General features: G+C 33.4%; 10 protein-coding genes across 13 annotated transcripts; 6 read left to right on the top strand and 4 right to left on the bottom strand.

The window, feature by feature from the left end:
• Positions 1 to 31,650: 31,650 nt before the first annotated feature.
• On the bottom strand, positions 31,651 to 35,870 carry LOC146925580 (protein ROOT HAIR SPECIFIC 17-like). Its single transcript, XM_085710459.1, has 10 exons — positions 35,107 to 35,870; positions 34,936 to 34,998; positions 34,755 to 34,845; positions 34,570 to 34,646; positions 33,847 to 33,935; positions 33,527 to 33,710; positions 33,163 to 33,344; positions 32,847 to 32,949; positions 32,427 to 32,758; positions 31,651 to 32,323 (listed from the first exon to the last, which is right to left on the bottom strand). Exons 1-10 carry the CDS (start codon positions 35,287 to 35,289, stop codon positions 31,882 to 31,884), a joined length of 1,746 nt encoding a protein of 581 aa, XP_085566585.1. The 5' UTR covers positions 35,290 to 35,870; the 3' UTR covers positions 31,651 to 31,881.
• Positions 35,871 to 39,757: 3,887 nt separating this feature from the next.
• Positions 39,758 to 40,135, bottom strand: LOC146925581 (uncharacterized). The gene has a single exon (XM_085711994.1). It carries the CDS (start codon positions 40,133 to 40,135, stop codon positions 39,758 to 39,760), a length of 378 nt encoding a protein of 125 aa, XP_085568120.1.
• Positions 40,136 to 40,535: 400 nt separating this feature from the next.
• LOC146925582 (MATE efflux family protein) lies at positions 40,536 to 47,318 on the top strand. 2 transcript variants are annotated; one of them, XM_085710462.1, is made up of 12 exons: positions 40,536 to 40,926; positions 41,029 to 41,476; positions 41,571 to 41,706; positions 42,687 to 42,783; positions 42,877 to 42,977; positions 43,589 to 43,752; positions 44,079 to 44,150; positions 44,303 to 44,419; positions 44,518 to 44,613; positions 44,700 to 44,821; positions 46,156 to 46,217; positions 46,970 to 47,318. In XM_085710462.1, the coding sequence occupies exons 1-12, from the start codon at positions 40,625 to 40,627 to the stop codon at positions 47,065 to 47,067; spliced, it is 1,815 nt and encodes a 604-aa protein (XP_085566588.1). In that variant the 5' UTR covers positions 40,536 to 40,624; the 3' UTR covers positions 47,068 to 47,318. The 2 variants fall into 2 exon arrangements, with proteins under 2 accessions (XP_085566588.1, XP_085566586.1); XM_085710460.1 differs by having other exon boundaries at positions 46,156 to 46,213.
• A 1,422-nt stretch (positions 47,319 to 48,740) lies between these two features.
• Positions 48,741 to 52,784, top strand: LOC146925583 (uncharacterized). 2 transcript variants are annotated; one of them, XM_085710464.1, is made up of 6 exons: positions 48,741 to 49,141; positions 50,723 to 50,905; positions 50,992 to 51,072; positions 51,162 to 51,353; positions 51,910 to 52,034; positions 52,330 to 52,784. In XM_085710464.1, the coding sequence occupies exons 2-6, from the start codon at positions 50,798 to 50,800 to the stop codon at positions 52,520 to 52,522; spliced, it is 699 nt and encodes a 232-aa protein (XP_085566590.1). In that variant the 5' UTR covers positions 48,741 to 49,141; positions 50,723 to 50,797; the 3' UTR covers positions 52,523 to 52,784. The 2 variants fall into 2 exon arrangements, with proteins under 2 accessions (XP_085566590.1, XP_085566589.1); XM_085710463.1 differs by having other exon boundaries at positions 48,811 to 49,141; positions 50,716 to 50,905.
• A 2,125-nt stretch (positions 52,785 to 54,909) lies between these two features.
• On the top strand, positions 54,910 to 56,209 carry LOC146925584 (zinc finger protein ZAT3-like). The gene has a single exon (XM_085711027.1). It carries the CDS (start codon positions 54,948 to 54,950, stop codon positions 56,016 to 56,018), a length of 1,071 nt encoding a protein of 356 aa, XP_085567153.1. The 5' UTR covers positions 54,910 to 54,947; the 3' UTR covers positions 56,019 to 56,209.
• Positions 56,210 to 62,157: 5,948 nt separating this feature from the next.
• LOC146925585 (uncharacterized) lies at positions 62,158 to 64,264 on the top strand. Its single transcript, XM_085711996.1, has 3 exons — positions 62,158 to 62,854; positions 63,579 to 63,721; positions 64,046 to 64,264. The coding sequence occupies exons 1-3, from the start codon at positions 62,158 to 62,160 to the stop codon at positions 64,262 to 64,264; spliced, it is 1,059 nt and encodes a 352-aa protein (XP_085568122.1).
• Positions 64,265 to 64,309: 45 nt separating this feature from the next.
• LOC146925586 (uncharacterized) lies at positions 64,310 to 65,095 on the top strand. Its single transcript, XM_085711997.1, has one exon. It carries the CDS (start codon positions 64,310 to 64,312, stop codon positions 65,093 to 65,095), a length of 786 nt encoding a protein of 261 aa, XP_085568123.1.
• An 18,618-nt stretch (positions 65,096 to 83,713) lies between these two features.
• LOC146925587 (protein NLP2-like) lies at positions 83,714 to 87,534 on the top strand. Of its 2 annotated transcripts, none has more exons than XM_085710465.1 (5): positions 83,714 to 83,808; positions 84,049 to 84,806; positions 84,902 to 84,952; positions 85,080 to 86,214; positions 86,353 to 87,534. In XM_085710465.1, exons 2-5 carry the CDS (start codon positions 84,072 to 84,074, stop codon positions 87,225 to 87,227), a joined length of 2,796 nt encoding a protein of 931 aa, XP_085566591.1. In that variant the 5' UTR covers positions 83,714 to 83,808; positions 84,049 to 84,071; the 3' UTR covers positions 87,228 to 87,534. The 2 variants fall into 2 exon arrangements, with proteins under 2 accessions (XP_085566591.1, XP_085566592.1); XM_085710466.1 differs by having other exon boundaries at positions 83,714 to 83,802.
• Positions 87,535 to 91,651: 4,117 nt separating this feature from the next.
• LOC146925588 (uncharacterized) lies at positions 91,652 to 118,771 on the bottom strand. Its single transcript, XM_085710468.1, has 35 exons — positions 118,628 to 118,771; positions 118,484 to 118,533; positions 117,645 to 118,389; positions 117,301 to 117,492; positions 116,052 to 116,128; positions 115,863 to 115,980; positions 113,548 to 113,631; positions 111,130 to 111,225; positions 110,925 to 111,026; positions 110,668 to 110,736; positions 109,484 to 109,579; positions 109,310 to 109,417; positions 108,914 to 109,027; positions 104,499 to 104,585; positions 102,749 to 102,877; positions 101,845 to 102,043; positions 101,513 to 101,656; positions 99,236 to 99,279; positions 98,928 to 99,011; positions 98,771 to 98,839; positions 98,604 to 98,680; positions 97,498 to 97,567; positions 96,811 to 96,960; positions 96,518 to 96,583; positions 96,252 to 96,396; positions 95,687 to 95,751; positions 95,534 to 95,599; positions 94,916 to 95,009; positions 94,296 to 94,332; positions 94,132 to 94,189; positions 93,838 to 93,948; positions 92,980 to 93,047; positions 92,549 to 92,615; positions 92,384 to 92,452; positions 91,652 to 92,091 (listed from the first exon to the last, which is right to left on the bottom strand). The coding sequence occupies exons 1-35, from the start codon at positions 118,721 to 118,723 to the stop codon at positions 92,038 to 92,040; spliced, it is 3,900 nt and encodes a 1,299-aa protein (XP_085566594.1). The 5' UTR covers positions 118,724 to 118,771; the 3' UTR covers positions 91,652 to 92,037.
• A 5,003-nt stretch (positions 118,772 to 123,774) lies between these two features.
• On the bottom strand, positions 123,775 to 125,345 carry LOC146925589 (uncharacterized). The gene has a single exon (XM_085711028.1). It carries the CDS (start codon positions 125,151 to 125,153, stop codon positions 124,143 to 124,145), a length of 1,011 nt encoding a protein of 336 aa, XP_085567154.1. The 5' UTR covers positions 125,154 to 125,345; the 3' UTR covers positions 123,775 to 124,142.
• Between the last annotated feature and the right edge of the window lie 7,091 nt (positions 125,346 to 132,436).

Below are 132,436 nucleotides of genomic sequence, written 5' to 3' on the forward strand. Positions count from 1 at the left end.
CTCCACGACCATTCCTTATTAATTAATATTCATCATCTAAACAGTTTATCAATTATTATTGACTTTCCTTTTACGGTTTAGTCTATAAAATCGCTTCTTCATCGGAGGATTTTGGGTACATTACTATTAGCTCAATTCTAAAGTACCTTAAAATTTAGTTGGATAAACTAGGTAGGTAAAATCTATTTAAAATTTGATTTAATTTTTAAATAAATAATACACAAATATAATATATTACCACCGTCTCTAATTATAGTGTCCTTTTGAAAAAATAACAAGAATTAAGAAAATTAAAAGTAGTACTAATAAATTTGTTTGTAATTATCATTGCTTTTACAATTTTATCCTTTAATAAAAAGGATTAGTGTATATTTTCAACATAGTATTTAATGTTGATTGAAGAAAAAGATATAAAATAAATAAGGGTATGTTAGTAAAGAATTAATTAATGTACTTGAAAATACTAAAGCGGTCTTATAAAAAGAAAAAAAATTCAAAAATAGTCTTATATTTAGGGACGGATGTAGTAACATTTAAGGATATCACTCTCTTTTCCATATTATTAGGTGTAACACCCCGTTTTCCCAACATAAAAATTTCATTTAAAATCAGAGTATTTAATTCATAACGGAATGTCACACACTACTTTAACATCTCAAAACAGATAATAATAATTATCCTTCAAATTCAACATCATGAAAATCTTAAACTGTTGCAGCGGAAAAATAGTTCAACATTTAAAAGTCTTGGCACGCAGGCCTTATTGAAAAATCTCATAAATTAGTTCATAAAAGAGACACGTAAGGAATAGAAGTAAAAGCAAGCCCCCATCCCATTACGTATCAGAGCACCTAGACACCAAGTGAGGAGTCCACTCATGAACGCTTCTAATCTTTATTACCTGCACATTACCCACGGTCGAGGCAACATATACGCAGAAGGGGTGAGATTTCATAATCAATACATTAAGCATATAATCCAATAAAATGCATTTAACAACTTAAACATTAATAACATATCAACAATTAACAATTAGCATATTTTTCATTTCATAACAAATACAATCATCAAATACCATTACTAATTTTCATCACAAATCATAATCAACTTGACGACACAACTCATCTTTGACCATGCAACTCTATCAACTCAACAACAACTTGACAACACAACTCATCTTTGACCATGCAACTCTATCAACTCAACAACAACTTGACAACTTAAACAACATGAAACTTCTTGATATGCAAATGCATGTGGTACCAATCAACAACAAAATGAGCATAATAGGCTCTTCAACGTGTGAGCACAAAGGCTGCCGGGCCTAAAGCCCCCAACTTTAATGAGCACAAGGGCTGCCGGGCCTAAAGCCCCCAACTTTAATGAGCACAAGGGCTGCCGGGCCTAAAGCCCCCAACTTTAATGAGCACAAAGGCTGCCGGGCCTAAAGCCCCCAACTTTAATGAGTATGCAATGAACTCAACTTCCAACAACTTAGACAACAACATAAACAACTCATACGACTCATAATCATGGACCACTCCTTAAATTCCACAACATAGACCGACTCATGCAACTTCAAGACACTAACAGTCAATAGCAGGGAACAGCAGCAAGATACATCATTTAATAACATTTGAATGCGTTAACATCATCTAAGGAATGAATTACATCAACATAAATATCATAAAGCATCATTATAACATTCATGCAACCACACTTCTAATCTCAGTCACCTGAACAGACTTCTGGGGCCTATGAAAGCATCCTAAACAGCTCTCTTACTTACTTCTAAGGTCAACTCAAGACTACACGTGCGAAAGGATCGCATCGCGACAATTTTGGGCAACTAACAGCCTAACTCGCAGTGGCGAGTAACTTTGCTCGCAATGGCGAGCAAAATGTGTTTTCTAGAACTCCTAAGACCTTGCTCGCAATGGCGAGCTACTTTGCTCGCAAATGCGAGCATTACGGGTTACTCGCAATGGCGAGTTGTTTTGCTCGCAATGGCGAGCGATGGCTCCTAGCTCGCAGTTGCGAGTGTTACTGCTCGCAGTTGCGAGCGATGAATGTCAGTACGGCCAGAAACCTAAAAATCACAACTTTTCACCTATTTTCATGATTCCTTCATCCAACTAGCATCTAATTATCATCTTAGGCAATATCTAAGGTCTGTACACTAATTTTGCATCAATCCAACATCTTTTCATGGTTCTATCATCAAAATCGATCTTAAACCTAATTCCCAATTCTCACCGAAACTCAACCTAATCATGCTAAATTCATTCTACAGAATTATACCCTTAATAATATTGAAAATTAGTCTCACCTTTACCTGATAATAGCAGAAATCGATAGCCTCCCTTTGTTCTTCTCTCTTTCTGACTTTTCTCCCTTTTTCTCCAAAAAACGTACGTATTCTGTTTTCTAACTTTTGTTGTCTATTTATCTCTCATAATTATTCTTCTCACTGCTAATTTACTCATCTCCCAACACAACCCCACTTTTAATATTTTTATTTTATTTCTCATATCTTATTTTATTTAATAATAAAATAAGTCACACCAACATAACAACTTCACAACATCAATATACTTCACATCAATCTAGAAAATCACATAATTTATCTATAAATCATGCAAACTATTTAAATTCTTAAATCATATATATATATATATATATAAATCCTCATTAAATTAAGTAAATAATTAAGACGGGCGTTACATTAGGAGTATGCCTTAAGGACACATATTTTATCTGGTGTTAACACTTAGGTTTCTAGAAGAAAGAAATTTTAGTAATTTCAAACTAGAAGTTAGTAGATTATGACCAAAAATTGTTTTCTAGATGGATGCATAATTTTTAAGATAAATATTTTTATATTAAACTCTTTTTTTTTAAAAGAGGGTCAACTACCCAAATGATGAGGAAAAAGACTAAGAGGTTAAACACACATTTTTACGAATATTGGTCTCATAAATATCATAAAAAAAACTAAGTTTATGAAACTATCTGGAAGGTGTCTCCATAAAAAAATCTAAGGGGGCGTTTGTTTGACGGATACTAAACATATTCATGGGAATCAAAGGCTGGAATAAATAATTCCTTTGTTTGTTACAAGGGAATACTAAATTGTTCCCAGGAAAAACTTATTACCAGGAAAGTTTTTTTACCCATGGAGCCTCACATCCTATTCCCCTCTAATAAGCATTGGAAACTTGTATTCCCGGCGGTTGTGTGCTATCCCACTACTATATTAACCGTTCCATTCTTTTTTAATTATTATCGTGCTTTTTTTATTTTATGGCCACCTATATCTTCACAAAGAAAATAATAAAAAGCAAGATTTTTATATAGTATTTTTATTTTATTAATTTTTTATAGTGTTCTTCAATATATATATATATATATATATATATATATATATATATATATATATATATATATTATTTTTTTTTGTAATAATCGAATGAAATAAATTAATCACATATGCATATTAAGAATTAGAACATCTATGTTTACGTCAAAAAAAAAAAATTAGAACATCTGTGCTGACGAGAATATATTGTAAATAAAATATAATATTTATTTTTAAGAATTTAGATTAAAAGTTTCCTGGGAATTTAAAGTACTATCCAAACACTTTTTCGAAGAATTTATTCCCGGGAATGTTGTTCCTGGAAAAATCATTCCTGGGTTTGATTTTTTCTACCATGAAACAAACGCCCCCTAAGAATTGAAACTAAAATTTGCTAGCCAATTAGAGTATGTGGTGTTTTCGTGTCAAGTATAAATGAAGAGGTAGTCTATTGAACTCATTAATATGTGTCATTTGTATATTATTATTATCATTACCATCACGTTGACAAGTGTTCTAAGAACATTGTCTAAAAAATTCAAAAAAAAAAATCTTAAAAATACAAATCAAATACATAAAATTCATAATTATATAATTTTTAATGTAAAAGTTATTATTTTTAGTTATTTAAACGGTGTCTTATGATATTTTTTTGAGGGGTTTGTCTTGTGATACTTGTTATCGTATTAATACATGTTAGTTAAAGTTGCAAGTGTGGCACTTGGACGCAGACATAGAAAAGAATAACACGAAATATTCCATTTTGGAAGCCATTGAACTTTGACCGCCAACCTCAGCTCTCAATTTCCATTTACAGTTGTGACCGTTTCTCCTTTCGGTTACAAACTACTGGAACTCTACTTTCATTTTTTAATTAAATTAAATTACCATCAATTCAATAATCCTATTTACAGATCGGATTCGGTTACAACTTTCTTCCCTTATCCAACTTTTTTTTTTTTTTTTGTATAAAGAATGTTTCCTTCTCCAATTGAAACACGTAATTTGAAATGCAGACATCCAATCTTATCCTGTTAAACATATATCCAAATATCAGTTAATCAACCAATATTTATAAAATTTAACGAGATCAACAATTGCAGCCTCCAAAATGTAAGGGTAACTATTATAAACACTTAAATGTCGGAGTTCAAACCTCAATTATAGTGTTCGATCTAGGGCTCATTTGGATTAGCTTATTTTAAAGCTTATATAAAACAGTTTATGTAAATAAATAACTTTTTTTATGTATTATTTATAAGTTTTAAGATAGTTTAAGAAAAAACGGTTTATGAAGATACAATTTTTCTTAGTAAGAGCTTATAAATTAAAATAAAAGCTTATTTATTTACATAAGCTATTTTTCATAAGCTCACTCAAACCAAACGGGGTTTTGACATTTTTAACGATTGAACTAACTTGTGGACATTTATGCTCTCACTTTAATTCAACTAACTAAAAAGTTATTTTCATTAAAAAACATTAATTACTTACACATGAATAGAAGACAAACGAACAACACACTACGCCGCTAGGACTTTTTTAGTTTTGTAGCTAGACATTATTAATAAAAAGAATGTGATACACCAATAATTCTATCAAAAAGACCATGGATGAGATCTCACTCACAATTTAATTGATTATTACATCAGGTAAACTACAATCGAACCGAATAATAACAAATAGATGAAAACATAATTTATTACATGAATAGATAACTAAAAAAAATTGGCAAAACCAGTTATGATTCAATTAGATTATATCAGATTTCTCCAAACAATGATAAAACATCGTATGAAATGTCTGCTAACCATTTTACTCTTATAAATTTAGATAAAATTATCGACTCACTAATTTGACAGACAAGCAAGAGTCAAAGAGAAGTTGTTGGACGAGGAAGCAAGAGTCAAAGGAAAGTTGGTGCCAGATAAAGAAGCCATGCGGCGGTTACTGTTGAAGGATGTTATTTGAAATTCAAAGAAGTGTTTGTAACTGTTATTAGTAGTTATGTTTCGATGCATTTCTGCGTAGGTAATTACTTAGTATAAATAGTAGTTTTTCATAGGAAAAACGAGTCACAATTCAATCATAATAGAACTTGCACACCGAATATCACAATTCAATCATACTATATAGGATGTACAAGTGCGCACTTGCACACCGAATGGATCGTAACAAGTGCAAGTTTCTCACCTAATAGATCATCAAGTCATGTTATAACTTCATGTACTCATTTAAAATAAGAAAAACGTCCGATTAATATTGGGTCAAGACATTGATTAAAGAAAAAAAATGAAGTTTTAAATTGAAAATTATGAGACTTTTAGACGGTTAAAGTGACACTTTTACTCCATCAATTTGCTTCTCACGCAAAATCGCCGATTAGATGTAGCAACTACTACCTAAAATTACCTCAAATGAAATTTCAAAAAAGAAAAGCAAAAGGCATGACTCGACAACTTTACTAATTTCCGCACCATGCACATGGTATATCTATCTATTTTTCAAAACGAAGAAACATTTTTTTTTTCTTCATAAGCTAGTTCTTTTGACACATTCATGTGATTATTTTGTTTTTTTTTTTTTTAATAAAACATGTGATTATTTTGTTGAACTGCAAATGTTTTATTTGTAGGTTTGAGAAGCAACCGGAACCATTGTGGAAACTGGAAAGTAAGTAGTAGTTAATTAACATCATCACACCAACTACACCTTTATGCCTAGTAGTTCCTTCAAAAAAATGTCTAGGATGTATTTTTTATTTTATTTTAGAGGAGTCTAGGATATATTTATGTGTGTAAAATGTTATGTTGGTACATAATTTCTAACTTGTCAAATATGCCGGTACATTAATTCGTAACTTGTGCCAACTCTTTTACTTTGCTTTTTATGGACTTAAATTTCTTATATTGTGAACCGAATTCTTCGTTCGTTTGTCTACTTAACGCTATAAAAGAACTTTCTTTTTGGATAGCCATAAAAGTCTATATCCTACCATGCAGCAACTAGTGTTTCCCAAGTCTAATACTCCCTCCGTCCCGGAATAACTGACCCATTTTCTAAAAAAAAGTGTCCCAAAATAACAGACTCATTTCAATTTTCATTACAATTTTCATCATTTCCAATACAATATAACACTAAATAATACTACTTTTATCATTCCCAATACAATATATTTCACTTTCCCCTTTATTTATACATTTTTCTTAAGGAGTATGTGAGAAAAACAAAATTGTGTCAATTAAATTGGGACGGAGGTAGTATATTTTATTGAAATTATTCAAGTTCTTAGACTAATGCAGCGTTTGGATGTATGATTTAACCAAATATTCGTTTACTAAGTACTGGTGGTATAAGAGTAATAATTTCTCATTTTCCTATCTCTTTTACTACCTCCATCTCAAATAAGTGATCTAATTGACTATTTCAAACATGTCAACTCACATATGTGACTTTAAATATTTTTAATTATGTATTAGCAAAATTTATAAAAATTTGATATTTTGAAAATATTCATCAAGATAAATTAAATAATATATTATTTGTTTTTTTTATAAATAAAACAACATATTATATGTTATTATTTGTCTTTATATAATACTCCCTCCGTTTCAAAATGAGTGTCGTTTTAACCAATTGCACACAGATTAAGGAATGGAATAAAGTAGTCAAATGTCATAGCAATTTTACCAAATTATCCTAATCAACTATTGGTTTGTTTTTCATTAAAGAAAAAATAATATTTTGGAAGTAGTGTAACATAATATTAATTGAAGGGTACAATTGAAAAGAAAAAGTTATTATTGCATTGAAAACCGAAAGTAACATTCATTTTGAAACAATTTTTTTTGGCTAAAGCGACACTCATTTTGAAACAGAGGGAGCAGTAAACAATATGGTAAAAACATGTTATATAAATAGTGCACATAGTAAAACTTGATCATATATTTTAGAATGGAAGGAGAAATAATTTTTCTCTTCAAAACCAATCTAATCCATTTCACAACTACCCTAATTAATATTCATAAAACATGGTTTAATTTCTCTTCAAAACTCATTCTCTAATTTGTTCCCGTGAGTTTAACTCAATTGACATAGACATTACATAATATACCTAGGAGTTGGGGTTCAAACCACAAACACTCGTGGTATTCATCTTATAAAGATGAATTTGTAGCCAATAGACTCCCTGACCAAAAAAAACTCATTCTCTCATTTCTAGTCCCCATGATTTTGGTGGTTTTCCAAATTGGTTTGCTTCTATTATATATCATTATAATGAAATTTATTGAGATGTTTTCCTAACATACTGTGTACTTTCACACACACACACACACACATATATAGTGGCAGATCCATGACCCCATCTTAGGGTTTCAAATTTTGAGTTTTGAGAGCATCTATATTGGTAGGGTCTTTACCATTTAAGACCTGGTACCTAATAAGTACCCCCAATGCGGAAAAAAAATTGAAGGTCTCTTAAGACCCAAGGTCTCACTTAAGACCCATAATCTTAAGTGGACCCCACACCACTTTTCGATAAAATAATCATTATTTGAGTTGTTTTTTTGTTGCTTTTCATTAATAAATAGTTATTGGTGAGACTCATTTAGACCTTTTGATAAAGGATCTCCATTGGAGTGGTTGAGTACCTATTAGGTACTATTATTAAAAAATAATAAAAAAGTGATGTGTACATGTGAGACCCGTTTAAGATCTCAAATGTTAGGGTCTCTATCGTGGATGCTCCGAGACTACTCAATTATAGTGGTGTATTAAAAATTTTAAGATTTAAAATTTTAAATGTTTCAATTTTTGAGTTCTCGAGCCTCTTGAGTTAAAGTGGTGTATAAAAAATTCAAAGGTTCAAAATTTTAATTAAATAGTATATAAAAATATACATGTGCATTTTTTTATGAAGTTTAGTTGAACCCCTTCAAAAGGCTGGCCTTGGCCTCTGCATGCATGTATCTCAGCATGTATATTGTTATGAATTCTAAAAAATTACAACTGTCCGAAAGTAGACATAAATTTTTTTAGATTTGAATGCAGGGGCGGATCCAGACTTTAGGTACATGTGGAGCTAAAATTTCAAATAAATAATAATACAAACAATTTTATTTTAATCGACAAATATTATTACCTCAAAGTTTGATACAATACATTACAATGAAAATCATCTCATATCTATTTGTTGAAAATGAGATAAAATGACATCATTGCTAATTGTTAATAGAGCATATCTTAACCACTGATTACTCATTTTATTACATAGGTTACTATTCACAACTTTCATAGCTGAAAAAACATGTTCAACACTTGCAGTTGCTACCGTGCGTATGTGCTATATGTGTTTTATCTACTAAAAATAAAGAAAAAAATAGGGAAAAGCATGTGGTGCTATAGTTCCACATAGCTCCAACATGCATCCGCCACTGCACAAAACCCTTCATATTTGAGCCTTTAAAAATCCTTAATCTTTTGGCAGTTACATATAATTCATGGAGATTAAAAAGAGTTAAGAAAGAGTGATTAAAAAGAAAAGGAGAGAAAACCACATGACATTAGTATGAAATATTAGTTAGAAAGGAGGAGTTTTGGTGAGTTGACACATAAGCAAAGTGTAGCTTAGAATACATGTATATAGAGATAGGCTAGTACACTCTTAGTTCACTTGAATGTAGAAGAAACTCCATTAACTGGGATGAGATGAGACAACCACGTGATTTGAAAATGGGGGACCAAACACAATACCATGATTGGTAGTGTTGTACTAACTTGTATGTATGAATGAATATCATAACGTACCAAACAGCAATTGAATTGAATGTCATAATATCACACATCGCTGTCTCACTCACTGGTTACTTCTTTTTTTGCAATTTTGATCTGTTCAGTGTTCACGTTTCCGTATTTGTTGGTTGCTTTTAATTACCGGTACGTACCAAACAAAGCAAGTAAAAATAAACATAATTTCGTAATTAGTGGTGTAGTACGTAGTACGTACTATAGTAATTATTACTCGATCGGCTTAGTTTTCTACTCCATCCGTTTCAAAATGAGTGTCGTTTTAGGCTTTGGCACACAGATTAAGAAATGGAATGAAATAATCATTGGATATAACGCTTTTACTAAACTGTCCTTACTTTATTAGAAAAAAACAAACTTAAAGTTGCATTGAAAGTTGTGTGAGAGAAAAGTTTGAGAGGGTAAAGTTGAAAGAAAAAAATTAAAGTTGTATTGAAAATGTAAAGCGACATTCATTTTGAAACAAATTTTTTTGGCTAAAGTGACACTCATTTTGAAACGGAGGGAGTATATCATGCCTCCAAATCAAAACTTCAATATATACTGCAAATCCACATGTGAACATGATTACATTGCATTGAGGGTGTTTATTCTGTTTGATAGTGCTGTAAATTTGCAATAAGAATATACTACCTCCGTCCCAATTTAATTGACACAATTTTGTTTTTCACACATATTAAGAAAAATGTAGTATAAATAAAGGAGAAAGTGGAATATATTGTATTGGAAATGATAAAAGTAGTATTATTTAGTGTTATATTGTATTGGGAATGATGAAAGTTGTATTGAAAATTGAAATGGATCAGTTATTTTGGGACACTTTTTTTTAGAAAATGGGTCAGTTATTCCAGGACGGAGGGAGTAATAACTTAACGGTGGTCTGGTCTATCACGCATCCAAATGGCTCCATCTATAAGTTCCTTTTCAAGTCTAATTAGTTTTTACAATATTAATTAATACAAAAATAAATATGAAATATATTCACAAGACTGATTAATTTGTTTATAGATCAACTAGTGGTAAAATTAATGAGTAAAATGTATACTATATATGACATAAAATAATTAAATTAAAGTTATAAATTGAGGGCCTAGAAGTGTAAAGTCCAAGTTGGCTGCCTCATTGGCCACCCTCTTCGACCGTCCCTGAGACTATTTCACATATGAGTATTACTTTTTCCATCCTATGGCCTTCTCGCGCGTCCTGCAAAAATTTCAAATATACCCCTGGTCCGGATTATATAATCCGGACAAGATTGCTAGTGATTTCCGGAAAACGAACTCCGGACCAGCTGTTATGTGCTTTTTTGTGTCTTTCTTTGATGTCAAGGGTCTCTGTTGACCGTTATATGAACCCCACACAAGATGCAATGCAATTGCAAGGTTCATAGGAACGGTCAACAATGACCATGACACCACAAACACTCCTACAAAACTTAAAAAATTTGAAGAGAATGGAAGAAAAGAGGTGAAGTGAAGAATGAAGGTATTTGTTGAAGATGGAAGCCTATTTATACCCTAAAACAAGTTCTAGGTCATTAATACAGTCAATGAAAACGTGTTAGTGGTTGTAACCGTCCAAACCCACATTAATGGCTCTCTTTCAAAAGTGCTGAATCATTCCGGATTATACATTCCGGAATGTCCTTAGCCCTACAAAGAAGTGCCAACTTTTCCCTCGTTCACACCATAATCGCATTAATCCGGAAAATATAACCCGGAAACCAAAGGTGAATTCCGGATTGTATTTTCCGGACCGCGTCAGTGTCATGGCCGGTGGTCTGCACCACACGTTTTTGACAGTGGTCAAGTCAAAAAAAAAAACGTGTTTTACCACGTTTTTTGACTGCATTTATGGCTTCCCAACCATTTTTAACCCACCCCTCCCTATAAATACCCTTCCAAACCCCCATCATTTCTCACACCATCCCTCTCCTCCTCTTCTTCCTTCTACAACCATGGTTTTCCATCGTTGGCCTTTCATAGATATGGGCCTCGTTGAAAACTTTCAGGGTTTGTATGAACGGTCAATGAGAATGGAACCGCGCTGCAACGAAGGGAGGTTCATCTGAGGGTCATGTGGGTCAGTGTGGTTCTTAGCTTCGCATGTATGGGCGTAAGTCTGAGCACCCCCCACCTCCCTCAGGGGGCATTTGTTTCTTCTTCCCGCCCTCCTCTTCCCCCCTCCTCCGGTTTTCCTCCAAAATAGCCAAGCTACTGCTATGTCCTATCACATAGCAGTGGTTAGGCTCTTAGGATATTAGAATTAGGCTCTTAGGAGATTAGAAATAGATTTAGGATCTTATGTAATAAGCTTAAAAAGCTTGAAAATTATTGTAATGTATTGTTCATATATTAATAAAATGAGTTGTTTTTATGTTTGTGTCTTTTTATTTCTGTTTTTTATTTTATTCGCATTTTATTTTACGAATTGTAAAGCTTAAAATTGCAAAAGTTCTGCTAAAATACTATTCCGGATTTTAAAATCCGGAAACATCTGAAGAATACTAACGATACGTTCCGGAATACGAAATCCGGACCAGGGGTAAAATTAAAAAAAAATAGGGCGCGCGAGGAAAGGCATAGGGTGGGAAAAGTAATACTCTTCACATATTCATAGACTTAAATCATTGCTTGCCCAAAAAGAAACATTCCAAGATTGTCCAATTTATTAATTTTATAAATATTTTTCTTTAAAAATAACATCTATGTACGCATCTAGTGTAATTTTTTTATGGGTATATTTATTTTGGTCCGTGTAAAATTGAGTGAATACAGTTTTGGTCCTTTTAAAATAAAAAATTTAGATTACATCCATGCAATATTAGATTCTCCACTTTTGGAACCTATGTCATTATTTTATATATTTTTTCATTTCATCTTTCATTTAACTTTAGCTAAAACCAAATTAAATTTACTAAATTAAAAGAATCCTCAATTAAAGATAAAACCCAAATTTATCATTTCTTAGGGAAATTTACTAATTCTACGATTTTATTTAAATTCAAAGGGTGAGAGGAAGTAAAATTCAATGAATTAAGAGTCTGACTTGTTGCATTTTATTTAAATATCTACTAACATAGTAACATTTTATTTTTTATTGTCATCATGTTCCTTGTTAATCAAACTTCCAATTTAAGTGTTACCAAAAAAAAACTTCCAATTTAAGTAAATGATACTCCAATTTATTGTCTTGGTTGCCATTGATTGGGTTTATGTTTCTTGTTTGTTTTTTTTTCTTTCAAACTTGTAGAAATCAACATGAATGCGAAGACGTATAAACGAGATGACGAAGCATAAACGCAAAATCTCATGAATGCACATAAGATAAAATGAGATGAAACAAAATTGGTTGAACCCCAAGAATAAGAATGATGATGACGACGAAGAAATGAGATGAAGATGAATTGGCCCAAGCTGAGGAAGAAGTAACACTAAACTATGAAAGAATCAATTTGGGTTTTGTTTTTAATTTATTGTTTTATTTTTATTTTTTAATTCCAGTTAAGTTAATTTAGATTTCAGTTAAATTTAAATGAATGGTGGAATTAAAAAAGATAAAAAATAATGACACAGGGACTAAAAGAGAAGAATCCAGTCTTGTAAGGATAGAATCTAAACTTTTTATTTTATAAGAACCGAAACTAGATCAACTCAATATTACAAGGACTAAAATAAAGATATCCCTTTTTTTATATATACCACCGACTATCTCCCTCCAAACTTATAAACATCAATTGAAAAAAAAACTATCCCTAAATATAAATAATATTCTTTTAAAGACTTTATTTTTCAAATGCAACCCCTTATTAAAACGAATAATTTATTTTGAAAGATGAAAAACCATACAATGAATAATTAAGTCTTTCCCTCCCACTAAAACGATTTATCTTTATAAGATACTCCCTCCGTCCCGGTATAATTGACCTACTTTGGTTTTTCACGCAGATTAAGAAAAGTGTATAAATGAAGGGGAAAGTGGAATATATTGTATTGGGAATGATAAAAGTAGTACTCCCTCCGTCTCTAAATTATAGTCGTTTAAGGTTTGTGCACGATTATTAAGGAAATGATTAGTTGTGTTGATTTCAATGGTAAAATTAATATCATTTACTAAAATACCCTTATTAATTGTAGTTAGTGGTGGAGTAGTTAAGTTTGATGAAATTCAATAAATAAGGGTATAATAATGGAAAATAATAATAAATGCTGCATTGGTATTCTAAAGTGACAATTATTTTGAGAAAAAGAAAAAATGCTAAAGAGACAATTATTGTGAGACGGAGGGAGTATTATTTAGTGTTATATTGTATTGAGAATGATGAAAGTTGTATTGAAAATTGAAATGGATCAGTTATTTTAGGACATATTTTTTTAGAAAATGGGTCAGTTATTCCGGGACGGAGGGAGTAAGATGTTGAACATAAACAACTACTAAAAAAGCAAAAATTAGTGAGGGAAATTTAGATAGGCAAAACGTGAAATCCCTTTTTAATTTGGTCACTAAATTTTACGACCAAGGAATTTGCGAAAGATTTTATTTGTTTCTGTTATTAACTTCCCTCCATAATTTTGCTTTAATTTCACTCCCAAAAATTCCTCTTCTGAAACAAAGTGAAAAAAAAAGCTTCTATATACTTCTTTTTCATTCCTTCCCTCCAAATCACACTCTTCCTTTTCCTTTTATATGAGTCGGATCAGAGCAGCAGGAGAGGAGAACATATGAGCATGTATGTAGAGAGAGAGAGAGAGAGATAGGCCTACCAATCTTTTAAAATAAAATGAAAAGGGATTCACTTTTTAAAGTGAAAAAGTAAAGTAATACGGACTTTGAGTAGATAATCAAATATACTAAGAGGTTGGAGGATATTCTTTTCATTCTAGTCATACTCATATCACTTGATGGGGCAACGATTTTAATCATAATGTTGTTTGTTATAGGAATGTGGGAAAGCTAGTGAGTCAGGAGGAGAGTATAGCAATTAGCAAGGTAGTGTCCACAATTTCAAACGTGGAGAGTGGGGACTGTTATCAATTCGCTGTTATTGTTTGTTTATACCTTTGTGTTAAAGTAAGGCCCCATTCTAGCGAATACATTTGAGTTAATCTAAAGTGTTGATTTGAGACTTTGAAACACGTTTTTTTTTTGTTTGATTAAAAACAGTCGATTAGTTTAGTTTCTTAAAAAAAAAAGTTTCCCCTCTAGCATGCTCTAGCAGAGTATACAGTACAAAATATGCAAGTAACCACAATCGTTCCTTGATGAAGCTGCATAGATATATCATATCATGTACCATTTACACACAGTTGTTTTTCATCGCTAACTTTTCTCCTTTCTCTCACACTCTCACTCTTCTTCGAGACTTTCTCTTTATCCCAATTCCCAAATCTCTATCTTTTTGAAACGCCCCAAATCTCTATCCGATATAAATTACCACGAGATTCAAATGTAAAGGATGAAAACACCGATTCAATTATTTTTATTTGGCCTATTTTCTTGTTTCATTTTTTTCCTTCAATTTCATGATCTCTCTCAATAATCTTCATCACCACCGGTCCACCATCTCCATCCACTCAAGAAGAAAAAAACACCCATCCAATTATTGTTTTTAATTATTATCATTGCTATTGTCGCATTAGCCAATTTCATAAATGTGTGTTGTTAACAACTCTTTCATATGACTTTGACTACTTTATTGATCACAAAAATGCAAAGCATTAACCACCTATTTTACATCATTCTATGTAATTCACTCTTTTTTTTAACCTTGTAAAGTAATTGGTTAATCTAACCTCCCAATTGACCTGTAAGTATTGTCGACTGAAGCCACAAATCAACACGAGTTTTTTAGCGTGTTTTGTCCTCATTAACACGTTTTTTTGGGAAACCTCCAATAAAGTCATTCATCCCAAGATGGCTCCAAGTCAAACACGTTTAATTGTGGAGTTTTTTTATAGAATGAGCTAACAAAAAGAAGATGCATATTGTTGGTTTAGGTTGTACCAAACAATTCTTATAAGTCTTCCTCCAACCATGCAGTCTCATACCTACATGATCTCAAGATCCCTCTCATTCCGATGTGAATTTAGTTCGCCTAGAAGCCGTCAGGAGCCGCTCATTGTCGTGTCTTGTACACCGGCGACTACTCCCCCTGTCAGTCTCAAACGTTACATGTCCGCCAACTTATGCTTTGGTTTGTCCCTGAACCACATCATATTGGGAGAGGTCTGCTTTGATACCACTTATAACTTCCCAAACGACTTTTAAGTATTGCTGACTTACTCCACAAACAAATCTTTTTCAGCGTGTTTTGTCCTCACTTGCACGCTTTTCAGCGAGTTAGAATGAATTTAAGAGTGATTATTAGAGTAAATATTAAAGTGATAAAATAGTTTCATTTATCTTTGATTGTCGCGACAAGTTTGGAGAATTCAATGAGTTTAGCAAAAATTATGCTTTAAGGTTTCAACAAAATCATGATGATACCATAGTTTCTTCAAACTCATCATGACATTGTTTTTGGGTTTAGTTTAGCATTCTTGTTAATTTATTCATCTATTAAAAATATTTTCAACAATGTCGCTCGCTTATTGGCAAGGATGTGTAGTGCTTATTAGGTTTTGCGGTGACATGAATTGAATTTAAATGAGTTAACTTGGTAAAATTAGTTTTAGTTAAAATGAGTCGATTACAAATTTTTTGTTTGAATATATTTACGTAAAAAAGAGTTGAATTTTTTTTTTTTTTTGTAAAAATCTCGTTTAAAATCAAATACTATAATCCCTAACTTTAAATAATTAAAATCAAATACTATAAACCTTTATTTCAAATAAGAATCAAGTATAGAAGCAATATTAATTCAGCTCAAGAGGAGGCAAATATGTCAAAATAAAGTTTACAACTCTAAAATCAATTCAAATTTCTAACCACTCCAAATGTGTAACCAAACATATAGTTATTGGTTAGTCACTCGGTAGGATTCCATACCTACTTGTATTACAGATATTATTGAAGGTGAACTGAATTTAGTTTGTTCCTTTAAGAAAACGTCTTCAAATTATTCAGATTAAATAGTTTACGTTGTCATTTTATTTTCTTTTTCAGTTGCCATGTTGATTTTTGACAAGAATGTCATGTTCTTTTGAAATATCGCTTTCATGTGTTTCATAGCATTCAACTTTAAGAAAGTTCCACTCTTATTTATTTACCTTTTGCACTAACTAACTATAATTGGTATCACTACCAAAAAAAAACTATAATTGGTATGATGCATGAGTGAAAAAAATATTGGTAATTAAGTTGCGACGTCATTTAGGTTAGGGGTGTTCGCTGTGCGGTTTGGTTCGGTTTTGAGCAAAAAAGTCATCCAAACCGCGAGATAAAAAAGCATGCGGTTTGGTTTGGTTCGGTTGATTTTTAAAAAGTCATCCAAACCAAACCAAACCAATGCGGTTTGGATTGGTTCGGTTTGTGCGGTTTATCGCGAGATAAAAAAAATTACATTAACTCTAATATTGCCAATTTGTTACAAAATAAACATAGGACATTTTATTTTGATGTTTATATGATAAAATATTAGGTAAAACTTATATCAAAATAGGTAAAATTAAGAAGAAACATAAGCATGAAACAAATTATTGGGAAGCAAAGAAAACAAATTCATCACTGGAAATGAATTGAAAGAGATGGAAAGGAATTATAATCGAACCTGATGGTGCAACGATGTAAAAATCGAATCAAAAGAGATTATTCTTGAGCTATGTAATTGGGCTAGTATATATTTAAGTAATATTCATTATTCTTGCGGTTTGGTTTGGTTTGGTTCGGTTGCTGAGATGCAAACCGCAAACCGAACCGAACCGCGCGGTTCAGTGCAAAAGTCATCCGAATTCATCCGAACCAAGTGCGGTTTTTTTTTCGGTTTTGGTTTGGATTGGTTTGGTTTGCGGTTTTTCTATTGGGTTGGTTCGGTTTTGAACACCCCTAATTTAGGTAATTAAGATTTATGATTCTATTAATTTTTTTTGAAGGGTTGATATTTTAATTAAAAAAGAATTTATTTTAATTATGATTCATTATCTGTTGCAGTGTCATTTAGTTAGCATTCAAAAATTACATTGTTTTTTTTTGTGGTGGAAAAATTACATTGTTTGTGGATATGAATTGTAGGGGTTGAAACTCAAACTATTTCGTAAGAGTAGGTTGAAAGTTTGAAATTACATGTATGGTAGATGGTGCGAAGATCATAGAATGAGATGAGGTGGAAAAAGTTAGAAAAAGATAAAAATAATGTTAGCCAGAAGCAACACACATTTTAACGTACTTTTTAACATTCAATTTTTCATTGGATAAAATATATATAGATCCCATTGGACAAAAATTGCTAGAAAAGGAAAGAGGTAAAAAACTGAAATCATATCCACAAATAATAGAGGAGAATATCGTAGAACAGATATGAGAAGAAGCAGTAAAACATAAAATTGAGGACATGCATAATTGTGTATTGAAAGAAAAATGAAAAAAAAAATTGAATACCTATTTGGTTCAATTCTTCCGTGGTTTTGTAGCGGAGAAGTAGAGAATCAAGGTTCGATTTGATGAAAAGATGTCGTAGTTGCTTGAGAACTCCATCAGAAAAAAGACTCATTTTTCGATCTAATCTTTGGGTGATTCTGTTCGGCAAGAGAGGTAGATGGGGTTGAGGAGAAGAAGAATACGAGGTAGATTGGGGAAAACAAGGTCGGGATAGACTGATGTGGTGGAGGAATGGCTGACGGAGGAACCACTTCTGACTGTGTTAGGGTTTCAGGATGAGAATGAGAACTGAGGGTAGAATTGTTTTCTTAGTGCCTGTTTTGTTCAAGCTTTTCCTCTTTTTCCAACTTTGCCACTCTTTGAGGAAAGAGAAGACAACCGGCTGCATAATTCTTAGGTTTTACAAGAAAATAAAATATACATTTTCCCCCTTTTAGAAAAAAACCAACATAAAAAATAAAAACTCTTCAAAAAAACAAAACATAAAAAATAAATTATTCAAAAGAAAAGATAAGAAAATAAATTGATGCAAAAACGTCTCTCTTTTGTTTTTTTTTTTAAATATCTCTATTCTTTTTTTGTGGTGGTCTGAATTGTAGTGCATGAATTATATTAAATGTGTTTTTTTTTCTTCACATATATAGTCTTTTTCTTAAAGTTTGTCATGTGTTTTATTTTGGTTTTGAGGATCGGTCTGTAATAGTGTTTGAGTTAAATTAAACGATTTAAATATATCTGCTTAAATATGGTTTAAATTGTGCAATTATGTCACCATGAATATGGTTTAATTTGTGCGATAATGACACAGTAATAGTCGACCTCAACACACGCACAGGTCACACCATTTGTTTAGATTGATTGATAACTAATACAAAACAGGAATGCTATATAGTGCGATAAAACAGAGTACGAGTGGCACACGATACATGGGAAGGATGGTTTTATATTTTTAAGATAAATAAAAGTCAAAACAAAATTTTAATCTAAAGCCTATCCTACGGTTTACGTCAATTTGTTGTTTTTCGTGGGTTAAGCTATCGCACTAACAAGCTTTTCCCAAATACAAAATAGTGAGATAAAATTATGAATTGTTTTTTATATATTTTTTATCCTTTTGGTCTTTAATTTTTTTTTTTTAGATTTGGTCTTTATTGTTATTTGTATTATTTTGTGTGATTTGTGAAAATTGGCTCAAGTAGGCATGACATTGGGGTGGGGTGGGGACGAGTTTTACCTTCCCCGCCCCATCCCCGTTCCTATAGTGAATTATTATTTATTAATAAAAAAATAATTTTTTTAGCCTCGAGTGAAATTTTGTAATGCATTATCCAATGATATGCTTATTTTAACATTTCATTGAGTGAATGATTTGGTTGTTTCATTGCAAATTTTATAACATGGCAAACATCAATGGATGATAAAGTAATTTTCTACAATGGAACGAGTTTGGGTATGGGTTCGGGATGGGTACCTATATCCCCGTTACCCGTCCCGTACCCATGTTTTGAAACTGGGTAAAACTCATGCCTATTCCAAAACCCAATCAAAGCGGGGAAAACCCATCAAATCGGGGTTGGTTTGGGCGGGTAACCGCGGGTATGAGTTTTGTTGCCATGCCTAAGTTCAAGTTTTGAACATATGTACTTATGGAAATACTTCAGCGTGTTGTTCTTTATACGGGGATTGGGTGTTTATATTTCTTTAAATTTTGTGATTTTCTTTTTAAGGATTTTGTGAATTATTTGTTCATTACGGTTCTAGCAAACATAAATGTCCCCGTGCGTCCGCACGGGTACCTACACTAGTGTCATTACAATCTATAAAAATAATGCTAGCAACTAAGGAAAAACAAATATGATTAAATTTTTAAAATTTTACTGTAGGTTGAACGTTGATAACATTTTAGTTTTAAACTGCAATCAACTTACTGTATCACTAACACTATCACTGACATCTATCAACTTAATGCCATTATATTATGTAAAAAATATTAAGGGTGTGTTTGGAAGGAGGGTTCAGGAGGGAAAGGGAGGGGAGATTTACTTTTCATTTTTAAATTACTGACGTTATAAAATGTTTTTTAAAAAGTTAACATATTAACATGATAAACGATCATATAATACATCAAGCACACTTAATTTATTTTAGAAAAACATGTAATATAATCCGTAATTTAAAAAAGAAAAGTAAACTCTCCTCTCCCTTCCCATCATAAACCCTCAATCCAAACACACCCTAAGAGAAAAATTCGATTAAATTTTTACAACTTACAATTTCACAAAGAAATTACTCAAGAAAGATGAATGATTTTCTTTTTGCCATTGGTATGAGACCAGCTAGAAATTCAAATGAGTTTATTGGAGAGGAGCAAGCAAAGCAAGGGACAAATCCATAAGAGAAAAAAAGGTACACTAGTATGAGCACTTTTGAGGAATCACGTGCAGAAAGCATATGTGATTGTTGATTTTCAATTATTAAAACTAAATAAAATATTCACTCCACAGTCCGCAACACCTAGTCAGTCATCACCATGCATGCAATGTAATGTGACCGAATTAACAAATGAAAATTGAAATATTATTTTGGGTTAAAAAAGGTTGAGTAACAAGGTGTTTAGAATTCCTTTATAAAAATAGAGGTCGAGTAAAAAGCTTAATTATAATATAAGAATTCATCTATAATAAAAATAGAGTCGATAATTTCAGGAAATAGGAGGACGACCGATGATTTGGCTATCGATAACCGTGGAGAGACGCGATTATCGATAGCCAAATCATCGATCGTCCTCCTGTTTCCTGGAATTATCGACTATGTTTTTATTATAAGTGAATTCTTATATTATAATTAAGCCTTTTCCTCGTATAAAGGAATTCCAAATACCTTATTACTCAATTTTTTTAACCCAAAGTAATATTTTTAATACCGCTTTCAATTTTCATTTGTTAATTCGGTCACATTCATTCCATTGCATGCATGGTGATGACTTACTAGTTTTAATAATTGAAAATGAACAATCACATCTGCTCTCTGCACGTGATTCCTCAAAAGTGCTCATTCTAAAATGCAAGTAATGAATTTATCCCAAGGGAAGCAAGTAATACAATCTTATGCAAAGAAAACTGCAGTCATCACAAACATTGCAATCACAATTTAAAAAGATCGAGAAATGATATTTTGACAACCACTTTTTGACAACTTTTGGACAACTTTCTCTCTCATACTCACATGATGTTGTTATCCTCTCTCTTCCTTTTTCTCTCTCCATTGTTTTTGACCAATAAGAAGTGAGAAAAACAAGGTTGTCAACAAAGTTGTCATCAAATGAATGTCAAAATATCATTACTCAAAAAGATCATATGAAATAAAAATGGTACCTTCATGTTGGAGACAAAATTTGGTATGATCATCAGAATGCATGGGAAGAGTGCCTCATCAACAGATTATTTCTTTTTCTCCTCCTTAATTTTGTCCATGTAATCGTTAAACTGATCAAATAGATGTTAAATGCTATCGATAATAAAAAATTTATAAACATAAAAATAAAAATAAAGAAAAACATAATTGGATAAAAAGCGATGTTTACACTAATTTAAGTTGATTCATGAAGATATCCTGACATAAAATGTAACTGATAAGAACCAAATGATGATAGAAATATAAACTAACATAAGTGTAAAATGTTGGTGATTTCCAAAATAATGGAATCACTTTAGAACCAAAAGTTGTAACTCTTCATGGAAATCATTCATATACATTGGAACATTATTATTTATTATAGATAATGAACCATGACATTGATTCAAGTGTATATGGTTATAACCTTTGGCAAAAGGGTGCTTAATGAACCATAGCATTGATTCAAGTGTATATGATCATAATCTTTGGCAAATGGGTGCATAATGAACCATAACATTGATTCAAGTCAAATGGGTGTTTTCTCTCATGTGAAGAGTCATATAATGCACTATAAATGTTTGGCATTTGGGCATTAGTTGGACACACTACAACACACAATTTTGGACAGAAAACAGAAACCAGAATTTTGTTGCATTAACTACATAATTCTCCATCATTCTCTTACTCTAAATCATCCATTAATTCTCTAATGCATAAGTGAATTGTTGGAACCATAAATCTGTAAAATACTGTTAGGAGATACACTTGGTGTGGTTGTGCAATACACGTCAAAGAACTCATAGTATCCTGAAGGGGATTCGCCGGTCATCCCTTATTGCATCCAATATACAGTTATTGGTGGGGGCGAATCGAACCTAAAGGTTAGTGTGACAACCCCATGCGCTTTGAGTTTTACATGCATAACCATTAAACTTTTCAGGTTTCAAGTGCAGCAGCATCTTCCCAACAATCAAGATATACAACAATCTTTGGAATTTATGTGCACACTTCATCATGTTCATCTTCATCATCTTCTTGGTCAAGTTATTGCAGCAAACCCCCAACACAAGTTCCAACATAAAGTTCTCTTTACAACCAGAAAATAGAGGAACATAAACAAATGGAGCTGAGCAGCTTATAAAATTGAAAAAAGAAATGAAGTATAGAATCAATGACGACAACAACTCATGAACCAAACCCACATTTCTCTTTTCCATTGTGTTACTATTTATATTAGGTAGACTCAAGATCGATAAAACATTTCTTCCAAACTATTCATATTAGGTAAAGGAACAACAGGGAAATTAGTGTTCCTTTAGTTCGTGTTTCTTTAGCCAATATGAATAACTATGGAGCAATGTATTATCCAATAATAAATGTCACAATGAAACAACTTCAACTTGGATACATATAACAACCGCTTATTCCTCTCTTGGTTCCAATAGATTACATAAGAAATTGTATGAGATTTCAGATAAATATATAATGGTGGAACTAGGAAGATGAGGTAACGAATATATGAAGCCTTAGATGGTGACAAAAATGAGGTTGAAGGATAACAACATGATGTTGAAAAGGTAAACATGGTTCTTTTATTTTTGGCTGTAACAATAACAATTGTGACACATAATGACCCAAAGAATCGCTCATCTTCTTCAAAGATTGAAGAGTTCAATTCAAAAGAGGGATATAATTTATGACCAAATGAAATGGTCTTTTTGTTTTGGTATGGGGTCCACATTGCCACTATTTCGAATGGAACCAATAGTTTGTTGGGAATGTGATATTGTGTTTTTTTAACACGTGGGTTTAAAATTTGTTGCCATTTTTTCATATATTTATTTTAAAGTATAGATGACATTTAATGAGGTTTGTAAAGTTTGTTCAAAAGACAATGTCGAGGTCCTCGTGAGCTTACCTCAGTTGGTATGAACAATGCATAAAATATGCAAGGTTCGGGTTCTTCGGGGTTCGAACCCCGGCCATCACCAAAAAAAGACAATGTCGTGATTGATAGGTTGTCATTTTTTTTAGTTATAAGTGGTGTTTATCAATTTATCTTCAAATAAAAAAAAAAACTAAAAAATGTTTTGGTACCATGAAGTTTTGTTTGTTGCCTTGTATCTTGTAAAATACTTCATTCAAAACTAGATTGACCCGCATGTTGCATGTAATTGGGTGGATGGATATCTTGCATTTTATTTTAAGCAAAATAATTACAATACTTAATTTAAAAATTATATGGTACATGTGTTTTTTTTATTGTGATATTCAAAAGCATGTATTACTCGTGTAGATCAAAGTGAATGGATATATATTTTTTTCTTTTTTAGACAGGAAAGTGAATGGATATTCTAAAAAATATGAAATTCATGAATATTTTTTTTGAATAAATGAAATTCATGAAGATGTGATTTAGAATAAATCACATATGCATCATAAATACATTTGTGATTCCACAAGTGTTGTTTGAATGAATGTATTAAGCCTCCTTGCTACAAATTTGATAGATCAAACCAGTTGAAATTCAGTTATGCATTTTTAATTTATACTTGAATTTGGTTCTACAAGATTATTATTCTGTTTTGACAATTATTTTACATTGTTTTTACATATTTTATTTGGATGAAATGGATGTTCTAATAATAATTTGTAATTGTTAGGTGTTGATAATAAGAAGGGTGAAAATATATATTGTCACACAAGCAGTACTAATTTGATGAGTTTTTTTATTTTATTTTCAAATAGGTAGTGTTTATACAAGCAGAGCTAATTTTATGAAAAGTTAACAGAATCCACAATGGTAGTTCCCTAACAAGGACTCTTTAAATGAACTCCACGTGACACATCACTTATTTATAATTTTTTATTAAAAGTACCTATTAAGGACTCAATGACTCCAATAGCAATACACTAATAAGGACTCCAAAGAAAAGTACTTAAATATGTCTCACTATCTTTACATCATTAAACAAAAATAATTTACCTATTACTCCTTTTTACAAGTGGGACCAAGTAGTACAATTTTATTACTCCTTTATGCAAGTGGGACCAAGTAGTACATATTTTATTACTTTTTTAAACGTGGGACCCGTTAATTACCTAGGAGAGAGAGAGTCCTTATATAGTTGCTCGTTCCTTAAGAATGACTCATTTTTTCTTCCTCCAATGGAGGGTCCTTAATGGGGAGTGGTCCTTGTTAAGTAAGGACCCCATTGGAGATGCTCTTACAAACATTTTATATACAAATATTTTCAGATAGGTATGAATATTTTGTTGGTTATTCATACCCATTAGCCCATTACTACATTGTGATTTTTAAATTTTATTGCAGAGGAGGAAGCAAGGGACAACAAATCCATAAATAGAAAAAAGGTAGTCTACTAGTACGAGCACTTGAGGAATCATGTGATTGTTCATTTTCAGTCCACACCAGTCAGTCACACCATGCATGCAATTGCAATTGCAACTGCAATACAAATGAAATGAGTTGTTGACTCATTCATTCATTGTGTAACTTCTACAAAAGAACCTCTAAAAGCATATTATAAAACATTTCATCTAGCAAAGTGTATTCAGTCAGATATAACCATTTTTAATTTCTTAGTCTTGATTCCTTTTATATTTATCAAACTTACTTAATCTTGATTCCAAATAGGGGAGGAGTAGAATAAAAAAAATAAAAGACAGTTGCCACTTTTTGAATTATGATACAGCATGTAACGCTTTGTACAGCACAGCAGTGTCCACTTTGCAGCCCCCCAACTAAAAAAATGAACAATGAGAGAAGCATGGAAAAAGTGGACACAGTATCTGCAGGGCCGTCTTAACAAACTCATAGGCCCAGTTTTAGTTTTATAATGGATGCAAAAAAAAAATTATGGGCCTAAAAAAAATAAAATAAGTCATTTTAAAAAAAATTATACTTTGGTGGGGCTTGAATTATTCTTTGGTGGGACTTGAAAAAAAAATTATACTTTGGTGGGACTTTGGTGGGGCTTGAATTATTCTTTGGTGGGACTTGAATCTTGAACACATGACCACTCACTCAACAAAAGCTACCCACGCCACTGAAGCACGCTAAGCGGAATGATGTTATTTGCTCTTAATATTTATATAACCATTTTTCAGTGTCTTAAATATTAAAAAAATATATTCTGGGCCCCAAAAAATCGGAGGCCCGGTGCCGTAGCCCAGCCTCGACGGGCTATGGGCCGGCCCTGAGTATCTGGTGCTTGTATGGGGGAATGTTACTAAGTAAGGATTGAATTTTCATTGTTTGGGTTTGGGGCCAAGAAAACTGATGGTCCTAACTTCAAAAGTAATGCTAAGAGCTTTCCATACATGTACTTATTTGATACCGTTTCTGAATTGATAGAAGAATTCGTTAAGCCATTAAGTCAATGCGTGATTAGTTATGTTCAATAGATTGACAAAGAATATGAAAAAAGCGATATAACTCATTAGCCATGGACGAAATATATTTTACCATGATTTTGAACGTTATTGACTATAATTTTTAAGGGTGTAATTGAACTCAAGATCGTGGTAATGAATATCATCTGTATTTAAAGTTTGAACACAGTTTTGATAAATAATGAAATGTATATTCCAACTCATGAAATTTGTGGATAATCATGTTCAAAATCGTGTTTAATGGTGTTATGTGGATGATAAGTTGCCACGCCTTGTTATTCATCAACCAATAAAATTTATGTTAAAATTTGATACCAAATTCGTCTAAATATCATTTTTTATTTTCAATTATTTGATTGGAGGTAGAATCTAAATTTCTTTTGTATTTAGATTAAGATTTTATGTTATTTATGGTCCTGTCTGTAGACTCTACTACTCCAGAGCATAGGCCATTATTTAGAAGCACTCTTACCATTTACCCAACAAATTGAAAGTATCCTGACCTACTGCAAAGCACTCTACTTGTACATGAATTCTCTGGTTGAAGAACAGACCTTGTTGAAGTTCACTTGTGGAGATCAATTATAGGAATGCATTGAAACCGTATGCTCCGCATCTCAGGTACCAAAGCAGAGAAATTGAAAAGAAAGTTGAAGAAATTATGGACAATGGTTCTTCAACTGTATCATTTTTTTTACATGTACATACAATCACACTACAAAAAAATCACATTAAGATAGAACAGCATTGTATGGAATGGCCACTTCTGCTGCCCCTATGGCTATCCTGTCCTATTCATAAAAAGAATGTGGCTCAGGGACAAAAGGAAAGGTAGAGAAAATAGAGAGAAACTCTCTAATGTTCTCAAAGAAAGTTGTTATTATTTGAATGCTTGAATGCTTGATCATTTGAATGTGTCTAAACACTTGGTGGTGAGCCTTATTTATACTACTCTATGAAGGCTCTCCATTACAAAGTAGAAAGATCTAGAAGCATTTATTACAAGAAAAGTCTAGAGATATGGATATCATAGTTCATATGACTAGAAGGACCTAGAAACATCAAGATTTTCCTAGTGCTTAATTCTATTTTATTTAGTAGAGTATCTAGTAGCTTCCTTATTATTCTTAAGTATTCTAGAGACTTTCACATTGTTCTTTATTATTCTAGAGAGTTCCATGTTATTCTTGATCATTCTCCCCGGGTTGGAGGAGACTCGTCCTCGAGTCGAAAGTCTTCTTCATCGCCAAAGTACGGTGGAAGATCAGCAACATTGAAGGTAGCAGAGACTCCATATTCACCTGGTAGCTCTATTTTGTAGGCATTATCATTGATTTTCTGTGTAACTCTAAAAGGACCATCAGCTCTTGGAGATAACTTGGCATTTGCTTTGTTAGGAAATCGTTCCTTACGCAAGTGGATCCATACCAAGTCTCCTTCCTTGAATGTGTGCAACTTGCGATGTTTGTCTCGCTGAGTCTTATACCTTGAATTTTGTTTTTCAATTCTTCCACGAACTTGTTCATGCAACTTCTTGATTTCATTGGCCCTTTGTTCCGCGTCTGCACTGTATTGTTGAGTGCTAGGTGATGGAGTTAAATCCAGTGGGCTAAGAGGACGCAAGCCATAAACCACCTCAAATGGACACTTCCCGGTAGCTTGATTGGTGGAGTTATTATAGGCAAACTCAATTTGTGCAAGGATAAGATCCCATTGCCTCAAATTCTTTCCCACAAAACTTCTAAGTAAGTTCCCAAGAAGTCTATTAATTGCTTCTGTTTGCCCATCTGTCTGAGGGTGACTAGCACTGCTGAATTGGAGTTTAGTACCCATCTTCTTCCACAATGTTCTCCAAAAGTGGCTTATGAATTTAACATCTCGATCGGAAGTGATGGTTTTTGGGATGCCATGAAGACGAACAATTTCCTTGAAGTACAAGTCTGCAACTTGGACAGCATCATTAGTCTTCTGACATGGTATGAAATGGGCCATTTTAGAAAATCTGTCGACGACTACCATTATGGAATCCTTTTGTCGCTGAGTTCGAGGTAGTCCAAGGACAAAATCCATACTAACATCTTCCCAAGGTGCCTTAGGAACTGGAAGTGGCGTATATAACCCCGTGTTTTGACTTTTGGATTTGGCCAAGTGACAAATTTTGCACCTTTGGATGTGTCTATTGACATCTCTTTCCAACTTAGGCCAATAGAAATTCTCCTTGACTAAGGCTACTGTTTTGTCTCGCCCAAAATGTCCTGCTAGTCCGCCATCGTGAGCCTCCCAAATAATTGCTTCTCTTAGAGAGCATTGGGGAATGCATATAGTTTTTCCTTTGAACAAGAATCCGTCATGTTTGTAATAACCTTGGGTTGACTGCGGATTAGTGGAACTCCAAACTTTACCAAAGTCGGGATCATCTGGATACAACTCCTTGATAATCTCAAATCCAATAACTTTCGTTTGGAGAGTAGTAAGTAGACTATGACGTCGGCTGAGGGCATCTGCTACAACATTCTGGACTCCTGCCTTGTGCTTGAGTAGGAAAGGATAAGATTGCAAAAACTCACTCCAAGCAGCGTGTCTGCGGCTGATCTTTTGTTGAGAGTTCAAGTGCTTAAGGGCTTCATGATCAGAGTAAAGAACAAACTCCTTATTCAACAAGTAGTGGCTCCAATGCTGAAGAGCACGAACAACTGCATAAAACTCCTTGTCATATGTAGAGTACCTGAGCTTTCCATTGTTGAGTTTCTCACTGAAAAAGGCTATAGGATGTCCCTCTTGGCTGAGAACAGCTCCAATTCCAGTGTTCGAAGCATCGCAACTAACTTCGAATACTTGGTCAAAGTTAGGAAGGGCTAGCACGGGTGCCTCGGTCAAACGCCTTTTAAGCTCCTTAAAGCTCCTATCAGCTTCTTCGGACCACCGAAATTTATCTCCTTTGATGCATTCTATTAGTGGGGTGGCAACCGAGCTAAAGTTTTTAATGAACCTTCTGTAGAAAGAAGCTAAGCCGTGAAAACTCCTTATATCATGGACAGACTTTGGAGTTGGCCAACTGTTGATTGCTTCAATCTTGCTTGGGTCAACTTTTATTCCTCCAGCAGTGATGATGTAACCAAGAAAATTCACTTCATTGGTCAAGAATGAGCATTTCTTGAGGTTGGCATAAAGTTTTTGCTCACGAAGAGTTTGGAGCACTTGTCGAATATGCCATAAATGCTCTTCTTTGCTTTTGCTATAGATCAAAATATCATCGAAGTACACAACAACAAATTTACCAATAAAGGGCCGAAGTACCTGATTCATTAATCGCATAAATGTACTCGGAGCATTTGATAACCCAAAAGGCATAACTGTCCACTCATAAAGGCCGTCTCTTGTCTTGAAAGCAGTCTTCCATTCATCTCCTGGACGAATTCTGATTTGATGGTAACCGCTTCGGAGATCAACCTTAGAGAAGATATTGGCACCATGTAATTGATCCAACATATCATCTAGCCTGGGGATTGGAAATCGATACTTAATGGTGATCTTGTTGACAGCTCTACTATCCATGCACATTCTCCAACTACCATCCTTCTTCGGTACTAAAAGTGCAGGCACAGCACAAGGACTGACACTTTCTCGAATCAATCCTTTCTTGAGCAACTCTTCAACTTGGCGTTGGACTTCGACATGCTCTGTTGGACTCATCCTGTAAGCCGGTCTATTAGGAATGGAAACTCCGGGGATGAAGTCAATTGCATGTTGTATGTCTCGCATCGGAGGAAGTCCTGATGGAATTTCTGATGGTACAACATCTGAGAATTCAACGAGAAGATGCTCAACCTCCTTTGGAATGGTGTATTCTTCATTGGACTCGACCAATAGGACAAAGCTCATGTCTTGGACATCCTTTGTTGTCACCTTGAATGGTTCTTTTGAGACTAGAGATACTATTGGCTTGGAATCCTTTTTGCCTTCATCAAATGCATTGGGTGGTAGGGGCACCAACTTGATCTTAGCACCATCTTTCACAAAGGTGTAAGTGTTGGCATGACCATCGTATATGGCATGACGATCATATTGCCAAGGTCTCCCAAGAAGCAGGTGACAAGCATCCATGGGGATGACATCACACCATACATTGTCTTTGTACTTTTTCCCAATGGAAAACGATACAAGGCAGCGTTTAGAGACTCTAACCTCGTTACCTTTGTTGAGCCATTGCAACTTGTACGGATGTGGGTGCTCCTTTGTCGGCAACTTCAATTTTTCCACCATATAGTTGGATACAACATTCTCACAGCTTCCACTATCAATGATGACATCACAAACTTTGCCTTGCGAGGTGCAGCGAGTGTGGAAGATATTGTGCCTTAGCCATGGTTCTTCTTTGACTGTTGTGGTGTGTAAGCTTCTTCTAACTACCAGTGAATCGCCGCAATCGGCAAGAACAGGCTCTTCGTCATATATTAGTTCATCATGCTCCTCTTTTTCCAATGCATCATGAATGTCATCGGGACCATATTCATCATATATTGGATCTTCTTTTTCCTTTTCCTCAAACACTTCACATAAGTTAGCACCAACATATTCTTCATCGTATATTGGTTCTCCCATCGTCTCTTCTTCCAACGATTCATGGATGTCTTCCCTTTCTTCTTCAAAAATATTGTTTATCTCCCCATTGACGATGGTGATTACTTTACAATTGACACTATCTAAGGCTATGTGTCCATACCCTTGACAAATGAAACATTTAGGTATCTTGGTATTTCTCTTTGTGATTGTCTTATGTTGGGGTCTAAATGAGGAAATAGGTTGATAGGTTAGAGTTTTGTGATAACTGATATGATTTTTGGTGGAGGAAAGTGGTTTGTATGAATATTTTTTGGTTAATTGTTTTTGAGTAAAATTGTTTTGATAATAATTAGGAGGTAAATACTTACGGGTTAGTTTCCGACGCATTTTGTCCCACGTCTTGATCTTGCTTTTCCCTTCACACTTACGTCTCCTTTTAAGATTTTCCCACCAAATTAAAGCATGTTTCGTTAGCTTTACTGCAACAATCTTTACCTTGTGCTCCTCTGGTATCTCCTTGTACTCAAATACACGTTCTATAGCCTGGAGCCAATCAACAAACTCGTCTGGTTGCAGTACTCCTTCGAAATCTGGAATGTCGATCTTGATATCATTCATCCGAGGTTGACATCTGTGCGAGCGACTGCTTCTAGATAATGAAGAGTCACTACCGGAGCCATCATCATCAAATCTTCTTTGATGTGCTTCCAATAAAGCTTGTTGGATGCTGACAGTCTCCTGTAGCAGTTGAATTTGTCGCCTCATTTCTTCCATTTCAATTTCATGAAAAGATCTTTCGTTTTGTCTTCTAGGTGGCATTTTGACAATGGTGGTCGATGATATTTATTTATTTATTTTTTGGGTGAAGATCGTGGTGTGCGTGGTTGTTTTGTTGGTGGTGTTAGCTTCGCGAACAAATGGCCGCAAAGTGAAGTTTTGAGAAAGCAACTCCTTGCTCTCACTTGAAAACTCACTTTCCGTTGATTTCTTCGCTCAAACAAAATGAAGGTGTTAGTTTCGCGAACAAAATGGCCGCAAAGTGAAGTTTTCCAAAGGCAAATCCTTGCTCACTTGAAAACTCACTTTCCGTTGATTTTTCGCACAAACTCAACTCCGAGGTATCGTAACCAGCTCTGATGCCAAATCTGGCTCAGGGACAAAAGGAAAGGTAGAGAAAATAGAGAGAAACTCTCTAATGTTCTCAAAGAAAGTTGTTATTATTTGAATGCTTGAATGCTTGATCATTTGAATGTGTCTAAACACTTGGTGGTGAGCCTTATTTATACTACTCTATGAAGGCTCTCCATTACAAAGTAGAAAGATCTAGAAGCATTTATTACAAGAAAAGTCTAGAGATATGGATATCATAGTTCATATGACTAGAAGGACCTAGAAACATCAAGATTTTCCTAGTGCTTAATTCTATTTTATTTAGTAGAGTATCTAGTAGCTTCCTTATTATTCTTAAGTATTCTAGAGACTTTCACATTGTTCTTTATTATTCTAGAGAGTTCCATGTTATTCTTGATCAGAATGCCTTATCAAACCTTCCCACAAATTTCAGTTTCAGAAGCTTCAGCATATTACTGGCCTATATATACAGTTGCCACAAGCCTGCAATCTACATTTTGAAGCAGCTTCTCATGGAAAATCTAATAAACTATATACAAAGGCTTAATTTTCAGTACTGTCTAAGAAAAAAATGTTTGAGGATCTTATTCTTATCAGTGCAAGAAGAGGGTAAAGCAAGCAGGGAGAAGTTGCTATATCATGGAGGTGGCGATGCTATGAATTATTTCGAACATCTAATCTGAGAAGAATACTTGCACTTCAGCTTGGTCAGTACCCATTAGAAGGGGGAGCGACTCAATATTAGTTCCTTTGAGCTGAACCTGCTTTCTATAATTGTCCAAATCATAATCTAATTCAGACCACTCTCGTACTTCCTCAGCAGGCTGGTTTTCTGTCCTGTTTTCTACCTTATTGCCTTCATGCGTTTGATTTTGAGGATTGGAAAATCCCTCAGTTTTTACCTCCGACCCTGAGTTTTGACATATGCAAGACGTTGGATTCTCGTGAAACTCACCACTGCCTGACCTCAACTCATTAGGCTCTCCCATGAAGCCTACCTGGAAAGTTCGAACTCGAGATGCAAATTCTTGCCATGTCATGTTATTCTTGTTCATGAATAAGGGGTTCAACTTTTTTCCGTTAGGGCGGATGGTAGGTTTATGACCAAAGTACCTCCTACAACAGAGAAAGTCTGAATATCAGTATGTGTAGGAAAAGTACTGTCCAAATAGAAACCAACTACTTGGAATGAATCTCACGCCCTAATAAACTAGCTTACCTTCTTCCAGCTAGAATTTTAGCCATGTTCCCATCGTTGTTTGTTACAAAAACGTCGCTGTCATCACAAACTATGTAATCAAGCGCAGCCATGCGTGAAGAGAAAGACACAAATGGGGCCAATTCCTCCTTGGTAGCTAAGGTCTCCTTTGAATGGAAGTTGGGGAAGAGAGCTCTGAGGGGTGCTAGGGTTTCCTCGCCTCCATATATTTCTCCAGAAGCCACATACAAATGCGTTTCAATTCCAAAACCTAGTGCTCTAAGCATAAGACCAACTTCCTCTGGGGTAAGTGGACACCTTCCATGTCTTCTTACTTTCTCAGGATTGCTTGCCTGTCAGTCACATTAATTATCAAATAGTAAGATTATGCAAATTTTCATACAGTTAATAAAGATATCTTGAATGTCAATAGAACCTTACATGTAAATTTTTCCACCGCTTCCTAATTTCACCAAGTTCTTTTCTTTCCTTTTCTCCCCCACCATAATAGCAACCAGAGAATGCAAGCATATCCGGTTCAAACCTATATGAAACAGAAAAAACAAGCAGTTTGGATCAACAATTATCACATTGAACTTCGGAAAAGAAAATGAAATTGAAGTTGGCCTAGAGCTTTCGTATCAATTTGAAAAATGTAAATTATTGTTTTAGGATTTAGCTGATCACATGCTGAAGAATGGCATATCAAAGGAACCAGGGACAAATATTTAGTTATAATTATCAAATGGAATCTTACCTTAAATGTAGCGCGATGAAACGCATGCTTTTCATTCTCATCCGCTCAACCAACAAATTTCCCATTCCCTGAATCGAATCCGTAAATTTGAGAGCATGGTAGTTTACCCTGCACCTCAGCTTTTGTAGATCATCATCCAGCAGATTAGAAAGTCTGTAGTCAAACTTCGTGAGCCGAACAACCTGTGTAATGCAATTAAATGTTATACAATCATATGGCATCAACACAACTTGCTACAATAACTAGTATGTTGGATACCTAACTTACAATGTTGGAACCACAAAATTTATTAATAAAATTGAGGGATACATGAAAATAATTTTGATGAAAGGTTCCGATTAGGGACCTTTAATTAGACACTTACACGCTTCTTGACCAGCACTGGTAAAACGCGACCCTCGTAGCATTTGGGGGTGCATTTCCTTGGAACACGCACTGTATATGGAGTCACAAATTTCTCTCCCATATTTGGTAGCTGCTTTACAACTCTTATGTCATTCCGAAGGGATGTTATAAACCAATCGGCATCAAATAATTGAGAAAAATTGCTGCAAAAAAATAATAATCAAATATTACATACAAATTAAGGAGTACAATGACAAATGTGTTCTGCTACCAAAGAAAATATTATATGTGATTTAAGAGACATCCTGGATATGATAGAAGTGAAATGTAAACACAGACCTGTTGTCTTTCCAGAAAGATGTATGATCCAATTCTGGAATAACAAGAGTAGCATTCAAAAGATAGGCAGCCACAACAGCATCAATTATCTGCACCCACAAACAATCTGTATTTTTTCAATGCCAGAAATATTGCATCCACTTCATCAAATTTGATCTAGAAAATCCTAATTGAGTTATTTTAGCCGAATGGCACATACAAAATTTGTATATCAAATCACTAATTTTTGCAGACCTATAATTCTTGCACCCACAAACAATCTATAATTTTTCAATACCAGAAATATTGCATCATCCACATAACGTAATATATCATTCAAATTCGTATCACCACTCATTCGTCAAATTCGATCAAGAAAATCCTAATTGTGTTTTTTTAGCGGAATGGGACACACAAAATCTGTATAGCAAATCACCAATTTGTTGCAGACCTATAATTATTGGGTAGAGATTTCAACCTATACTTTTTGTAAATGACCACGGTCGCCACTATATCTATATAAAATAGTATTTTGAATGCAATTAAGTTTACTAATTGAACAAATGAAAGAAATATTCATACTCAAATAAAACAATTAGTTACATGTAGAAAGAAGTACATATTCCGATTAATAAGTTATCCTCCTTGGACTGCTCTATACATTCATTACTTGACTAAAAAGATTGCATAAACAAAGCAACAGCACAGACACAGTTCATTAAGAAAGAAGCTTAGCTTAATTACCCCTGTTCTCTGTTGATTTAAGCCTCCACTGGTTGCGATTAACAAGTATCGATCCGGATGAGTTTTGGTATTAGCCTCTGCAAAAGTTAGAAATATGAATAAATACGCTCAATCAAAAGCAATTAAATATAGGAATTACAATTCATGAGATGAAAAAAGGACTGGGAGTCTAGGATGAAGTTTACTTGCAAAGTTGACACCGGCATTACTACAGGCAGAGAAAAGCTGTGAGTTTCTCGAATTCCATAGATCATGCCTGTAAGTAGCTTCATTTGCCTTCAAATTCCAATAAACAAAAAGAAGATCGATATTAGCAACATAACACAAAATGCATAAAAAAAAAAGGTGAGAAGGTTGTTTGATTACCGGAATGTGAAATGGCGATTGCTGCTGATGAGAATCTAAACGAGATTTAACCAAATCATTTTCCTGAAATACAATCAAAGTTACACACAGAACAGAAGAATGCAATGACGAAAAGCATATATTATAAATGAAATAGAAGGTAGTTGAAGTAGAAGGATGAAGAGCATTTACAATAAAAGGGGAAGGAGCGAAGAGTGAGAGCATGATGAAAAGAAAGAGAAGGCAAACGGAGATGGCGGAAATGAGGAGGCGATGGATGAGACGACGGCGAAGGAAACTGGCAAGAAGGAGTCCGATGAGTCTTCTTGACTTGTCTGTCTTCTTTCTCTTCACTGTTGATGGTGTATGCATCATTTTTCTTTTCTTTTCTTTTCTTTTTCAAAGAATGAATGAATATTAGTTATACAGTTTGGTGTATGTATGTATGTATGTGTTAATGATGATAAAATGCAATGCAATGCAATGCAAGTAATGTTATTGATGATTATTATAATTGTGTTTGCAATTACAGTTACGACAAATGCATGGAAGAGGTAGAAGAAGAATGAGATGAATATGTGTTGTAGTTAGAATATCCATAATGCGATGCGTGTGAGAAAGGGAAAGAAGAAAGAAGAAGGGTTTATGAAGAAGAAGAAGACTTTTGAACAGAAGAACGTCGTAACCGTAACGTAAATATGCGGTGAGGTGTGATCTAGTAATATTACCAGACTCCTTTTTATCCGTTGATTTTATTATTTTCATCAAATCAAATGCCACTTAATCAGTCCACAATCCTTATCTAATTCACCATCTGTCCATCATCATCTTACTACTTCTCTTCTAACTAGTAGTAACTAATCATATCACATCATATACTTCTAGTAGATAGACTAGACTAGACACCTAATTTTTAACCTCACATTACTTTTTTAAGACTATATTAGGATTAGGATACGATGATCTACCTCTCTCTCTCTCTATATATATATACTACTACATACTTTAAGCACTACTACATCATATAATCAAATATCTTCTCCTTTCAGATTATTATATCAAACCACATTCTTTATACAAAATTAATTCTTTAACATAAAAAAAAATCAATTCTTCTTTTAATTTTTTTCAAATTGCACACCTCATTTTACAAGTCGATTTTGTAATAATAAATTATACTTAACATAAAATAATTATAGGATTTAATTGGTAAACTTTTGACAATACATATAAATTAAACTCTAAGTTGTATTAGAAAATCATCTTTACAAATTAAATCTTAAAAGGCCTGTGTTTTGTATGTTAACTTATAATTATATTAATAATAATATTGTATTAATAAAGTAACATTTTTTAAATTCAATCTTTTTTGGTCAAATTTTAAATTCAATTTTTAATAACACAATACTTTTTTTACAAATCAGATTAATACTAACTTGTCATTTAATTTTATATACTTCATATATCAAGACCAGTACTTGGTGTGTGTTTGTGTGGTGTGTACATTTTGCCGTTGGACGTGCACCCAACACAACACATGCTTATAATTGTCAAAGTTTGATTTGAGTCAAACTCAGCTTGTATTTACAATCAAACCTATCACTGCAAAACTGTTTGTGTAAATCCATCTAAATATGATACTTTTTCTTACTCTAAATATGGATTGCTAAAAAAACTCTAAATATGGAGTGGATAGCAAGTTTATTGGATGCTTGACTCCGACAAAATAACTAGCAGATTCTCTTGCTAAATTTGGAATTCAAAGTTAGTTGGAGTATGGTTACTATTATATATTCTTCCCTGCTTTTATGAATTCTTACTATTAAACTTTGTTACAGTTTTGATTCTTTCGAGTTATTTGGCTTCTTTCACTTTATCCTTAAACAGAAGAAAAACGTATATTTGTTTATTATGAATAAATACATCATTAGATTGAGATTAAATGATTGTTGAGTTAAAATAAAAGACAAATTGTTCAGGAGAATTCAAGTTTAATTTTTAAATTGAACAATTCATAGATAAGTTTTACTTACTCCGTGATTGAGCTCTACATTACTAAGACCTCTTCTCCTAATAATCCCAAGGATAACACGAAGAAAAAAAAAAAAACTCTTTCAATTCTATTGGAAACTTCCAAAAAAAATTTAGGGGTGGGTAAAGACCAAATCAACCGTCGGGGATGTATGTCGAAACCAAGATAAGACACAATATATATTTTTTTAAATAGAGAAGACTAAAACTTGTTTTAAAATCTATTTACCTAAAAACATCAAAATACATGATATAAAAAACCTTTATGCCTATGAGACAAATCGTTTTCAAGTAAACATAAATAATTTTTTTTTGGTAGTGTAAATAATATTTCTTTAAAATGGTCAAACTCAAGCCTAAAAATAAAACCATGACAAACTATATGTTATGCTTAGACTCTAAATTTTTCAACAAAGCTAAGTTTGAGTCTTGCAAAACCTAACTTGATCTAGTCTATTCTCCCTTAATCAAAAATACCTTTTTTGGTTACATAAAATAACTTACAATAGAAGAGATCATAGGATTCAATTAACACTTACAAAAAGATTTAGATTTACCTCATTTTAAAGACACTGACAAAGTGCAAACCTATAACATTTTTTTAAGAAGACCTATAACATTTATTAGATTCAAGATGTGTTAGTTTCCACTAGACTAATCTTAAAGATAAATTATAATACTTTTTTTAGACATAAGAAATGACAATAATTCTTGAAAACTCACCACACAAATAGAGGGGATAGGGTTCAAACTACGATTATACTGTCCGACCTAGCTATTTCTGAATTTTTATCGATTGAGTTAGAATTTATGAACGTTAATTATTTTATCGTTTGAGTTAGAATTTGTGAACGCTAATTAGAATACTTTACTTTCACCTACAACGGCCTTTGTAAAATATATAAATGTACTTACTTTTTATATTGATGATAATACAGTAGTGTCAATAGGTGTTAATGTAAGTTTTACATTTCTTTTGGGTACAATTTTACAAGTTTTTTTTTTGGTAACAAAAGAGAAAAAGGAAAAAAAAACAGAGAAAAAGAGAAGCTAAAAAAGACCCATACTAGGGTCGAACAAACTCAACACCCATTGCATCTGCTAAGAGGACAGATGTCATATCAGGAGGGGCTTCATTCAAAATAACAAGGCTACTATCACTAAGAGCACCCTTTTTAGCTAGAAAATCAGCTGCAGCGTTACCCTCACGCAAAGTATGTCGTAAACTAACCACCCAATTTTACAATTTATTAGCAGATAACTTTTATTTTAATTATTGAAAAGATAAATTATATTTTTTTTAGGTGGAAAAGATAAATTATTTTGTTATACATATATACACACACGTATATGTAAATCCAATAAACAAAAAATGGCAGAATCATGTATTTGTCTATGGGTTACGATCGAAAGGATAACAAATTAAAGGGAGAAGATTTTCTAAAAAAAAAAACAGAGAGAAAGAAAAAAGTGGTTTCTTAATGTATACGTGTGTCACATGTAACAAGTAACAAGTAACAAGGATTGATGGATGAGTATATGTTTGGCACAAATTCTTTAGCTAACGAACTTCATTAGCCTATATTTTCGAATCCTATCAAGGCTGTTGTTATTTCTTTTTTAAATAGTGACTAAAATTCACACTTTTTAAGATGAATAAGGGAGTCTGGGGTTCAAACCCCAACCCCTATATATAATAATGCATGTAATGTAATCAGTACATTGAAATTTGTAACATTTAACTTTTTTGAAGAATATTTTATACATGACAAATGTTAACTTGTGCCCTCAAGGGCACATGTTAAGGAACTTATTATAGAAATATACGTATTAAAAGTCGTGCAGTCAACTTCAATAAAGTTACATTATCATGTTTTTCAATGCAAAATTGTTCATTTTAGGTTCCTTAACATGTGTCCTTAGGACACAAGTTAACATGACCCTTTATACATGTGTCTTAACCATTAATTATCATAAGTTAGATCCCATGAACTCAACGGTTCTCAAGATGTACAAACTACAAGTTACTGTATTTATGAAAACTTTAAATTTTTTAATAATTGTAAGATCAAATTTATTGGTAGGATATACTATATTTTGTGTCTAAATCTTTTCAATTTTCAAATAACATCTTTAATTTATTTTGATAAATAGAGAGAATCCTAACTCTAAAATTATTCTATTCTAACCCTCCTAATGTTTTTCTCACTAAAAAAAGAAAAACCTCTGAAAGCAAAGCCCAACAAAACAATTATCTTAGATGTTGATAAATAAAAAAAATATTTACTTGATAAAAAGCATTTTTGTGGTCATATATACAAAATATTAAATGAAACAATATCAATAATTTTAATAAAATAATTTTTCATTCTAGAAAGTCATTGTTTTTTGAACAAGCCAAAATGAAATTGTATAACCACAAACAGAGCAATCCCGAAAGTACAATGTGTGCCTTAGAGACTACTAAAAAGAACAAAGAGTATCAAAGTTTACAATAGAGCAAACAAACAGTATTAGTTTATGCCCAAATAAACAAAAGGGCTCGACCACCACTGTTGTGTACCAAAAGCAAAAGTAGCTTTTTTAACTTTCAACCAACCTAAAGACAACATCTTAACCTTGTCTAACAATCGGGAATGGGAGTAACAACATTATTAAACAGACGATTATTTCGTTCATTCCACACAACCCAGGCACACAGAAGCCATATGAGCTGCATAAAAGAACGTCTAGCTTTACCACCATCTGTCATATGAGTAAACTGCAATAAATGGTCGGAAATGTTATGAGTGTCCACCCCGAAACAACCAATCTAATCATGCACCATCTGCCATGGCGAACCAAAGGTATTACACAATAAAAAGAGGTGTTGTGTTGTTTCAGGAAGACCGCATCCAACAACACACAAAGACATGTCAGGTGAAAGAACACCGCTAGCCACCAAATTTGACTTTGTTGGTAGACGATCGCGAAGTAGCCTCCACGCAAAAACTGATACCTTCAAGGGAACCTGATTTTGCCACACCAAATTCATTGTCGAATCCGCATCAAAAGCTTCCTGAGTTGTTAATAAATTATAAGCACCACGAACTGTATAGCCACCTGACGGATCTGGGAGCCACACCCATCTATCTGTAACATTAGGATACAAGGAAAAATCAGGCAGTAAAGCCCTACACTCCTCTAACATCAGGCAGCCTGCGCCTCCACCTCCACACGTCCCCACATTGCTCCGAACCAACAGAGAGTAAATTAGCCACCGTAATGGACTTATTCTCAGTTAATTCAAACAATCGACGGAAACGGTCACTGAGAAGAACCCCCCTATCCACCTATCATACCAAAACGACGTTTCAGTCCCATCACCCACCTTCCTCAACACATGATCATTGAACCAGCTACTAGAAAGTCATTGTTAGTTTAAATTAAGTGGTTAAAATAATGTTTAAATGATAAATATGAATAAATATAAATTTGGTAGAATAAATGAAGAATATTGAATAGGGAGTAAGTAACCCAGAAAATGTTATTCTGTGGGCTTTGTAGACGGTTTAAATAAAATATTGATAATCTAATGCGACGGTTTCATTGTGTTATTCACCACCCAACAAAACAAAGCAAAAAAATGAATCTTATCGGTTATTATCACTGTAGAAAATGATTTGATTTGTATCGGCTGATGAACATGATGAACATGAAGGGTACTGCTTCTCAATGTCATGGTTTGACCTTATTCAATCACCAAAGGCGTAGTAATAAATTTGTATCAGCAGCAGTAGGTCACAGTTATGGCCCACAATTAATTCCACTCAGAACAAGAACAGCAAGGGATTCACCCTTCTTAAACCTTCTTCGCTCTAAACCCTCTTCGTCTTCTCTAAAACCCAAACCCTGTTTTGCTTCTCCTTTTACTCCTCACGTTAATCAACAACACTCTCTCTTCACTGATTCTCATCATGAACATGATGCCGAAACCACTCCGTAAGTCCCCCTCTCTTTTCATTTCTAATTTTAATCAATTTTCACTTTCTCTTATTTCTATTTATTTATTTATTTATTATTTGTTTTTGCAATTTGTCACAGTGAACAACAATTACCATCCAATCAAATTCAAAATGAAATATCAGATGTGAAACGTGAGCTTATATCACTCTCCTTGCCTGCCCTTGCTGGACAAGCAATTGACCCAATTGCACAATTGATGGAAACTGCTTACATTGGTCGACTTGGTACTCTCGAATTGGCTTCTGCCGGTGTTTCTGTTGTCATCTTTAACATCATTTCTAAGCTTTTTAACATTCCCCTTCTTAGTGTTGCTACTTCTTTCGTTGCCGAAGACATGGCCAACATTTCTGGCAATGCTAGTATAGAAATTACTGGGAATGGTAATCCTTTCAAAGCAGTTTATCAAAGAAACCAACTCTCCTCTGTCTCCACTGCTTTGCTATTAGCCTTGGGGATTGGCATTTTTGAGGCTTTAGCTTTGTATTTTGGATCCGGAATCTTTCTTCGTTTAATTGGTGTATCACCGGTATGTTGAATGCAGGATTCTTTTGATTCTCAATTACAAAACAACTGTAACATGGATTGTAATCTCTTTTTTGAATGATTCTACTTTGTAACAGGGAAATCCAACACTCGTTCCCGCACAAAAATTTCTCTCTTTGAGAGCATTTGGTGCTCCTGCAGTCGTGCTTTCTTTGGCTCTTCAAGGAATTTTTCGTGGTTTTAAGGATACTAAAACTCCCGTTATATGTCTAGGCAAGTGTTTGGTTTAATGTGTGCCTCTTTGCTGATTTTATTTTTTGAATAACTTTTCTGTTTTGGGGGTCTATCTTCTGCATATGCTCTAGTACCTTCGCTTGTCATGATCTACTTCTAAATTTTCAGCGTTTTCTTATCAGTTTGAAGGCTCTTACTATACTAGTTGATGTTGTTATTACGATTATTTAATGAGATTACATAAATCTATACAAATAAATATATTACCCATCACTGCATCATTTCCTTGCTTTGGCAATAATCTACTTCAACCCTCTGTTAGCCTTTTGAATGCCTTTCTTATAATCATGATTCTTGAGACAATAAGTAATTTCAATTTTCTACATATAGCTCACATAAACCATTGAATATTTTCCTTGTCCATAATTGTATCCTTATTGCTTGTATTTCATTACAAGCCTATAGTAGTAAGGAGTGCTAGCACACAAGTCTTTCTGTGTAAGAGCTTAATTGTATGTTACCGATTATGATGCATAGGTACGGTACGGTGCCCAGTACGGGTATGGGTACCGGTACGTAATGCTTCAAATCTGAAAAAATGAAGGTACGGGTACACTAATATAAAACATTAATAAAATATTTTACGAGTAAATTACTACCATTGTTGCTGTAAAAACATGCTTAGAAAAAAAAATCAATTATAATAAAAAATAGTATAACTCTATTCGTATTTTAATCATGTGTTTAATCACACTTCTTTTTCTCATCCAACATTTATTGTGGCTGAATGCAATCTGTAAGGGAATAAGTATCCATGGCTGAAGAGTGAACAGTGTTTATTAATAATGTTTTAATTTGTTGGAATTTATATTTAAAACTGGAGAACAATTTATTTTTCAATATCTTAAGGGTGCTTGTTGTTTTACTGTGTTTCAATGAATGATTAAATTTTAAAATCATATTCTTGATATTCAGATATTGTATGCAAGCGTCTTCCTAATACATTTATGAAATTGCAGGCATTGGTAATCTTTCAGCGGTCTTCTTATTTCCCTTACTTATGTATTACTTTAGGTTGGGTGTAGCCGGTGCAGCCATTTCCACTGTTCTCTCTCAGTATGACCATTTCAAATGCATTTTCTTTCTCTATTCTTTCTCTATTTCTTGACTTAATCTAACTCTAATTATGATGGAACTTTCTTGTCTCAGATATATTGGGACCTTGTTGATGATATGGTGTCTAAATAAGAGAGCTGTGTTACTACCTCCAAAAATGGGAAACCTACAATTTGGCGGTTATATTAAGTCTGGTAAGGAGCTGTTCCTTTCTTGGTTGTTTCTGTTTACATGTTATGTGATAGGTTTGGTAATTATGTGATAAGTATGGTAAATTGGTAAGTAGTTCTCTCTTTCTCAGGGTTTGTGTTTACTTGTTATGTGTTGCTAAGACCTGAGTTCAAAGAGTGCATTTGGCTCTACTCCTAAACTAATTTTCCCTCCCTTAGAAAAAGAGGAAAAGAAAGGGAAGATCACTAGTAGATGCTAAATGAGATCTCAACAACTATTTCCATGCAAATGAGGAAAGAGTGCATTTGCCTCCTTTTTATTTTTTCTTTCTGGTTTCTGTTTGTAACTTTTCAATTTTCAGGCAATAGGATTAACAGAATAAATTGGTTTCTGTAGGTCTTTTATTTTTGTTTTTTACTTGGTTTTAACATTTTGTCACATGATGAAATGAATTACTGTTTCTGCCATGCATTTGCATTACTTTCTTGCATTATTGTTATCTGTCTTGGATTATCTTCTCTTTGGTAGCAAACAAAGTTTTCACATGAACATTTCACCTTTTTACGGTGTACATTATTTAGCTTTATGTTAGGTTAATCTAGATGTTTCAGTTATGATCTGTGGCCTTCTATAGGTGGTTTCGTTCTTGGAAGAACACTTGCTGTTCTTACAACCATGACATTGGGGACATCAATGGCTGCTCGTCATGGTCCCGTAGCTATGGCTGCACATCAAATATGCATGCAAGTGTGGTTAGCTGTTTCCCTTCTTACAGATGCATTGGCGGTATCTGGTCAGGTATCAAATCATCCCTAACCCCCCCTCCTGCCTTGTGTACTGTTTTTACTTTCATTTTCTTAAACTGGTAATAGTTATAGGGTGTCTTGCAATAAAATTAGTTAAGCCAACAAAAGGCTGACTATAATGTCATACAAAAATATTCTGTCATAGTTGTTACCTTTTATTTAGACAGGCATCGTTGAACTTTTGCTAAGATTTCAGTCTGTGTCACTTTTTAACAATTTAACATCCTAGTTTATTTTAAGCTTCGCAATCATTTTCTTCACTTATGTCTTTTTGTTTGCATGTCTTTTTTTCTTATACTTCTATCTTACTATTCATAGGCCCTAATTGCAAGTTCTCTATCAAGACATGAATACAAAGCTGTGAAGGAAATTACTCATTTTGTATTAAAGGTAAGTGATTTCCTTTTTGTGCATTAAGTTTTGAGCCTTTGATGGCTTCCATTCTTTAATTATTCTTACAATTTAGGAAAGCTATGGGTGTTTAACTGTGTTAAATAATGTTTTAAGAATTTCTTTGAGAACCTGATGACGTCCTTTTCCAGATTGGATTGCTGACAGGCATCTGCTTGACTGCTATTCTGGGGGCATCTTTTGGATCTTTAGCTACCCTTTTTACCCAGGACATTGAAGTCTTGCAGGTTGTCAGAACTGGAGTGTTGGTATGTATGGTCTTGTTTTTTTTTTTGTCAGCACTTCTCCATGTCTGCCTCAGATGTTTATGTACATTGTTAAAACTCATATATGTGATTGTTTCCAGTTTGTCAGTGCTTCTCAACCTTTTAATGCACTGGCTTATATTTTTGATGGTCTCCATTATGGTGTTTCTGATTTCCGATATGCTGCTTTCTCCATGGTAAGTTTTTTTGTCGAATTTGTTACAATGTTCCTGCCCTGGTAATATGTTTTGCAAGGTTAATTTATATGAAAATTGCTTCATAGATGTTTGTGGGAGCAGTCTCCTCAGCATTTTTGGTATTTTCCCCTTCACATTTTGGCCTTCGCGGTGTATGGCTGGGATTGACTCTCTTCATGGCACTCCGTGTAGTAGCTGGTTCTGTCAGGTAAAATGACAAATTAATGCTGCATCCATGCATGTGATCATCATGAAGAAATGTTTCATGTTGTTTCTTTCCTGTCAAAATAGGTAAATATGTAATCTATCCATTTAAGGTGGCTACTTTAACGCATAGCTATTTGTCCATCTTATATTAGAATAGTTAGTTTATGCATGTTGCGTACATGACAACTCACCTATGATGAATAAATACGAGACAAGTATCGGATACGATATGTATCCGGTTCAGCGATACGTAGTTCCTTAGAAAATATAGGATATGTTTGTACAAAAATAAAAATTTCACAAAATATTATTAAATATAAAATAGAAATATAAATTTCCAAAATCTTAACTAAGCATACAATTTTTAGACATTACAATCACGAATGGATTTTTCAAAAAAGGAGGCAGAGCAAGTTGGCGACTCATTGTAAACTGCAAGCGGCAAGTGAAGCTAGTAAGTCGGTGTATAAAAACAGAGAACAATGATTGTGCTAGAAAAACAGAGGAAGAAGCATGACAAAGAGGGAGACGGTGCTCTGTTCTGGTTCGCGCTGGCCACTGCCAGAATGGAAACAGAAACAATGCTCTGTGCTGTTTCTTATGGCGTATCGCTTTCTCTTTTGATACGTAATTTGATCGTATCTTGACGTATCTGTCGGATATCCGACACGAATACAAGTGATGTATCCTTACATCAGAGCAACTCATCCAATCGTATGTTATTTAAATATTAAAGTATAAATGATATGCATACTATACTAGTATAGTTTCGTTTGAAATTGTACTAGCACCTTGATTTAATCCTGTTTTGTTGAGATGGTCTGTTTGAAAATCCAAGTCCATAGTTGATTTCGGTTAGACTTATTGTCAAATCTTGAAGATTGTAAAGCATTTGTCTGGCAATGGCTCGATTATTGCATCTCTAGTTGTACCGTGATAGATCTATTATTATTATTGTTGTTGTTGTTGTTATTATTATTATTATTATTATTATTATTATTATTATGATGCAGTTGTTATTTTATTAGGCAACAGTTATTATATTAATGTGTAGCGGTTATGTATTAGGAACAGTTATGTTTTAGGCAGTTACTAGAGAATAAGTTATTGGATAAATAAGGGATCTGAAGGACAATGTCGATAGGCATTTTATTAGGGACTGGTTATTGGTTGTGAGAGACCAAGCTCTCGAATTCTTGGGAACCTATTGTGTAATCATATTCTATTATAATAAAATAAGTTATTTCTATTCTGTTTCTATGTTTGGTACCGGTTTCTATCATACCGTTCAAGCTCTTTTTTGTTGTTGAACAGTTCATGCTTTTACATTTTCAGATTACTATCAAAGAATGGTCCTTGGTGGTTTCTACACAAGGATTTTCAGATTGCAGAGGTCAGTGTGTATTTGTTTAATTCCAAATGCATCTGTGCTTTATGAATAACTAGAACGTAATTAACATCATTCTTGGTCTTTATTTTTCACTTAACTTTTGAATATTTTATTGTTATTATTTTATTTCTATCATTGGTTTCACATCTATTTGCCTGCTGTATGCTCCTTAGCCTAAAACGTTTGAGGAGAAAAAGTGGTCTTTACTTTTCACTCAACTTTTGAATAATTTATTTTATTGTTATTTTTTTTATTTCTATCATTGGTTTCACATGTCTATTTGCCTGGTCTATGTTCCTTACCCTAAAACGTTTGAGGGGAAAAAGTGACTTAGAAGGAGGAAAAGTAAATTACCATAATGAGTTCCTAGGTTTCACATAATTTTTTTTTTTCACCTAAAAGAAAAACTAATAGGAATTAAGAACTGGAGAAGGAAAGGATGACTTATCTTTTAAAATAAAATCAATACGGGCAGTAAATTTATGTGAATGTTAATCGAGCATTTGAATGCCTTTCAAAAAAAATAATAAATAAATACAGCATGATCCTGGCAGTGTTCCCGTATATGGAGAGTTAATTTTTGCTTTCTTAGTATAGACTATAAATTTTAACTAGTGCATGTTTAATCCCTTTTAATCAGACAATAAGAAAAACAACATTACTATTCTATATATTCTCTGCTGGTTAATATTATGTGGTTATGCTCTTCATAGTCTGCAGTGCATATATATATTTATATCTTGTAACTCATGTTTGCAGATGGGTTCTTAATTATTAAGATGAAGAATATCGATGAAATCATGGACCTGAGGTTTTACAGGATGTTCTCTGCACAGGATACAGTATTTAGATGTTAAATTAGAATTTTGGTTGGTTCAACAAAATAATAATTAGATTTTTGGTTTTTCTGTAGTGCTTATGTAGGAAATAGTTTTTAGAAGCACTTCATGATCAATCAGTTCCCAATCTTATTCATAGTACATCAGATGTAGTTTAGTACAGTCAAGTATTGTAGAGATAAGCAGACCATCCTGGTTATTTAATCCTTGGTGTAAATACCAACACTTTATGTGAAATTTATTGCGTTAAATATAGGGTATCACAACCACATTACGTGTTTGTACGTTAGACACAGCTATTAATAAGAGGCGAATATAAATTGAATTTAACTTGAGAAGGTACCAATGGCTCTTATTTTGAAAATGAAACCAATTCTGTGCATCAGCAGGAAATTTATGTGAATGTTAATCTGGCATTTGACTGCCTTTCCAAAACAGAGCAATGGTAATTTTATATGGTAGGACCCTGGCAGTGTGCCAGTATATAGAATATGGAGAGTTAATTTTTGCTTTCTGTTAGTGCTTAGTATAAACTATAAAGTTGAACTGGTGTATGTTTAATCCCTTTTAATCAGACACCGAGGAAAACAACGTTGCTATTATATAAACGACACTTCTACCGTCCCATACTGAAAAAACGAGAATTGGTCCCAGTCTTGGTTTTGACTTTTGGCCAATGATAAAACATCACATCATTTAATGAAGGCATGTCATTCAATGTATGATAGTACTCCCTCCGTTTCACAATACTTGTCCATTTTGGAGAATTATTTTGTTTCATTTTACTTGTCCCTTTCAAGTTTCAATACAACATTAATTATTGGTTTATCAATAATACCCTTACTTATTTATTGTAGAGAGAGAAATAATAGAATGAAATAATAAATGAGTAAGGGTATTATAGAAAAAACACAGAATTTCATCAAAAATGACAACATTTTTTTGATTCCTTGGTATGTGTAATTTCTTCAAAATGGACAAGTATTGTGAAACGGAGGGAGTATTATACTCCCTCCGGTCCTTATTATAAGAAAATTTTCAAAAAAAAATTTGGTCCTATTTATAAGAAAATGTCACAACTTTTAAGGTGTAGTTATGACTTAAAAGACTCTTTTAACCTTCATTTAATAGTTATATTTTTAATGTTAGTGGATGTGTATTTAATGTGTCACAACTTTTTATGAGGGCAGATTTGTAAAAATATTGAAAAAGTTACTTTAATTAATGATTGTATTGGTTTTGATGTTTTTTGGTTTTGTTTCTTATAATAAGGACCGGAGGGCCGGAGGGGTTTATTGCATGCACAAAAACGCCGGGACGCAGGCTCCCGAAGAGGGAAGCCCAACGAATGTCAGATGCAAAGCCCCGCACCTCATTAAGATCATATTGGCATACTCTCCCAAAAAAAAAAGAGCAGACCCCATTGAAGACGAGAGTGAGGTACAACAAGGCCATTTCTGTGTATTAGCCTTTCTTTACATGAAGTTGAGTTCAAGTGATTTATGTAAGGTTTCCAGAATACATCCGATCCTACATTTTTGACCGAAATATTCTTTCTCTAATTGGCATATTCTTTCTTTAATTTTTATTAATTATCCAAAAAATCCTAAAAAAAATCAATAGTGTCAAAAATTAAAAAGTGTCCAATAGATCCGGTTTACCATCGTCCAGGGGTCCGTAAAAAAAATTTCTTCTCAAGCACACGCCTCAATCACAGGCAAATCATACAAAGTCAGATGTTTCTTTCCAAACTCAGCACAGAAACGCGTTTCCATCATCAACAACAATTATCACCATTCAAGTCTCATAACAGTATTACCAATTTGAGAAACATGGGAGCCTTTTAAAAGGAACAGGCAGAGACAACGAAAAGGACACAAAAAAAATTCCACAAAGAAAACCTGCACAAAGTTACAAACATTGAGAAAAGAAATTTTCCAGTAACAATAACCAGTGTCAAATCGCAAGGCAACACAACCCTCATTTCCATCAAATATCCACAATATAACCAAACCCATTCAAAGCCGCATCCAAACCCATCAGCACAACCGATCCAAATAACTCACAAGAAACCGAAACGAAGGTAGAAAAGGTAGTTTATTTTAACTTAGATCTAAACTTTTTTTTATTTTTGTTTTGAGGTTTTTTTAAAAAAAAACAAAAAAAAAATCGAAAAAGAAAAAGAAGGAGGGGAGGGGAACCGATTGTGAGAGAATAGAAAGAAAGAAAAGAAAAATATAAAGAAGAAGAAGAAGAAGGGAATTAGGAAAAGAGCATCGTAAAAAAAAAAATAAAAAGAAAGAAGAAGAAGTGGAGAGAAGAGAGAGAATGGGGATGGGGAAGTGATTGAAAACGTGAAGGGAGAAGGGTTTTATACCCCTCCCTATTCCTGCGTGTGCCAGACCACGCTAACCGCGTGCATCCACGCCTCAGGACCCTTTGATCTGCATCAAGAGGCTGCTGATGCTTTTCATCATGATCAAATCATGGCCGTATGATTTTAATCAAACGGCCAATATTTGATCAGATGGCCCATGCTCCTCCCTCCTCTTTAAGCCCAATTCCTGCTTTTTTTTTATTCTTAATTTCTGCACACCCCTCCTTCATGATTGGACCCCCTTTTATTTTTTAGTCTTTTGTACAAATATAAATGAGAAAAAGTGTGTGTGTGTGTGTCTCTCTTTTATTTCTTTACCGCTTTATACACATCAAAAAATGCAAAAAATATTAGATTAGGTTAAGAGATTTTGTGGTGATCCAACGTCATTACGAAATTCTCACGCTTTGATTTTTATTGCTACGTTAGTTTATTTTTAGTTTCAAAAAGAACAAAAACATTCAAATAACAAAAATCACAAAAAATATTTTCATAATAAACCTTGATTTTCAATCAAGTGATCGTTCCTTTTATTTTCTTTCTTAAACAAATTTCAAATCAATTTTAATTCTTTTTATTTTAAAACCTTTTTCAAAAAACTAATAAAAAACACAAAACCAATCAAACGTCAATTTCAACCCCGAACTCTGAGGTTTTGATCCCTTACGGTACGTAGGCAAAGGACCATGTCCTTCCAAATCAATAAAAAATGTAAATAAAAAACCCTTCTTTTTTCTTTTAATTAATCACTACCCCTTTAATTCAATTTTCTAATTTCTTTTAAAAAAAGCAAGCAAGTTTAAACACAAAAAGTTAAATAAAATCAAGAGGTTCTCGTAGAGTACTACGAATATAAAGGGTGCTAATACTTTCAATTTATGTAACCAACCCCCGAACCCTTAATATTTAAAAATGTGGTATTTGAACCTTTTTCCACTTTCTTTTGAAAAAAAATAAAAGTTCAATTGTGAAATAAAAGTGAGTCAAATACTAATCAAATAGCTATGACCTCCAAAAAATGACGCGACAACTGTAAATAATTTTACAACATAAGTCTATATCCACTAAACCAATTATATATTTCTGAAACAGATAAATCATAAAGAATATTTTTATTAATTTGAAAAATAGAATTTGAATGAAAGTAATGAATAATAAACTTTTTTTTTTTAAAATGAAAAAGAATAAAGGGGAAGGGGTGAAGAAGAAGAAGAGTGGTTAGAGAAATAAGGAAAACATTATCGACGCAATTAATTAATTAATTAATTAATTCACACTTACCAACCAAGCGTGTAGAAATTGGCGTTGGCGCACACACGCAGTCGCAGTCGCAGTCGCAGTCGCAGATAGTGAAAATCAAATCAAAGAAGAATGTCAGAATCAGAATCAGGTAGCAAATTGGTATTGAAGAACAAATATTGGATTGTGAGGCATGGCAAAAGCATTCCTAACGAGCGAGGCCTCATTGTTTCTTCCATGGTAGGTAACATAACAATTTTATTTATGTTATTTTTCATTTATAATATAATCATCATGTTTAATTCAAATTCAAATTCAATTCACAGGAAAATGGTATTCTCCCTGAATTCCAATTGGCCCCAGACGGCGTTAATCAAGCACAACTCGCTGGATTTTCATTTCAAAAGGTATCAATCAATTTTATTTAACCTAACATGCAAACAGACATACAATTTTATTTATTTGAATATATGCTATTTATTTATTTATTGGACAGGAACTAGAGTCTAATAATATACCACTTGCTAATGTGCGCATTTGCTACTCCCCTTTTTCAAGAACAACCCACACTGCTAATGTTGTTGCAACTGCATTGAATATTCCTTTTCATGGCCCTCATTGTAAGGTCATCCAAGATCTTCGTGAGCGCTACTTTGGTCCTTCCTTTGAGCTTTTATCTCATGATATGGTATGGTAACTCATACATACATACATACATACATGCTTAATCATATTCATAAATTCTAATTGGTATTGAGGTATAATTGGATAGTTAGCAGCAGGATTTTATAAAATAAATATGTCACTGACTGACACTATTTGTGCCACATCGTTTAAGTTTTTCATGTCTCTATAGCTGTGATTAACACCACTTTTGACCATAATTATCTGTAATATCAATGATCGCGACACTCCTGTGACCGTGATATAAAATGTTGATATTTATAACAATACTCGGATTTTGATCAAGCCCGTTTAGTGCCACTACTTACATATTCTGTAGCGGTAGGTAGCCTCATTGCAACAGTTGAAGTTGTTGCTATGTGCCTACTCACTCAGTCATGAGTTTTTAGACAGATAATCAGTTTCTACAGAATGAAAGCTAAGATTGCTTCAGTAAACCCTTTCTTGGGACCTGCCGCCGTGACAAGAGCTTTCTAACACAAAGTTCCCCTTTATATAAGTATGCTGAAACCACCGTAGTTTGCGAAACTCATTTTCTTCTTTTCATTTTTTATCGACAGTATGATCAGATTTGGGAAATAGATGAGAAAGATCCTCTTGTTGGGCCAGAAGGAGGGGAAAGTGTTAAGGATGTTGCCAGTAGACTTGCAAAAACAATGGCCATTCTCGAATCAGAATTTGAAGGGTACCCATTTCTGCCTTTAAATATCATTTGAAATTCTTCTAGTATTTCTGTCTTTTTTAGCACAAGCTTGTGGCCCTGCAGTTAGTTCAAGCTGACAAAACATTCACTGTAACATGCAAATACTTTTCAAAATTTCAGATAGTGAATATTTTATTTTGGCTTGTGATCTAGTGCACAGGGTTTTTCATCTATGGTTATTCAACATCAAGATTTTTCTTATATCTTTAAGTATGTTTTTGGTATTTTTATTCATATTCTAGTATCAATTAATCTCATTCCATTCCACATCATGCAGATGTGCGATTCTGGTTGTCAGCCATGGGGATCCCCTGCAGATCTTGCAAACAATTCTGCATGCTGCTAAGAAACATAAGGAACCCACTTCTGATGACTTAGCTTCAATATTAGCGGCGGTTCAGGTGGCGCCAATCTTGTCCCAGCACCGCCAGTATGCTCTGAATACTGGAGAGCTCAGGAGAGTCATTTGAGATTTGATTTTTGAGGTCTAGCATCAATGCAGCTAACTGTTTTGGTTGGACTTTGATCCCCTTTTTTTCTTCCATTATTTAGTTTATTATCATATTCAAAACTCTTTGGAGTATTTATCAAATATTTTGTTTATGAAGATGATGATTCTTCAGGAAATTAGTTTGCAGTTTATAATGATTATATGTTAAATCATTTGGACTGGATTTTGTGCGAAAGAGGAAGTTCCATTTATTTTCCAATTGAATATTTTAGTATCTAGAATCATTTATTTTCTGTTCTATTTTCTTGTCGTATTGGATATGAACCAATTAACACTGCAGTGATTATTATTGGAAATAGAAGTATATAAGATAAATCACTTATTCCTGTGAAAAATCCAATGTCATTCTTTTTGATTCTATTCTATAAGATAAATCACTTGTATTATATGCAGGACCAATGTTAGATTATTTGCTGAGTATTTATTTTGAATTCATTTCGGGAGTTTTTTTTCCATGGAATGATTTTGCTTCATTTATACAAAACAATACAACATTTTTTGAGAATGTCCTTCTGTAAATGGATCCCACTCATCAGTTGAAATTTTAGGTGAATTTTTTATTTTTATTTTTGTTGGGTGAATGACTAAACAGTTGAATTATAAACAAGATATCACATTCATTCAGGAAAACCAATAGTCAACAACACGATCACCCATTTTGTTCGTGCAAAATTTCAGGTGTTTGATCATATTATCCAATCCGTTATTATTAAGATGTCCACAAAAAAATAAAGCCTTAGCTGACACTGTATCAACTATGCGTACATCAAGGAACAGCTCTTTTAATTCTAGGGAAGCCTCAATGCCACTACGAAGATTATGGTACAACTCAATTACCTTACTCAGGACAGAATAACTTACACGTAGTAGGATACATACAAGCTCATCAAACAACAAAATCGTTCAAACAACTAGAGTGTTTCATGAAGGTATTGTTGCCAATATAGACAAACACATTTGTAGCTCATTTTAGCAGTATGTTAAAAGTTTGTTAAATCTTTTGATGCAAAACAAATGTTAAGAAGGGTCAGAATATATCCATACAAATTTTGAAGATTCATTGAACGCTTACTAACATTATCTATAATTGCGCTATCAAGTGTCAGCTAAGTTGTAAGAGTTTGATGTCTTAAATTCAAGCGACAACTTTCAAATTTTCCGAGTCATTTGTAAAATGATCCTTAATATATATTCTATGCGCATGACCTTAATGGTGAGATAGTTTAGCAAATGTGGAAAAGACTTGGTCAAAAACTAATTATCTCTAATAAAACAATTTTCTAACAAAATATATATTTATATATTTCTCAATTAAAATTATAAGACAAAGTATGATTAAAACTTTTGAGAAATATATTCAAAATTTACAACACTTCCATATATTAAAATATATTTATTTTAGACTTTCTTAAAATTACATAATGATTAAACATTCTTTGAGCTCCAACGAAGCATTCCATCTGAATTAAACATGTACCAACTTATCGTGTGTGCAGTAAATAATTACACTTTAGGTTTGGGCATTCAGTTACTAAAATAATTACATTTAGTTACTAATTCATGAAGTTTTTTCAATTGCGGTACATGACTATGTATGAGTTTTTTTTTTTATTTTTATATATATAATGGATTAGATATTAGTGTTAAATTTTTTAATAGATATTGTGTGAGCAAAAAAAATTATATATATAAAATATAATGTGATTACATAGAAAAATAAAAAAATTGAAAAATACAGAATGTGAAATGAATTAATAATCTTACATTTTTACAGGAATGATATATTGACAATCATAGTTGTCAATCCACCGTATGTATATACGGTTCTTCCATTTTTTTAATCATTTTATATATGCCTCGATTTGCGTGTCCTACTTGATTGTGAAGGATTAAGGCTACGGTGTGAGTATCAACAACTTATTTTGGATGTCAAAATATCCTAGCTCCATTTTTATGACAAGTTCAATACTATATGATACAGCATTTAATTTAAATATAATAAGTATGAGGTTTATTTATTTTATTTTTTTGAAGGAAGTATATGAGGTTTATTGATTGGTACGGTGATACTACATATTTGTTTTTGAACGGTGGTGATAGTATATTTGTTTGAGGCATTGATGGGTGATATATGCTATGCTATGCATGTAATGGTGGATATGATAAGTAATGAAAAATAGGGAATTATTAATTAATTAAAAAAAGAAAAAGTAGAAACCGTGGATTGGAAAAGGAGTGGAAGTTGAAGTAACCGCTAGGGACTGGGGGGGCGTGTGTGTATTACATAAGTGGATTGCATGTATTGGTCATAACTTTTGGTTTGTTTGTTAGTTATTTCTTCAAAGAAAGAGAGAGAGAGAGAGAGAGAGAGAGAGCACAAGTATATGATGAAAGGTGGAGATAATAATAATTCATCCGATCATAGTAGTGGTGATCAATACAAGATGAAAGATCATCATCAACATCGTCCATGTTCTTCTTCATCTGTTGTTACTGGTAAGAAGAAGCGTAAGGAATTCGGCTCCGGGGAATCATCATCATCTGGTAATAACAACAACATTGCTCGTAGTTGCACTGAATGCGGTAAGATATTCTGGTCATGGAAGGCTCTTTTCGGTCACATGCGTTGTCATCCTGAGCGTCAATGGAGAGGAATTAACCCTCCTCCTAATTTCAGAAGACCACAACTCATCAATACCGCGACTCCAGAAGAACAGGAAGGTGCTGCTTCTTTGCTCTTACTTGCAAATTCAAATCCAAAGAACAAGAACAAGAAACCAGCAGTTGCAACAACAACAACAACGGTGGTGGATGATCAGTTTGTGTGTTCGTGTTGCAACAAAGTATTTGGATCTCATCAGGCACTTGGAGGACACAGGGCTAGTCACAAGAATGTCAAGGGTTGTTTCGCCAATACAACAACAATAACCGCTTCTTCTACGTGGACCAGCAGTACCCCTCAAGGAATTGGAGGAGGAGATCATGCTTTTGTTACTGCTGCTGCTGCTTCTGTTGATCACGATGACAACCATCATCAACAACACCCAATGATCATGGTGCCTCAGACTCGTGGTGGTGACGGTTACAATAACAATGTTGGTGGAAACGTGGAAGGGGAAGCGGTTAATAGCAGTAATAACGAAATCATAAGCATCGGAGGAGGACACAAGTGTAGCATATGTTTGAGGGTATTCACCTCTGGACAAGCACTCGGTGGTCACAAAAGGTGTCATTGGGAAAAAGGGGAAACCACCACACCATCAACAACATTACCATTCGATTCTTCTTCTACCGCAACTGCAACTGCAACTGCAACAACATCCAACAACAACAAGTCTAGTAGTGTTGTTAATGTCGTTGATTTGAATTTCCCTTTTCCACCACCACCTCCTGATGATGATCATCATCCCGATTCTTCTTCTCCCCTCAGCCTTGATTTGAGGTTGGGACTTTAATTTCTTCTTCTTCTTTACTCTCAAAGTAATATTTTACTACTTACCATGCTTAATTAGTTTGTTTGTTAGTTAGGTCATCATCATCATCAGTTTCTCATGTATGTTTGCCAACACTCATTCATTCATCAATTATATATATATACTACATTAATTACTACTACTCATCATTATTAATTCACTTTTAATGTTTCTTCATTTTCATTTCATTTGCCCTATTTCTCTTATACTATTCTATTTTGTACCATTTAATCAATCACGCCGTTCCCTTATAGATTAGATGGATGGATATATGATATGTACTTTCGGTCAGCTACAAATTAAATTGGGACAAATATAATGCTCTTTAATTCTAAGTATGCCACACTTTTAGATGATAATAATGTCATTTTTTGGAACCAAAATAATGTTTCATGCTACTACTATTTTCAACAAAAACAACAACACGTTTTGTTTAGGAATTAATGCCCGTACGTGTTTCCTTTTACTATTCTATTTTTGTTTTTTATTAACTTCTCTTTGATACTACCTTTTTTTGCAAAAGAAAAAGAATGCCAGTATTATATTGTGATTGAGGGTCTTAATTTCCTAATATGGAACCCAAAAATACATCATGGGAAAACGATATACTAGTTTGTAGTGAAATTGAGTGTTTTGTAGAATAAAAATTATTCTTCTTTCCCCCTCTCCTCCTTCTTCCCAATGTGGGGAAAACGATTAGTTTTTTTTAAGTAAAAATATACTACAACTCAATACATATAAGCGCAAAAATGTAAATTTAGTGCCTTTATAGCTCTTCATCCTTGAATAAGGGAAATTCAAGCCACAATTCTAGTTAATTTTGTGTTCACCCATTCATTTAATGTAAGTCTGTAACTCATTCATTTAATGGGTTGATTTTCAAATGCACCAATCAGGTATAGAACATTGTAGGGGAAGAATTTGGCTTACTAGCAGCAGTGGAGTGCCTTCAAGCAAGTGTTTTTTTCTACGGACTCAAAAGTGTGATGGTGGACTCGTTTAATTCATCACGATACCACATAACTAGGTTCCATCTTGAGTAGTTTTTTTTTTTTTTTTGACAAAATGCATCTTGACTAGTTGTAGAGCTATTTTACCTTCCAATTGTAACAATTCTTCTGTTGAGATTTCTCCGATATATAGAAACTAACATAGCTCATAAACTTGCAAAAGCGGTTAGTTTTCACATTTACTTTGACATTTCAATTTGTAAGAATCATTTGATTTTTACAGAACATTGTATATATCATTTGCAATTTATGGCTTGTAACAAAAAATGTCGAAAAATGCCCGGTAGCAATCATTAGAAATGTGATGACATATAAACTTTTTTTTTTTTTTTGAATGAAAGACTAAAGTTTTTGTTGGAACAAAGTAACTATTTTGTGTTGATTTTGAGAGAATGAAAAGAGAGAAAGAGAAGAAGTAGAGAATTATTGTTGTACACTTACAAGTTTCATTAGTAGTGAAAAGTGATTACAACATACCTTATATAAGAAGCTTATTCACATTGCTTGCTTAGTAAGCTATCTAAACAAACATAACAAACTTAGCTAGATTACCTAACTAACTTGTAACAAACTTTTATACCTCTACGGATATAATATATACCCCAACGGGTATATAGTCTAATACAAATTTGAATTAACACATTCCAACAACAGTTTTATGTATACTCTTTAATAACAATGCACAACTGTAAATATGTGAGAACAACCATCTTTTAAGTTTTTAACCAAGAAACCTGCCTTATACGCATCTCTGATCCAAATTGCCTCCAATAGTGTTGAAAAAAGAAGAAGTAGGATTCAAACCGTGTGGGAAGGAGCTTTACTAGTATATGAAATAGTAGAATTTCTGAAAATTAAGATTTGGATAATCTTAATGTTTAATTTCTATTATATAATTTTAATTATTTAATCATGTTTTATAAGTAATTTATATTAAAAAAAATATATAGAATAAAACGACTAATTCAATATAAATTAAAGGATACAATGTATTTAAGTGGGTTGACATGTCATATCACATTTTCAAGAAGGTTTGATCAAACATAAAAATAAATCTGACGAGTAACAAATCAGACTTTGACCTTATATTTTTTGAGCAAGTCAAATCTAATTATGCAAACTATAGTTCGGCATAACTTATTATCATCCCTATAGTAGTGAATTTGTTTTCAAGCTTATTATCAACTCTTGGGGTACAATTAGTAATTCCCTGTTTTTTCTATATATTCAATTATGAGAAACTGTTCATTTGATGCAATTCTTAGTCGGCCCAATAATATGGTAAGAATCAACCTGTTTTTCAAAGGAAAATGTTACGATTATTTTCTAAGAAAATTGTACGTTAATTTGAAGTTGAAAAAGTAGATATAACTAAAGAATTAACAAGCAATTTTTTTTCTTCAGCCAGAGTAAGAAAAACGTAATTGTTTAACAAGGTGAATAACATCTTTGTGAACAAAAAAATAAAGGAGAATAAACAGGGTCAATGTGGTCTTTATCGCGCAAACCTAAGAGTGTGGTGGTGAATGATAAATCGTTGAGGATGAGTTTGAGTTCAGACATAAAAAATTATTTTTTATAATTCATTCTATTAACGTTGAACTTTGGATTATGAGGATCACATTCCTCTAAGAATAGGAAAGGTTAAGACAATTATTTTGATATTAAGTTGTAAAATATTGACATTGTTGATCTTTTTGAGTCTAATTAAAAACAAAAAGATCTACATTGGACGTGAACGTTTGGGTGAAGTGAAAATGGTTATTGTGTAATTTTAATTTGGACCAGTTAAAGTTTGGGTCCAACTTGAACCAATTTTTTCCAAGCATTAATCAAATGAGACACACGGATTTTATAATAGTCCAACCGCACTGAATTACTCTCTCACTCTTCAATCCTCTTGCTTTCTCCTCCTTTCCTACTTGGGGTTGCTGTAGCTAGCAAACCCACCGCACTGTTGTAAGCAAAACACAATCTCAACTACAAAAGTACTTTCTTACTTTCCCTCTTCAATTTATGTGGTAGTTTTATTAAGTTTTTTCTCTCTTTCAAGTTATGTCTTTCAAAAAGGCTTCCTTACTTCCCCTTCCTTTTCACTCCGCCATTACCCTCCCAACATATTCCCTTTCTTCTCTAATTTACTGAACCACTTCCATTAGGGGTGGGCATGGTTCGGGTAACCCAAAAAACCGAACCGAACCGAACCGAAATTTTGAAATGGTTTGGGAAAACCGAACCGAACCGTTTCAGGTTTGGAGCTAACCGAACTGAACCAAAGTTATGGTTTGGTTAACCATTTGCTTACCTATTAACCATACCGAACCGAACCAAAACAAATATTTTTTATCCAATGAATAAAACCACTTTTATTATAAAAAATAACAAATTAAAATTAAAAGTTAGAATAGTTTATTTCTTCAAAAACATCTTATCTTATGTAAAGCAGTTTACTTTAAAAAACAGCTTATTCAAAAAAACTTATTTTATGAAAAACAATTTATTACGATCTCTTTTTAAAAATAGCTTATTCAAAACCGCTTATTTTATGCAAAACACCTTATTTTAAAAAACAGCTTATTTTATGAAAATACCTTATTTTAAAAAAAAAACCGCTTATTCAAAACAGCTTATTTGATAAACAACTTATTTTATGAAAAACAACTTATTCAAAACAGCTTATTTTATGCAACACGCCTTATTTTAAAAAACAGCTTATTTTATGAAAAACAACTTATTTTTGAAAACAGCTTATTCAAAATAGCTTCTTTTATGAAAAACAGCTTATTCAAAAAACCTTATTTTATTAAAAATAGCTTGTTACGATCTCTTTTTTAAAAACAACTTAATCAAAACAGCTTATTTTATGCAAAACAACTTATTCAAAACAACTTATTTTAAGCAAAACAACTTATTTTAAAACTATTGTTGTGAATCATGTTAACACTATTGATAGTCTTGTGGACCGACTTCAAACTGCGGTGGAAGGCGATAAGGCTTATGTTCGGTTCGCGTTGGAGAGGGGAAGGGATAGACATCCTATACAGGAAGTGATCAAGCAACTGAGGAAGACGCAACCGATTTTTGAACAGTTGCTTAAGGATCTTGAGCAGCATATATATTTATGCTTTTATACAGTTAACAAAGCTAGAGGTGCATTACTCAAAGAGATATCACATCATCAAACTGTAGTAAGTTAGTTTAACAATGTTGGGGAATGTAAATTTAAGGTATGATTTTTAGATTTTCTATAATTGACTCACAATAGGTCTTAATATTTTTAGACCCTGTTATGATGATAGTTTTTTATGAGATAATTACGGCTGATTTGTGATGCATGCAATTTGTTTAAGCATGCACCATTGACCAACAATTGAAAGTATAGCATAGGCTTTGTTTATAATTTGTATATGATGATATATCCAAATTGACATGATAATATTTAGTTAGTACCTGCTAGCCTCTTTTAAATTTTAATTACCATCAAAGTTTTATATCTTGCTTTAAGGATTTTATCATAGGGTCAATGTTTTAGTATGGTATTGTGACTGCTATTTGTGGTAGTGTGTAATTGTTGTTATATATCATGAGTTCATGATGCACTGAATAGTGTTATGCAAAATTGCAGTTTTATATCTTGCAATTTTATGTTTGTTGCAATTTTATCATAGGGTCAAATTTTATATCTTGCTTCCAGTATTGTTTGGTATGCAGGTTGTCTGTTTATTTAATTTTGTTTTCTAGAACCAAAATGTATCATACTGTTTGCATAAAATTAGCTGTTTTGAATAAGCTATTTTTCAAATAAGCTGTTTTGAATAAGCTGTTTTTTAAAAATAAGTTGCTTTCATAAAATAAGTTGTTTTCAATAAGTTGTTTTTTAAAATAAGGTGTTTTGCATAAAATAAGCTGTTTTGAATAAGTTTTTTTTTTAAATAAGCTATTTTGCATAAAATAAACTGTTTTGAATAAGCTGTTTTGAATAAGCTGTTTTTTTAAAATAAGTTGTTTTCATAAAATAAGCTGTTTTTAAAATAAGGTGTTTTGCATAAAATAAGCTTTTTAAAATAAGCTATTTTAAATAAGTTGTTTTTTTGGAAAGATCCAACAAAGAGTTCGAGTGTCCTTACAAAAAAAAAACAGTTCAAGTGGTTTGGTTCGGTTCAAACGGTTCGGTTCGGTTCAAGATGGTTCGGTTATGGTTCAATAATTGTTAATAAATTAGCGGTTCGGTTCATGGTCCTTTTTGCCCACCCCTAACTTCCATTGTCGTTGCCTCTGCTAACATCTTGGTTACACAAGTAGGTCAATTGATTGTAAAAAAAAAAATTAACTTTTTAAAAATATTTTAGTATCCGAAAATATATGCAGAAGTTAATGGGAGACTTCAAGATTCATCCTTTGATTTCTGGAAATTAATACATAATAACAAAATTAATGGAAAATGACGTTTGTGAAGATTAATCTGCAACTTTATCATGAATGAATAAAGCCACAGTTTAATGGAAAATAAAAGATATCATTTGTATCTAGTTTAATAGTTTGAGATGAAAGAAGAATGAAGAAGACAAGAGGCAAAGATATGGATGAAAGAGAGTCTGTGCAATGAGAGAGAGAAAGAGTTGATGAGTTTTATTTGGTATGAATGAACCATAATAGGATATGATGGGAGTTACAATCTAGTGGTAAAAAAAATGGGAATTACTTTTCCCACCCTATGGCCTTCTCGCGCGCCCTGTTTTTTTGACCAAAATACCCTTTATCCGGACTATGTAATCCGGACAATATTCGGATCATATAATCCGAAATGATTTGGAAATCACCCTGGACATGCGAAACATGGCTTTGGTCAGGGTGAAATACAATCCAGACAACATAATCCGGACACAATGGTTGTATTTCGGAGAAGGAAATACGCACACCTGTATTTAAACCAGGCGGGAAAAGTAGTCGTTTCTTTCCGGAAAACGTAATCCGGACAGATAGGGTATATATAGTTCCCCAGAACCTAGCTGAAGCAGACCACCTTTATCAAAAACACTCCCCACACCTCAACATACAAGACAAACAAGTACCGTCTTCCATTGCTTGAGTTTGTCGGTAATACTTCTACCATGAAAACATACTCTATTGCTTTTGCCTATATGCTGTCCGAGAGGCAAGACAATGTTTATTGGGCTCTTGAGAGGTGTCGTGAGATGTTGCACTCCAAAGATCTCTATCCCAAAGTAGTTGTCACTGGTCGGGACAATGCTTTGATCAATGCTGTGGAAAAGGTTTTCCCTAAAGCTACTACTCTGTTGTGCTCATATCACATTGGACAAAATGTGAGAGCAAAGTGTAAATTGGATTGCAAAGTGAAGGATGTCAAAGGCAAGAATGGGGAAGCGATCAAGCCGGCTTCGGTGGTGAAGACTGTGATGGCTGCATGGATGGATATTGTGGACTCCGAAACGGAGGAAGCATATATTGATAATTGGACCCGGTTCAAAGTTGTAAGCGCAAAATTTCCCAAGTTTTTGGAATATGTTGAAAAAACAATTTTGGATCCGGTTAAGGAGAAGTTTGTGAGGTTTTGGGTTGACAAAAACCTTCATATGGGGAATACTACAACAAACAAAGCTGAATCTGCACACGCTCGGTTGAAAAAGTATCTGAGTAGTAGTATGGGTGATTTGAGCACAAACTGGAAATTCGTTCATGACATGCTAGAGTTGCAACATACCGCAATACATGCTTCGTTTCAGACGAGCATTATCATGCTTGAACATCGGTTCAAAGACAAGGTGTTGTGGTTAGGGATGGGAATAGGCCAGGCCAGGCCAGGCTTTGATAGGCCTGAGCCTGGCCTACGAAAAAATTTACAGGCCTAAGCCTGGCCTATGGCCTATCATAGGCCGTTTTTCTTGGCCTGGCCTGGCCTATTTAAAAGCCTGGACTGGCCTGAAAGCCTACTTACAGGCCTACTTTATATTAAGGCCATCAAATAGTTCATTTAGCCTACTAAATAAGCTAAACAAGCCTTAAAGCCTACTTAAAAGCCTATTTAACTACAAGTAAATTTTAACTAGATTAAAGCCTACTTAAAAGTCTATAACAACAAAGCCTATTATGGGACTACTAGATAGAGAAAAAGATATTTATATTTTTAATATATGCAATTATTTTAATATAAAAAAACATTTTTTAATAAATAGTATTAATAGGCCAGCCTATTAGGCTTAACAGGCTTTTCTGGAAGCCTAAGCCTGGCCTATTTAACTAAACAGGCTTTTTAAAAAGCCTAAGCCTAGGCCTATCTACTAAACAGGTCAGGCCAGGCCAGGCCAAAACAGGCCAGGCCGTAGGCCCCTGTAGGCCGGCCTGGCCTATTCCCAACCCTAGTTGTGGTCTAGGTTGATCCGGAACATTTCAAGGGAAGATTTGCATTATCTCGTTGTGGAGTACAATAAAGCACTTGAAATTGGTACGGATAAATCTAGATGTGGTTGTTTGAGTTTGATCACTTACGGATTACCATGTGCGTGTATGATAGCTTTGAAGATCAAGAACGGCACTGCCATCCGTTTGGAAGAAATTCACACCCACTGGAAGAGGTTGAGGTTCGAGTACGAGGTTGACACGAAGCTTCAAAAAGAAGAAGACATCTCTCTATTGCCAGAATGGGATATTCTCCAGGTATTTTTTTCAAAATTGTCTCTGTTTATGTTCTGCCCAGGATTTCTGTTTCTGTATTCTGCACTGGTGCAATCCGGATTATATACTCCGGACATAATTGATGGGTTCCGGAAAATATAATCCGGAGAGGTAGCATTTACGCCCCATGCAAGTGCATTTAAGGCTCATGCATGGGTGTATCGGGAAGTTCCGGATTTTATAATCCGGATTACCTTATGTGGTTCGAAAAATAAAATCCGGACTGTATCAGTAGTGGTAACAGAATGCATGTTTCTGACTGTTTTCCATCAACAACAATAATGACAGTTTTTTTACACATTGTAGGCCCGGTTCAAGGACGCCAATTACAACATGAAGGTGCATTTGAAAGAACAATTCCGACAATTTGTTTTACCGGAAACCACCTCTATGCGTCCACCGCCAAATAAGGTCACCACCAAAGGAGCTCCAAAGAAAGATAAGCAAAGCATTCGATCGACAAGGCGGTCCCCTTCCCTATGGGAGATTGTTGACTCCCAGGAGCAAGAAACACAGGGTTCATAGACACGGTCAACATGGACGAGTAGAAAGAGTGCACGGAAAAGCAACATGTCTCCTACTCCTCCTAAGCCAATTCCAAAAAATCCAAAGAACCCAACACCCGTTGAAGTCCACATACCACACAAAGACCAAATCCCAATTTGGATGCATGGCTTATTTGAAAAGGTTACGGATGTACCCGGTGATGGCCATTGTGGGTTCCGAGCAGTTGCGGTCCTACGGAACTTGACTGTTGATGATCACGTATTAGTCCGGTACAACCTTTACAAAGAGCTTATCAGTGTAAAAAATGACCGCTATCGGAGGATGATTAATGATGATAGGCGGTATAACGAGGTCTTGGACGCTCTATCCTACTCCGGTATTGGCAATGCACCACTGGATAAATGGATGACAATGCCGGATATGGGGTTCCTCATCGCACAGAAATTCAACCAAACGGTTGTTGTGTTGTCCATTGGGAAATCAGAAGCCTTTTTCCCTCTATGTGGTCCACCGCCGCCTCCAACTATCGATCTTTTGATATGTCTGGCATATGTGAATGACAACCATTTTATGGCCTTGAAATTGAAGGATGGTTGTCCGATTCCTCCCACTTCCGCTCTATGGAGACAATATCATCGAGAGGATGCAGACACCTGGCCTGATAGATATGTCAGCCGGATGGCAGATTATAATGAGCTAAGTCGGGCGGCGGGTGTAGCGGTCAAAGAAGATGATGAAGAATTGTACATTGTTGAAAATCTTGATCCCGATGAGAGGGTTGGTGCTGGTCCTGCTCCTGGTGTGAAGGTTGAAGTGGATGATAGTCCCATTGATCTTTCGGCGCCATAGATTAGATATATCATTAGTTTAGTTGAAATGTATATCATTAGGTGAAATGTGTAATGATATAAATTCAACTTTTTTTGGTATAATGATATATATATATATATATATATATATATATATATATATATATATATATATATATATATATATATATATATATAATCAATTTTTGATATAATATTTAAGTTAATTGTCTTTTATACAAACATATATAATGATTTATTGGAAAAAAATGATAAAAACCACAATGACATGCAAATCTGTTTCAGTTCTGTGTACTGGTGAATTCCGGATTATATAATTCGGAATGTCCCGAGGGTAAAATTGGAAAAAAAAATAGGGCGCGCGAGGAAAGGCATGGGGTGGGAAAAGTAATTCCCAAAAAAAATTGGTCCAAGTTGGACCCAAAGTATAGGTGGTCCAAACTAAAGAGACCCTCCTACCCATTGTCTTATTGAGGAGTGGTGGTAAGTTCTAAAAGTCTAGTTGAACTTGTCACACAAATATCATCATCACATAAACAAAAGTATGATACTAGTCACATACATGGCCTATCTGAGGCAGAGCAAAAAGGGCGACAACCTCAGACCACAAAAAATAAATACGAAATTTGGATTCAATTTTTTTTAGGTTTCTATTAGGCCCTAAAAAAATTGTTTAGGTTTTAAAAGGAGGTGTGCTTGTTAGTAATGAGCTTTGTTTTCATTTATTATTTATTATGATTGTAGGTTTGCTAGTCAAATGGAAACTAAAAAAAGCAATGATGTGGTTATTTTGAGTCGAGATAAAACGATAAAACTTGATGCTTTAAAATAGGTTAAATAACCACAGTAATCTTGTTTATGTTTTAGTTTTAGTCCTCTTGAGTCTTGGGAAAGTAGGCTACGAGAACGTTGATAATCTGAAGTTTTACAAAAAGTAATTAAAATCCGATCAATTATTATTTGAATTCGGGTCCTTAACTAAATCATTAACCACTTATGTTCAACATCTTGCTTTTGCCTTCATTTTCTAATTGAAAAAAGACCTATCATTACATTTTCTTATTCAAAAATAATATTGTATCACAACAAGTGACCTTATGTCTCCTATGGTTAGTGCATTTAAAAGAATCACGAACCATTTACAATGTGCAATAATTAATATACTCTTTTTGTGTTTTGTGAATCTCCACCACTAGGTAGATATTGCTGAATTTCGGCTTGAATCGTACTTGCAGCAACCAAATTTGGATAGAATTATTATTAATATTATTATCATGATCATCATCATCATATATAAAAGCTGAGCAAGTGAAAGGATACGCAGCTCATGAATAGAGTCGTTTCGAATCTATAGCCAAACGAATTATTTGTTTTTACGAAGGGGAAAGAAAAGATTAGTATCTTATTTGATAAATCAAATCCAGTTCATTGTTGTTTAGTCTACCTGCCCAATTCACGTCCCTTAAAATATTACCATTTTTTAATTTCAATGAAAAAGAATCAGAAATAATCAAAAAAAGAAATCAAGTTTTCATCTTTGCTAATAAAATACAAATTAGAGAATCTCGACTGCAGATGTAATATGGATTCACAAATATCCAACGCCCGGACCCCTTTCAATATTTTATACATTATTATGGGAAAACTAAAAAGCTACTCCCTCCGTCCCGGAATAACTGACCCATTTTCTAAAAAAAAGTGTCCCAAAATAACTGACCCATTTCAATTTTCAATACAACTTTCATCATTCCCAATACAATATAACACTAAATAATACTACTTTTATCATTCCCAATACAATATATTCCACTTTCCCCTTTATTTATACACTTTTCTTAATCTGTGTGAAAAACCAAAGTATGTCAATTATACTGGGACGGAGGTAGTAATTCATATTAAAATGTTTTTCATAGTTTTGTAGGACTTAAGTCTAGTTTCATCAAGGCCATCATAATGTTACGATAGATAGCAACTTTGCAAATAAATTTGAATCCTACAACATTCATTCATTCTTTTTACCTTTTTCTCTATGGCCCTCTTGATTTCATTTGTTTTCTCTCACATATTTTTCCCTCCATTTTAAACGTCACATTCTCTTTAATCCAAATTTTGCATAAAATCACTTTACCTCCATTTTCCCTCCATCCTTTTACTATTGTACAATAAATATATTGATATCACACTAGTAATGGAATTAAATTAATTGATAAATTGTTTTTTGGCAAAAAAATTTAAAACTGATATTTTTGTATTTATTCTTTTAATCAATTAGTGGAATGATTAATTCAACAATATAACAGTATTTATTGTTTACAAAAGGCTATAAAATAATCCTAATATTTTGGTGTAAAAAATAATTAATACACTTGAAAATTTGAAATAAATCATATAAAAAGGACAATATAATACTACTACAATGTTATTAGGAACCATATTCTAATTTTATAAAACAAAAACAACCCTCACATAAAATTAGTTCGTGACCAATTATTAGAGTATTTGTCCTTGATTATTCATTTTTTTAGCAGCCCTTTTTATTTATTTTATGAATAGAAGGATGGGGAGGATAATTTGATAAATTACACATCTATTAAATAACTAGATCTGGAATTGAAAAAAAATCAAACGAAGTTGCAGTTTGGAGCAATAATATTATTATTTGATGTGGTTGACATAGACCCACAATTATTATAGTATAATAGAAATGATTAAATCAAACGACGAAAAAAATATAGAAAAAGTTGAAGATGATTTTTGAGTAACACATCCCTATATAAGATATGGAAATCTTAAACATAGCAAAACTGTATCTATGATTTAATGTGAGAATCTAAAACATTACGATTGCCTATCTCATAACCATGCATATTTATTTGTACGAGCATTACTTAAGCAGATCCGTTAACACTGATTGCCGGCATAATAATAATAATAATCAAGTTTAGTTTAATTTGGTTTCCTGTTGATCAGACATGTTCCACTGCTCTTGAGACTAATTTTCTTCATTATTTTAATACTAAACAAAATTATGTGTTAGGATTATGATATGAGGAGAATTTGGAACTCGAGGACAAGGTCAAGGAGGAAATCCCAAGGAACCTTGCAAGCAACTTCCAACTGGTCCACAAAATATTATTTTCAAACAATTAATTAATTATTTAATTTTTACTTTTAATTTGCCACATACTCCATCGGATCACTATCATAACTAAAAAAAACTTCTTAAAATTTATTGAATAATTAATATATTTGATTAATAATATAAATTAGATTCATCAATTCTTTAATAAATTTAAACAATGATTTTTTACTTATAATAGTGATCGTATGGAGTAATATTGTAGTGCATGAATTTCAAATTATTAAAGTAACATTACTATAGTAATATTTCTATAGTAATACTTGTATTGGAGGATTCAAGTATGAATTCAATCCTTCAAAAAAAAAAAGTAGATGGTTTCAATTTCAAATGTGTGATTTGCAACACTCATTTTTTAATTTTTTTTTTTACAAATGGTAACTTATATTCTTTTATTCGACATAATAGAACTAATACAAATGGAATCAAATCAAAATTATGATGACTGGCATACAATTTTGACACCTTTGTTAAAGTATGGACGACATAATTTGTTTGTCTCCAAATAAAACTTATCTTAAAGTTTAGAAATTGTTGTAACAAGTAGTAATCACTTTTCTTAGTAGTAAATAGTGATCTACAAGTTTAGAATTTGGTTAATTTATATTTTATGGAAAATATTAACTTGTGCCCTTGGGACATAAGTTAAGAAGCCAAATGTAATAATTTTTTATTGAAAATTGTGCATTCAATGTCTTAAAAGTTTCAAAAGTCATATTTTCAATATAAATTCATTTTTAATTTCCATTTAAAACTTCTTAACTTGTGTCCTAAGGACACAAGATAACATGACCCATATTTTATTTCATAAATTAAAATACCGAGCTTAATATAACATGTTTGATTTTGATCAAACGATTCACGTGAAACATAATCATCCTTCTAGAATTTAAGCCCCAAAAAGAACAAATAAGAAAATGTAGAAAAATCATAGGAGGAGGAAACAAGTGGGATGTGTTTGTTTGTAGTAAGTTTCAGTTATGAAATCATATATGGCGGGTGACTGGGTTCTAACGTCAGTGAAGAAAAATGATTGGTTGAATGTCAAATCAATGAAAGATGCATAGTGCAATATTCTAAGTGGAGGGGTCAACCTCAAAAAGGATACTATCATCATTGAAAGCATACAATAAGTGGACCATGATTAATGCTTTTTATTCACACAAAGTAAGTTTATCGGCAGTTCGCCGCTTAGAACAGAATTTCTACATCAAATGACACAGTTCATTCATCAAATTGAAAACAAATCGATGCATGTCGCGAATGATGTTGTTATAGTCACGTTCTTTATGATTCATTTTTCCACACACTATTTTTTATAGGTTAAAATTTATATGAATTCTACTAAATTTATATCCAACTCAATACTTCCTCCGATCTCAAATGTAAGAAACTTTTCACTTTTTAGATTCATTCAATAAATGATGTATGTGGTTTATAATATAGACCACATACATCATTTATTGAATGAATCTAAAAAGTAAAAAGTTTCTTACATTTGAGACCGGAGGGAGTAATTTGTTAGAACGCATGTAAATTTTAACTAATAAACAAATTATATACCTATTTAAATTATTTATATTAAATATTCTGAATTAAAAAGAGAGAAAAAAATCAATAAATAAAAAATGTAACTTAAAATAATAATAATAATAATAATCATTTTTCTTATATGCTAATGATCATCCAAATATTTACAGGTGCATACTGTTTTTTCCATGTATTTTTAATGGGATTTTTTTTTGCTAATTTTTTCCTACCTTTTATCTCCATTTTCTAGTATTTTTTGGGTTTTTTCTTTCTGGTTTTATAATTTTTGATTTTATAATTCTTGCTTTTTTTCTAAAAAAGAAATTCTGCATTTTATAGTATTTTTTTGTTTTTTTCGATTTTTTCTAAAATTTATTCAAAATTTTGTAATTAAATATTTAATTTAAATAATTAATTATGTGGATAATAAGATAATATTTTAAAATCCACATAGCAATGCAACATTACCATAAATGAGTTTAAATTTGATTTGAGGGATAAAATCCTGAAAAATGTAAAACATGGGTGAAATTCTAAGTTCTAAAATATGTGTGTGTGTGTGTGGGGGGGGTCAAATTCAGTTTGAGTCAAAATGGGGGGGGGGGGGGGGGGGGGGGGGGGGAGCCAAGAAATTATTTTAATCTAATTTACCAAATATATTTGAAAATAGTATACGACAAAAACAATATCTAGTTCGATATACAATGCAATTGAGTGCGGTAATGTGCTCTTCTTTTGACAAGTCTATATTTGCTATATATAAAAGGAATACATTTTTTTGGTGTGACTTTTCCTTTTAGACAAAAATACCTTTGAACAAACTTGTCTTTCATTTTAAAAAAATTAAATTAAACTATTTTTACATAGGTACTTTTATGATAAGAATTTGAGTTACTCCATAAAAAATGTTGAGTTAGAAACATAATGATATATTATTGGTATCATTGAAAAATATAAAAAATTATATTATATTTAATATATATTGTTAGTGTCATTAAAAATAAATAAATAATTTCAATAAAAACCAAAATTATACATAATATATATTGCCTATAATTCACACACGCTAACACAATAAAAATATTGAATGCTAATATCACGTAATGTTGTTTTATTTTCTCTAATTAAACTCCAAATTACTATGACTCTCTTTCCCAAAAATTGGGAGGTTAATAATATATATTACTCTGATCGTGTCAGATCTTGAGAACTCTGGTGGAGCGTGGTAGGCGGCCTTTGAGTGAGAGGGCTTTCAATCAGTTGCAACCTTATTCGATCAGGAGGGAAGGTGGTATACTTGCAAACACTATGACGGTCAAGTCATGAAACATTGCGGGTGAGAGACATCTATGGTAAAAATGAGCGTACTTGTTTCAATACCATGAGTTAACATATGTAGTGAAGGTTTAAAGTCTTGGTCCTTGAATCTTCACCTAGACAAATGTCCTCAAGAGACACATGTAAGTAAATTACGAGATGTCATCATGAGATCTGTACTAGACGGTTCAAATCTTTATATGTGGTCTTGATCTAGTAATTTTTAGAATGAGCCATGATATGGTTCATTTAAGCGTGAGTTGTAAGGTAAACTCAGATTTAGACAAGGATTGACCCTTGAATATATTTCTTATGCTCACTACTTTTCTACTTCTATTTCCTTTTCCCGATTATTGCAATTTTTTTCCAATACTAAGTGGCTTATGAGAGCATCGAAAGACATTTAATATTTTTTTTGAAGGAGAAGACATTTAAATTAAGGAAAATGATAACTACTGCTCAAGGGTACTATTCCTGGAGATTAATATAGTAAAAGATATATTGAAATTTGTTTAATTAAACTCTTAAAAATGTAAAGAATACTCTTTTCAAAACAAAAAAAAAACTTTTATTTTTATTAAACTAGTACCCAAAAACATTAGTTAGCACGACCCTTAAAATAAAGATATAAAAAAAGTCACCTTAACATAATATTTAACTAACACAATTCAAGAAAGTGACCAACACAAAATTATTCATTATACTAGTTACGTGGGTTTTGGGTGGAAAGGTTACACCCGAGAATTCAAGTACGTGTCAAGAATACATTGGATACTAAAAATTAAAGAATTTTCAATTTAAAATAATTTCAGTTTTATAATATACATATTTCAGCAGTAACATTGTAATTTTATATACTATATTTTCTTTCGGTGTTCGACATTTATAAGGTTACCCTTTTTGCTATTATATAAGAATCATCATGATCCTTTTCTCTTAAGTCACACAACTTAAAATCTACTTTTTCCTCAATCTTATATCGAGTTTGATCATTTTACATAGAAAAAGAAATGCATAAATAAAAGAGAAAATAAGATAGTCACACAACTTAAAATCTACTTTTTCCTCAATCTTATATCGAGTTTGATCATTTTACATAGAAAAAGAAATGCATAAATAAAAGAGAAAATAAGATTTTTGTTGAATTATCATGATCAAGTATTGATATATATTCACTATTATTAACGTTGATTTCTGATATTGGTTTTAACATTTGTATCACTCATTGTAGAACGAATAATACTTCTAAAATGTAGGCAAAAATTATCTCTATGCTCCAATGAATTTTATTCTTTAATTGTTATATTTTGATAATACTTTTATTCTTTAATTGATAAGTAGATACGATGCATTTTTTTTTTATGTGAGTGGCTTCTAGTTGTTCCGTTTATATGATTTTTACAAGTTCAAGTCCAAACATCGGTGTATCATAATTTATAAAACTTAACATTTAATTCAGAGTTTGTGTTGTTGTTAAAATACATATAATTTTTTTGGCTTAAATATGGTATTGGTCCCTGCAAAATAGGCCAGTTTTGGTTTTAGTCCCTGCAAATTTTTTTTATAGTTTTTGGTCCCTGCAAAAATAGGTCAGTTTTGGTTTTAGTCCCTGCAAAATTTTTTTATAGTTTTTGATCCCTGCAAAAATAGGTCAGTTTTGGTTTAAGTCCCTGTAAAAAATTTTTTTATAGTTTTTGGTCCCTGAAAAAATTCTAGAAAAATGAAAAATTAATAAAAAAACTAAAAATTTTTTAAAAAATTCTGGAAAAATGAAAAATTAATAAAAAAATTGAAAAAAATATTAAAAAATTCTGGAAAATTGAAAAATTAATAAAAAAAATTAAAAAATATTAAAAAAATCTGGAAAAATGAAAAATTAATAAAAAAATTGAAAAAAATATTAAAAAATTCTGGAAAATTGAAAATTTAATAAAAAATTAAAAATTTCTGGAAAATTGAAAAATTAATAAAAATGGAAAAAATTTAAAAAAATACGGAAAAAAATTAAAAATTCTGGAAAAATTAATAAAAATAAAAAACGATTAAAAAAATAAAATAATCTAATAAAATAAAAAATAATGCTAAATTCTGAAAAAATAAAAAGATTAAAAAATTCTGAAATTTTCTAAAAAAAATTAAAATTCTGGAAAAATTAAATTTTCGAAATTTTAATAAAAATTCTGGAAAAATTCTAAATAAAATTTTAATGAAAAATAAAAATTCTGAAAAAATTCTGGAAAATATCTAAAAAATTTCGAAATTTTCGAAAAAAATTAAAAAGATTAATCATTTTTAAAAAAAATGAAATTTTTGAAATTTTCATTAGTATTTTTCGAAATTTTGATTAGTATATATTCGAAATTTCCCTTATTCTCGATTTATAAATACACAAAAGTTCCCGGTTTATAAATACACAAAAATTCCTTGAAAAAATACTAATGAAAATTTCGAAATTTCGAAAAATACACAAAAAACCTAAGCTCGGTTTATAAATACACATATTTTTTCCCTTATTCTCGGTTTATAAATACACAAAATTCCCGAAATTTTTTTTGGAAATAAATACAGTGAAAAAACTTAAGCTCGACATATATACTAATTAAATTTTCCAAAATTTTTATTAAAATTTCAAAAATTTCATTTTTCCAGAATTTTAATTTTTTCCAAAAAATTTCGAATTTTTTTTTTTCTTCAGAATTTTATAATCTTTTTTATTTTTTTCAGAATTTATCATTATTTTTCATTTTATTAGATTATTTTATTTTTTTAATCATTTTTTATTTTTATTAATTTTTCCAGAATTTTTTAATTTTTTCTTATTTTTTTTCATTTTTATTAATTTTTCAATTTTCCAGAATTTTTTAATATTTTTTTTCAATTTTTTATTAATTTTTCATTTTTCCAGAATTTTTAAAATTTTTTATTAATTTTTCAATTTTCCAGAATTTTTTAATATTTTTTTCAATTTTTTTATTAATTTTTCATTTTTCCAGAATTTTTTAAATTTTTTATTAATTTTTCAATTTTCCAGAATTTTTTAATATTTCTTTCAATTTTTTATTAATTTTTCCAGAATTTTTGAATTTTTTTATTAATTTTTCATTTTTCCATAATTTTTTAATATTTTTTTTCAATTTTTTTATTAATTTTTCATTTTTCCAGAATTTTTTAATATTTTTTTATTACATAACTGGGGTCAGGGACTATTTCCAAAAACAAAAATTTTGCAGGGACTAAAACCAAAACTGGCCTATTTTTGCAGGGACCAAAAACTATAAAAATTTTTTGCAGGGACTAAAACCAAAACTAGCCTATTTTGCAGGGACCAATACCATATTTAAGCTTTTTTTTTACGCGGATTGAATATTATATATGTTAGATTGGTACATATGTTATCATAGAACGAAGAAAAATCTGGGTTTTCCATTGCCCATCTCAAAGAGTTTGGTTATTTCTGAAGCATTAGATTTATCGAATAGCAATTGCAAATATTTTACCTAATGGTTTTTTAGACATAAATTGTAACCATGTTTTCAAGGTACATAGCTGTAAAAATATGGATGACTAACACTACGTATTTGCTGTCAAACTTTCATTGTTGGAGCATAATCTCTAAGGCAGTGAAGCACATGTTCATCATGGGTTCCACATCTATGAAAGATATGAGAAGTTGTCAAGTTTTAGTGATGTCAAAGATTGTTAGTTAAAATATCATTGCATATGCAAATCTAAAGGAAATGCTGCACCTATATTGAAACAGACAACTTCCAAATCCAATTAATCTTAACTTTCATTATCATCCTACTCTCTACAACGGGGTAAAATCTAACTATAGGTTGTACAACAAGAATACATGCATGTTTCAACATATCCCTATACTCACCAAAGGAGGGCAGACTGATCGTTTATCGTGTTCATCTCGTTTGGAACCATTGTCATCAATTTATTTCAATCCCACAAGCCAGCTGAACACCCTTAAGATATAATTGAGTATCTGAAATGTTGACAAAATCAACCAATTGACAAAGTGCTACTTTTCCCGTCCAATTATAATACCATAATGTGGAGCATCAGTCACCTTATCTAAAAGCTTCCAATGCCTTTAAAATACTTCTTCGGGTTAGAGAAATATTGCATTTAGCTATGTTGTTCCAAATGTCGCTGCCTTTAATTTACTTGTGAGATAGAACCCTCACTCAAAGTTCATGAGGATCATAAAGCAAGTTCCAAACTAACTTTTCAAGAAGAACACTATAATAGGGTCTATCTTTCTTAATATCGGGAATATATTCATACATAGCTTTAGTAGCTCGACCTTGTACCAAAAGGAAAGCCCAGGTAGTGCCTCATACTAAAAGCAATACACAACTCATTTAAGTTGTCCATCACCACTTTGATTATGAATTGTCTGAAAGACGCAAATCTTACTATCATGTAGAATGGTGCAGAAATAGATAAGTTCAAGGCATCGAGAGTACTTTAACAATCTCTCTCTCTCTCCCTCTCCCTCTCCCTCTCTCCCTCCCTCCCTCTACCTTTCTCTCCCTCTCTCTCTCCCCAACCCTGAGTACCACATATCATTTCTTCTTAAATTTGCAATTATTTGAGTTATATATTTTTAAAACAAGTAACGACACATGAATTTTTTCTTCACAAATTATCTCAACGAAAGATAATCATGTGCAAGGCAATGATGATAGATATTAAATATGAGCATTTTTCCCGCCTGAGTTTGAAACTTTGCTTACCATGTTGTGGAAAATTAACTTCTTCTGCTAGATCTAACTCCATTGGTAAAAATGAATAAGTTATTAAAGAGTATACTTCAATTTTATAATTGAAACTTCTCTATCACGGAAACAATTTAAAATGAATTTAAATTTATGTATTTTTTTGTGTAAGATAACTTTATGCATATATTCAATTTGACCTCAGTATATAGATATGTGTAAATCTTTGATCAAATAATAATTGATCATAACGAAGTGATTATACTTAATGGTCGATGAACTTTAGTTTATGACGACTCCTTCTTAACAACTTGAGTTCAATTTATTTGAAAGAGTCCGAATTCAATTTTTAATTGGAATAATTGTGTGGCAGACTTTATTTGACCACCGATTTATTATTGGTCTCACACAATTAGAAATTCGAGGGCTAAGAAAAAACAATTATAACTTATTAGATGTTAGTGTATATATATATTATGTTAGTTAAAATGGACATAAATTATAATTAATATTAAACGTCCAGTGAATGAAGACAAGCAAAATTATCCAGATAATGGTTTCTTTCCAATCTTTATTTTTCTTTATAATAAAAATTTGTGATGATTGTTGCATTCTTGAAGGTACAATTAACCCTTACTATAGGTAAAAATAGTGTTGGTCGAATAAAGAATTACTCAGTTATAACTTGTAAGCCACATGAACATATCCATTAGCGAAGAGTCTATTTTAACAATGGAAATCCATGAATGAAATTCAGGGGTGAAATTACATGCAAGCTTAAAAAATGAAAAATGAAATTTTTTTTATGACAAATGAAAAGTGCATTTAATATCTCTATTATGTATCAGCAACATGTGCCATATCTGATAAACGATTGAGTTCCTTAACTGTTTTATCTCGAGTTCAATCTCTGGTACATATGAAGAAAAAAAATATGTTAACAAAAATAATTAGTATTATTATTATTATTATTATTATTATTATTATTAGCGTTCTGTCGAGTACTCTATGTATTCGACTGTCCTCTCTTTTTATTGCATTAATGTGTAAAAATTACGAACAATATTTTTCATGAAATTTGGATTAAAATTATTTTAATTTTGATTAAAATTTAAATATAGATAGTATATATTATGTACTTTCATATTATAACAAACTATACTTATCTTTATCTTTTATTACCAAAATAACTATACTTATCTTTTTCAATGATATCAACAAATATAATATAAATTGTAATCTTTTTTTAAAAACACCGACAAAATAACATTCTTATAGTCAAATTTATTTGAAGATATAACTAAAAATGAAAGAGTCAGCCCAAAATCATGTATTTCATCTATATACAGTATATAAGTATATATAACTTCCTTAAAAAAAAGTATATATTACTATTAGAGGATAGAGGGACACTTACGAGCCCGCCTATCCGTTTTTCTACATTTTCGCTTAATTGTATGTAGAAAGATATATTGATTAAATATTTTTGAAAAATAAAATTAAAATAAACTTTTTTGATTGCACAAAATATTGTCTTTATTGGGGTGAGTAGTGTCTATTTTAATGAGATTTAACTATTTTTTATTAATAATTTGAGTAATATTATAAAAAAAGACAACATAGTAAATAAAAGGCTAAAGTGCACTTTCCCCCTAAGTTTTAAAAAGTTGCGATTTTGGTCCCATATGAAAAAATTGAAATTTTACCCCTTAATTTCACAAAATGTTGCAAAGCTGCTGAAAAGACGCCACATGTTCCAAAACAGGGGGCCAAAATTGCAACTTTTTGTAAAGATAAATGGTCAAAAGAGCTTATTTTCCTAAAGATAGAGTATAAAAAGAGCATATTTCCATAAAGGTTGAGAGTCAAAAGAGCATACTTCCCTAAAGATAGAGGGCAAAATTTTTATTTTTTTTAATAGGGGAACAAAATCGTAAGATTTTCAAATTTAGGGAGGGAAAAATGCACTTTAGCCTAAATAAAATACTTTAAATGAAGAGTAAAATTGAAAAAAAAAAATCAGTCCAAATTTATGTATTTTATTTATTATTTTACCTTTTATTTAAAGTATTTTATTTACTATTTTGCAGAATTTTGTAGGCCATGCAGCAGTTCATCTGGAAGTGCCACATGATCGTATCATTCATCGTGGCCCATAATTGGACATCATAGTTTACACAACCACCAGTGCGTTCTCATCGTGAGACAAAATTCAATGCCACCTCCAATTCCAATTTTGCATCCCCGTATAATGACCAAATTAAAGAGAATAGGGCGGTACTCCCTCCGTCCCGTAATAACCGAGCCATTTGAAAAGAAAAAAAAGTGTCACAAAATAACTGACCTATTTCACTTTTCAATACAATATTAATTATTTTTTTTCCCTTTATAACTCTAATTAATACTGCTTTCATCATTCCCAATTCAATATATTCCACTTTACATTTATGATAGTGGAGAATGCATCAATACTTAAACAAGTGCACTTAAAACTATTTTTCTCTCTCCTTCATTTATACATTTTTCTTAATACGTGTGAATTGAGCTTTTGGCTCAGTTAATCCGGGACGGAGGGAGTAGTATATTAAAGGTTGGCCCCCTTACCATAAATCTCTCTAGAGTAAAGTGCTTTCGCAATTTCCGATAGGGGTGTTCATGGGTTGGGTCAACCCAAAAAACCCGTCAAACCCACCCAAAAACCTAAAAAAGTGGGTTGGGTTGGGTGATTGGGTGGATATGGTTTTAAAAACTGATAAACCCATAAAAAATAATGGGTTTTGGGTAAAACCAGACCCAACCCAATAAACCCACTTACCCAATAATGTCATATTTTTATTTTCATTTCCATTTTCATAGGGAGGAAGGAGAATAACAAAGGTTTTGGTTGTAATCTTTCTTTAAAAAAAAAAAATAATTGGTTATAAATCAAGTCTAATTTCAAAAATTGACACAACAAATTCTCTATACTGAAAATCAAAACATGTTATAGTTACAAATTATGATGTTGCACTTTTTAGTTATTTTGATGTTAAAGCAATTTTACGTCATCCAACTTTAGTTTGTTGCAAGTATTTTATGATGAAATTTGTTATTTAATATTATAACTTATTATTTTATAACGCTAAAATATAGTGAAATAGGTTACACAATTTTTTTTAAGAAAATAAAAAGTTGAGTAATTTTTATGAGAAAAAAATACGAGGACGCGTCATTTAATATTAACAAAAAAAAAGAAAAATAATTTGGGTAACCCTCAACCCAACCCAAACTAAACCGGAAACTAGTGGGATTGCCCAAACCCACCCATTAATATAACGGGTGGACGTTTTACCTCACCCAAACCCGAGTATCATGTATGGTTTGGGTCTTGGGTTTGGCCAAACCCAGTCCAAACCCACCCACGAACACCTCTAATTTCCGACTACACACCTAACTAAATTTGTAAACCTATTTGTTTCCACTTTACATGCCTTTTCGATTGAACTTAAATCGTGCAACCATAAGGAGTCTAACCTTCTCAAATGTGTATTGCTCAAATGAAGCAATTTTTCTGAAAATGGGTCGTACCTATACTTAAGCAATATGGATTAAATTGTATCATTTTTTTTAAATGCATCTCCATTTCCACTTGGTAAACAATGATAAATTGAATAAGCACAATTTTTTGACTTTGAGACCTCATTCTTCCTTTTGTGAGGGCACCTTATCCCAAGTCACCCAATTAATTTTATTTGCTTATAATCCCTCACCCCAAAGAAATCTTCGTTGGATTTGAGCCACTCTGTAATACTTTTTTGGGTGCAATGTAGAAAAATGGCATCCTTTAGGTGGATGCCATAACCGCTTTATGTAGCACTGTGCTTCTCGGGAATTCTCTTACGAACCCCATGAAGTTATTCTTAATAATGCTCCAACAATCAACTTGATGATTGTCCATCCCTAAATCTCGGTTCTTGACTAGTGCTGGTTTTCTTCAAACACCTAGCCGTCGTCATGTTGGGTGTTGTGGTTCAGATTTCTCATTTATGTTTCATTGTTGTTTGAGTTTGTTTAGGTTAAAAATGTTGTTTATGCTTGCTATTATTTTTCATAGGGGGTTGTTGGTACGTGATTTGATTCGCATTGGCGGTCGATTCATTTGTTGTTCTTGAGATGTGAAGACTAACACAAAACTTTTAATTTTGCTATATGGTCTCGCATCCATACATGGTTCTTTGTGGGTAATACCTATGATATATGCACGTTTGCTTCAATCTCTATTAAATCACTTTTGTTGTATTTGAATCTTTGTCTATTTTCGCCGATTATGTGGTTTGATTGGTTAGATTTAAGTCCCTCATATTTTGTATTCTCTTTTATTTTCATTTTAATACATCTATAGTGTTGGAGAGAATTTTCTATCAATATCCATTTGTTGTTGGAAAAAAGTAAGGACTAATTACACAATTAACAATAATATTCCTAACATTTTTTAAGCAAAATATTCATAACATCTATTTCTATAAAATTACAAATTACTAATTAATCATATCTTTCATATTGTTCTCTTGTTCTTTTTTCTATCTCAAGTTATACTTCCTCCAATCTTAAGACTTTATACACCATTCATTTAATAAATCTAAAAAGTAAAAATTAACTTATAAATGTTTTTATTCTATTTCCTGTTCGGGGACTGTTGTGAACTTTCCTAAACTTACACTAACGGTGGTCTCGAATATTTTTTACCAAACCAAGAACAGTAACTTGTGTGAGTTGTCAAAGAATCTTAAACGAAGAAACCACGGCGATAAAACAATTTTCTTTCGTTTTCAAAATGGGTCCATTTAGCTAGTTAGCTAGATTGATTAAATAATTATGATCCTCAAGCAAGCAAGGATTAAAACTAAAGTAGTTGTCATTTATTTTCGTGGAGATGCCTTTTGTCAATCAACTCACCAATGAAACTCAGAAGAATCTTTTTTCAATTTTCACGGCCTCAACTTGTATGTTAGAATATATTATCAGCTTTTTTCTCTTTTATTTATAAGAAAATAAATATCTGAATTCCTAATCCACAAATCAAGCTTATTTCCGTCATCTATCCCATCCACATGTATTGCTAGATTGAAGTATTAAAATGCATAAATATAAAAGATTCTAAATTAATATTTTTTTTGAAAAATTTAATACAATATTATTTCCATCTCAAGTAATACATCAACTTAAAAAACATTTGTTACTATTTTCTCTCTTATTATTAATTTCTTTTTTTCCAACTCTTTTAAGTTCTCTTTCTTATCATGTTAATAAAAAATAATTTTATGAAATAATTCATAATTTCTATTCTTCAAATAAAATTAATTATATTTATTTTAATTTATTTGAAATCATTAAAATAACATATATAATTTAAGACAGAGATAATATATGAATGGTTTTGATTTGTTTTTTATACCGTGTATCCAAATTAAATTTTATAATGCTCTTTATACTTTTAAGCATTTTTTTCTTAATACCTTTAACTTTCAAAACGCAACTCACATAAAAAAAAAAAAAAAAAGCTTTTGATATAAAAAATATCGCCGATATCGTGCCTCAGTAAGCAAACCTTGGAGATTGCTTTATTAAGCTAAAAAAATGTGTGCCAGCAAAAAGAAAAAAGATACACAATTTGTAGAAAATTTGTAAAAAATAAGAAACAGAAAATTTGTAGAATCGCCATGTGGCGAGCAGAGAGATGGCCCGCAAGAGTTCCTACTTCCAACTCCCTCACCACTTATCTTTCACTTTCCATATTCTTTTTGTTTGGCCATTAATAACGTGTGCCAATATTCTGCTGTAGATAACCTTCATCATATATACTATTATAGTATAATGATCTCCCACTATATTCATATTATATAGCCGGTTATGCATAGATTATCATTTTTTATGAATGAAATATATTATGTATAAGATTATTATACTATAAAAAGGGGTGAGACTTTACATATCATTATTAATTTCTATATCATGTAGATGTATCAGTATTGCTTCTTTTTTTAAGGAAATAAAACTTATTTAAAAAATAAATAAAAGTAAAACTTATTGATTTAAAAAAGGGAATGTGGAAAATTAGAAAAGAAAATATATGAAAGGGGAACAAAATCAAACCCATGCCAAACAAGTTTTAGATTAACCTTAATTAAGGAGTCCGGGTTTGTATTGCTCTATGTACTTTGCAATTAATCACAATAAACTCATAACAATGTTTTTGTTTGCGGTACAATATCTCATAATATGGTTTTACCACAATTATGGATAAAAATAGGTTAGATTGAACTATGCTATACAAGATGTCACCGTGAGAATAACTCAGTTGATAGGGATATACATTATTATTATATATAGGGGCCTGGAGTTCGAATCCCGGACATCCCACTTATTTACCTTAAAAAAATGAATTTTAGTCATTAAACTACTAGACCAAAAAGGTATATACTTGGTTTGATAAAAACAATAAAATACAACGTCCATTGTGACATGTTGGTTGTCATGGGCATGCTTTAGAGCTTGTCCTTTTAAAAAAAAATGGTGAAAAACCTTTTTGAAAACTTATTATGGTATGTACGCCAACTTAAGTGCTTATTTACTTTTTGGTCAATTTAAATGCTTATTTAACATTATTGTTTTTAAATAATTAATCCGATACATATTTAAATAGACCAATGAGCTAATAAGTTAATGAAATAAAGTTATATTTTGATATTTAACATGGTATTATTGTTTGCTCAAAAAAAAACATGGTATATTGTAACCAAAAAAACATGGTATTCAAAAAGTACGACTTTGTATGACAAACCATTTCAATTTTATTTCATAATAATAATAATAATAATAATAATAATAATAATAATAATAATATATTCAAATATGGCAAAAATTATTGTGACCTAATATGCTTAAATTAATGAAAATATTTTCAATAAATAAAATAAAATGTTTAACAGGGCATAATGTATAATATAATAAGAATAATTATAAGAAATAAACTATTCAGTCTATTAGTCTTAACTAAATAGAGTTTTTTTTTTTTTTATAAAGCCTGAGTCTTGTCTATTTAAAAAAAAAAAAAAGGTTTGGTCTGCGCTTGATTATGCTCAGACATAGGCCTATGTTGATTTGATTTAACCTATTTCCACCCCTAACCACGATTGTGTCTTCACAAGTATTAAAAACCTTATTTGTCGATTGATCAACATCATAATTAAATTCAAAAGAGCTTCTTTTTTTATATGATTACTTATTCAAAAAAAAGTCATTTTCCATATGATTTGATTTTAATTTTGAACACAATTACTTTTTTAATCAATATCTACATCTAACTATTTTACATCTATTGTAATTAACAAGAAACAATATGATGAGAACATAAACTAATATAAATTATCAACAAATTTAATTTTACAAACTTATTTTTAATTTCATAATATAGTCAATTTCATTTTATATTAAAAAAAATGAACAGAAGTAATAGGTAGTATAGGGAGACAGAGATCCCAAAGTTACTAGTATGATTTTGTACCCTGCCAACTATTAATTGAATTCAACGGCAAGAATAATATACCTATCCTTGTCTCTTTCTGTCTCTCATTGATTGAGTTCATATAGTACTAGTACATGTTGATAGTATATATGTTTATGTTTCTATGAAGCATGTGTTGCTCTCAGCACGAGTGTATGTATGTCATACAAGAAGAAACAAAAGCACATATAGAAGGGAGTATAATAAAATAGAAAAATAATTTACAGCGCTGCTAATTGTGAAAGAGAATATAGATATATAAAATATAGATATAGGCCAGTCGCTGCTTTAGCTTACTAGTGGGTCCAACTAAAATATAAGAAATTGAAATTGCATTTTTGGTCATTAAATAGGAGACGCTGTTGATCACATATGTTCATCTAATCTAAAATATATCAATTAAGCAAGGCTCTGCCTGCACACACAAATACTACTACTCTTCTTAATCATTCACTCACTACAACAAGGTTAAGGTTAATAATCTCTATCCTGCCTGCAGCTACACACACATCACATACCTAATTTATTTCCTTCATTCATTCATTTCTCTTTGCGTACTTATTTGTACGTGTTCTCCTCAACTACTTACTAATAATAATAATAATTGACTCTTCTTCATTCCTCCTCATCCTCTCTCTCCCTTTCTCTAATATATATGACATGATATCTTCTGATCTTAATTAAACTTGACTCACGTGTATCTTTTTATATAGGATCTGATAAAGAACTTATAAGGATGGAATATGGTGGTGGGTTAGTGGCGGACGGTGGTGTGTTTGGACCGATGGTGGGAGGAGGAGATCAAGCAGATATAATTGAGGAGCTGTTAGGAGAAGGTTGCTGGATTGAAGCCAGTGAGAACAGTTTGATGGCCATGCAGCAAACTACGGCGCCACAATCACAATACATGTCCAACAATAATATTCCTATGGGAATGGGAGAGGGAGATCACTTCAATCATCATCATCATCATCATCATCAAATGGAATGCACTGCTCCAGCAGGAAATCATGATGATCAGGAAAGTGGTTTTGTTGTTGGGAAGAGATGGTGGATTGGTCCTAGGGCAAATCCAGGCCCAACAACATCAGTCAAAGAAAGATTAGTGGTTGCTGTTGGTTACTTAAAAGAGTACACAAAGAACTCATCCAACAACGTCCTTATTCAGATATGGGTACCTATGAGGAGGAGATCAGCCCTAATTCACTCTCACAACCACTACCTTCAGCAGGAGTCATCATCTGCACCTGTTTCTGTGAATCCAAACATGAACGTTCATGTTCGTTTCTTTAGAAGCCACGAGTATCCGCGGCATCAGCAGCAACAGCAGCAGCAATATGGATCTCTCCTAGCACTTCCCGTGTTCGAAAGAGGAAGCGGGACATGCCTTGGTGTTATCGAGTTTGTTATCTCCAATCAAACCCTCATCAATTACCGTCCACAACTTGATCATCTTTCTAATGCTCTTGAGGTATGTTTGTTAGAACAAATTCAAAAACCTATCTCCTTCCTCGATCTTATATGAATTCAAGCATGAGATTGATAGATCCATCTTTGCTTATGCAGGCTGTTGATTTTAGAAGTAGTCACAACATGAATATCCCACAAGCAGTAAAGGTAAGCACACGTACAATCATCATCACTCATCAGATCAAAGTACTTGATTTAATTAGATCAACAACAACTATACATAATTCTTTCTAAAAATGAATTAATTTACATATATATGATAATGAATAATTAGGTATTTGAAGAGTTATATGAAGCAGCGGTGAACGAGATCATGGAAGTGTTGGCGTCGGTGTGTAAGACGCACAATTTACCATTAGCACTAACATGGGCTCCTTGCTTACAACAACAAGGAGGAGGAATGTTTAGATCAGGAGGAAAGGGAAGTAGTGGTGGATCAGGTTGTGGTGTTCCAACGGATCAGATGAGTATGATGAGTTGCATATCAACGGTTGATTCAGCTTGTTATGTTGGTGACATGGATGTATTGGGATTCCAAGAAGCGTGCAGTGAGTATCACCTTTTTAATGGACAAGGAATAGTAGGAACAGCCTTCACAACAACCAAACCTTGTTTTGCTATTGATATTACTGCCTTCAGCAAATCTGAATATCCACTTGCTCACCATGCCAACATGTTTGGCTTACATGCTGCGGTTGCCATTCCGTTGAGGAGTGTCTACACTGGATCTGCTGCTGATTTTGTTTTGGAGTTTTTCCTTCCTAAAGATTGTCGTGACACCGAACAGCAGAAACAAATGCTCAACTCATTGTCCCTTGTTGTTCAACAAGCTTGTAGGAGCTTGCATTTGCATGTCGTCATGGACGATAATAATATGAATGATAATAATTCTTCAGCTGACCATGATCATGATCAATTCACCTTCCCAACAACAACAAATAGTTACATGCCTTCTTCTGCTTCTGAACCACTATCACAAGTTGATGCAGTTTCAGGTTGTTCAACCAAAGACACTTCATCATCATGTTCTTGGATTGCACATATGATGGAGGCTCAAAACAAGGGGAAAGGCGTCTCCGTGTCATTGGAATACCTTCAAGAGCCTAAAGAGGAATTCAAGGTCACAACCTGCAACTGGGACAGGGAGAGGGAGGACAATGTCTTTTCAGAATTCGGCCAAGTACTGCAGCAGCAGCAGCATGATCAGAGCAGTAATTCAAGGGCAAGTGTTGTAAGTGTAGATGCTGGAGAAGAATCCCCCGGTGCTTGTGGTCGCCGGTCATCTTCTTCTTCGAGTGGGAGAAAGTCCGGGGACAAGCGAAGAACCAAGGCAGAGAAGACTATAAGCTTGCCGGTTCTGAGACAATACTTTGCCGGAAGCCTAAAAGACGCCGCAAAGAGCATCGGTGGTAAGTGACTTGTAAATTTCAATTTCAGTTTTAATTAATTAATTAATTAATGAAACAAAACTATGTGATGGATATTATTATCCAACAACTCGATCTCAATCACAATCCGAACTAATTAAATAATATTTTGTGATACAGTGTGTCCTACAACTCTGAAAAGGATATGCAGACAGCATGGGATTACAAGATGGCCTTCAAGAAAAATAAAGAAGGTGGGCCACTCTTTGAAGAAGCTTCAACTTGTGATTGATTCTGTTCAAGGTGCAGAAGGTGCCATACAGATTGGGTCTTTCTATGCCAGCTTCCCAGAGTTGAGCACTGCAACTGCTAATGGTGGTGATGGTAATGATCACAATAACAGCAGCTTCTATAACAACCATGGAGATGGAATAGTTACTAGTTTGAAATCCCCACCCTCTGCTTGCAGTCAGACCCATGCAGGAAACAAATTACCTATGACTACCCCCATTAACCATCATGTTGTGATGACAGAAAACCCTACAGGAGCTCCTTTAGGAGGTGATCATGCATTGATGCATGCATCTAATATTAATATCCAGGACTACCATCAGCTGCAGGAGGATCTTGATACTAAGCAATTACTGCTACATTTCAACAACAACAATAATCAAATCCTACCTCCAAGACCAACTGTGGCCTGGAACAACAATAATTCTTCATCATCAACACTACTAGAAAGGGGTGCTTTCAGAGTCAAGGCAACTTTCGCGGATGAAAAAATCAGGTTTAGCTTGCAAGCAATGTGGGGATTCAGAGATCTGCAGCTTGAGATTGCAAGGCGATTTAACCTAACCGATATGAACAACTTGGTTCTAAAATATTTGGATGATGAAGGAGAATGGGTTGTGTTATCATGTGATGCTGATCTTGAAGAATGTAAAGACTTGCACACATCATCTCACACACGTACCATTAGACTCTCTCTTTTTCAAGCTTCCCCTCTCAATCTTCCAAACACTTTCCGCAACAGCAGCAGCAGTCCATCCTCCTAGCTAGCTTAGCTTACAACTTCTCATCCGAATGTGTTGTGTCTGTCTGTCTGTCTGTATATTGTATAGCATCCAAATTCCCAAGCAAACATGTTAGCTCATATACCTTTACTGCTTTTCATTTAATTACTCGTTAAGTTAGAATCTGCGGCTTTATTTTTATTAATTACACATCATGTTGTTTAATTAGAGTTTTAGTTAACAAAACATCATATCAAACTGTTACTTCTCCTGTAGTCTTCATGATTACATAAACTATTTTGTCAATCTCACTCATAAGAATTACATTAACTTTTTTTTCGCTTTTCAATGACACAACTTTCATCTCAAGAGAATTTCTATAAATGTTGCTGCTCTTGCCAAAAAAAATCCATTATGATATGCCTCAAACTTATATATAGGAGTTTGACCATGCTAGGGGTCGAATTTTGCTTGCCATAAATCGCGGCCTTAACGACTTTTAGGCAACAATTTTACATGTTGCCTAAAAAAGTGTTGCCAAAGACAACAAATGTTGTATACTATCGTATTTCGATATGCCTAGTTTAAAATATGATGTTTTTTGTGAATATTACTTATGGTGTGTGTTATTTATGTTCACAAACAATTGGTCTGCTCATAGGTATTTCTTTTGAACACCAAAATCGAATATATTAAGGAAAAAGTATAAGGGTCGAAAAAAATTGATCACACCTAATATACCGCTACATATAACATCGTTACTTCCTAAAAGCACTAATACAAGTCAAAGGAGCAACATACCACTCATAGTACGTACATGCATGAATCACTAATTTCGCTAAACATTTGTTACTATCTCCGCAACATACCATCTCCGCAAAGTATACTTGATACGATCAGCCGACAAGAACACACTAATACATTAAATGCACCCTTTCTGAGCCTCCCAAACACGCTAATACATTACTTATGGGTAATGTATTGCATGCCTACAAATTAAGGCTCTGTTTTGTAAAAAAAAATGGAGAATAGCTTATAGGTGATGACTTATAGCTGATAATAAAATGTTTGGTAAAATTAACGGTTCAAATAACTGATAAAGTGTTAGGTCTTCCTTATGAGATTGTAGCCCAGGATTTTATATTTCAAATGACATTGATATGATGTGTAAATGATAGCTGAAAAACAGCCTTGAAATTCTTTTACTGGTACCAAAAGAAAAGAATTTGATTTTTCTTAGAATGAAAATAGAATAGAAGTTATGTTTGAATTGAATTAAATTAAAATGAAATGAAATTAATGAAAATAACACAACTCATGATATGAAATATTACATACTGTGTTCGATGCCATGTTTGAGAATCTTTGTTATTAATTCTAATTCAATTTTGACATGCTATGAAAACGTTTGATTCAGCTCTTTTTTTTACTATTAAAAAAACTCATTTAGGACGGATGGTGCTTCCATCATTTGCTGCCCCAACTATATAGTATACTCCCTTATGTCTCGAATGAATATACGTGTATCATTGCTCCATAATTACGCTTGCCCTAAGTCTCTCCTTAGCATGGTTTATCAGTGCATAAGGAGTGTCATATGGTTTGGCAGTTTTTCTTAATAGGTTTGCCTTGCCTAGTTTAGATCCACTTTCTTAATGGATTCATGGGTGCAATATAGTTGGGGTGAACCATTTTATAATGATGTCTTTACACTTTATTTTACTTTTAAAAAAATAATTACATTTTTTGTGTCCTCCTATTTTATCATGTTCACGAAAATTATCTCTTTTCTTAAATTGATTTTTTTTGTCCTCCTACTTTATTATGTTCACCAAAAAAAACTAATAAAAAAGTAAGCCCTTAACATCATCATCACCTTGAACAAAAAGAGTTAGTTCAATGGAAAACTCTTGTACAACTTCCACAACAACATTGGACCTACTTTCCGTTTTTGCCAAAAGAAGTTTTGTTAAAGAAAAATGTTTTATAAAATACCTATACATCTATTTAACCTTTTGAAAGAGAAAAATAGAGAGAATGATATGATAGATTGATAATATATAGGAAGAAAAATAGTACAATAAAATGAAGTGTTGAATTCATCTTGGAGAGTTTTTTTTAGGGAATCCATGTTAGAGAGTTAGAGATGTCCAAATATAATTATTGTTTGCTAATAGTATACACGATACCAAAGAGTGAATATCATAGAAGGATGATCTATAAAATCATTCCCAAAACAAGACTGAATGATGATTTTTATTTTTATTTTACAAGAAGATTGAATGATGATATTGACTAGATTTTGTGAAAAATATTTAATGAGGGTGTCATGATCAACTTCGATAAAGTTATGGGGTCCAGATGATCAAAAGCACACAAAGACCGTTTATAATATTACCATGTGAAGTGGATGGACAATCAACGGTCACTAACGTTACAACTTATAGGTGAACTTTACTTTTTTAGTGACTTAAAGATATTATTCTGTGTAGTTAATTTATTCAAAAATAAGTTTGATTTACTTTTTAACAAAAGTAATAAGTTGTATACTTTTTCGGCATTAAAAAAAAAATCACAAGGTTGAAAAACTTTTCTCCTAAGTAGCCGTTCCCTTTTCAACAATAAGCTGCGCTTTTAATTGATAAGCAAGTAATCAAGAGCATTCGGATGCGATGATTTCAAATTCTTTATGGTTTAACCAAAATTGTTAGTTCAAATTTAGTCTTAAAAATGCAACAACATTAAAAAAATTGAAGAAATTTTTTGCAGTCGCGCACAACGATATCTAATATCAAAAAATATTAAATAATATTCTCTTTATCCCAAATTAATTGATACACCAAAGTTCTATCCAAGTCAACAAATTAATATAAAGATATTAAATAATATTCTCTTTGTCCTAAATTAACTGAGTTACTTGATCATTTCATACATAATAAATAAATAGTCTATGAGTATAGTTCAGTTAGTAGAGACAATACATTGTAAATATATGGGTCGGGGTTCGAACCTAAGACACCCAACTTATTCACCTTAAAAAATTGAATTATAGTCATTACGCTACTTGACAAAAAAAAATGTATAAATGAAATATAAAGAATAGTATTTTTACTAAAATATGTTATGTCTTGTCAAAAAATAAATACTATTGATGTATTTATCATTATTATACATATATAGTAGACGATGTTGCATTGAAAGTAATGCAACACCACCAATCCAACTCAAGTAGATTTACTATTGTTAATTTATTTGTTTAGAGAACAAATATACTAAAATTCTTCGATTTTTAAGAATTTCTAATCCATCCTCACATTATTTAGTGGCTCTGCACTACAACTGTTTTGTTTTATACATATATGAAGTAATAGTATGCTTTTACAGTTGCTATTTCAAAATGCACTAACTAGGTAATATATATTGTATATTGCAGTTTCTCCTAAAATTATTCTAACCTCCCCTGATGTATTTGCAAATATCTCTCACACCCCTCTATTTGCAAATGATCGTGTGATTCATCAGTTAACATAAATATTTTATATTTATAGTTTTCATATATCTATAGTTATTTTTTGAGTATCCTCCAGCTAGTCAAAACTTCTTGTAGTGCTTGTACAAGTCTCCTTTCCATGTATGCCTAAATCATCCAAGACAACACTGTACAATCTTTCTTACAAAAAGGGACTACCTCAATTTTCTCTCTAATGGGTGTATTTATAACAATATTATGTTATGTGTCCGCTCATTTCTACTATATTGAATTTACTTCTTATTAGTTTATTACTACACATGCATATAAATATATAAATAAGCAATCCAAAACATTTTTCTTCTCTAAAACCTTTCATAAAATGTCTCTTGGTAAGTACTCTATTGCATATCTGTCTCAAATAAATGGAAATTTATATAGATTTTTTTTCTCTTCAATTTGTCTTCATAAAATATTCAGAGAATACATAGATATCAATATTATAGTCTGGTTTCTTTAAAAAAAAAAAAATTATAGTCATGGTTCTATTTGTTTTGATTTTCTATCTTTATGCGGTATCTTTTTTTTATTTTTTCGTCTTAGTGTCGTGTTTGATTTAGGTTGAAAGATTAATTTTGATCAAGTGTAAATTCAAACAATGATTTTGACATTGTCTATATTCCAAATCTGGAGACATGAGTATTTTAAAGACTTAAATATAATCATATTTAAGACATATGTACTATGTCGTTTTATGTTATTAACATACATGTTATTATTTGCACATTCATCCCTTTTATTTTTGGCGACTTTAAATTTGTATTGTATTGATATACTTTATCGATTTGAATAGATGAATATTTTTTTATTATTGTAAAAAAAAAAAATCATGATATGGGCTATATTCTTGATCTTGAATTAATCATTCTCTCAAAAAGTGCATTACAGTATGACTCATAAGTTTAATATATATATCACTTGCCTACTTATCAACACATTTTAAGAAAAGTGCATTCCCTTCTTATCATCAGTACTTCACATTGTTTATAAATTATAACAGTAGTAAATTACAACAAAATAATATGTGAATATCGATAAATTTATCAACAGACGGTCTTATATCACAAACACCAAGCTAACTGTTAGTCCTACCGTAACATCATAATTAAGTAAACTTTGGCATAATGAAGTTTCACTTGACAGTGTTGAGATGTATAAGCATCAAACTTTCTCATTCTAAGGTCATAAGAAAATATAATAGTAATCCTCTATGGTCAACAATTTTTCTTGTTCGTTGTATATGCTGTCAGCCTGAAGCAAACTAGTTCAGATCTAATTTCATTGTAGAGGCTGTTATGAGTAAGCAGATGACATGTCTTCTAGCTACTCCTTTATAACGGTATACCTTGATGGAGGACCAAACAGGCTTAATACCACCTGTGAAAAAAAGGAGGCAGGAAGTGTGAGGCATTTCATCATTAATTACTGTATATATTTGGTACAAAAAAAGTTCACGGGGAACTTATGCTATCATATTCCCAGGGAATCACACAAGCCTCAGCGAGGACTTACAGCGGTGTTAATAGATCACCTACCACTACCACTACCACTACCAGGAGTGGTCATTAATCACAATGAAAATGCAAAAGGAGTAAAGCCTATTATACATCATGAATGACGAGCTACAGTTATTTATAGAGCCAAACCAAACACCACAAACAACACTTACTGGTAGAAACACCAGACCATGCAAGAAGCCAATGATAACCAAGGAGAGATACATTTGAAAGTAATACACCTGCAAAGACCATAAAGCTAGTAAGCTACTTTAACTTTTTTTTTTCTGTTGTGTAGACAAACAAGTGTCGAAGGCAAAAGGTGATATATCACAAACCACAAAAATTTCTGATGTTGAGAAGCAAAGGACCAGAACTCCAACTAATTTTGTAAGTGTGATTCCACTGCCAGACCAAGTAAAAAGAAAAGGGTCAACAAATCAATAGTGTAGACACACACCAATAGTAAGACCCCCCCCTCCGCCGTTGAAATCAATTTACCATAATGAGTTATAATTCATCATATGAAAAATTGTACTCTTACCATTCCTTTAATTTAGGCAATAATAATAAGGTTTTCGAATAAACTTCGTGAACCATTTAAATTTTGACTTGTTGCTGACTAATTAATTTGTTGGCATACATGATAAACTTAATAACATCCCATAATACATGTCACATATTGGTCAAATATAAATGCTACACTCAGGTCCTAGGCTGTAAGTGCCATGACAATTCTACATGCAGTGCAACAGTATGCATAGCCAACCTGAATACAGAAGCCCCCATAGTACACAATGCTGTCCTTGCTCGTTGGCTCCTATCCCCTGAACTTACCTACATTAAACATGAGAATACAACTTATAAGATCATTAGTAAACGTGCACATTCACTGAAAAGCATGTGGTTCTATGGCGTAAAGATCTCCTTAATGGTTGAGTAGGGTTTGGATACAATATAAAATTATTTGTGCCCATACCTGTATTTAAAAACAAGAAAAAATTCACTTGCACAAGCTTGAATAGTAACTTCAATGACCATACCCATACCCATACATATGGGTACAATATACTCAAACAAGACTCATAATTTGGTTTTAGCTTAATGGAATAAGTTCTCCCTTTAATGTATCATTATTCATTTTGCAAGTATACTAAAATACTATTTTATTACTATAATTAACAACCAAAAAGTCAAAAAATAAAGAGTATTGATCTATATCTCAATTGAAAAATATCTCAAGTTTTTTCAAATCCTAGTATAAAGCAAAACAAATATAATGCATGGTTATAGAATGGGTTGTGTAAGTAGAGTACCCATGCTTGCATTTTTTCCCCCAAATAATACCTAGGCACAACCCTAGACTCATTTACCGATTAAAAATCCTATCAAATGCGATAGTCCCATTTTCACCCCAATTATTTAATCAAAGCATTAAAATCCGCCACGCGATAAAGAATGTTGGAATTCACATGCTACAGTTATTTTCATAACAACATTGGCCTAATGAACATGTCGGAATTGTAATTAGTGAAGTGCCAGTTTGACAAATGTTGCTGTTCCTTCAAAGACCATTTTATCCTATGAGGAAGTCCCCTCAATATATAAAACATAGGATTAGACTAACCATGAACGCATGTGTTATATGCACACAAAACTCCACAGCAATCCCTATTGACATAATCAGGTTGACAACAGACACCGCATTTAGTTGAATACCCAGAATCGCCATTACACCCTGCATCAGTCACAGAAGTCGTGAGTTTTATTTTGAGACTAAGAGGTATTAATTTAACATAAAAAGGTGCAGCTGAATTCTACAAGAGAACCACTAAAATAATAGAAATGGGAGAATATGATGCCTAAAGAAAAGGCAAAGGAAAGACATAACAAAATCCAAAACAATAAAGATAAGTGATACCATGAGGTCGAGAATAATCATGAGAAGAACAAGTAATATGATTGCTGAACTCCACAAGCTGCATTGGTTGCAAACAATAAAAATTACACTCAATCCCGAATAGAGAGAACAAATTTTGAATTTACTCTAAGCATACAAGGCTTAAGTTTGAATAGATTTTCTACCTCGATGTGATGATCAAACAAACAACAAAAACAGCACCTGTTACATGTCATTACAAATTGTTCAACGTCAAATAAATTTGATTAAAAGAATACAGAATTAATACGAGAAATTCAGATGACTTGGGTAAAAATTGAAAAGTTTATTTCAAGGAAAAACGAGATCATGGAGAAAAATGAGAAGATATGAATTACATTTTCAATTTCTATTTATAGGCACAATGAAAAATGTGAAGTGAATGTCAATTAAGTATTACATAATGGTGTGGAGTTTAACTCTCGATACTAAAACATTTAACAATATAGAAAGCAACAGATGATGTATGTCCTTCTGGAGACAAATAAAGTGGCTTGATGTTTAAAAGACAACAAAAGTACTCACTCAAAGAACATAAAGAGGGAAGGTGAATTCAAAAGTTTGAAGTCAAGAACATATATGTATAAGCCTTCTTAACATAGGCTCAAATTTCAAAAATTAAAATGGAACAGGATGGAATAATAAACAGAAGGGCAGGGCAAAGCATCTAGGATCAAAACAAACAGTTGATCTCATAAAAATAGGGTTGGTATACAAGTACGCCATTCTATGTGTCAATGTTATTAGACTGTTTTGGAATACCAACCTAGTGCTATCGCAATGTTAATCAGCGCTACCTTCCATACATCCAGATATTGTTCGAAGAAGATATAAAATACTGAGTATGGAAATACATCCATCTGCACAGGAGAAGATTAGTCAGCAAGTAGAAGAGACATAAAAATAATAATATGGGACAATATGCCCAGATTTAGCCAATGCAAAAATACTTCAGGAGGACAAAAATGAATAGTATATCAGTAATTATATCCCTACAATTTTGTTAAAAACCTATATCAAGGAAGAGAAATTCAGGTGAGAAGTATGGCCAGTTAACAACTTCAAAACCTCTATAGCGATTGAGACTCACAGCTCAAGCTAAAAATAACTATTACACTTCCAAGTAAAATATTAGATTGGTGAAAGAAAAATATAACATTGATAAGCAAAAAAATAAAAAAAAACGTAGAACCACGACTATCCCAGGAAAAGGCTCATGAATACAGTACAGCTCTAACAGAAAGCAGTAGTGATTGCAAGGGGAAGAAAACCTTCAATTCCTAAGCTATGCGCATGAAGACAATATTCCTAAAAATTGTTTGATCCAATAAATCTAAAACCTAAACCAACAGGCAAAAACTCATGATGAAATTGAAGTCCAAACCTTTAAAGACGCAGAAATTTTGGAGCAAAACTCCCTTGCAGCTCGTATTGCATTAACGTAGTCACCCTAAAAAGATTCCAGTTAGATAAAATAATGTATCAAACATCATGCATAAGCAAGGGAAATAAGATTTTTGTTTATCACTCTGCATACTTGTCTATTAAGTGGTGTATGATAAGTACGGAATTCAGAAGCTTGTATGACACCACCCTCGTAACCTGAAAGTCCGTTAAAAGTCAAAATCTTCATATCAGAATTTAAAATTTGAGAAGAAATTTTACTGTATATGTAAAAGAGTATACAAGAGATTTCAGAAAGGACAAAACTTGCAAAAAGTTAATACATGTTTGATATATAGTATTTGTTGTTAATTAGGGACAGCACATCTAATCTATTGTTTTTGCCACACAGTTAACGCTCTTAAAACAAATGTTAAGTTTGAAACAGTGTTTATCTTTATATGTCACTCCTAAGAGAAGAGAAGACAAAGATGAAGATGAAAAGGGAGGAATAACATGATGATGGGATTGTTGAATGGCAATATCATGAGAAGCTTCAACAGAATGTTATGAGTATTAAAAAAAGTATACATGTAAAAGATTAATTAGAGAACTCGACAGAAAAGACAGAATAGAATAAAGTTTAATCCTTTATATATATATATATATATATATATATAGAGAGAGAGAGAGAGAGAGAGAGAGGGTGTCTTTCATACCACTAAGATCTATACTATTGGTGTAAGCTCCATGACCACCCTTCGCACAATCAGCTGATGGAAGTGCATCAAGAAACCAGGGAAGCTTCTCTTTAAACTGTGCTGTAGATGGACGGTCATTAACCAAATCCGAGTGACGGAAACACTGGAAATCAATCAAAAGTGTTAGTCCTTTTGCTACTGCACCCTTTTGATTTACAATTTAAAGTCTTTTGGGAAATAATCTCCTATGTAATAAACATAATATATAGGGAAAAGTATATTACTGTTGTACAGTCTTTGCACACTCCACCCAACCCACATGGTCCTTCATCCGGGAAACAACAAGGTGGCTGAAAAAGGACAGATATTTACTATTGTGATTGTACAAGGAGCAATATCTTATCAGATTAATACAAACAATTTCTGTAGTTAGGAAAATTAGACAGGAAAAAGAAATAAAACCATGATATGGCAACACATACCATGTGCATGAATATAGTTTCAAAAAATGTAGAAGAGAAAGAAAATCAAGCAAACTACACACAAGTTTTTATCCAAGCGTATTAAAAGAACGTACCTGATCATCAGGTGGACAATACGAGTCATTTGTGAATTTTCGACAGCAACTAAAAGCTTCAGGTGATATCCATACAAGGAAATCATCAAGCCATGAGGCAGCAGGCTTGGCAATGTAGCTTGATTCCGGTACCAATGATGCTCTAGATATCTGCAGTTTTATGGAGCAAGATATACAAAATTCATTCATATACGCCAAGATAAAAAATAAAATATAAAATACATTACAAGTCTCTTTGTGTGAAAGCCAACCATTCAACAATATCTTCAAAGTTTCACACAGGAAGATATGAACTATAGATATGTACAGGATTCTACATTATAATTTGTAACTAAAACTGGAAATCAAGTTTAATTATCTAAGTTGAAGTTCATTCAAACCACTTATTATAAGTGGGACACAGTGATGGGAAGGTAATGCAATAGACGAGTGGTTGGAAAAGTCATTAATGGTTAGTGTGGTTAAAGGAAGGTCAAATCAGGTTAGTCAAAATCAAATCTGGTTAAAGATACAGGTGGTATTAATATCAAAGAATAATTTGATTGAACTGTATAAATGACTGAATGGTTACTATAAGCTAGGCTCAACATATCGATTATATCTGATTAAATTCTTTAAATAAAATATAAAAATTAGATAAGAGGTTTTCAGTAACAACCACTTTTGAAGAATTCAATCATTGATTACCTCGTTTAAAAGAGAATTTGAATCACAGTGGCTAATGGAGCATAGCTGGTTTGTATGTTTAGATTCCAAACTGCAGGAGAGAATATCAGGAAAACAGCGAAAAGTTGAGATAAAAATTTGAAGACAAAAGAGCATACAACCAAACTAAACTGTGTGTCATTGGCAAATAGACACTGAACTTTCACTTTGTTCCAATTAATCCCTAATATCCTACTATTGTTACAACAAATCCTCCTGTTAACATAAGGTCGTGTTATAGAGAAAATTAACGTCCAACACTTTGAAATAGAGATGAACCTGGAGCAAAGAAAAGGAATGCACAACATTCTAGGCCCAAGAACTGGAGTGAATTAAGTGACCCTATAAACACAAGAACTAAGAAAGGCACGAACTATTACAGCTCCTAATTCTGGTAGTACAATTAGAGCAATATATACAAAACAAAGTTATATCAGAATCTTGATTCTGATCGATTCCCATAATCATTGACAAACAAATTGAGAAGGAAATATGTTTTCTGATAAATTGCTTTAGCAAAATGAACACAACACATTAGATTTACATGACACAAGGTAATAAATACATTCTACTACTATTTACAAGAAACAATAAATAAGCTGAAACATTTCCTGTAATACTAAGGATCCCATGCAATCTGGAAGTAGTTATTTAATTATTTATTAATGTGTTACACGAAACAACCACTACCATAAATTTAGTGCCTTTTACAAGTAGGTACCTTGGACTTTCAATCCCTCCTAACCAATCTTTAAACTCGTACTATTGTTGCACATAGACCCATTTGTTCACCCTTGGCAACTTAACCCCAAATTATCAAATGAGTCTATTGTAATAATAGTACAAGTTCAATGAACACAGTGAAAGTTCAAGGTGCTGACTGTATAAAGCATAAAGTTTTCCCCTGATGTTAATTGATACATTTCTTGAGGTTTTTCGCATGATAAAAACATTAGAGGAAAATAATCACATGGATAATTTGTTGCCAACTAATTCTATTTCTTTTTTCACTCATTAAGGTTTGCATGCTTAAGGCCTTCATTGTGTGAATAGTACAACATTAAATGTTATGCTTAAAAGACAATGACCTGTAATTGTAATCTTTCACAACAAAATACAATGGTGGTCCCACTCTGAGGTACTCAGAAATGTTACTGAAATACCCCTGTAAAAAGAACAAAAATAACCACTATAAGAGGCTGGACGACAAAGGATGGAACCGACAAAAACATGGGAAATGAATTAGAAATTAGACCTGAAGATAGGAGTCCCGCGGAAGAGCAATCTGTTGCTCTAGACCAGGTTCAATCCTCGTGCATAATGCCTGAAAATAAAAAATCATAGCGAAAATCACGTTTTCCAAAAATATTTTACTGAAATTTGTTATTTTATCATTTTCCCAAGTAACTTACAATGCTTGCTAAGGTGAATGCACCAAATATGGCGATGACCAAGATTTTAACTCCCCATAGTCCAAGAAATGGTGCATGAACCTCCTATGTTTACACAATGATAGCAGAGTTAGTTTTGATACTAAAAGCAAATCAAAATAGTATAAGGTTTATGCTGTAAATATCATAGATGTTTTGCCAATTATCACCAACTAGAATGAGAAAACAACAAAACTGAATTCATAAAATATGAGTAGCACAATAGTATCTTTTTTTTTTTTTTTTCTTTTTTAGTTTATATGCACTCCATGAACTAAATAGAATTCTACCTTCATATATCGTGTCAGCAGTCCATCTGTCTCCTGCCCAATTCCTGCACTTCGATGGTGATATGATTAAGAACCATATGCATGCAAGTAGAGAGAAAAAAAAAATCAAAATACGCAACTCAACAAAAGCTGAAAACAATCCAGACTTATTGCAACAACAACAACAACAACAACAAGCCTTATCCCACTAAATGCGGTTGGCTACATGGATCAAATTACGCCATAATGTTCTATCATAAACCATATTTGGATCCAACTCATTAATCTCTAAATCTTTTCTAATAGTTTCTCTTATAGTTTTTCTAGGTCTTCCTCTACCCCTCTTCTGATCTGACTCTCCTCCATCTGATCTACTCTTCGTACTACAGCATCAACAAGTCTTCTCTCTACATGCCCAAACCACCTAAGCCTATTTTCTACCATCTTTTCTACTATAGGTGCTACCCCAACTCTCTCTCTCTCTCTCTTTCTCTCTCTAATGGTGTCATTCCTAATCCTATCCCGTCTAGTCTTACCACTCATTCAACACAACATCCTCATCTCTGCTACACTTACTTGATTCTCTAAGCTTTGAAGATAGCAATTGTTTACCTTGGCTTGAACAATCTTAGTCTTCAGGATCTCTAATGTGTTTGCAGAGTTATACTTAATCTCGGTAAGACGACAAATCCATTTTACAAAAATCTTAACCGCATATGATACATTTCATGAAGAAATCCTAGACAAAAAAAAGGCTCGAATCACATTTATTAAGGAGATTCCTTGGAAGTATTACTCAAGAAAGAAGCAATGAAGTATACACGGACCAAAGGATTGATGAAGCTCACAGATCTTGCTATGTACGCTAGATTGTACACGCAACCCCCCCCCCCCCCCCCCCCCCCCCCCCCCCGCCGTATTCTTTCTCCAACCAGCATCGCTTATCTACAACTCCAGTATCAACAGAAATCTCGTCGTAGTGATCCTCCCTCCCATCCAATCATACCCCTCAAGGAGTTCCCCTTCTCCACCTGAAGAGATGAGAGAGAGAGAGAGAGAGAGAGAGAGAGAGAGAGAGAGAGCTTGAGGGATATGGCGAGGAATTTCGTCTCACTCTTTTTAACCCTTTCCTTTCACCTCTCCATCCCCAATCCACCTCTCTTCCATCCTCTTTATAGCATGCATTACCTTCTCTAGTGAGAAATTTACATAAAACAACAACCACCAAGCCTTATACTACTAAGTGGGGGAGACCTAGAGAGAAATTTACATATAAGCAAAAAAACATAGGAGGGGAAATAAAGAAGCAGAAATCACCACTGTCGAATGGTAGCAAGCCCTTCATCAATCCTCGTCTCTGCCACCATGTACAACGGCCTTCCCTATTGCACAGATCTATACACTACTGAAGCCATGGAGGTAACTTGAGGACCACGGCTTGAAGGAGAAGGGCTGGAGAAGATATGGTGCAGAGGGTCAATGGTGGTGTTACTGTGAAGACTGGATTAATCAAAAGGTTCAAAAGATTGGAATGTCTTCATGTCTAATCTCTCAACGAAGAACAAAGAAAATTTCAAGAGATGATATATATAATTATGTGTCTTATATATATTCTACTCTTCAATGGATACACCTCTTTAAAATGAGGGAACACTAAGAAGATTCAAAGAATCCTCAAAGGTCAGTAAAATTTGGGCATGACGGACGAGAAGAAAAGATTCATGGAAATAATGACCCCAACACTTAAGATAACTCAACAGAAGAATAATGATTATATAGGCAACGAAGGATAACAGCGCTCTAATGTGACATTGAAGTTATAAGGTTTTGGACAAGAAATGACCAAGACCAAAAGACATTGAATATGACTGTGGTTTTTATACAAAAGATTAGAAAATAACCATAATACAAGACTTCTAATCCAAACTATATAAGAGAACAAATCCTGATTATTACTAGTCTCCTAATCCAAATTAGATAGAGAAAAAAGCATGAAATATAAAGAAATACAGAAACTGCTAGTAGGAGACAAACTAAATATTCTAAACTGCACTAAGGTACAACACAAATATTATCAGATACTTTTCGTATACATTTAACAAAAACAAAAGATCCCATGTCTTGTATGCGTAAGAAGAAAGGCATAAATGATCAATTCTTCAAAATTTGGTCATAGAGATTCCAATATCATTTAAGAAACAAGTGCCCAAAAACATAGCCTGTGAGATGCAGACTCAAGAGTGGCTATTATATCCAATAAAAAACCAAAGTATCCATGAGCAAATAGCTTGTATGTACCTTCAGTCTGCTCCACAGAGTATGGGTTCAACTTAATGCATGGGAAGCAGTCAATCCTGTTATCCTTGGCTCTCTCAAAGTCTAATGTAACCAAAGCCACAAAAGCAGTGATTTGTAGAAGGAAGTCCAGCAGAACTGCCAAAGCTATAGAAAATATATTGTAATGAGTTAAGAAACACGAAGAAAAAATAAACTTAAAATCACTTTTTAAAGGAGTTGGATTTCCCCTCTCCTTTCTATGTAATTAAACAAAATTTAAATACAACATACAAAGATGTCAACTTAGTTTTTTTTATCCAAAAGAGCCGGACAAGAGAAGAAAATTCTTTAACCTGCAATCATGGAGAAAACATGGCATGCTGGCATAGAAACAAATGATCCTACTGCAAATGCTAGAATCTCTGATAAGCTGGCGAGTGTTATGGACGGTCCAACTTCCCCCAGTGCATTGCTTATTTGTTCTTCAATTGGTAAATCTGAGGGTTGCCGTTTCACAGCATCTACGATTATACACATGTTATCTACACCAACCTAATCAAAGAATGAAAATCCAAGAAAAGTAATGAAATCTCACAATACTTGGCGAGAGACATGACTAAAACATTATGGAAAGACAGCAAGAAACTTATAAAATTATAATAAATTGATGGTATAAGAATCACATTAACTTTCTATGTTGCTTAAATTCTTTGTACAGTAAGTAGAATAGGTTTAATGCGTCTTAGGAAATAGTGGTAGCTTAATTACTGTCTAGTAAGTTGCAGTTGACATTCATTATCTTTGTAATCTTCATGTGTATAAAGTAAAATATTATGCTGGGTGTTTACACACTTGAGCTCATTCAGAAAAATCTTTTCTTCCAATTCTCACATTAACTCTCTCAGTTTTGAACAACCAAGAATGTGATGACTCAAGCGGCAGCAGATGCTGACTATACATAACTTCAGTATAATGGCATTAGGAATATAAAACATCAAATGAAAGTAGAGAAAACCTGGAGTAAGAAATCAAAAACTACCAGTATTCCCATTGCCAAAGACCTACTGAAATTTTACCCCCCCTCCCTCCCTAAAAACAGACTACTGTTAGGTGCAGGGTCCAACAATGGATTGTGGAAACAGATTGGACAGCAAATTAGTGTTTGAAATTAGAACACTTTTAGTCTATTTGACTTGGACACTATGACATCAGCAGTAATAAAATATAAATGACAATGGACAAAACAGAAAGACTTACAGCTAAAACCAGAAAAGGTATGACTTCCATTATGATTAGCGTAGATTTTACTCCAAGAGCACTGAAAAATCCAACTGATCCAAGGACTGAAAGCATAACAAGCAAAACTCCCGAAAGACCAAGCAATACCTAAATGTCGTAGCATCAAGTCAAACATGAGTAGTTCAAAATAATTATAGTAATAGCGATCTTAGCTGACGAACCATTTCATACCACTTATAAAAGTCAACTTGTGATGGAACCATGCACACAACAAAACAAAGAATAATAGGAATAGAGTAAATAAGGAAGGAGTGGATAGTGTATTCAATCCTTAGTGGAAAAGTATGGGTCCCTTACAAGAGAATTCCAGAACTACAGCTCCTCAGAGAAAATATTTTCTGCCCCCACAAATATGCCCCCCACATTTCCCTTCTCTCACTGTCTAATATCCATGAGGAGTTTTGAAATAGGAAACCAAATATAAAGAAAAAGGTATGGACTCTTCACTAATGAACAATGGCAACCTACAATGAACATGGCTTTTTATTAATAAACAAGGCCAACCATAGATGAACATGAAATGTCAATATTCCGAACAAACCGTTGTCCAAGAGGTGCTAGTAGCTCAGTGGTAAGAGTTTGGCCTTGTAACCTCAAGGGAAGGAGTTCAAATCCCCTCGGATACGGTTGTAAAATGGTTATTATGTCACTTTAACTAATAATAATAATTTTCCCCTTACCCAATTTTTTTTAAGAGAAAAATATGAACAACCATTACATGATATCTAATAACGAGAAAATGAGGAAAAGCAACAGAAAATAAGAGAAAGTGACAAGGTAAAAATCAAAAGAGAATTTCTGAGGCAAGAAAAACTGATATTGTTGAGAATAACCAACAAACTGATTTTGTATGTTCGTAAAATTTATAGGGAGATGTTAAGTCTTAACTGTTACCCTGTTTTCGCAGAGAAGTAAAGCTGTAACTTCAATGCTGATTCAGCATGAACAGTAACCAACTTATAACTTTAATTCTGACTCAGCATAGACAATACATCTTACACTTCAACAATAGGTTTCACAGAAATAGACAATCTAGTATTCTGTCTTCAAACTTAGGGTGAATGGAGAAATATAAATTGATCCGACACCCTGAGTTTCGACCATAAGTCATTAAATCAAGAGGTCTGACTTTGAGGCTAGTTAAGTTGGTCAGCTAGCTGATCCTGAAGAGGGATGCGATAACAAGGCTATTTGTTCAGCCCTTTTTCTTAATCAAAATATATGCCGAGCTTCATTTGTATTTTATTCTCGTATGAAGAATAGAGTTGTGAATTAATCTGAGAATATCACACAGCAGAACTGTAACGGAAGTATGCATATGAAGTTCATGTGGTATAACTACCCATAGTATTAGTGCTGTTGTGAAAAGCTACTTTCTTTTATTCTAATCAGTTTCATTTGAAATTGTAACATTTATAGCGAGTTTAGATCTACCATCAACAGAAACATACTAGCTGGGCAGTCAAAAGAGAGCTCTCACTAACTACAAGAAGCTTAACTACAACAGTAAGCTAAGTATTCTTATGCACACACATGCACTGCCTTGATTACTGATCAAGGACATTTTCATCAAGAGGTACAACTTAGCACATATTAGCACTTATAAAAGACATGTATGTATTGAATGCACAAACAATTCAGTATATCAGTGAGCAAAAAATGAGAAAAGGACGATAGGAATTTAGACACCTAAAGATAAATATCATACCTTGGTCGAGAGGTAGAAAGAAGATAAATGATGTGGTGTATCTCCCAATGTCACTGATATATAGGCGAACATTACAATATAGCTGACCTAAAAAGATGTAGGAAATGAATTCAATGTACATTCAAGTATAGCAAATCTTCAATTCATAAATCCATAACCAAACTATTTAGTTGATGAGTTTATATGTTGTTGAGATATTGATATTTATTATATTTAATATAGTATGATCTGTTAGTATCATTAGGAGTTATGATAGGATTGCATTCCTATTTAGTATTTAGATCACATCTCATGTATACATAGTTGGTTTTCATTCCTTTCAATATTATGTGAAATATTCATATTCAAAATGGTATCTAGAGCAAGGTTTTTCTTTGGGTTCTGCCGACAAGGCTAACCCTAGTTTTTAGTTTGTTTGGTCTCAAGTCAGCTGTGAGAGCACAACCACCGCTGACAGTTGTCGGAGCCACCGACATAGACACGCGCTTTGGAATTAGAATCAGACGACGCCGATCTGCTTTCCGCCATCAAACGTCAATCGACGCGCCGTCTTCCCGCTGCTTTCAATCGCCACTGTCATCATTTGACTCACCTTGCTGTTCTGTTTTGTTTGGGACCATCAACAGCACTTGGGTCCCACTTTTTAGAGGTCGTTCGGAGATTTCTTTGAAGTTGATTGGTTTTTTCGTCAGTTTTTTTTTTCTTCTCGCGTTTCAGGCTTTGTGGGTCATTCTCTGGTCACTTTAGTCTGCCACTTGCAGATTTGTCTTTGGACGTCATTCAAAGGTTTTTTGGTTTAGTGGTATGATGGCTGTCCAACCGATTTTATCTCCGGCCACTTTGGCTCTTTTTGGTAATTCTACAACTTGTCTTTCTCACTGCGTCGGATCATGGATTTTAGATTCCGGTGCTTCCGATCATGTAGTTGGTAATCCCTCTCTTATCTCTAACTTGTCACCTCCAAATATACCTCACAGTATTACCCTTGCTAATGGTTCTAAGGCACAAGTTACTGGTATTGGTCAGGCCTCACCTCTGCCATCTCTATCATTGAATTATGTGTTATTTGTACCTGGTTGTCATTTTAATTTGATATCAATCAGTAAGCTTACTGACTCTCTCAATTGTTCCATAACATTTTCTTCCAAGTCTTTCTATATACAAGATTGTAATACAGGAAAGACAATTGGAACAGGATTTGTATCACAGGGTCTATATTACCTTCATAGTCAATCATCCACTATTTGTGGTGTTTCTGCATCTCCGGATATGATTCACCGTCGTTTAGGTCATCCAAGTTTAGATAAGTTAAAGGTAGGCATGGCAACAAAACCCATACCCGTGGTTACCCACCCGAACCAAACCCAATTTGACGGGTTTTCCCCGTTTTGACTGGGTATGGGTATGAGTTTGGGTTTTCCCCGATTCCAAAACACGGGTATGGGACGGGTAACGGGTATATAGGTACCCACCCCAAACCCATACCCAAACCCGTCCCGAATGCAGAAAACTATTTTATGTTGATATGTCATGTTATTTTGTTTAATAATTGTCGTGTTATAAAAACTACCATTGATATTTAATGAGGCAACTAAATCAATCGATCTAACAAATGTTAAAGTGAGCATATTGTTGGATAATGCATTACAACATTTCTCTAAGGTTTGCAAAAATACTTCTATTTTTTATTAAAAAGAATTATTCAATGTGGGGACGGGGATGGGGCGGGGATACCCGAACCCGTTGGGGACGGGGTTGGGGTTCAATTTCTCATCCCCGTTGGGTATGGGTAGGGTAACGGGTAAGTACATGACAATCGGGTACGGGGACGGGGAAGGTAAAACCCATCCCCACCCCGCCCCATTGCCATGCCTAGTTAAAGGTGTTGGTTCCTCAACTTTCACATTTGAAGTCATTGGATTGTGAGTCATGTCAACTTGGCAAACATGTTAGAGCATCTTTCCCAAGCAGTCCCAACAAAAGATCCAAGTCTCCCTTTGATATTGTTCATTCTGATGTGTGGGGTCCTAGTCGGGTGCTGTCTACTTTGGGATATAGATATTATGTCACTTTCATTGATGATTTTTCTAGATGCACCTGGATCACTTTACTGAAGGACCGTTCACAATTGTTTGGTGCCTTTCAGACATTTTGTTCAGAGATAAAGAACCAATTTGGAAAAGGAATTCGAATTTTGCGGAGTGACAATGCAAAAGAATATTTTTCTGCACCATTCAACTCTTTCATGGCTTCTCTTGGTATCATACATCAATCCAGTTGTCCCCACACACCACAACAAAATGGCGTCGCCTATCTCTACTCAAAGTTCTCCACAGTTACAAGGTAACCCTGAGTTCCGCCGTTAAGGTAATATTTATGAGCGTCGACATGTTGAAGCTCCAGTAACATCTCCTATTGATTCTAGTGATTCAGCTCCAAATACTATTGCTACTGATTCTAGTGATTCGGCCACTGTTCCAATCTCCTCTCCTGTTGTGGTCCCACCAGAGCCTTCTAATGACTTGCCTATTGCTCTTCATAAAGGTAAAAGGTCAACTGCTAATCCTCATCCTGTTTACAACTTTTTGAGTTACCACCGACTGTCTCCTTCCTACTTTGCTTTTGTTTCTGCTCTGTCATCTGTCTCAATTCCTAAGACAGTTCATGAAGCATTATCTCACCAAGGATGGAAACAAGCCATGATTGATGAAATGGTAGCTTTAGAATCCAACCATACTTGGGAGCTTGTTCCACCTCCTCCTGGAAAATCTGTTGTTGGTTGCAGGTGGGTGTTTAATGTCAAAGTGGGACTTGACGGACAAGTTGATCGATTAAAGGCTCGATTAGTGGCTAAAGGCTATACTCAGGTCTATGGTCAAGATTACAGCGATACCTTCTCACCAGTTGCGAAGATGACATCTGTTCGCCTCTTTATAGCTATGGCTGCCATGAAACGTTGGCCTTTATTTCAGTTGGATATCAAGAACGCTTTCTTGCATGGTGACTTGGAAGAAGAGATTTATATGGAGCAACCTCCTGGGTTTGTTGCTCAGGGGGGGCGTAGTCTGGTATGCAAATTGCAGAAGTCCTTATATGGCCTGAAACAATCACCTCGGGCATGGTTTGGTCGATTTAGCAAAGTTTTGCAGCAGTTTGGGATGACCCGTTGCGAATCAGATCATTCTGTCTTTCTTAAATGTTCATCATCAAATCAATATATCTATCTTGTAGTTTATGTTGATGATATTGTGATTACAGGTGATGATTATGAAGGTATCAAAGCATTAAAACAACACCTATTTCAAAACTTTCAGACTAAGGATTTAGGTCCTCTACGTTACTTTCTTGGGATTGAGGTGGCTCAATCAAAGTCAGGCATTGCTATCTCTCAGAGAAAATATGCCCTTGATATTTTAGAGGAGACAGGTCTTATAGATTGCAAACCAGTCGACACTCCTATGGATCCTAATGTGAAGCTCCTTCCTGACCAGGGGGAGCCTTATTCCGATCCAGGAAGATACCGGAGACTAGTGGGAAAATTGAATTATCTTACCCTAACAAGACCTGACATATCTTTTTCAGTTAGCGTAGTAAGTCAGTTCCTTAACTCTCCATGTGACAGTCATTGGAATGCAGTTGTTCGAATTCTTAAGTACATCAAAAGAGCACCGGGAAAAGGACTTGTTTTCACTGATAGAGGCCACACTAATATCGTTGGGTATTCAGATGCCGATTGGGCAGGAGATGCGAGTGATAGACGGTCTACTTCTGGTTATTGTATTTTTGTGGGTGGAAATCTCATTTCATGGAAGAGCAAAAAGCAAACAGTCGTTGCTCGATCAAGTACAGAAGCCGAGTATCGAGCAATGGCTCAAGCTACAAGCGAGCTTGTGTGGTTAAAACATTTACTGCAAGAATTAAGTTTTTGTGAGGTTGGTCAGATGGAACTCGTATGTGATAATCAATCAGCTTTACAGCTCTCCTCCAATCCGGTTTTTCACGAGAGAACAAAGCATATAGAAGTCGACTGTCATTTCATTAGGGAAAAGATTCTCTCTGGAGTCATCAAAACCTCATTTGTCAATTCTAAGGATCAACTTGCAGATATCTTTACTAAATCTCTACGAAGTCCTCGAATAACTTACATATGTGACAAGATGGATGCATATGATATGTATGCTCCACCTTGAGGGGGAGTGTTGAGATATTGATATTTATTATATTTAATATAGTATGATCTGTTAGTATCATTAGGAGTTATGATAGGATTGCATTCCTATTTAGTATTTAGATCACATCTCATGTATACATAGTTGGTTTTCATTCCTTTCAATATTATGTGAAATATTCATATTCAAAATATGTAACGTAAATCAGTTTTTCTTGTATAGTTGAAAGAAAAGGAAAGTTATTACAAGTATTGTGATGACATCAGCAGTGCTTTCTCTCTTCAATTCTTCCTCAATTGAACTTTCAGCAGAGAATGATAAAGTAAGATTGTTAGATTGCACCATTGGCAGCAATTCCTCCTGCCAAATGTAAAATTGGTTCAAAATAAATCACTCCAGATATGGATTTGAATCCATGCTCGGTATCTACTATATCTAAGCAAGCCAAATTATACCATGGAATTAAAGGAAATAATGAAATAATAGAAGAAAATCAAAAGAGAAAAACATAACATGATAACTTATTTTCTTAAGCTAACCAAGAACATAACAATATCATGGACAACAAAAAGTAAAACAAAATGCCGAATTATAAGTTACACAAGAATTAATAACTGTGATGACTATATTTAGGAGTCAAACCTTAGCTAACTGGATGAAAGCTTTCTCCCAAGCAATTGCCTTCCCATTCTCATCTCCAAATTTTGCGAGTGCATTATTGACAGGGTATGTGATAATAAATGCAGAAGCCTAGAATATGGTAATCAGCATATAAGTAATGTGTAAACAGACATTTGCCAAAATGCATGACCTTACCTCAGAATAATTGTTCCCGGAAAACCCTCCCAAGGCCGTAGTTGGTTCTAGGGGAGCCTTAAATGCACTAAAGCATGTTTCTGTAGAAGTATAATGCTGAAAATGATATATTCAAATAATCAGGGTCAACATATACCAGATAGACAGATAAATCATATAAGGACATTGTTAGGACCCAAAAATAAAAAAACCGTAATCAATTTACAGGTGAAACTCCTTGCAACCAGGGGGAATATCCTGTACTGGACTGAAATGAAACTGCTAAAAAGGATATGGAGCTTAGCTCCCTATAGATGGAAATGAAACTTCAGAAACAAAAGAAAGATAAAACCAATTCTGAGAGAAAGCCAACCTTCTCAAACCAATAATAATAGAGACCCAAATATATTTAAACTTAAAACGATTGGGAACTGCTTCTGGGACAGAGACGAGACTAGGCCAATTAATACATCTGGGACGAAGATGGGGCCAATGCACTTGGGGAAAAGGATGTGGTCAAAGCATCCGGCAAAGAAAGTCGGGAGAGTGCGAGTTAAACCAACAAAAGTCACCATCAACAGGAAAACAAGACACCACTAATATGATTACTATGTGCAAAAAGAATTGTCGTCAGCATGATCATCGGTGGAAATAAAAGCCGCTAATATGATCCATTAGTGAGAAAAGAATTTCATGACAAACATCAAAGAACAAGCCGACCTCACAACACAACAGAAGAAAGGGAAGAAGAAAAAAATACATAATTGAGCAAGTGCCCAGAAAATATGCAGAAGACAAAGATGCAACAACAAAAGTGTCAGAGCATGCATGAAAACTAAGATCGAAGAGCTTGAGGGTGGTCCAACGGAAGCAAGAGCCCCTTGAATGCGAGCAGCAACAACCAAAACTCCAAAAACAACGACAAAACAGTACTTGAAATTGAAAGTATGCAAGCAACGGCGTGGCGTAGCCATGCAGGTGGTCAGTAGGGTTGAGTTAAACCCAACCGATCTAATATTTTTCGCTCCCCTTCGATCAATCAATGAAGCCAAATTGCACCCCCCCCCCCCCCAAAAAAAATCAAACATCGGAAACAGTGGGCCTATCACACTTAAATTCTTATTTTAATAAAGGAAATTGCTTTGAATGAAACTCATTTGAATAACCAAACTGAGGTAATCAATAATCAGATTAATGAAGTTTACCTGAAAACAATACTCGGCATGTTCAACACCTCCATAGTCGTCATAATTGTCAGAGTCCATTTGAAAATACTATCAGAGAGAAAATTAAGACAAAAATGGAAATCAAATAAAACCATTTCTGTGTTCCCAAAAAAATAGTCAATTAAAATGGAACTAAACAAGAAAGTTAGATGCTTGTATTGCACACGCATAATAAATACAAGCAATGCAAAATTCAATTATAATTCACAAATCCTTTGGAAAATGGGGGTTTAAACCTGCAAAATGCTTTGGGTGGCACAGTCATCACCTAAAGGCTTCAAGCAAATGTCACTCAAAGATACGAATAAGCCCGAATAATTTGCACGAATTCCATCAACCTGTCAGGTCAATGAATAGAAAAAATTTAATATAGAAAGTCCCGCTACATTGCAACACCGCCATTCAAAGTATAGCAAGTCGAAAGAACGAAAAATAATATACCTTTTCCTGTATTTCAAAAAGCAATTCAATATTGTCTTCTGTTATGATACTTGGTGGCTTACCATGCTCAGAATCAGGGATTGTGGCTATTATGAGCTGAAAAATAAGCAAATAGGATTGCCAGAGTGATTTATTTCACACAGAATCATCGTGAAAAATGAAAGGAAACAAACAGACAAAAAAAAAATCCCATTAAATGAGATCGGTAACTTGGATCAAACATTACCAATACCATAATATCCTATTATGAAAAACTTTTAATGCTTGAAAAAAGGGGAAATTCTCAATATAAATTCTGATTCTAATCTGTAGACAAAGGTTACATTACATTGGTGGAGCCTATATTCTATCAAGTACAATATTAATTTGTTAATGAGAGAAAATAATAACTCAAATATGAAGCAAATATATCACTCCTAGCTTGTATTAGAAATCATGGAATCATAGGGAGAGAAGTCATAGATGTAAGCAAGATAGCAAGCATAAGAGTACTCATGAGGGAGATACTCAAAGGAACTCATTAGAGAATGAATAGATTGATAAAAGATATAATTGAAATGATACAAGAGTGTTCCTATATAGAGAGTTTAGTTGTGTAACTAACTCTAACTAACTTGCTTGCTCTCCATGCTATCTAGATAGCTTGCTCTACAAGCTATCTTCTCACTATATTCTAATAGTCCCCCTCAAACTCAAAATGGGAAAATTCACCAATTTGAGTTTGAAACACAATGAACATTACAATTTATTCAAAACTCAAAGTAACTAAGTAAAATGGGGGTAAGACTAGTAAATGACACAAATGAAAGGAAAACAGAGAAGGCCCAGATTGAGGCCCAGTAAGGTTCTGATGAAGCTCTTGTTCACGTGAGAGAAGATATTGCCAAAGCATGGTTTTTGATTCTGCAAACGATTCTCTTCACAATTACAACAAACATGATTCTGAACTGATACAGCTTATACCAAACTCTTCGTTCCTGTAAACTCTGAACAAAAAAGTGATTGTCTACAAACGTGCTTCTTCAATCAAAACAACTTTCTGCTTCATTCTTCCTATTCTGCAATCAGCCTTTGCAAAAGTGCTTTGCCAAACGCGTTTTTCTTCTTCTTTTCAAAAACAGCTTAAAACACGCAACTGAACAAGATTAGCTTATCTAAAACGCGATTTTGCAGAAAAACAGCTTTTCTAAAACGCATCTTGAAACTTGATTCTGCATCACAATACTGACTTCATCTCAAAACTGATCTGTGTTGTTGATTCAGTCATGAATTCACCTTTAGTTTCTTTCCGAATTCAGCTTAATCCCGAAAGAAAGGAAGAAAGGATAATCTGAACTGAAAACACAATGAGGAAGAACGCGACGCAGTGAATATAGCAGTTTCTTTCCTCTGTCCCATGGTTTCCATCGCAACCGGAAAGAAGTGTATCGGAGAACAGTAAACACAGAGAACAACGAACGCGAGAAAATGCTTCCACAAGGATCAAAATCAACAATGAATTCGTCATGTAACTGGAAAAACTGAACCTGATTGTTGATGGCGGAAACAGGATGCTCAGATTGCTTCTCGACGAACAACCACGAGGCGAAAAGCCTCACGGCGGCGACGCCGTAAACAGAGCTACACGATCTCACCGGTAATGTATCGATGAGAACCTCCGGTGCTTCAGAAACGACAAAATCAGAGGAACGATTCTCCAAGTCAGGTTCAAGAACGTCCAATTTCTCATCTTCTTGCGAATCAACGAACACACAATCGTCGTCTTTGACGATGTTGCAGCAAGGATCGACAATTACGCAAGAAATCTCACCAATCTTGATGGAGAATCCATCGAATTTTGGTTCGATTGAAGGAGTAGAAACCGGTTGAATTGGAGACTCGAAACTACCGAAAGTGAAATGAACATGAGAAGCTGAAGATTCCATAGGTTGTGCAGAAACCGTGAGAACACCTTCAGAATCTTCATCTTCCTCTTCATCGTGTGCTGAATCGATAGCGGAAGCATCATCATCGTCTTCCTCCCTAGGATATCGCTCTGATTTGCTTACATCTATGACTTCTCTCCCTATGATTCCATGATTTCTAATAGCTTGCAAGTATGATCATAAAACCACTATAAGGTAATTCTCTTGGTGAATACATTTGTCGATTGAAGCCAGAAAGGATGTATGTTGTGGCTATAAGATCATCGTCTAATTTCTTCTTGATGAAGGGTTAGGCTATCTTTATATGCTTCGTCATATTATGTTAAACTGGGTTGTGTGCAATGCCAATGGCAAATTTATCGTCAAAAAATAGAAATGATGGTAGAGAAAAACCATGCAAATGATTATGCATACTGGATAAAGGTTTTCTATCCACTTCAGATTAGATATCGTTAACAAGAAAACCAAAAGAAATTAAAAGCACTGTTGAAACCTGTTCAATTCTGTAGAATGGAGCCAGGTGGCTGTCAAAATAATCTTTCTCTTCAGCTGCCTTACTTCCAGGACCTGTCCATAACTGAAATACAGACATGACCAACTTGTTTAGATAGAAATAAATGCCATTGTCAAAAATTAAAAATAGACAACATTACAGCACAGTCACTACTTTCCGTATTCTGGAAACATATATATAGAATTTGTATGTTATTTGTGTGAATTTTGTGTGTCTATAATGAGATCACACACCTTGTATGCATAATTGTTTTACAATAAATTCATTGAATGCTTAATCAGTAAGCACTAGCCTAGGAAGTTGGATACTTTAGGAATAATAACAATCAATCTAGGAAGTTGTACAATTAAAGGAATATATGAAGATTCTTGATTTTAACAATATACAACTATGAACACATGTATTACTTAGTGTGACCTTTGTTTAATGAGTTGTATTATTTTGACACAAATTTTGATATCAATTTGGATGGCTAATAAAGTTTAAATGTCTGGTCAATTACATTCAATGGATGGTTAATGATTAAAACAAGGTGTCGTGACTTATTAATTATATATTGAACACAATTACTATGATTTTGAACGTCATTAACCACAGCTTTCAAGTGTATATTTGTACATCGTGGTTAATGAATATCATGTATATTTGAACACCTGAAAAATCTTTTATGTATAATTAGGATCGTTATAATTAATGGATACATGTATATTTGAACACTTGAAAATTGTGGTTAATGGTGTTTAAAATCGTTAATTATGTTCAGTGCATGGTTAGTGAGTAGCGACATCTTATTATATTCATTAACCATCCAAATCAACCACATATTTGAATTGCATTCACCATCCAAATTGATGTAAGATTTGTGTGTCAAAATGTCATTTCTCTTCTTCAACTCACCCTATGTACTACCTATTATTTATTGACTCTGTTTGGATGATGATGTTATTAAAAAAAATATGTGTAGGGAGAAGGGGAAATCAAAAAAGAGCTATTATTGATGAGACAGAGAGAACCAGTTACAGATTTAGGGGATAAATATCCTCCCAAGGACAAAAGAACAAGAAAACAAATACAAATTGATTTTAAGGCAAAATCATGGGTTTTAAAATCTTTAATTTAGAGATTTGAACTTTAACCCAAGCTGAGAAATAGACAATCTAGAAATTAGGTTGGTCTAAATCAACACTTGCAAAACCGGTGCTTGTAAGGTGAGGATTGTCCACCCCTTATAAGCAGATGATCTTTCTATAATGGGAAAACAATGAATGATATTGAAGTTGGCGTTGTTGTTTGTTGCTATTGCAACTGTCCTGGTGGGAAGTCTTGATGGCACACGAAGAATCAACAGTCCATGTTGGTCATAGGAGAATGTATGTAAACCCAACATGTTGCCCTCTTCCACCCCATTTTGCTGTGCCTCCACCGATTTAAAATTCTAAGCATTTGTTATTTCTACTAAAATCAGTTTGTTTGGGTTTGAGAAAGGGCCATTCCTACTTAATGAATTGAAATTATAATTCCATTTTGTCTAAAAGCACTCAACCCCTGCAAAACCAGCTTGTTAGGTGTGGACTGTCCACCACTTATGAACACATGTTTAGGTCATATCTCGTCTAACGTGGGACTTCTAAACAAACCTTCATACCCAGGATTGAACATATGGAGTGTGACCCGAGTAGCCTGCGTCTAATGTGGGACTTCTCAACACACCCCCTCACACCCAGGATTGAACATATGGTGTGTGACCCGAGTGGCATGATAACAAGTGACCCAACGAATCTTGCATATGCTCATATATTATCTTAGAATTTGGGTTGGGCCTAACTCAACCCCTACAAAACCAACTTCTAAAGTGAGGACTACCCACCACTTATAAACATGTGTTTGAACCGTATCTCGTCCAATGCGGGACTTCTCAAAAGACAAGAATGTATCCAAAACCAAGCAGAATGAAAGGATGTTATCTATAAGAATATACCCTTGCAGTGATATTTTATACTTCATGAAAACTTCTTTTTGTATTCTAAAGTATGGATTCGGTAGTGTAAAACTATTTCAACATGCTGGAACTGTTATTCATAATGTGCTTACCATTCGAGCACTTTTTTCAACAACCCATACAAACATGCCTAAGAGGAGATTAAAAAAATGAACCAAGGTAATACCAACATACAATAATGGAACAGAATGTGTTATACAGCCAGCGGGAACAAGCTAGAAAACTTAAATATATAACAGTTACAGGTAAAAAAAAAACTAGACTTTGTGGAGATGCTATAGATGAAATTTGATACCTTTTCAGGCCGCGTTTCCACCTCGAAACGAAGCAGACCCAAACAAAGCAGAAGAACAATTACCAATGACGAACAAAGAACAGCATTGGGCCTCATAGCAGCCCATCTTCCATAAGATCTGGATTCAAAAACAAAATATTAATCAATAATTATGAAATTGTAAACCCACCAAGTGTTAAAGCAACAGACCTGTAAAATCTAGACAAATATCCTTGAACAAAAGAAAATTGCATCGCCTTCTGCCTTTGCGGATCCATCACTTGCTCCTTTTGTTTGTCAAAACAAAGTCAACGGTATGATAGAGTAATAAATGATACTAGATATACATCTGCTCTGAATATAGCATATTATACAGCATGTAAATCATTTAATTCTAGCACTTGTCGAAAACAGAAGAGGTTAATTAAAAAACATTGCATCAGAAATAAAGGTTGGTCTAATGAATACACAAGAAGAAAACACGATGGCATTAGTTTACTAATTAAAGAAATATTTTACCAAAAAGCATCACTATTTCAGCATTAATAACATGTTGTAATATCAATACAATAAACTGAGAGTCCAACCGTATTTGAACATGGATATGGGCATCAAATTCACCAACTGGGTTTACAAAAGCATACAACACAACCCTGTTTTAAAAATCTGAAAATGGGCCAGTTAAAATTAATATTATTGCAAATATCCGGTTTTTAAAATACGGTTTTGGATATGGCTGTGGTCTAGGCCTTGTAATTGGTTACTATGTTTACCACTACTTGCAGCCTATGGCTTGTGGCTTGATGATTGGGAGGTACAGGAACCAACAACAAGGTTCCATTGGCTAAAAAAGCATCATATTCATTCTTCACGAAATCACTGAGGGCTTGATAAAGTTTGTTAGACAGCTGTCAGATTGGTGGATGAGCGAGACGTGCAACATATGGACACAATAAGAAAAAATCTTTACCCTAAGCCACCAATAATATGAAGGTATAGCCTATAGGCGTGGGTTTAGCTAGTAAGGATCAAAGCATTTAACAAAAAAGGTTTATATTCGCTTCCAGATGCCAGCAATTTGTCAATGGTATAGGGTAGTCTCCTCTTCCCTAGACATTTCACTATTGAGACTTTAAAGAAGTATACATAACTCATGTGCCTTAACCCTACAATTTAAGATTTCCGGATAGTTGGTTCATGTTATGGTAAGCAATTTAGAGTTGGAACCTTATCATTACCATTTTTTTCTAAACAAAAAAGTTGAAATTAAGCATAAGGTGCCCAAAGAACTTTTGCATGAGAGGATGAGTAAATTATAATAATGTAAATGTAAATTCATGCATACCATTGTTTAAACTTTAGAATAGTTGGTTTTGACAAAAATAATAGTAATAATAATTTGAATCCTTCTGATTCCTAGACATACATATATTTATACAACACAGGCTTATGTGCATACCTCTTCGGGATGAGTTTCGTCCCTTTGGATGTTGGTAAAACTACTTCCTTCATCACCCATATCATTCAGCAATGGTTCCACATTGGAGCCAACTCTCCTCTCTTGTCTTGTCCTTTGCAGCAACAACCATCCAAGCAACACAAAAACCAATAGAACATACAAAAGAGCTAATGAAAAATCCACACATCTGACCTGTAATATTATTGTGCAAAAATCAGCTTCATGGCATACATCAAAAGGTAAACCAACTTATAAGAAAGAAAGCAGGGCATTGAATTTAAATTTATCTAGTCTTGAAGTGAATGAAATTAATCATGAAAAAGAATCAATTCTATTGTTACAACCTTGAGAGATCCCATTGTAATGGAGCATGGATCTTTTGTGGGAGGTGAAGGTTCAGAACCGGAGCAGACAGGAGATGAAGGACAATCGCCGCAAGAGCAGCCGAGTGAGGTGTCATTGCATGAATAGACAGGTGCATTCATAGGTTTCATAGGAGAGGAGTCAGGAACGGTTGTCTTAAAATGTATAGAATAAGGTGAACCAGGAAAACCAAGAGGCACTTTTTGTCCAAGAAATGCAAACCACTCTTGATAATTGGCAGCTCCACCGCCAACAAAATCAATGGCCCTTGTATTCATTGTACCAAATTTGACGTCTTTACATGCTTGATATAAACCATCTCCAAAAGTTTCAGTTGCATAGAAGTCAATAGCATCGACAGTTGTTGTATTAGCGGCATTAACCTCGTCGGAGACAGAAGTGACATTGATGAAGAGACTCTGATTAGGAGAGCATGAAAGCTCACAGAAAAGGTTAAGAAAGTTCCTCAAGCAAGCAGGACAGCCAACAAGAATGGGTACAGCCTGTTGAACTTGTGCCCGTAAAGTTTGAAACTGTTGCTCCGTACAACAAACATTACCATTTAAGGAAGGACAGAGACTTTGAATTTTAGCAGAGAGTAGATCATCGGGCTTGACAGAAGGAGAAGGATAAGGGCAGTTAAGTACTTTGCCATCAGTTCGTTGACCACAGATATCATACATTGCACAATATTCTTCCGAATGGGAATGGGTATTGGTATTGCCCCTAAACACAAACAAACATCATATAATATATATTATTCTTTGAATTGAAATGAATTGAATTGAATGAAATTAGTTAGTTGAGTAAGATTACATACATGATTTGGGAAGCAGCGGCAGTGAGAGTGAGAAAAGGCGAAGAGAGTACCTGATTCATTGATTCAATTAAGATACTGGCGAAGAGAGTAGAGAAGTAGTAGTTAAATAAAATGAATGAATTGAATTGAAATCTGCTTGCTTACATGTAGTAGTAGTAATAATAATAATACAACAGAGGTGGTGGTGGAGGAGGAGATGTCGATGATACCAAGAAAACCCATTATCATCTTGGAATTCATTTTGATGATAAGGAAAATGAGAAACTCATGTAGTAGCAGGACAGACACAGGGACGGACGGGCGGTTTACACGATCAAAAACCGAATAACACACATACTTTAATTAATTAATTAATTAATTAGTTAATATGCTTTTCATTTTTTTCCTATTTATATACCAATGTAGGAGTATAAAGAAAGCATTGTACCAAGAATGCATTATTGGTTGGATTTTTTTTTCATTTACAATTTTGCTTATTTTTTAAACTATAATATTAATAAAGACAAAAAAACATTTTTAATTAACAACCATACATGTTTACCTCTCTCTATTAAACACTTCATTTTATATAAATTTTTCTATCTCTTTCTCTCTTTCAAGGCATCGAATATTTTGGATATTCATAAAGATCTCAAATTAATCATTATTTTGGTGACTAATACCTCAAATTCGTCCTTGAATTTTTAAAAATCGACCAAATTTGTCCCTGAATTTTGTGAAATATCTATTTAGTCCCTGAATTTTACAAACGTCCATCAAAATGGTCCCTCCGTCCAAAAGCTCTGTTAGTGGTGATGACGTGTCCTCTTGCATGATGTGTTGTCATGTACATGTGTCAACAAGACAGCCACATGTACAAGGACTAAATTGATGGAAATAGTAAAAATTCGAGATTTAAATTTTCAGTGTCATTTTTTCTGTGTTTCCAATTATACCCCTCTATGATAAGGATCGATTTGATACTTATTGTGATAATTTAAGGACTAATTTGATGGATAGTGTTATAATTTAAGGTCTGATTTGATTGATTTTATTTCAAGGAATGAGTACAAGGAAATATGGCATGAGATGACCAGTGATTTCAAATGACATGCATAAACAAACACCACTGAGGGGTCCTACTCCACAAAATCCAACTGCTCATGGAGTTATTAGAGTTCCAAATCCAAATTACGGGTCATCCGCTTCTACTCAACCTCAATACATGGAGTTTATCCTAACTCCACGATTTCCAAAGCGTTGATGCTTGTTTAAATTATGCTTTTGGACAAGTTTAATTGTTGCTTTTTGGACTTGTTTAGTTTATGCTTTTTTGGATATGTAATCACTTAAGAACATCAAATGATTTGATGACTTGATGGCTATGTAATGTTATTTTTTTGGCTATGTAATGACTTATGAACATCAAATATATGACTTATGATGTTATGCAAATGTCTGTCTTTTTATAATCAAAGTGTTTGTCATTTACTTTTTACTTTGTTCAGCAAATGTATGCACCAAGGATCACAGTGATATCTGTTGTGAAAATTCAAGGACCTATTTGATGATATTTTCACTAATTTGAGGATCGATATGATGGATATGCATATAAATATAATTCAATGACCATTTTGATTGTAATTTTTTGACAGAAGAGTTTGATTCATTCATTGACAACATCTTTTCATTACAACATTACATGGACTTGGCACAATACAATAGCATTTTAAATAACTCAATCAAACAAAATACTCCTATCAATATCTTAATCAACCTAAGCTCACTTCCTACACAATCAACTTTATCCATCAACCTTGCCCTCCAAACCTCTTCTATGCCCCTATCCTTTGGCTTCTCCATCAACCTTGCATTTCTTCCATGACCAGCACCATTGTTTTTAAAATAACCTAGTTCTTCAGCTTCATCAACCCACATAAAAAATTTACAATTTTCATCATCATCTTATACAATCAAAAGACAAAATCAGTACTATTTAAACAAACCATTCACACATCACATAACCATTGTTAAACAAACCTTTGGCAGAGGGCAGACATAGAAAGGCCTTCCTGGGTTATTGACAGTGTTGGTTTTTCTTACAACACAAATTAAAGGACACCAACATTGAAGCTCTCTCACCTCATCATTGTACATAGAGCTTGAAGATGAAGACTGACTGTTGTAATTGTTTTTGCCCATACGCCCGCCACCCATCATTTCTGAACACCGAATCTTCAACAATGACCACTGATTTTTAAATTTCGAATTGAATAAAAAAATTAGGGTTTTAAGTTTTTTGAATTGAGGAAGAACATTGACATCAATTCATGGAAGAATTTTGGGGGATTTTGAACTCTAGGTGACAAATTATAACATTAAGGTTCCAAATTTATATATTTGGTGAAGAAAGAGTCGTTAATGAGGAAGAGGAGAAAGAGCCATTAATGAGAAAGAGGAGAAAGAGTTGTTGGCAATTTTCTAAAAATCCATCAATTTGGTCCTTGGCAATTTTCTGTAAATCAATCAATTTGGTCCCTGCTTGCGTGACATCTGACGTGGTAAGCCTTGTAAGATGTTAACGTTACACGTCACCTCCGTTAACAGACCAACTTAACGGAGGGACTGATTTGATTGACATTTTGTAAATTCAGGGACTAAATAGCTATTTCGCAAAATTCAGGGAAGAATTTGGCCGATTTCTTAAAATTCAAGGAAGAATTTGAGGTATTAGTCTTATTTTGGTGAGAAAAAATGTAGAGAAGACCAATATATTTATTATTAATATTCATCCATTAATCGAACTCATGTTCTCTTCAACCATTCGCTCTTAATCATTTGACCTCAATTGTTTGATCCCAAGCTTTTATTGCCCAACTTTATTTTATTATTGCTATTATTATTATTATTTCATTATTATTATGTAGTCAGTGTCGAATGTATACACCTAGTCTGTGAATGCAAACGTTAAATTTTTTACGGGTGTGTATAAATATAGTTTGGGCTACAGAAACGCCAATTGCTATTTGTTTTTATTTTTTACAAAACCAATGGTCTAATGTGTAACACCCCGTTTTCCCGACTTAAAAATTTCATAAAAATTATCAGAGTTTATCAACATAACGGAGCATCACATACATCAATACATCATTTAACAACAAATATAATACTAGGAAATACTATTTATTTAAGCAACCTGTCTTTATAAAATTCAATAGTCAAATGCAGCGGAAATTTAGTTCGCAACGTCACATAAAATCTTTGGCATAAAAGGCCACAACTTAACATCTCAAATAGTCTTCATAAAAATGTTCAACATTTATTAAATAAAATACGTAACAAGGAAAACAAGCATCAGACAATCCCCATCCCGTTACGTATCAGAGCATCCTAGACGACACGATGTGAGGAGTCTACTCACGAACACAGCTAGTCTTTATTACCTGCACATTACCCACGGTCGAGGCAACATATACGCAGAAGGGGTGAGATTTCTCAAACAATAATATTAAGCTCATAAATCATAAATTACATTTAACAACATAAACATCTTATAATTTAACAATTATAATTAAATACATAAACATCATCACTCATCTTAGCAAAATATCATCATATAGCAGTCACAGTCATCGTCACATATCATCATACTAAAAGACATCACAAGGTAATTCGTTAAAACATCACAACTTAACAACTTGACTTGACAATGCATCTAGACTCGACTATGCAACTCTTAACGTCTTAAACCATCTCGAATCATCATGAAATGCAATGCATGTGGTACCATTTTAAGGCATAAGCCCTCATCGTCGTGGTTGAGCATAAACTCTCATCGTCGTGGTTGAGCATAAGCTCTCATCGTCGTGGTTGAGCAAAAGCTCCATCGTCGTGGTTGAGCAAAAGCTCCAGGGCATGAGCCCTCATCTATAAATGAGTATGCATGGACTCAACATCTTACGTCTTAGAACTTCATGAACATCTTATAACTCTTTGACTTAGACCGACACTTACATCTTAAATAAGACTCAGCAGTATACGCAGCATATAAATAATTCATCTCATATCAGCATCATAATACAACAGCATCAAATGATAAGCAACAACATCTTAAACATCGCATCATCATAAGCATCATAATTAACACATATAGTGCATAAATAACAAGATCACATCTTTTTATAACCCATCTTTAAATCACACATCATCTAATAGCACATCATTAAATAGCACTTCAATTACACATCGTCAATTAACACATCAATTTCACAGCATCAAATAATCCACAAATTACACTTGGTCAAATAATTCATCATATAAAACTTATTATTTCCCACATGAATTAGTTACGATAATTTAAATAATTCAAATAAAATAAATCAATATATGATATTTATTTAAAATAGCACACGAGACAAAAACTAAAATAGGCAAGCACGTAATGAATCAAGTGTATTCTAAAGATCAAGATTAGATTTTTAAAGCCTATAATTACGTGTAGCACTTGATTCAAATAATCAATTTATTTTAAACAATTGTTTCAAATTTCAATAGGGTAGCAGCATCATGAAGTACAAGAATTACAAAGGTTACATTTTGATCCAAGAATATATAATTCATATATTTCTAGAATGAAATTAAAGGCATATATCCACTAAAGTTTTATTTATCTATTCTACTTATATTCTCTCATTCCTAGTTATTATAAACAGTACATAAACAAACCTTTCAATAGGAGGTTACAAAAGCAAGAAATTCTAATGTTAAATCAGAAAGATCTAACTAGATGCCTCCTAGAATACAAATATGGGGCGGGACATAAAACAGTGAATCATTAAATACATTGACGTCGGTAAAATCATTAAAAGCACATAGACATCCGTTGCATATTTTCCTTTTTAATTTTATATGCACATAAAAAGAATAAAGACGATATCAGATAATCCCAAATTAACGACATTAATAAAGCATGTGATAAGGGTTAGCGTTCGTTTCAGTCCCAGCATCTATATTAGTAAACAAGTCTGTGATTTAACAGTCAAGCACCAAGGTATCATACACAAACATCACAATCAGTAACAAATATTAATACATAATCACATAGCACAAAAGATACGAATTTAATTATAGATTCATCAAAGAAATAAGAAAACAACGAAAATTAACAACCCTTCACTACCCTAATTCCTCATAATCTCACAAACTCATCCTAAAACATGTTAGATGCAATCTAATGATCTACAGACTTAATATTAGTGAAAGATAGTCTCACCCTTACCTTAGATTGTTTTTCTGAAATCAAAAGCAGCGTTCTTCGTTCCTAGGGTTCTCTCTCTCTGAGTTCTCCTCTTTCTCTTCTTTCTCCCAAAAAAAGCGGTTTAACGTAAAAACTCTTTCTAACCTAAGCTTCCTTATTTATAATATTAATCACTCTTCCTAAATCTATTTAGGCCCAATAACTTATTCTTATTTCTATTCTAACCTCCAATTCTACTTACACTAATAATTCTCATATTCTAATAAATAATATAATAATGCCACATAATAAAATACTAACACCTCATATATATAAATAAATCACATAAATAGACTCTAACTTAATAAAAATAATTAAATAAAAGGAGGGCGTTACAACTCTCCCCAACTTATAGAATTTTCGTCCTCGAAAATTTACCTCAGATCAACGATCCTCACTCTCCGTCTGAGTACCAGATAAAGCAAACACCCTCCCAGTAGTCTGAGCCTTCTTAGGCTTCTTGCATTGCGAACCAATATGCCCTTCTTCCTTGCAGTTAAAACACACAACATCATCAAACTTGCATTCAGTACTAGTATGCCCCTTTTGGCCACAACGGTAACATCGTCTCACATCTTCAGTACAAGCGTTACTCTTGTGGCCCTTCTCCCCACAGTTATAGCAGACAATCTCAACAGGAGCTTCTTTCTTCTTAGGTTTCCTCTCATCATTCACTCCTTGACTACCATTATCAGCAGGAACACTGTAGGGCTTTGGGCGACTTTGCTGGCCCTTACCTCTCTTCTCACTCATAATCTTATAGTGAGCTTTACTATCATCTTCATAGATTCTGCATCTGCTCACCAAAACAGAAAAGTCACGAATTTGTTGGTAACCAATGGCTCGCTTGATATCAGCACGCAAACCACTCTCAAACTTGATACACTTAGAAAACTCAGCATTGTCTCCGGTATAGTGTGGATAGAATTGAGCCAGCTCCACAAACTTCGCTGCATACTCTGTCACCGACATGTTTCCTTGCTTCAGCTCAAGGAACTCGATCTCTTTCCTTCCGCGAACATCTTCAGGAAAATATCTGTTTAGGAACTCTTCCCTAAACACAGCCCAAGTAATAACCGCATCATTCTGCTCTAGGGTAGGTTGAACGCTCACCCACCAGTCATCAGCTTCCTCGGCCAGCATGTGCGTACCAAAACGCACCTTCTGATCATCAGTACATTGCATAACTCTGAAAATTCTTTCAACCTCCTTGAGCCACGTCTGTGCTCCATCAGGGTCGTACCTTCCTTTGAAAGTAGGAGGATGATTCCTCAGAAAAGTCTCCAACATTCTCACATCAGCATTAACACCAGCACCAGCATTTGGTTGTTGTCCTATAGCTTGGGCCACAGCTTCTAAGGCAGCAGCCATCGCAGCATCATTTCTTCCAGCCATTCTAGTTCTCTTATAACAGATAAGATTTGCAGCTTCCAGTTTTCTTCACTGTGCAACACACAACAATTAGAATAACACAATAAGGGTATCCTAACTGTTAAAACGACACAACTTGACTCACTACTTGGCCGGACGGACCGACCTGCTCTGATACCAATTGTAACACCCCGTTTTCCCGACTTAAAAATTTCATAAAAATTATCAGAGTTTATCAACATAACGGAGCATCACATACATCAATACATCATTTAACAACAAATATAATACTAGGAAATACTATTTATTTAAGCAACCTGTCTTTATAAAATTCAATAGTCAAATGCAGCGGAAATTTAGTTCGCAACGTCACATAAAATCTTTGGCATAAAAGGCCACAACTTAACATCTCAAATAGTCTTCATAAAAATGTTCAACATTTATTAAATAAAATACGTAACAAGGAAAACAAGCATCAGACAATCCTCATCCCGTTACGTATCAGAGCATCCTAGACGACACGATGTGAGGAGTCTACTCACGAACACAGCTAGTCTTTATTACCTGCACATTACCCACGGTCGAGGCAACATATACGCAGAAGGGGTGAGATTTCTCAAACAATAATATTAAGCTCATAAATCATAAATTACATTTAACAACATAAACATCTTATAATTTAACAATTATAATTAAATACATAAACATCATCACTCATCTTAGCAAAATATCATCATATAGCAGTCACAGTCATCGTCACATATCATCATACTAAAAGACATCACAAGGTAATTCGTTAAAACATCACAACTTAACAACTTGACTTGACAATGCATCTAGACTCGACTATGCAACTCTTAACGTCTTAAACCATCTCGAATCATCATGAAATGCAATGCATGTGGTACCATTTTAAGGCATAAGCCCTCATCGTCGTGGTTGAGCATAAACTCTCATCGTCGTGGTTGAGCATAAGCTCTCATCGTCGTGGTTGAGCAAAAGCTCCATCGTCGTGGTTGAGCAAAAGCTCCAGGGCATGAGCCCTCATCTATAAATGAGTATGCATGGACTCAACATCTTACGTCTTAGAACTTCATGAACATCTTATAACTCTTTGACTTAGACCGACACTTACATCTTAAATAAGACTCAGCAGTATACGCAGCATATAAATAATTCATCTCATATCAGCATCATAATACAACAGCATCAAATGATAAGCAACAACATCTTAAACATCGCATCATCATAAGCATCATAATTAACACATATAGTGCATAAATAACAAGATCACATCTTTTTATAACCCATCTTTAAATCACACATCATCTAATAGCACATCATTAAATAGCACTTCAATTACACATCGTCAATTAACACATCAATTTCACAGCATCAAATAATCCACAAATTACACTTGGTCAAATAATTCATCATATAAAACTTATTATTTCCCACATGAATTAGTTACGATAATTTAAATAATTCAAATAAAATAAATCAATATATGATATTTATTTAAAATAGCACACGAGACAAAAACTAAAATAGGCAAGCACGTAATGAATCAAGTGTATTCTAAAGATCAAGATTAGATTTTTAAAGCCTATAATTACGTGTAGCACTTGATTCAAATAATCAATTTATTTTAAACAATTGTTTCAAATTTCAATAGGGTAGCAGCATCATGAAGTACAAGAATTACAAAGGTTACATTTTGATCCAAGAATATATAATTCATATATTTCTAGAATGAAATTAAAGGCATATATCCACTAAAGTTTTATTTATCTATTCTACTTATATTCTCTCATTCCTAGTTATTATAAACAGTACATAAACAAACCTTTCAATAGGAGGTTACAAAAGCAAGAAATTCTAATGTTAAATCAGAAAGATCTAACTAGATGCCTCCTAGAATACAAATATGGGGCGGGACATAAAACAGTGAATCATTAAATACATTGACGTCGGTAAAATCATTAAAAGCACATAGACATCCGTTGCATATTTTCCTTTTTAATTTTATATGCACATAAAAAGAATAAAGACGATATCAGATAATCCCAAATTAACGACATTAATAAAGCATGTGATAAGGGTTAGCGTTCGTTTCAGTCCTAGCATCTATATTAGTAAACAAGTCTGTGATTTAACAGTCAAGCACCAAGGTATCATACACAAACATCACAATCAGTAACAAATATTAATACATAATCACATAGCACAAAAGATACGAATTTAATTATAGATTCATCAAAGAAATAAGAAAACAACGAAAATTAACAACCCTTCACTACCCTAATTCCTCATAATCTCACAAACTCATCCTAAAACATGTTAGATGCAATCTAATGATCTACAGACTTAATATTAGTGAAAGATAGTCTCACCCTTACCTTAGATTGTTTTTCTGAAATCAAAAGCAGCGTTCTTCGTTCCTAGGGTTCTCTCTCTCTGAGTTCTCCTCTTTCTCTTCTTTCTCCAAAAAAAAGCGGTTTAACGTAAAAACTCTTTCTAACCTAAGCTTCCTTATTTATAATATTAATCACTCTTCCTAAATCTATTTAGGCCCAATAACTTATTCTTATTTCTATTCTAACCTCCAATTCTACTTACACTAATAATTCTCATATTCTAATAAATAATATAATAATGCCACATAATAAAATACTAACACCTCATATATATAAATAAATCACATAAATAGACTCTAACTTAATAAAAATAATTAAATAAAAGGAGGGCGTTACATAATGTAAATATTGTATTTTAGGGTAAGAACGATGTAAAAAAAAAAAAAAAAGTTCCGCGTATTGTTATACCTGAAAAGTGCATCAATTAAAAGTCAATGGCAGGAGAATCTGCTTATATAGAAATTGCATGTCCTGTAATGACCAGTATGTCTTACAAAGAAATTAAAAAAAACACGACTTCCAAACAATACGCAACTTTAATTTTCTAAATTATAGCAACAACAATTCTAAAACATAACCAATGATCATACTTTTTGAAAAACTTCATGATACACAACATTTGTAGTCTCCTTGTAAACATTATTATCTTCATCCAAGATGAACAACTTCAAACCTTTTCTAGAAGTAACTCGAGAGATAACGACATAGAGTTGTCCATGCGTGAACACGGGCTTAGGAAGATAAGCTCCCACTCGAGATAAAGATTGACCCTGACTTTTATTTACTATCAGTGCAAAACAAAGCGTCAATGGAAATTGTCTGCGATTGAATACCCTGGTACCTGCCCTTTTTCCTATACTTACGGTAGAAGATATCGTGTTCTTCCCTAGAAGTGTAACTGTCAGCCTGGTACCATTACACAGTCCATTGGCCTGATCGATGTTTCTCGTCAGAATAACTGGACATCCCACCCTTAGTTTCAACCGGTGATTTGGAATTCCAGAGCTCTTAATACCATTAAGAAATTCCGTTGTGAACAACTCGCTTTGGACATCAGAATTTTGATCCGATTGACAAACATAATCAGAGCTTAAATACTCTTTCTCTTCACCTGGAATCAGTGACATCATATATTCGTTAACATGCTCAGCTGAATCAAGCGTTGGTGCGAGTATTCCCCTTTCTTGAACATGTCCGACGGTGCTCTCTGTATGGGTCCATGACAACGCCCGACAGATCCAGCGCATCCATGTAACACCTCGTTTTCCCAACGTAAAAATTTCATAAATAAATCAGAGTTTTTCAACTTTAAACGGAATGCTACACTTCTTAAAAATTCATAAACTGAATAAATAACAATTTATTTTTCAAAATCATTTAACATAAGTAATTCAAAACTTCGCAGCGGAAATTAGTTCAACAATAAAAATAAGAGTAAATTACACTCCCCTCCCCTCAAAGATGCATGAATTACACTCCCCTCCCCTCTTATGTTAAAATATACACTCCCCTCCCTCGAAAAGTAAAATTTATACTCCCCTCCCCTATAAGATGCTTGAATTACATCCCTCTCCCTTAATAATTAAATATGGACTACACTTTAATCTATTTTAACATAAATAAATATTTTTATAATATATATTAATTATGAATCACCATTTAAAAAATATAAATTCGTTTCTTATAATCTAAATGTCAATGACAATTAAATTGAAATCTTTTGTTATTAATTTTATAATTTAGAGTATAAAATTCACTTTTAAATAACCATACTTTATCGACTTTAGTAATTTTTCACATATTTTAATTTTATTTTGGGTTTTTCATATTTTATAATAGGATTTAAAACTATATGTTAATGAAATTGTGAATAAAAAATAGAGAATGATATGTATTCAAAATTTGATTATATTAAAATGAACCTGCAATGCTATTTTTCTTTGAAGTGTGTTAGATTATTTTTTTGCTAGATTATTAAAAATAAAAATAAAAATTATTGAGGGACTAAAGCGTAGATTTAAACTTAAGAGGGGAGGGGAATGTAATTCAAGTTTCTCTCAAGGGAGGGGATTGAAATATTTTCTAATATGTTTTGAATAAGAGAGGAGGGGAGTGTATATTTTAACATAAGAGGGGAGGGGAGTGTAATTCAAGCATCTTTAAGGGGAGGGGAGTGTAATTTACTCTAAAAATAATCTTTGGCACGCAGGCCTCAACATAAAAATCCCGTAAGTCTTGTTCAACATTTATTCATAAAAATCCATAAGTAATAAGTAAGGAATAGAAATAGAAGACATAATCTCATCTCATTACGTATCAGAGCACCTAAGACACACTTGTGAGGAGTCCACTCACGATCGCAACTAATCCTGGTTACCTGCAAGTTACCCATACGAAGAGCAATATTTCCAAGCAGAGGGGTGAGATTTCTCAAACAATAATATTAAGCATATAAATCATATAAAGTACATTCAACAACTTAAACATCTTATAATTCATTAATCATATCTAATAACTTAAACTTCCTTAACTAGTGTCATTATCCTTCCTACATTAGTCATATACTTCATCAAGTATCTCAATTATTATTCATAAAACATCTTATCTTAAATCATGATCATAAGCATCAATATCTAACACCAAATATAATCGTAAGCATCATCATATAATTCACATAAGTATCATTATCAAAACATAGCATTTATCGAAAACAACTTCATAATCAAGTTCATAATCAACTTCATAAACAAACATCATCATTAAATCAAAATCATCAAATCACAATCAAACTTCATAATCAAACCTCACTTAACTCGACAATGCGACTCAACTCGACTATGTAACTCTTAACATCTCAAATCATCTTAGCATCTTGACAACTTAACAACTTGACAACTCGACAACTTCACATCTTAAATCATCTTAAAACTTCTTGATATGCAAATGCACTTGGTACCAATACAGAGCATCGAGCTCCAAACCAACTTATATGAACGTAAATAGGCTCTTCAGAGCATCAAGCTCCCAACCAACTTATATGAGCGTAAATAGGCTCTTCAGAGCATCAAGCTCCCAACCAATCGTGTGAATGACTAAGCATTCCAGAGCATCAAGCCCCCAACCAACGTATATGAGTATGCAATGGACTCAACTTCCTACAACTTAGACAACTTCATGAACATCTATGACATCCTAACATCTTGATATCTTGACAACGTAACATCTTAATAACTTGATGACTTCATAACGACTTGACGACTTAACAACTCTTATCATCTTAACGTCTTAACATCTTAACATCTTGACAACATATGGATCACATAAATAATTCATGTCATATCATAATATAACAATACCAAATGATAATAAACAACATCTTAAAACATCATATTCATCAATCATAAACAACTTCATATAACATCGTATTTAAACATCAACAATAATTCACTATGTATCTTTGTAAAAACATAATAAATTATCCACAACATATTTTCATGTCAAACCAAAGCTATTGAAAAGATATCACAAATATCAACAACTTTCATGTTTACAACAAAGATCAATTCAAAACAGAAACATATGAACAAAACGCAAAAACATGAAACAGAGAAGGCTGTCACCGAACAATTTCGCTAAGACCTCCCTGTAGTATTTTCATCATAACTCAAAGACCAGACATCATTTTCACGTCAAACCAAAGCCACTGGAAAGCTAACAAAATTATCTAAAACTTTCATGTTTACGCCTAAGACCAATTCTATACCGATCAGTACCAGTTTTTATTTTAAATTCGGAAAAGTTGTGCTGAAAGTCCATAAAAATTCACTGTGACCTACCTGCAGTAATTTGACCATAACTCAAGTTCTATAAATCCTATTGACGTGAGACCAACGGCATTAGAAGGCTAACATCTAGAGCTGTCAAAACGGGCCGGGCCTTACGGGCCGGCCCGAAAGCCCGAATTAAATGCAGGGCTTGGGCCGAAAATTTGGAGCCCGAATCGATTCAGGGCTTTTTGGCCCGGCCCGAAAAAGCCCGGAGCCCGATAGGACTAGCCCGGTCGGACAGCTAGCGGCCCGCAAGCCCGCCAAAAAATACATTTTTTTTTTGTCTTTGTGTGTATATGAAATTCAGTTCTTAGTTCTCACACAGGCGCCTGACAATACCATATTCGCAAGCTCACTCACGTCTCAGAATTAATATAAAATAATATCCAGTCAATTGAGAACCCTTTTTTTTCGTATTAATGTTAGTTTTTTTTTTTGGTGACATTAGATGTGCAAAAGTGCAACACTTATAAACTTCAACTGTTCAACATCACACCCATGTTAATTACATCCAAGTGATTGCCTCGATATTTCATTTTCAACTTATTTTAATAAAATTATTTTTTGATTTTTGAAAGAAAAAAAAAAGATACGGGCCAGGGCCGGCCCGTTAGCCTGGGAGCCCGTGCAGGGCCGGGCTCGGGCCCCAATTTTCCAGTCCATATTCGAACCGGGCTTTTTAGCCCGGCCCTAAAAAGCCCTTTGCCCGACCGGGCCGGGCCTAAACGGGCCGGGCCGCCCGTTTTGACAGCTCTACTAACATCCATACCTACAACTTTCGTGTTTACACCTAAACCCAGTTCGGAACTTAAACTTGACAAACTGAGACAATAAAAACGTGTTTTGCACATTGACAGCAAAATCGCAGTTCAGCTGCGATTTCGCTTTGGGGAAATCTTTTCCACTTCGTATTCGATCCAATACTCTCCAAACTTGACCCTAATCATTACCTTATGATTACCCTATCATTGGAACACTAATTATTCATCAACTTACTGTATGCAAATTCAAAGGGTTCTCAAATCTATTAACAACCTATTACAATTATTAAACCCTAATTCTT

Source organism: Medicago sativa, chromosome 5 (genome assembly GCF_051527215.1).
Source record: "Medicago sativa cultivar Bolivia chromosome 5, Bolivia_mono, whole genome shotgun sequence".
Lineage (NCBI taxonomy): Eukaryota > Viridiplantae > Streptophyta > Magnoliopsida > Fabales > Fabaceae > Medicago > Medicago sativa.

Coding starts and splice junctions, on each gene's coding strand:
- LOC146925580 (XM_085710459.1), bottom strand. CDS start 35,289: ATGATGCATACACCATCAACAGTGAAGAGAAAGAAGACAGACAAGTCA. Junction 33,936..34,569: donor TAAATCAACAGAGAACAGGG/GTAATTAAGCTA, acceptor TTGTGGGTGCAG/ATAATTGATGCTGTTGTGGC. Junction 32,759..32,846: donor AGCGGTGGAAAAATTTACAT/GTAAGGTTCTAT, acceptor TGTGACTGACAG/GCAAGCAATCCTGAGAAAGT.
- LOC146925581 (XM_085711994.1), bottom strand. CDS start 40,135: ATGTTAGAGGAGTGTAGGGCTTTACTGCCTGATTTTTCCTTGTATCCT.
- LOC146925582 (XM_085710462.1), top strand. CDS start 40,625: ATGAACATGATGAACATGAAGGGTACTGCTTCTCAATGTCATGGTTTG. Junction 41,707..42,686: donor AACTCCCGTTATATGTCTAG/GCAAGTGTTTGG, acceptor ATGAAATTGCAG/GCATTGGTAATCTTTCAGCG. Junction 42,978..43,588: donor TGGCGGTTATATTAAGTCTG/GTAAGGAGCTGT, acceptor GGCCTTCTATAG/GTGGTTTCGTTCTTGGAAGA.
- LOC146925583 (XM_085710464.1), top strand. CDS start 50,798: ATGTCAGAATCAGAATCAGGTAGCAAATTGGTATTGAAGAACAAATAT. Junction 50,906..50,991: donor GCCTCATTGTTTCTTCCATG/GTAGGTAACATA, acceptor TTCAATTCACAG/GAAAATGGTATTCTCCCTGA. Junction 51,354..51,909: donor AGCTTTTATCTCATGATATG/GTATGGTAACTC, acceptor TTTTATCGACAG/TATGATCAGATTTGGGAAAT.
- LOC146925584 (XM_085711027.1), top strand. CDS start 54,948: ATGATGAAAGGTGGAGATAATAATAATTCATCCGATCATAGTAGTGGT.
- LOC146925585 (XM_085711996.1), top strand. CDS start 62,158: ATGAAAACATACTCTATTGCTTTTGCCTATATGCTGTCCGAGAGGCAA. Junction 62,855..63,578: donor GTGGTTAGGGATGGGAATAG/GCCAGGCCAGGC, acceptor CGTGTATGATAG/CTTTGAAGATCAAGAACGGC. Junction 63,722..64,045: donor CAGAATGGGATATTCTCCAG/GTATTTTTTTCA, acceptor TACACATTGTAG/GCCCGGTTCAAGGACGCCAA.
- LOC146925586 (XM_085711997.1), top strand. CDS start 64,310: ATGTCTCCTACTCCTCCTAAGCCAATTCCAAAAAATCCAAAGAACCCA.
- LOC146925587 (XM_085710465.1), top strand. CDS start 84,072: ATGGAATATGGTGGTGGGTTAGTGGCGGACGGTGGTGTGTTTGGACCG. Junction 84,807..84,901: donor ATCTTTCTAATGCTCTTGAG/GTATGTTTGTTA, acceptor TTGCTTATGCAG/GCTGTTGATTTTAGAAGTAG. Junction 86,215..86,352: donor CGCCGCAAAGAGCATCGGTG/GTAAGTGACTTG, acceptor TTTGTGATACAG/TGTGTCCTACAACTCTGAAA.
- LOC146925588 (XM_085710468.1), bottom strand. CDS start 118,723: ATGAATTCCAAGATGATAATGGGTTTTCTTGGTATCATCGACATCTCC. Junction 111,027..111,129: donor TTTTTGAAATACAGGAAAAG/GTATATTATTTT, acceptor TTGACCTGACAG/GTTGATGGAATTCGTGCAAA. Junction 98,840..98,927: donor CATTCACCTTAGCAAGCATT/GTAAGTTACTTG, acceptor TTTTATTTTCAG/GCATTATGCACGAGGATTGA.
- LOC146925589 (XM_085711028.1), bottom strand. CDS start 125,153: ATGGCTGGAAGAAATGATGCTGCGATGGCTGCTGCCTTAGAAGCTGTG.